Raw genomic sequence first — 144,179 nt, 5'->3', positions numbered from 1 at the left:
TAACATTAAACATTTCTTATTCTTGTTAACAGTTAGGACTTGTAAAACACGTTCGATTCATATTTTCTACTCTTTTATATTGAGCTCTTCTTAGCTTATACGCTGTCTTTGTATTCCTGACTCATGTGCAAACTAAGTGCACCAGCGCGAGACTGAAAACGAGCTAGGTAATTGCATCTCATAAGGAGATTTCATTCTTAACTATTTTCACTTGACGCTTGCATCAGCATGAATGATTATATTCTAACCTCTCTATGGCAACTTGCTTGGTTGAATAAGAAGAACTTGCATAGCTACTGCATGATAATTGTCCTCACAAAATGCGGACCTTCCTTTGTCAATAGTACGAAAAGTACTTCACACGTTAACCGTAAAAGCAAGTCGTAATCATTTCTAAAACTGAAAGAGCACATATTATCGTAGCACACCGTATGTTCAACATAATTTTCGTAACATAGGTGTTGTTACGTTTGCCAAATTAAAAAGTACGATGATGAGATATATATTGTGATGACGTACCACTTTCGATATCAAGTGCAAAGAGAGCAATAAGTCCTTGCGTGACTTCGCGCCAGATATTTCGAAGTCAAGCACAAATCAGTCAATATTATTACCACCAACGTATCACCTAGAAAGTGTTAACGCATCAATTTTTCTCCTTATTTCAGCGAAAGGTTTGGGCCTAATAATGACACTTTACAGCCTGTTGTGCGCGCAAATGACTTCGGTGGCAAGGGTGAGTTTGTGCGAGCAATTATTTCTAAAAAAATCTAAAGCTTATGTGATATTTCGCAAGGCCATTCATACCAGACAAACCTATTCGTAAATTCATTGTGCAGACATATGAAACGGTAACACCACATTTCTGAATATCCATGTGCATGTCATGTGCAATATTTATTTGTGCGCGCTTTAGAATCAAAATTCAGGCTCTCAATTCTGACTCGGAATGTCTGTAAAGCGCTACGACAATTGGCCAGCGGGAGATCTTAACGCATTGTTTCAGAATCTCATTACAAGAAATCCCATCAAGAGATGTTGTTAGTGCTAATTTGTTATTTTCAAGAAAAATCAATCAACTCTGGGCGACAGAGTTTTTTAGTAAAGCGAAACTTGACCTTCTCGTTTCTCAAACACCACCTAAAACTTTAAATTTTGTTTCAGGCCTTCTTGATGGTTTACAATGGCATCACAGCCCCATTTGTAGGATTATGCCTCCTGGCTGTTTTATTTCCATTTGTTCATTCAAAAGTATGAGCTCTATCTTGATGACGGTCTAACCTCAAGACGTCTCAGTTTTTTCGACAAGCAAGGTTAATGTGCCGAAACATCACTATTATTACACTAACAAAAGACATGCTGCGGGAGATCATTTTCATCATTTACCTGCTGCTTCTTTTTTTAATGTGACATGACTACGAAGAGCAGCCAAAATTTTATGCACTATATTCACTTCGCTACTACGTTCCGCAGCTTCCATGACCGTACTCGAATACTTAAATTATTGTGTATTTAATGCGAAACAAAACTTTTGGTTTGCTGAACCTATGCATTACAATGTGCCGGTTTCATCATCTTCAGCGTACGGGTTTCCTGCATTGAACGTCATGTTAATGTAACTGCCTAAAATTGTTTCGTCGGTGCAGAGCGAAGCGCTAAATTGTTTGCTGAGGGCCACCTTTATTGTCACCACATTGATGTTTTTATTTCTTTTACGAAGCCACAAGTTGCACTGCCTAACGCGCCCACGGCTTGCGCAAAACTTACGGTAAGGAGATCTCAAATTTCTGCTAGTGTGTATACCAACGCGTGAAACAAGCTGACAAGGTCATGCGCTTTCGAGAAGAGACTGCTGAGTACATCTACAGTTTTCTCATAGACAAGGACGCCTTGGAGTCCGTAACGAACGCGATCTAGCACTCCCGCATGGAATTGCATTCTTCCCAAGTTTGGTAGTCTTAAATTCATTTGGCTGGAGAAGGCACCTTTTTGATATCAAAGATGGCACCCCGTTCAAATGTTTATTTTTCACTTTCTATTCCACGGGCCCAGTGTGTAATTCCCTGGCTATGCGGCTACAGCCCTGAACTTCAGCACAGTCACAAGTGTGGACGTCACTCAAACATCATTCATTGGTGTTGGCGAAAGTATTAGACTAATTGTGCGCAAGTAACTTGGATGGCTTGATGTTGTGGCTTCGAAATGGACACATGTCGATTCCGCCTCTGTGCCGGAATACTCAATGTGTGCAACCATTGAAGTCACGGTAGTGCACCACAATCATGAACACTTGAACAACCAGTCGGGAACCTACATTGCCACAGTGGTCTCCCGAATGCCTTCAACCAACTGCCTACAATGTTTAGCACGCGCGAATATGACGGTTATATGACACTTACCATATAATGTTTGGTGACGCGCGTGAGGCTGTTGATCGATAATGCGGCAATTTTTTTTGTCCTCATTTGGCTGCGATCAGAGATGTCGCAAAATACAGCGCCACAGCAAAGAATTACCGAATCCTCCTGCACAAAACAGCTGGTGCAGTGCTATCCACTCGACGCGGGACACGTACTTTCGCAACTGCTTCCAGATGACTTCAGCAGTGACGCGTGCGAGACATGTCATTAGCTGATGCGGCTGATGGAGGTGCGGTCAGCGAAAAGCTGCCAATATATAACACTATGCTTCCACGTATGACGCAAAATCAGGTCCTGGTGCTCATGGATAGACTGTCTACAATGCAGAATTGCTTTTTGCTTCTCTAGTTCGGTCACTACTGAAGAAAAAAAATTAGAATGGCACCGAGAAGACAGGTACAAAGTGAAGACATGAATGGACAAATGCTGGCGCCAATTTCCAGTTTATAATAAAGAAACTGCCCATCTATATAGACATCCCAACAATGAAATCTCAATACTTCATTAGGAAAAAGGCAATACAGAACATTCATCATGCGCCCCTGAAGTAATGTCGAGGCATGCGTTGCAAACTGCATTGAGCCGAGGTGCACATTTATGCCAGTACACATGAACAAGCGCGCTGGTGTCTTATCTTCAATTTAGTGAACATGCATTTCCCTCGTCAACACCCTTTCCAGACAGCGTGCCACGTTTCCTTCCCATAATCAACAGATTGTTGATTCCGGCCGGGAAACGTGTGTCGCCGTGTTGTCATTTATAACTCTTCTCTCTAATACTGCACAGGACGGGGCAATCACATATGGCCCATTTTCTTTGCCCATAATATCAGTTGTCTCGAATTCATCAACTATTGTAAATTATTGCGCATATAAGTATTATGCTGGTTGTACGTTAACATAAAGATTTGCAGAGACGCAGAAAGGATACCATGTAACAAGTGAAATTAGTGGCGAGTAAATGTAAAACATGAAAGTTTCTCAGCCAACCGTGATGTACAACTATATTGCTCAATATTTCCAAGAAGTTGCAACTTGACTGGAGTAAATTCAATTTCATACATCATTCTTAGCAATGAATAAAGTCACTTAACACCACTGTTAGGACAAAGCTTGTTCCTTGGTCCGCTGAAGACGAATCAGCCCAAAGAGGTCCAGAGGAGTGCTTTGATTGCTTCCTAAATTATCTTTTCCAATGCTGAGTCTTTCGAAGCCAGTTGCTCACAATGATCACAGGGACGGCGAGCTTCTTTCACTTCTTATACTGTAAATAGTGTTTTTAAATAAAAAAGCTTTGGCGGAATGTTAGTTAAGAGTAGCTAAAAAATATCCAGGCATGCTGCGGCAGTCAACTTTTTGTTAGAATGCCACATACATCTCAGAACATTGTTTGGTGTAAGCAGCCTAAAAATGAATTGGCGCTACTTATTCTCGAAGAATAAAGGAAGCGACATAAGTTCATTCGCTTTTGCGATCAATTATTGCAGTGACACCCGCTAGTGACTGCATTGAAAACGCAACAAATAGTGTATTAGAGAAAAGGGCCAATTATCAAGTTTGACATTTCCTTATATCAATAAGAACATTCTGCTGAAGTCACAGTATCACAGTAATAGCCCACACCTTTCGATTACATTTAAACACCGTCTTTGAGAGCCACAGTAGCCAAACCAGGAGCTTGGTTTAACGGAGGCAAGGAATGTACATTTTGACTACTTGTGAAACGAATTGAGGCTCTTTTCTAAGAACAATTATTGACATCTACGATATAAAAAGAATGAGATCTTCCCAAAAGAAACCCTAATGGGATGCGAAACAGCAGTGTCGCACTTTGAAGCGATGAGCGTTTTTGACTCGCACCTCGTCAGTGTCGTTTGTCTTCTGCTGCCGACACTGGTGTCTGGTTTTCTTGGCTCACGCCTCGCCAGTATTGCAGGCGGGACGTTGCCAATCGCGAACGCAATCGGCTCTGTTAAACCTCGCAACGCCGGCGACGGCCGGGCTAGGCTAAATTGCTTCGGCGCATGTTTCGGCGTGCGAAGGATATTCGCTTTCCAGCGTCTTCTCTATCGCAGATAAACGAGCCCAAAGTGTGCTCACTCGATGTGCGCTCGAACGTTGCGAGTGACGGAGAAGCTGAAGTGAGAGAGCGGTGACACGCGGCGAGCGCGCGGCAGGTGAGAGAGAGAGTGACGTCACCGCTAACTACGTGGAAAGGCGTGACCTTCTTGTTACCACCCCAAAACCTGCGGCGAGGGGAGTGTGGTGCGGCATGTTGGCAAGGAGACACGGACGGACAGCTTTAGGCAGGCTAGTCAGAGCTGCTTAGCGTCTATAAGTTGACAAATCGATTTGACAGTTCACTGTAAGTGCATCTTTGAGTCGAGGGTAGTGTTTAGATGCCAAGAAAGGGCAAAACATTCCCATCTTTGGGCTAGGCTGACCGGCTTTTTTAACAGCGAGAACATTATGTCTGCGAATCGCTCAAACAACGCAAGTTTGTCGAAGAGTGTTTGGTTCTTCGAAAAACGAGAAAAAGAAGCCACTGTTGATGAATACAGCCATGTTGTAAAATAGTATGCACACAATACATTTACAGCTTTTTGCACCATACAACAGAATTCACTGTAACTGGTTCTTCTATGTATACTACAAAACCTATCAAGAAAGGCTCCCGGGTTGTCACCGCAACTACTGCGGAGCTATGGCAACTCTCCGTGACACCACGAAACTGCACTGCTGAAGAAGCAAAGTCAGCACACGTCAACCTGTGCACAGGCCAAAGAGAGAAAAAAATACTCCCCCACTACAACGAAAAGGAGGATATGGAGCCTTCAGTAAATTATGACGTCTAATTTTGTTTGCCGTACATATAGGTGTTGTGCCTAGTGACCCATAAGTCACGAATTTGTGCTGTGGCAGCCACCATGAGGTAGTGTCACACACAGATGTCCTAAATGTCTTCATGTTAGCTTTAGTTTTTGTTTTTCACCAGGTGGGTTACCGTCTGAATAATGCATTGATAGTGCAGTGAAAACACGAAGTCTTTGTTCTTAAGGTGAGTTCCATTTAGGAAGAGAATAAGTGCACTTAAGATACTAGCGCGCCAACTTTCAACGGAAACGTTATTTATCAAGCTTTAAAATATATTACTTCCGTAGTTATTAGGCTAGTATGCTGGAGATTCACGTTAGCTCAAAATTTTTATAAATGAATTTAAGATGCCAAGTTCACATTACGAATTATTAAGTTTCATTTGCATTCAAATGCCGATTTGATCAACAGTCACGCTTATCAAAAAGGTAATATGACAAACTGAGATCGCTTCAGTTCAAAGTTTTCGTTGTATAGCGATTTGAGGTCAAGCTTTTTAAAGTAAAAATATTTGAATGGCATGTGCAAGTACTTTAGAGACTTCAAAAGTTGGTACTAACAGTTGCATTGTGGCTTTTTCTATTCCGCAGTCTTGAAGAACAATTTATCCTTTTTCGCTTGGGTTACCTATGGACAAGCTTTTTCGCTTTATTTGCAACACTTATAATTGGAGTTGCTGTGAGTGTTGCTACAGGTAATATAAAAGTTATCATGTGACTATCACATTGTCTTATGGATAACTTATTACAATGATAAAGTAATTGGAATGGGTTTGACAAACACAGAGGGTTCACGCATGTGAGGTCGAAAAATTCTAACATGCGATTTCCAGGGAGCTTAGTAAAGTAAATGGATCTGGTCTGATTAAGCAGGCTTACGTTGAATACCTGTTCAGTGCATGTTCTTGCAACTCTGTCATAAAGTGGTCACGTGTCACCCTATTTTCTCTGGCATGACCGAATTCTTTGTAATATCTCAGTGCGCATAATAATATCAAATGATGTGCGATGTGAACCTTCTACGTAGACATTTCACGGTGATATTTTTTATGACATCACAACACGGGTTGTTGCACCGTGTTTGTGCACTCACGGTGCCGCCTCCGGTGTCCGTAACCGCTGTCCCGCGAAATAGGGAAAAAGAACACTGAATAAATAAAAAGCACCAAAGACAGACTGTGATTCCAACCCAGGTTCCTCACGTACCAACCCAGTATTTTATGGCTATGCCAGTGCTTGAAACCCCGTGGCTGACTGGCTTTATACGCAGGCTTTATGTAAAAAACGAGATCGAGTTATTATATAAAATAAAGCATTTTATAAATAACAGCAAATGAACAACCAGTCGTCCCAGAATTTAAATTCTGTAAGGAGGGGGTTGTTGAATGCTCCAACGCCCACCACCCTCCTTTCCCTAGTTTATAATAGCGTTAAGCATAATTATCTAGTATCGTAAGCTGAAGCAAAAGACAAGAAATCGCACAAACTTCCTTGCAATTGTGAGGCTAGAACCACGCTTCTACGTAAAATGACGAAGAATGACTTAATGAATGCTTTCCTACTGTACAGAAAAGTGTCATTTTTGGCGTAGTGGGTACTCGGCAAGTGTCTTTGTAGCAGTTGCCCGAAGAATGTATGACAAAGTTATACAAAGGGCACTTTTTCAGCTTTTGCTGTGACAGTCCAGGCCATTCTCTGGAGGCTTTGTTGTTTTTTGAGAGCGTATAAAAAGTGTTAAACAGGATATTGTTGTGAGCATTTGAAGGAGTTTAACTGGCTTAGAAGGAAAACACGTTTGAAACAGGGAGACGCCTTCATAGGTAGTGATGTGAAAAACTAAAGCCTTTATTTACTATTAGAGAGCAAAGTAAAAGTAAATACAAGATTCATTCCTCTGGTATAAGGTTACATCACGCGAAAGTAAAGCGTGTCGTTACAGAAGTGACAATGTTTACTGTACAATGATGGCGACGGTGGTGGTGGTGGTGTTGCAGCAGGCGGGGTTAGCTTGGCCTGCATGGCCGGCAATTGTTCGGCCTGAGCATCTCCTGATTTTGGAAAATGTTACCACGTGTCAGACAGCCCAGTGTCTCGCAGGAAGACCAACAAAACTCGTTGCACGTTCCTCCTAGTTGCCGCGGGTCCATCAGGAAAGATGACGTCATCAACTGTCCGGTGCCTATGACAGCCTTTTTGCAAGGTGCGGATCATCGCTGCTCTTTGCACATCAAACTGTTAGCAAAGCCAAATGAATTGTTCAATATCCCCGATGTCACCACAGAAGGCACAGAACGGGAAAGCGTATCTCCCAGTCTTGAATGACAAGGCCGGGGTGTATGCGGAGCTGGTTCTTATGCGGTACAACAGCATCGCTTCTTCACGAGAAAGTCCATGAATTACACATGCTTGGTGTGGAAATTGTAGATCGCCTTGAAATGATTGCGTATCACATCTTTGTTGTTCTGGTAAGTCTTGGGAGTTCTTCCTTTTGGAAACGATGTACGTGCTTCGCATGCAAGGGCATCAGCCTTTTCATTGCCCTCATTGCCAACGTGGGATGGGATCCACTGGAACTTTATATTAAAACTCTTGCATTTAGGTGTTTGATTAGTGCCAGAGATTGCCTGGTGAACTTTTTTTGAGGTAGGCCACGATGCAGCTTTTGTAGCGCCGATTTGGAGTCCGTCAGCCCTACAACATCTCCTGCAGAAAAGGATCGCAATTTTCGCAAAGCCGCCGTGATTACAGCGCTTTCTACCGTTGTGGACAAAACCACGCGATTCAGGCGGCCCGACCATGACACGCCAAGGCAGGGTATGCAGAAAGCCGCTGCGCAGCTATCCGTTTGTGTGCACACTGATCCGTCGGTGTACACTTTTAGATGGCTGCGGTACATGGTCCTCAAGTGGTCCAGCGCAAAAAATTTTGCTTCTGCGGCTGGAATGGTGCACTTCGCTGGTAGATTGGGTACGCTGAAGTTACACGCAACATCTACAAAAAACCATGGTGGGTCTTTTAAGATGATCGAGACCAGGGACTGCTTTGAACGAATACGGTTTATTGGAAGAAGTGAAGTAGCGCGCGCTCGCTCCAGGCAGCAGTCTTCTTTATTCTTCTTCCGGCGTTTGATGATGATATTTTATAGGCTCCCGCCCACCCAAGTTGAAATGTGATAAGCTCTGGCGGGCTATTTGAAACAACCTTCCATTGGGTATATGTGGTTCACCGATCTTCTTAGAAGCTCTTTTTTGCCTGTGCGAAGGAGACAAGCTCTTGCGATTCCGTCTCGCCCAGGGTAGAGCTTTTCAATCCGGCACATTTTCCAAAATGTTCTTGGAGCCTTGTTCTCAACCAACACGATGTCACCCGGTGAGAGTGGTTTTGCTTGCCGTGTCTTGGCTTTGACCGTAGCTCCTATTTCCTTGATATATTCTTGATGCCATCTTTTCCACCAAGCGCGCACGAGTTTGCATCTGCGTCGCCATGCGTCTTCAATGTCACCGTTGTATAGTCTTGTTTGTCCGTCTTGAAGCTGTCGCCGTCCACCTATGATGTCTGCCGGCGTTAGTGGCATTGGCTCATCAGGTTCTCCATATACGTAAGTCAATGGTCGATTGTTGAGTGTTCCTTCAACTTCTGCTACAATAGTGCGTAGCTCCTCTACCGAAGCTGTGCTTTTCGATATTATTTTTTGCATCGACGTCTTCAACCTTCTTATGAGGCGCTCGTAAAATCCTCCCCACCATGGCGCGCACTCGGCTATTGTTTTCCATTTAGTTTGTTGGCCACTGCAGTAATTCTTTAAGACCTCGTTGTTAATTGTTTCGAGCATTCTGTTGATTTCCTTTCCAGCTTTTATAAATGTTTTGGCGTTGTCCGAGTATATTACGGCTGGTATTCCCCTTCGAGCAGTAAATCGTCGAAATGCTTGTAAAAAACTCGACGATGACAAATCGTTGGTAACTTCCAAGTGTACTCCTCTTGTTACCGCGCAGGTGAATATCAGTACATATTGCTTCACAATCTGGTACTTGTCCTTTGCGTAAAGAGGTCCTGTGAAGTCAACTCCCGTAACTTTGAATGGCTCTGCTTCAGTGACTCTGTCTGCCGGAAGTGGAGGTATGTCTTGAGTCGCCGGTCTGGAGTTATGCCTCTTGCAGACGACACATTTGTTTAGAACTCTTTTCACTGCTTGTCTACCCTGCAATATCCAGAATTTATTTCGAAGTTGCGCTAGCGTCCCTTGAACTCCTCCGTGTGATACCATTTTATGCACGTGACGTATTAGCAGTTCCGTGAAATGTTCATCCTTTGGAATTACTATTACGTGCTTGTTGAATTCTTGGCTGCAATGCAGTCGTCCTTTCTGTCTGATGATTCCATCGTCATCAAGGTAGACTTCGTGTCCATTAATTTAAAATGATCGATCGTTTGAATAGGCCTCACCCTTTGTTTGTCTCAGTAATATTTGGGTCTGTCTTATCCAGTATTTCTCTGCATTTGTTACCTCTTTTCCTGTCAACGGCCCTTTGTGAATTTCCTTTCTTGTGTTGTTTATGAATCTGAACACCCATGCTGTCACTCTTATAAGCCGTCCGTATGATGAATACCTTTCGATTTCCAAGATTGGCGCAATTTCGGATCTTCCCATGCATTGGTGACATTGTGTTTTATGCTGGTCTTCCACGTCTGTATTTGTGCCAATTATGCTTACTAAGTTCTTTTCCAGTGATGCTATCCATTCGGGACCATTCCACTATAACTTTGACGTTATCAATGCCTTTGCGCTTATTCCTCGTGTAAGTAGGTCAGCAGGGTTGTCGTCACTTTGAACGAATGACCAGCTTGCTTGAAGTGTTTTTTCTCTAATTTCTGCGATTCTGTTGGCAACAAACTGATCTCTTTTGCTTGCTCCCTTGATCCAGTGCAGCACAATCATCGAGTCCGTCCAGCAGTGTATTTCCTGAAAGCTTTCGTTGAAGTGACCTTTGACGTAGTCGCATAATCTTGATGCTACCACCGCTGCCATCAGTTCAAGTCGCGCCAATGTCAGCTCTTTAATTGGAGCTACGCGGCTTTTTGCTGCTACTAGCCTTGATTCTTTGCTTCCATCGTGGTATACTGCTATCAAGTATGCTGCCGCTCCGTATGGTAATGGACTTGCTTCGGCAAATACATGCAGCTTGTATGCTTGTACTGGTTGATTCTTGCTTGCGTAGCATCGTGGGATTTCTAGAACTCGTAAGTCCTCCGCTTCAGACGTAAGGTTCTTCCATTTGTCGCATTCATCTTTAGGGAGCTGGTCGTCCCACGTTACGTTCATTTTCCACAGTCTCTGCAGTCCTATTTTCGCACGTACTGTGAATGGCGACAACAAACCGAGTGGGTCAAATATCTTCGCTGTGGTTTGTAACACAGCCCTTTTTGTCAAGTGCGTTGTATCTGTTAATAAATTCCACTTTTCAATAGGGAAGCAAATCATGTCCTTTGAGTGTTTCCATATCAAGCCCAGAAGCATTGTAAATCCTCTAGATCGAATATCTATGTGAGAATCGTCTCTTTCGTTTTCATCAATTATTTTGTTTAATCGCTCTTCATTGGACGTCCATTTTCTCAAATTCATCGCTGCCTCTCTGAACACTTGCTTTGCCTCTTTGTACAACTTAACTGCTTCATCAAGCGTTGCTGCTCCCAAAATGACATCATCCACGTAGATTGCTTTCTGCAGTGTCCTTGTCGTATCAGGAAACTGGTCTTCCACTTGTTTCAAATGGTGTTTAATTGTAGCTGCCAGTATAAACGTGCTTGGTGTTGTTCCGAACGTTACTCTTGTCATGCGCCATGTTTGCATTTCATTCATTAACCTTCCTTCAGCGTCATGCTTCCACCACAGAAATCTCATTGCATCTCTATCCTCTTCATGTATAGAGATTTGTAGAAATGCCTTTTCAACATCTCCAGCTAACGCCACCTTTTCTTTTCGGAAATTAATGACCAGCGATAGCATGTCCTCATTCAAATTGGGTCCTGCCTCTAGGTTCTCGTTTAGAGACATGCCTTTTCTAGAATGTGATGAGGCGTCAAACACTACTCGAACCTTTGTTGTGTCTCGGTCCTCTCTAATGATCGCATGATGTGGCATGTAGTAGCAAAGTGCATTTGGCTGTTCTGATGGCTCTTGGACCTCCTCTGCGACTCCTATTGCCATGTACTCTGATATAGCTTTGTCGTAGCGATACAGCATGCCTTCATTTTTTTTCAGCCTTTTAGTCAGTTGCTGTAGTCTTTTTATCGCATTTTCCTTGTTGCTTTCCAAGTTTACGTCCTGTTTCCATGGCAAGCTGACTTGATAGCGACCGTTTTGCTGTACAATCTTGCGATCGAATTCTTCGACCACTTCATTTTTGGTGTTATCCAAACTATTTCTTGTGATCCCCATTGACTTCGGGCTCCAGAACTTCTGTAGCTCTTGCTGGAGTTCTGTCTCCGCAGCTTCGACCTTCAGAACCATGACTGCTTGATTATGTGTTAGTTTTGTCTTGCTTTGCTCTGACGGCCCTTGCATTACCCATCCCAGTATAGTTTCTACAGCCATCAGTCTGTCCTCGATTCTTTGAGTTCTACCAGTAAAAAATTCCCAATAATAGTCTGAGCCGATCAGTAGTTCTACAGAATTTGTTGCAGTCGTCTTGGTCCTGTGATAAGCCACTTGCATATTTAGCAGTTTCATTTTCTCGCTGAGTTTCTTAGTTGGAGTGGGTATACAACTGTGCGAGATGACGTCGACTTGTAACGCTTCAATCACTGTTAACGTGCTTGTTTCTCTTGATCCTACAGTCACTTGCACCACGTTCATTAGTTTGACCTTTTCGTCTCCTCCAAATGAACCAATCGTCAGCCTCTCCTGTCGCAACACCTTCGCACCTATTTCTTTCGCTAATCCCGCTTCAATAAATGAACGTTGACTTCCGCTGTCTAATAACAAATGGCAATGTCGGCCACATGTTTCTCCTTCTACGCACGCTACAGCCGTCTGCAAAAGCACAAACTTATGCTTGATATTTTCGGTTGCTTGTAGCGTAGATGTCGTCGCTTCGGCTTGCGCTGTTGAGACCAGCTCTGCCCTTGTTTTCTGCATCACCGTTCTACACACTGACGTGGCATGTCGTCCATTGCATTGCTTGCATTTTACTTGGGCCTTGCAAATACGTGCAGTGTGGTTTGGTCGCGTGCATCTAAAGCATGCTCTATTTTCGGTAAGCATAGCTTTCTTTGCATTCATTGGAATGCTCCTACGACAGTTTTCACAGTTTTCGGTTGCGTGGGATTTCTGCTTGCAGAATAAGCATATTCTGTCCGCTGAGCTATAGAAGCTTGAAGTTGTGCGCATCTGTCCGCGGTTCTCTCTTGGTTTTGCAGTTATCCTCTCTTGTTCACGTTGTGTTTCTTCACGAAAAGCCGCTTGCTCTCTTAAGAATAACATAAGCCTGTCCAGCTTTTCCTCGCACGCCTTTCCCGTTGCGTTGTTTTGCTCGCCATTTTCTGAAGCTGAGCTGCTTCTCATAGCCTCTTTTGACTTGAACTGCACTGATAATTCTGGTGGAATTGCTCTTTTCAATACCGGTAATAACATCGGCGCATAGCTCTCGGTTTCCACTTTTAGTGACTTGAGTGCCAATATGTTAACTTGCACTCTCTGTACTAGCCTATTTAAGTCATCGGTATCTTGAACAGACCTCACTTTCTCCAAACTCAATAGCTCATTCATGTGCATTTCAATGGAATGTTCTCGATTGCGGAACGTTTTTTGCAGTACTTTGATTGCGTTATCATAATTTTCCTCTGCCGAGTACTGAAGTCCTTCAATAGCAGCCGCAGCTTTTCCGGTTAGTGATGCTAACAAGTAATTGAACTTCTGTCCCTTGCTCATGTTCGGTCTCAGGTGAACTGCTGACTCGTACTCAGACCAAAAGCGGTTCCACTCCAAAGTTTTCCCCCCAAACTTTATCATTTCAAGCTTTGGTAGCTTAACTAGTTCCGTTGCTTCTTGTCCTGTACTTGAGGGCATCACCTGCCTTGTCCTATCGCTTGAATCCGATTGTTCAGGCTGTCGAAGTCTGGTTTCTATTACAGATAAGATAGCCGTTAATTTCATGTCGTACTCTATGACGCTTTTGAATTCAGCTTCGGCATTGTCTTCTGTTAGAAACTTTTCCATTTGCTCGTTTGCGCTCTTGAGACTGTCGCTTATTGCTTTAATCTGCGCCTGCGCTGTAAGCAGCTGCTCCCGGTTGGCTCCATCATTAATTTGCTGCTCGGCTGCGTTAATCAGTCGCGTGATCTGGGAGCGAAGCGCTTTTCTTTTCTTTGTTATCACTTCTTTGCTCATATTGAGGCAGTTAACAATGACTCCTTACTTGTCAATCGTTCGTTCTGATGCTCGTACTGTCCACCGTGGTCTCGTCGCTCGATCCAGGTCGATCCTCTGCTCCTCCGCCGTCTTCTTCTCTGCTGCTCTGTGGCAGGTTGACCTTTCTTGCCGCGAGGAGGTAGTATCCTGGTTCACGGCACCATTTTTAAGACGATCGAGACCAGGGACTGCTTTGAACGAATACGGTTTATTGGAAGAAGTGAAGTAGCGCGCGCTCGCTCCAGGCAGCAGTCTTCTTTCTTCTTCTTCCGGCGTTTGATGATGATATTTTATAGGGTCCATAGGGCGCCGTTTAGGCAGTTTCAAGACTAAATATCGAAATGTGCTTAGTGCCGCATTGAAATGTGAGGCTGTTCTTGCTCTTAGCCGCCGGAGAAGCACCGTGCCTGCGAAGGACTCGCCCAGTCTTGACAGCTGCGTCAATAAGGCCTGAGACGCCAAAAAGTGGGGCGGAAGAGACTCGGCTTCAATGGTGACCTTCGTGTTTGAAGCCGCCTGAGGGACTCCCATCGCCAAGCCTAGACCCTTTCTGTGCACCACCTCTAGGCGTTCGAACTGGCTTGGTGATGGTGATATCTGGGGCCGCTGATAAAGAATGCGGGCTGTTATAAGCGCATCATTCAATTTAAGCATGGACATAGGATTGTTGCCCCAACAGACCCCTGCCATGCGACGAAGAGCGTTGATCCTTTGCACTGATGCAGTGACTATACCATCAACCGCACGTCGCCATAATAGCTTGTCGTCGATGGTAATGCCCAGGAAACAGACACTTGTTGCACAGCAAATTAAGTGGCCTCGAATATTCAGCGACAGACGTGTTGACTTCCGTCGCGCTCCCGGGAAGAGCATGAAGGCCGATTTTTCCGCTGATAAATATAGGCCAAGTGTCAACAAGTGACGCTCAATTATTGAAATAGCGCTCTGTGCTATCCAGGCCAAACGTTTGAGCTGGCACCATGAGATCCAAATGCAGATGTCATCGGCGTAGATGGATATTTTAACTGCTTTCAGAGCTAAGTGTAGAGTGTCGGGAAGGCTGGCAATGGCAGCTTTAAAAAGCAACGGGGATAGAACACCTCCTTGTGAGACGCCGATGGAAACGCGTCTCCCTTCGCTCATTACATTTCCAAGGTTAACACGGACACAGCGGTCTCTGAGAAATTCATGTACGAACCGAAGAGCATTTCCCGACACACCCATGGCTTGGAGCCCGTTGACGATGCCTGCCTGAAGCACACAATCATATGCCTTGGCAACGTCCATGAAGACGGCGAGTGTCGAGAGTCCGCTGACGTAGTGGTGCTCGATGTGGCTTACTAGGTGCAAAATACTGTCCTGGGCACTCAGTCGTGAGCGAAATCCGGTCATAAACGATGGCCATCGTCTTCCTTCTTCAAGGTACGAAGTTAATCTTGTACGTATTAATCTTTCCATCAACTTGGACACGCATGATGTAAGAAATACCGGTCGATTTGACGCGAGGCTCGCAGGATCCTTTCCAGACTTAAGGACTGGCACCACCCTTGATGTCTTCCAAACAAATAGGATCTCTCCCGTGCTGCAGACATGAATAAATATGTCCAAAAGGGCCCTTTTTTGCTCATATGGTAGGTTTGTCAGCATTATTGCTGATCAAATCGGGACCCAGGGCACAGAGTCTTCTGGATTTGCTAAGTGCCATATCCAGCTCTTGAAAGGTGAATGGCGTATTCATCGAGTGAAAAAACTGGGATGACAGAGGAATCACCGCTCCTGCTGATCTATCAGATGTGTACACGTCTGCCAAATCCTCTGCAAAGGTTTGCAAATCTATCCCTTGTTTCAAAGCGAGTGCTTCGAATGGCCTGTGTGTTCGGATCTTCCCAAAAATACTATTTATTACTGCGCATGCCAATGTCAAGGACGTAAACGTTGATAAACTCTCACAGAAAGCGGCCCATTGATTTCGTCCTATTTTTTTTGAATGGCGACGAATCGCAGCGTTTATTCTGTTATATTCGATTTTCGCAGACGGATTTCCTTTTGTTCTCATTATTTTCCGCTCCACCAGTCTACGTGCTGCGCAGAGGTTCTTCAATTTCAAGTCAGGAGCAGGAAAATGATCGGGCAGTTTCAGCAACGAAGTTGCTGCTCGCTTGCTTTGAAAAATATCTGCGAACAGCTCACCTGTGAATTTGTTCAACGCTTCTCTGTAGGTATCCCAGCGTGTTACATTGCAGAATTGTCGACCAGCAGTTCGAAATCCCAGAATATTGGTGAAGATGGGGAAATGCTCGCTGCCAATCTTTTCTGGAGCCGTGGGCGATAATACCAGAAGGTCCGTGGAGTGAAGTACAAGGTCTGTGGCACTCCATGAATCTAGTGGCCTGAAAAATGTAGGTTTGCCATCGTTCGCAACACATAAGTCGGCAGCATCCGAAGCTGCTAGAAGTTCCTTGACTCGAAAATCTACACTCTTATCTCCCCAGAGTGGATGGTGCGCGTTAAAATTACCACAGATTCTTCGATGAGCGGGACATCCAGTGCAAAGGTCCTTTAGGAAAGTCTCTATGGAGACCTTTTTTCGTGGGCTTATGTACACCGATACCACACTCAGTTTTCCGTTTCCCAGGCACACTTGCACAGCAGCGACTTCCAGTGAGCCGGAACAGAGGTCTTGCACTGGTAAGGCGACGTGAGGTATTTCCCGCCTTATGTATATCATTGCGCTTCCATTTGCAAACGACGTTTTGTTCGGGTTGCCGTGTCGGGTATACCCTGGGAGCGTCCTTGCATTCGGAAGACCGGCTTCGGAGAGGGCTGGAATCAGTACTGGAATGTCGCGTAGGAAAAGGTTGAGTTCGCACAGACGTTTTAGAAGACCGGCGCAGTTTCATTGCATTATTAAGGGCACTCTTGAAGGACGAGGTAGACCAGGTGGGCGAGACATTGCTATATTCTACTGTGTGTTTGTGGAAGCAGACCAAAGTAGCACTGACTCTAGAGCCAGGACTGCTTCCAACATATCCTTCGTTGAACTCGCAGGCATCTTAGCGACGTGTGAACGTAGTGTGGTGAACAGAGCGCGAAGAACGTGCTCGAGGTTTTCTTGCTGTTTTCTTCCAGAAGGTACTTCAGGTGGGCTCAGTGCATCAGCATAGGTGCGCTTAGTGGACTCTTTCGTGATACATTTTTTACTAGCGTTGAGCACTTGCGTTGACTCAGTACCAGCTCTTGTCGGATTTAGGCGCAAAAAAATTTCCTGTGTACTCGTTATCTAAACCGCCATGTTGTGGCGCGCCGGACGTTTTCTTTGTGAGCGATGGTTCGTTCACAGTCTTCGGGCCGAGGACAAACGTCTTATTTCTTCGCTGCGCAGCTGTTCGTGCTAGACATCGGCCGTAGCTAGCTGGGTGGTCGCCGCCACAGTTTGCACACACAAGTTTTTCTTTACTTGTACACGTTTTAAGGTCATGAGGCCCCCCACAGCGCTTACACCTTTGTTCCTCACGACAGTGCTTAGGAACATGTCCAAAACGCTGACATTTAAAACAGCGTGGCGGCGTCTCTACGTAGTCTACCAGCTCGTGTCTGGTGAAGCCAAGGTTGATCTTCTCTGGACGTTCCGAATTGGGAGCGAATGTGAGAACCACAGAGTCAGTGCGCCTTGATTCCCACTCGGAGGATGAGGTTCGGACCCGTCGTATGATTCTTCTTGCGTGGTATACTCCCTGAGGTCTCAGGTAGGTTAACAGCTCTTCGTCCGAGTACCATCTTCCGACCCCTTTTATATTGAATGTATTTTTCATGTAGCTGTGTGGTACACGGGCAGATATGGCAAGGCCACAGATAGTGTTGTTCTCTAGAAGCATATTAGCTCTGTGTTCTGTCTTTATATCCAAGAGCAGGGTTCCCTGTGCTGTGAATTGGCTCTTAACAGGGGCTCCACCGAGAATAGTTTTCAATTCCCGAGTATAGGTCAATAGGATTCACTTGCCTCAAGTTAGGTTCTTCAGATGTTGGAGCAATTAACAGAGGAATGCCCGCCATCCTGTCTTTGCGATGTCGCACAAGGCGGAAACCAACCTCGTTCATGTCTAGATCTGTGAGGTAAGCCTCGTTGTGGTCCCCGACGACAGTTGATTTGTCCTCTGATTCAACGCTGTGTTGTCGCTTGCAGCCAGGTATGCTTGCGCAACCAGCTGGTGCTTCTGACCTGGTGTCACACCTTCGGAGGTCATGGCGGTGCTCTCCCTGATGCTTGTTTTGTTTCTTCTAGCACCTTTCGACGCGGCGGGCTGCGCAGCACCCGTCGGTCGCCAATACGGCAGGTACCTTTTCGAGTCGTCCGACGTCTTGAGCAGTGCTGAGCCGTAATATATACAAAAATAAACAATAAATGCAGACAGAGGTACTTGGCCAAGCAGCAACAGCTTCGTCGTCTTCCTCCGTCCTACTGTACAACGAGATTGGAGAGCTAGCACAATGTTTTTGTTGCTTGGCCGCTATAGAACGGCCTAACGTGATTGTTGCCACGTCGATCCATCGATTCATGTCTACGGTCAATGAATAAACAAACCCTCGGGATAGATGTATCAGTTCACAATGACAGCGTAATCAGAGAATGAAGTAATTGATTGATATGTGGGGTTTAACGTCCCAAAACCACCATATGATTATGAGAGACGCCGTAGTGGAGGGCACCGGAAGTTTCGACTACCTGGGGTTCTTTACGTGCACCCAAATCTGGAGAATGAAGTATAACAGCGAGGTAATTGTCACTGATTGGTAGCTCAAGTTGGGCTAAGGTCACTATCTCTCGGCATGCAAAAAGTGTTGTAGAACACAACGTCTCAATATCAGGAAAACGTGATACTAGTTTTGTCCCTTTTGTGAACCGGACACAATTTTTTTCGGTGTGAGAGTAAGAAAGGAACGCGCGACCACAGTCAGGGGAGGCAGGCGCATGTTGCAGAGATATTTTCTGTATGAATTGATGCCATGAGCAGAGCCGACGGTTGGGCTGAGGCATTGGTGAAGGTGTCCACATCGCAGTGTGTTCAGAAAATTGTACTCCAATTCGAAACGTTTCGAATGTACAGGACGCATAACAACGCTGCCATGCAGGAACCAATCACGGAGCCCGCGGTCATGATGCATTCCTCCTCCAACCCCAAAATAATATACTATGAGAAGCAAACTCGAAATATAAAAGGCGCGCAGGCTAAGCCTGCAGAGTTTGTGACCATGGTGCAGCGGGTAGTGGGCCCGGCAATTGCTGTGGAAGACAGATCTTGTGGGTTTTATAGCCGTTGAAGCAAACGTTTCATTCGTGTCTGATCACGTGTATTAGATGCAAAGCAGCTGATGGCGGAGTTCAGTCCGGTGTGTGTAATTACCATTACTGCGCATGCGCAACAGCTTGGCCAACCACTCCCGAAACACGCTCACGCCCCAACGCATTCCGGCCTATGCAAGAGTTCGGGTAAGACGCTGAGGCTTCTCCCACTTACACCCTCGCAGTAATCATGTGTTGACGTCTGGGAACAATGCTCTGCAAACGCGCGACAAACCAACACGTTGTATCCTAGACAGAAAGCACTGGCACACGCTAGTGGGTACAACGCTCAAGTATTGCTAATGTTTTAACCAAAATCGAGGACGTGATTAGGTTGATTAATAGGGTCTCAAACAGATGAGAGATACTCATCGAGGACAAATACTGCGGCTCTTTTATGTATTTCTCATGAGTCATTTACATACGTTGCTGCCATGCACTCTTGGTACGGATTCGAAAAGAAGAAGCTGAAAACTCTGATAAGAAAAAGCGTAAAGAGGGTGATGGGCATCCCTGCGCAGACAAGCACTGAGCGTCTTATGCAAATAGGTGTCCATAACATCGTAGATGAGATCGTTGAAGCCCAAGCGATTGCACAGCTGTTGCGCCTGTCGTCTACACCGTCTGGTATGCATATTCTGTCCGTTCAAGATCTCAGCCTTGCGCTTGTAAAAGATCGCCGTCTTCAACTGGAGAATGAACAGCGTACTGCCAACCCGTCTCTCCCTTCCCGCGAAACGTCCATCCTCATCACAACGTAGGCAGGCACCAGACCAGGGCCATCACACTTCTGAAGAGCATCGGGATCGAATGATCCTCATTCAGTGTGTTTTGTTTCTGTCAATCACGCACCACCTAGGTTTTCAGTTATTTTCATCAATTGCGTGAGACGACGACGAAGTGATTATTTTATAGAACGCTTGTATTCTTGTCTCACTTTTTTATTTGGCTTTTCTGCAAACCCTGGGAGCTCCCGCTCCCTCTTTTGCGGTAATTCTTCTGGAAACACCTGAGATTGTTCCTGGCATGAAACCGTGACATCGGGTTTCGTCCAGGAAACGTGGCAACGCGTCGAGTAACACGGACAGCGAGGCAACTGATTTGTACTCGGACGGCTTCAAACCACCAGACGATTACTTCAAGGTCGTCATGAATCGAACTACAAAACGAGGACTCCTGCGAACGGCGACGCCAGCCAGTGTTTCCACCGTTAAGACTGCACCACAGCGCTGGCCGCACACCATGCTGTTCCTAACCGAAGACCCTGCGTCCAATTTGCGACTCTTCAACAAGCAAGTTCTTTCTGTGCTTCTCGAGAAAACCGCGCTGAAGGAGATCAGAGACGTGAGGATCAATGCACGAAAGACGTTAAGCACCGCAGCGCGCTGCAAAGCCTTTGGCACATAACAGAAATCGGCAATTCGAAAGTTCGGCCAATGGTCGCTACACGTTGTAATGACACTGTAGGCGTCAGATATGATGTGTATCTTTCCATCCGAGTTAACGACCTGCCAATATTAATAAAGCCAGCTTCAGATGGCACTCGCACCACGCACATCACCAGGCTTGGCAACTCACGCTTCTTGAGGTTTGAGTTCATGGGAGACAGCCTACCCTCGTACGTCACATGTGGCCATGTTCGCCACTCAGTACGTCCTTACGTTCCGAAGCCACTGCAATGCTACAAGTGTTTCAAGATAGGACACGTAACAGGTGTCTACGAGAACAGCGTTGTGTGCCTGTGGCGCGCTGAATCTCATTCAAAAGACGCCTGCGGTGCCACCGTGTTACGATGTCCAAAGTGCCACGGCGCTCATGAAGCCTCATCGAAAGATTGCCCGCGGGTGTGAAATGAGCACGCGGTACTCAAGAGTATGGTGAGGGACAATTCAATGCACAAGGAAGCTGCCGCTACACTTCGCCGACTACGGCGCTGAGGCCGAAGACCACGCCAGGACTGCTCTACCGATAGAGAGATGGCATCCTCTATCAAAGTGGCTGAGCCACAAACACCAAACTCAATGAAGACGAATACTGCGAAACAGAAAACAGGGATAGCAGTGCCACCTTCCGAACAGTGGCCCTCACTTCCACGAAGTCAACCTACTTCGGAGTCGCATCAATTCCCGCCGCCATCGACGGCCCCTGAAACCTGTGATGCGACGAATGAAGATCAAGAAGTGATTAACTTGCTGCAATCGCTGATGACTGCCATGCATGTCCTACTGAGCAATATGAAGACTCCATCTGTGCAGACCGCACTGCAAGTGCGGGACACCCTGAGTCCGGTGCTTGCAGATTTACCCCCGAATGCATAGATGTTAGTTGGCTCACGACTTCGATTTGACTTGAGTAATTCAGCGTGAAGCAAGCAGTGGACTTCAAAACGTCCAAGTCAGCCTTCACGTTTCATGGATGCTCAGGCTATCTTGCTTGGTCAATTCAAGAATGAGCTTCAAAGGATAAACATGCTGCTCGCCTGCTAACGAGGTTAACGATGAGTTTGTTCGCGTAAGGCACGTGTTTAAGCAAAAGAAGACCATACGTCTTAAAATAACTAGAAAAAGAAAGTGCCGCAAGCATATTCTTTGCATTTTATGTCTAACGAGTGGCACGTGGTGCCTGCCGCACAGCGATGCGCAATGTTGCTTCTGTAAAGCGTCCGTTGCCCGCTGGTTTTAGTGGCCACCGAAATGCGGTGCGTTTCTCCGCACTTGCTTGTTTGGAGGCAAAAGAAGCATCGCGTTGTGTTGTTTCGGCGTTTTGTTTTTCAATTGAACACCACGGCATGTATTAGCGCTGACCTGGCTCACGAGCTAACGCAATCTTCATGGTATTCGCCTTTATGTTCGCCTGTGAACATGCTTGTAGCGGGCTAGGTCACAGTCATAGATGAATAATAAAAAAAAGTTCTGGGAACAAAAGTGATTCGTATCCTTCTGTTCAGCTTGGTAAAAAAGAGGAAATGCGGGGTCAGGACATTGAGCTCAGCAGAATTTTGTTTCGCAGGGTGCAGCAATGTCTCGCTGCATGATGGTGAAGGGGAAGGCACATGATCAGGAAACCCGTGATAGGGGCACCTCTTTCTTTATGTGCGTGGAATTTTTCGTAACATTGTGCTGCAAGCGATGCCTTTCTGAGCGAGAAACAGTGCCTTAGACGAGATCAAAAGATAGACGAGGCACACAGACCCAGCGCTGAGTCAGTTTTGTACCGAAAGAGACGGAAAATGTCGTCGTGTTTTAGAAAAACAGAAAGAGCATTTGAGGTTACAAAACACTTCGGCGTCGTCACCGCCGGGGCTATTAATACGCACATATGTATACTGGACACAACATGTAACACCAGAGAACTAAGCCACTTCTTAAAGGTCCCGTATAACTATCGAAAGTGCCGCCGGCTCCGGAAAGCGCACCAACATCGCGTACAGGTGCTTTCCGATGAGTAGCGTAACTTTTCTTACTGCACGACACACTGCCGACTACGGAATGTGACGAGATTTCCGGTGACTGTTTGGAATACGCCAGTGAAACCTGAGAGCCATCAGTAGCTATAGCATGGAAACACAAGCGGTCTTCGGTTGTGCCCATTTTCACGGAGCGGCAACATAGCCAGCAGCTGCCGCACAGCGTTTTTATTGTGAATCTGTACCGATCGTGGAATTGTTGCTCGTCGTGGAGCTCGATCGGGTTTCCTCAGACACGTAAAGCGGGTCGACGAATCTTCGGCGGGCAGTGCGCCTCAGTAAATGCTACGCTTACGTCGAGGCAAGAAAACAGAAAAGTGCCCCCCCCCCACGCGACGTCTCTTCGAGAGGTGGCCATGTTGGCATAACACATGAAGCCGCTTTCAAGCTAGCCCCACAGTTGACTTGAATCTTGTCCTGACTTCGACCAAGCCAAGTCACCGTCAAGTCGTCCACAAGTTCGAGAATGATTTATGGCGACCGGCAACACTGTTTTGAGTCAAGAGTGAGTCAAGTACGAGTCAAGTAACATCTCTGCATTCGGGGGTTAGGGTAAAACCACGGCCAGCGAGGCACCGTCGGTTCGAGTGGAAGTCAAGAATGCATCTGTCTTTCAGTGGAACGCCAGAAATCTTAAGTCGCGCATGTCTGATTTAAGACAGTTTGTATTTGTCAACCGTTTTCCTATTATTGTGATTTGCGAACCCAACCTGTCTGGTTCAATCAAACTGTCAGGATATGAGTGGTTTATGTACTCCACTCACGGAGACTGCAGCAAAGTTATTGTATTCATGTGCCGTGACCTCACTTATATTCACCACACAGTCTCGCCTGATGAAGAGAATGAATATATGTGCCTTACTGTCAGGAATAATAAGGTTACTTTCACGATTCTCGGAGCTTATATCTCTCCATCAAGCTGCCTCGACTGCGAGCGCTCGCGTGGTATTCTGACACCAACTCCAAGGCCATGGGTGATCCCCAGTGACTTTATTCCGCATCATTTCCTATGGGGAAGCTCTAGGGTCAACTCTAGAGAAAGAAAGTTGGTGTCCTTCGCCTCAGAGTACGAACTTTGCGTTTCTAATTTTAAAATCCCTACGTATTTACGCGGATCAGGCTATTGAAGCTGCCTGGACCTTGCTTTGATTTCTCACTCATATTAAAGAAAAGTGCACTAGTTTTGGGATTTCGAAACGCGAGGCAGCGACCATATTCCACCTTACCTTTGGATAGAAGGTTTCACCAGCTCCAAGCCCTCCAGAGACCTCAAATACACCAATTAGCCGAAACTCAAAGTGGTAATGAAAGACTGTTGTAGCGATGGCTCATCCTATAAGATAGAAGACTCAATAAAGGATGCCCTGCAGAATACCATGCATTCACTTTTCACTAGTTACAAGCGCACTGATTTTGACATCGAGCTTGAGAAACTTCGCGCAGTACGTCGTCATCCCGAACGTAGGTACACCCGGACAAAGTGAATGAAATATTTGAGGCTGACTAGACGCATTCAAAAGAAAATACAACAGCACAAAGTAAACAGGCTTGACGACGTTGGAAATCCTTCTGCGACTCGTTGGCTCTACGAAAGCCCCTAACACTGAAATGGAGAACTGTCCGTGGTCTCTGCACAACCTTTGGTCACTGGCACCCGACTCTGGCGCTTCATTTACAATGCAGTGAGGTTGACGTCACAAACTTATTCTGTAGAATAATTACCGGCGAGTCTGATTTCCCAGAAACAAGAGCGGAAACACTTGACAACCCACCACCCTCACTTGATCTCCGTATGAAGTTCCAGTTTTCAATGCATGAGCTAGAAGCCACACGGGTGCTGTGCAGAAGTTCTTCAGCACCCGTACCTGACGGCATTTCGTACCGTGCCCTTTGTAATCTTGAAGACGAAGCCCGGAAAGCACTCCGACGCCTTTATAGGACTCTTGGCAGACTGGTACGGTTCCCCAAGCATGAAAGTCAAGTCGCCTTATTCCACCTTTAAAGGCGGGTGAACCTCCTTTGGATATTGCTTCATACCGACCTATCACGCTTGCCAGTTGTGTGGGAAAAACAATGGAAAGAATGATTCTAACTCGAATGAGGTGGTATTTAGATCACTAGAAAATCTATCCCGTATGCATGATCGCATTCAGGCCCGGCCATTCGTTAATCGCCAACGCTGTTCACCTGGTCACATAACTTCAACACCAGAAAGCCTAAGAGACTGTGTGACGCCCTGTTTCTAGACGTTAAGGGGGCTTACGACAATGTTACCCATGAAGCCATCCTTGGCGCTTTGGAAACAGTAGGTCTTGGTGGCAAAATATATGTGGGTGTGCAGTCACTTACAGCTGAAATTATTTTACGTGATGACAGCGAATGGCCCAACACCTTATTATTAAAGCAGCTGAGGAGTCCCTAAGGAAGGAACTAAGCCCTACGCTTTTCAATTTAACCCTCATTGACTACTCTAGCATCTACCAAGCACTGTAGAGCTTTCTATCTACCCTGACGTCTGTATTTGGCCATCAGGTGTGACAAGGTTTCAGCTTCGCGCCCGCCTTCCAAAGGCTGCTACAACAACTCTATGCTATCTTCATAAACAAGATCCCGAGGTGTCCTGCGGAAAATGTGCAGTGGTAGGGTTTACGTGGAAACCAATGTCTGCTTACAGCATATCAATTAACGGAGAACGCATATCGTTCAGCAGATGCCACAGGTTTTCGGGAGTCATAATAGACAGAAACCTGTCATGGACTCCACACGTTAATTATGTGAAGAAGTGGTTGATCGCAACATGTCACATGTTCAAAATCCTTGGAGGAAAGAAATGGAGAGTACCCACATCATTCACGCTGCAATTTTACAGAGCGCTGTTTATCGTTTTTTTTGCGGTACATCTTGCCTGTAATATCCAACACCGGCAAGACCAACAGGCACACAGTTCCGAGCATTCGAGCCCAAGCTCTTAAGATATGCCTTGGATTACCCCGCAATGCTTCAACGGCTAAAACCACTGCCATCGCTCAGGATGATTCAATGAAGATGCATATTATTACCCTGACAATGCGCATGCGCCTCAGGCATTATGCCAGGACATCTTCCCACCACCTGATGAGCCTCACTACTCAAACAACCCGCACGACTACGGTGCCACTGTCTGCAAGCATCGCTCATTGTTTACTAAGGCGTACGCACCTGCATCAAAGCCACTGCGACCACCTTGCTGCTTGAACTGGCCGCGAGTTTGCTTAACGATCCCAGGAATGCGGAGAAAACCGCACTCACCGAACATGCTCTGAAACAACCGAGTCTATTTCTACAGGACCGAAACTACAGTAACCACGTGCACGTTTACGCGAATGGCTCGACCACGTCTTCCCGTTCAGGTGGAGCAGTGGTTATACCAACACAAGGGTTAACTCGGTGTTTTAAGGCACCACATGCGAAAACGTCCACGACATAAAAACTTGAGGCTTTCTGTAGAGCACTCTGACTCTTCAACTCTTAAAAAATACCAAGTAATTGGGCCGTGTTTTCTTACTCGAAATCAGCGTTACAATGCCTGTGGTCAGCTCTCCGACGGGGATGTCACGACCCGTTGACCTACCAAACCGTGAAACTTCACCACCTTTTCATACAACAAGACCACGACATTGTGTTTCAATGGTTACCTGGGCATTGTGGTATAAGCGGAAATGATTCTGCAGATCATGCTGCTCCCAAGTCACATGAAGAAGCAAACGGCGTTTTAATTCCGCTTTCAAGAGTGGACGTGGCGAGGCAGATTCGTCAGCTGGCCCGCAGTCTCACACTGACTGAGTGAAACAGACCAAGAATACGACGTACAAGACCACACGAACTTCACCCTTCGGTACAACCCCGGCCTCCTCCAGGCCTACATCGACGTGAAGCTTCGCTTCTCTATCGACTTTGGCTGGGAGTTGCTTTCACTTTGACTTTGGCTGGGAGTTGCTTTCACGAAAGCTTATACAACGTTAATTCGAATGACTGACAGTGCGGCGTGCAATGTTTGCGGCACCAGTGAAAATATCGAACACCTGCTGGGCCGCTGTCCTCGACTTGCCTCAGACAGACAAGTTCTTGTCAACGCAATGCAGTGACTGGATTGTTGGCCTCTTTCTGTGCAGGTTCTATTACAGCAGTGTCCACATTCCTCGACAGCCTACAAAGCTGTGAAGCCCTGCTGTGTTTCTTGAGAAAGACAGGTTTGTGTGAATGCCTCTGATTTGCAGGGAAATTCTACACGCTGCAGTGAAATTACTGTTAGCCTCTTCTTTTTTCCTAGTCTTCCTTCTTTCTCATCTTTCTTGTCCCCTTCCTTAATCCTCTATTGTAGGGTAGCCAACCGTTGGGCAATCTAGTTAATCTCCCTGCCTTCTCAATTTTGTTGCTTCCTTCCTTCATTCTCTGTCAATCACGTGGGTTGTTTGACCATGAATGCTGCGTCAGTTAGGGACTATATGCCCTCAAGAGCGGAACAGTTGGCTGTAGCCCTTGTTTTTTTGAACGACAGTATATTGCAAATCTTTACTGACTCAAGAAAAGCGATCAGGGCTTTCGCCTTTGGTTCCATCTGTGCTGAATTGTTTAAAATATTTGAAAATATGACACATTATCCACATAATTTAACCTGGTCTCCTCTACATCTCGAAACCCTACTTGACTCTCTAGTAAACCTGACTGACATCTAACCTCCGCGCTAGGGAGGACGTAGGTCCGCAGGTTGTCAGTGAGATGCTTAGGAACGCTTTACTTACATTCAGTGGAAGGGCTAAACTTTACCAGTTGAGTAAGTGGCCATTTCCTCCTCCGCACAGCAAGTTGTCCTAACCTCAAACCATTACAATTAAAATGCTCCAGACAAGTCCTATCCAAGTCTATTTTTCCTCAGCATGGTCTCCTCAAAGGCTTTTCAGTCTATTTGTCCTGGTTCGGGTGAGGTAAGTAACTTCAAACATATGCTCTGGTGGTGCCCCTCGTTACAGGGCCCAAGTCGACTCACAGAATATGATTGGCACTCCGCCTTACGAAGTTACTACCACAACTACGGGCTGTGTAGAGAGCCCATGATGTGGCGGTGAGGCTAGGCCTCACGTTCATGCGCGGCAGTGACCCGTGACCTAGCTCTAAAATAGCGTTTCTCAGGACCCAACGAATTTCTCTGTCTGTCTGTCTGTCTGTCTGTCTGTCTGTCTGTCTGTCTGTCTGTCTGGCCTGCGTAAAAGGCTGTGTAAGTAAGACTGTAGCCTCTCTTCTTACACTGTCTCAGCAATAAGTGATGGCGTCGGGGAACTAGATTCTGCACAAGCATGTGCTACATGAATGCATGTGCTTCCGCGTGGCATGGCGATGAACCCGCGCAGCGTAGTCTAAGAAGAGTTTAGCATGAGTAACAGCAACGGAAAGTGAAAAAAATACTGGTGTGCTCCCCTTGCAAACATGGGTTAACACCGGGCGAGGTGTCAGTGGTGAAGAGAACTTCAAGTCGACCCATGCGCTGCTTTGCATTATAATATACATTATTATTAGCGGGAGATGGTCTATTTTTCAACATATTTTCATGACGAAAATACAACACTAAAGTCTCTGTGAACCCTGGCAATGCTTAAAAATTCAAGCAACTTCACTTACATAACGTCAGGATATTTGGTTAAACGATAGGTCTCGTTGTATCAAACTGACAATGTATTGCTCTTTGCTCTTTAGTAGTCGATCTGCGAAGGCGTATCAACTCTTTCGCGGGGGGGGGGGCGATCCTATTTTACTCGTCAGCATGAATATATATATATATATATATATATATATATATATATATATATATATATATAAGGGAAAAAAGTGTATACCTAAAGGCTCGTTTTTCCGTGTTTTGACACAATATTAATGAGACCTAACAGACAGTAATGCCAAGGAATGTATAGGGGAAGTTATTAGAACAAATGGAATGTAAATGAGAAGAAATAAAAGTGGCTGAAAAAATAACCAGTCGTGAGCAGGAATCGAACCGACGACCTTCGAATAACGCGTTCGACGCTCTAACCACTGAGCTAACATAGCGGCCTTCCCTCCATTCACTTTATGGGGGTTTATACGTGAATTTAGAAGTGACTGACACTCCTACTTCTAAATTCACGTATAAACGCCAAAAAAAAGTAGATGGAGGGAAGGCCGCTGTGATAGCTCAGTGGTTAGAGCATAGAACGCGTTATTCGACTGTCATAGGTTCAATTCCTGCTCACGGCTGGTTATTTTTTCACCCACTTTTCTTTCTTCTTATTTACATTCCATTTGTTCTAATAACTTCCTCTATACATTCCTTGGCGTAACTGTCTGTTAGATCTCATTAATATTGTGTCAAAACACGGAAAAACGAGCCCTTAGGTATACACTTCTTTCCCTTATTCATTAACAAGGGTCTCGTACTGGCAGACTTGGTGTCATCAGGTTGTAAACGAGGGACTATCGGTCAGCTGCCCGCTCGTAATAAGTTCACGTGCTACGTGACGCCACACATGCGCATAAAAGGGTGTTTCATACTTGCCACTTGGCTTATAGATGGCGATGACTGACACTCCTACTTCTAAATTCACCTATAAACAAAAAATTTGGATGGAGGGAAGGCGCTGTGATAGCTCAGTGGTTAGAGCATCGAACGCGTTATTCGAAGTTCGTAGGTTCGATTCCTGCTCATGGCTTGTTATTTTTCACCCACGTTTCTTTCTTCCTATTTACATTCTATTTGTTTTAATACCTTCCCCTAAACATTCCTTGGCATTACTGTCTGTTAGATCTTATTAATATTGTGTTAAAACACGAAAAAAACGAGCCCTTAGGTATACATTTCTTTCCCATATATATATATATATATATATATATATATATATATATATATATATATACAAGGAGGAACCAATATAGCGGAAATTTTGGCCAAATTTCACAGTGTTGTAACCTTGCCTCTTAACCATTTCATTGTCCCGTAAGGACATGATTGAGTGATTACTGTTGCGATGGAAACCTACGCCTTACTTGTTGGTTTCCCCAGCCTGCAGCTAAATGTGGCCACTACCGAAAGTGCACTGGATCAGCCCCTCCCCCCACATCTTTTCTCAGTGGGGACTTGCACCCCCTTGCCCCACGGCTGATACGCCTATGTCTGTCTGTCTGTCTGTCTGTCTGTCTGTCTGTCCATCCATCCATCCATCCATCCATTCTTCCATCAATTCATACATCAATACATTTATCTATTCATCCATCCATCTATGCTTATATTGATGCGTCCATACGTATGACCATCTGTTCGTCCATCCATCTATTCATTCATCCATAGATCAATATTCGAGTGCTTTTCACTCAATGTCCATTTATTCTTTCAAAGTCCGAGTTCCCATCACAGCACGAAAATTATAATAATCAGGATGTTTAAGAACTGACTATGACTGACTTGTCCCTTAAGTTTGCAATTGACTCATAATTTCAGGTGAACCTAAGAATAAGATGTGGCAGGCTGGCCTGTGTTCCGACTCGGCAGTGCACTTCTGGAAAAAATTCTTACCTCATCGTCGTGAGGAGACATTGCAGGTTTGTATACTTACATATGGGTTCTTCACATCATTTAATAAAGTTTGGGTATGCCACTTCTTTACAGGCCAAAAATCCACTGTTGACTTACGGGGATCAGCAAAACGAGAAGCTTATGAAAGAAACGCTACCCACTCACGCGACAAATATTTAGTCGTGATCAAGCACGCTATAGGTTTTTTTGCAAGTGCTAGCAAAGGACGGCGTACGAGGAAGAGAAAGAAGCGGCGCTTTCTTTTCTCTGAATCATCTGTAGGGATGCCAATTCTGCCTGATACTTAAGCCTGTCAGAGCTTTGAGCCTAGTTTTAATGTGCAGGTTTCTGGCACACGTGCATTTCTTTACGGTGATGGTGAACAAGGACACTCGTTGTTGCATTAAAAATTGAGTAGTGCGCATTTTTTCACTGAACAACTGAAAGCCATTCATAGCACTGGCGTTTAAAAAGGTTGGGGGTTTCAAGTCTCCCGTCGCCTCTCCCCCCCCCCCAAAGTTTCAAATTCTTATGCGTAAATATCTACGCACACCTGAAACAGGCCCATGAGCACACATAAAAGATGGTAAATGCCCCCCCTCCATTAAAAATGCTCTGAACGCTACAGAATGGCGGGCCTTTTTAAGAATCATGACGTCACTTTGTTTACATATTTACACGCATTGATGTGCTCTTTCCTCTTTTTGTGTGTGTGTTCGTGTGGGAAGGGGGGACGGGGGCTCGACCAATGAGGAAGATGGGCAGGTCTTAGAATTTCATTGATAGCATATCAGTTTCATCAGTTCCCAATAACAGCGAATTTTGAGTTGGCGTCTGCAACGCGAACTTTTAAAATGCCTTTTAGCACAAGTCCTAAATGTCAGGTACAGTAGCAGTAAACTGACAATTGGCGACTTGGTACTAATTTATTACTATCTTTGTGTGTGTGTGTGTGTGTGTGTGTGCGTGTGCGTGTGTGCGTACGTGCGTGCTTGCGTGTGTGCGTGCGTGCGCAATACACACAGGAACCAGAAAGCAATTTACAACCCGGGCGCAAGCTCACATATAGTTTATCTTAAACAACGAATTGTGCGTCGCTTTTTGAGAACTACAGACGTCCCCAGTATCTATTACATTGTGGTATACGTGCATGTTGCGTAAAAAAACAGCTTCAAATTTCAGGTTGAGTGAGTGAGTTTATACTTACACACTGATATAATCTCAAACACCACGCTTCGTTGTAATCTACTTCGGAGGCATTTACACTTAGTCTATAACAAACCATCATTTGGAAACGGCACAGCTGGTTGCTCTGGTATATGCAGTCAAGTACATGAGCGGGAAATATACTTGGGTTATTACTGATTGTGCAAGCATTGTGCATGAGGGGTACACTTAGGGAAAAGTGAATGCATTTTGGTCGCAGCAGGTCTTCTTCACATATGCGCTACGCGTGTGTGGCTGAATTTCTTCGATTGTTGTGCAATTAAAAGGAGAGTGTACTGCAACGATGTCGTAGAACATTCACCGCCATTTATCATTAGCACCACAACGTGAACGCTGGCATTGAACATGGTGTCGACGCGGTATAATCACGGATTTCCTACACCTGGAGGATTAGGTACCACAGCTAGGTAATGTAAGTAGAGAGGACACTTACTCCAGTGGTGTGTTATTCGTGTCAGTTTACAACGTATCGGAAAGAGGACATATCAATGGCCTATTTTATATATAAATGAGTGGTCGTAAAAAGCGCCTGACAACCCTAAATAGTACTACGACCGAACTGTTTGTGAATTAAATAGTAAATACCGCCTCGTAAATTTCTCTTTTACAATTATCAATCTTCTAGGCAGCTGCACAGGGTTGCATCTAATCGCAGGCTGTTTTAAAAAAACACACGCTTTGGCTGTATAGGATTCAAGGTGTTTAGCATGCTGATATCCGGTTCCCTGATGACCACATTCTGAGCGCCTGTGTGTTATGACAAAAACAACCACAGCATACCCACGAGGTCAATGATGACGAGTGGAGCGAAGCGGACGGATGGATGGACGCATAGACGGACGCTCGGACAGACGCTCGCGTGGACGGACGGATGCATGTATTGATGCATAGAAGAATGGATGGAAGCATGGGTGGACGCACGGACGGACGCACACATGGACGGACAGACGGATGGACGAACGGACGGTTGGTTGGACGGACGCATGGACAGAAGCACTGACGGACGCTTCGCCCCACTCATCATCATTCACTCGGTAGGTAGGCTTTGACACCGCTTTATTGACATGCAATGCAATGAATCGCCAAGGAAAAGCAAAAGTGGAGCAGAAACTATGAGAGACAGAAAAAGAGGAGCGCAGAAAAAAATATCAACAAATAGGCTGACACTAATGTGACATTGGCAGTTCATACTAGTACCAGGCGTTCACAAAGACCCATGGTCCTGAAAAACGCAATAGAGCTTTAAAGGCCTTGTTGGATGAGGAGCGGCGGGGATGGTGTCCCAACAGCATCTGCATGAAGGACGGCCGATCGTCAAACTGGTGCATCACATCATAAAGCGTACGTATTCGAAAAAAAATGCAGGCAGTGGCAGGGCAGAACAGTGTCTTCATCTGTGCCGCAGACCTCGCATGCCGCACTGTAGGTTACTCCAGGTAATATTCTGCCCCACCGCGCTGGTGCAGTGGTTAAGGTACTCGGCTACCGACCCACAGGCCACAGGATCGAATCCAGGCTGCGACGGCGGCATTTTCGATGGAGGCGAAAATGCTGTAGGCCCGTGTTCTCATATTTGGGTGCACGTTAAAGAACCTCAAGTGGTCAATATTTCCGGAGTCCTCAGCTACGACGTCTCTCATGATCATATGGTTGTTTTGGGAAGTTGAATCTCTGATATCAATGAATCAGCCGAGTAATCATCCATGTACCTTCGTAAAGCAATCCCCAACGAAAGCCGACAGCGACTTGAGGCTTCACGTCCGTACGCCGACAAAGACTGACTGCAGATCGGAGTTGCAGCGTTTAGTTGGTTTGTAGTAACCGAGTGTGTCTTATACTTTGCGTGTTACAATACGCCAAGCATACATAAACTGCGAGCCAGGAGACGAAGCTGTCTGGCAGCTTCATTCCTAGAATGATCAAATTGGAAGTTGAAACGGTGGCCAGAAGATGTACTATCAACGTTGCTTCAAAGATGTTGCCGATATCTCTATACGACGACGTAGCCGCTGAGCAAAAACCACGTGCCTTTTTTCTTTGATTCGGGGATAAACTCTTAGAATTTCGTATGTAAGCAGAATTTCGTATATAAGCAGCTTATGGAATCTACGTCGTAGAGCTAACCACGCACTGTAACGCCGCTTTTCAGTAGTGGTCAACAGCCCATTTGGTTGGTCCCCTATGGTCGATGTACTCTAGGGCGCATTGCAGAGCCGTAAGTTTGGATGTCGTAGATATCATTACATGAGGCATTTTGAGTAGTGGTGTTACTCTCGTGCTGCTACCCCCTCCCTCAGCATCGCTAGAACTGGACACAGTGGTTGTAACGTTGGTGTATATCGGCATGTGGTTGCTCTAAATGGCATGCGCAGCCTTTCAGCGGCGAGGCTTACCATGTTGTTCCTGGTATATTGACTGATGAAGGTACGCGTGATCTTAAAGTTGATGTGCGTCGTGATTGCGCAGTCCTGAACAACAACAACTGTTTCAGCTGTTATTGCGCAGCTCTGTACACCAAGTCTTACCTTAAGAGTCTGGGCTCATTGGGCGCAACTCACTTGAAACACGTAAGTTCATTAGTTTGGGCAAGTATGCCGCATGTTTATCAGAATTTTTCCCCTGTGAGGACAGTCACTAATTCTTCTTTATCAATAGGATGTGCATCCTCATTTGTATAATTTTCATATCTGTATATACCACCATCGGGGTGTGCCAGCTCGAGGTCGTCTCGAATAAATATCTTCTTCATAAGTGGTGGACGGTGCATCTTGATCCCCAAGTCTTCTCGAAAGTTATCACTGGAGCTCCGCTGGAGTCGTCGTCTACTACCACCAGCCATAGCAGAGCAAAATCATCCTGGTTCAGCTAACACCGCCGGCCCAGTGCAGCCTCCGCCATCGACTGGGGCCATCCACAGCCACCAGCGTGATCCGCCAATTCGGGTCTCAAAGAGGATGACGTTGAAAAATACACACACCTACGACTTCGTCACACCTACGACCTCGTACACACCTACGACCTCGTCAGCGAGTTGAACAGGTCGGATACTCTACATAATTACGTGCGGTCCCTTTCTACCTGACTGATGTTGCCAAAACCTGGTTTTTGTGCCACCTCCAATATTTTCCTGACTGGGACACGTTCGCACGGCAGCTTCGTCAGATTATCGGTTCCCCCAGTGTTCACGCTAAGGTAGCAACGAAAAAGCTTGCTGAACGCAGTCAACTGGCGGGTGAATCATACATCTCGTACATTGAGGATGCTCTTGCCTTGTGCAAGCGTGTAAATGCATCTATGCCTCAAAGCGGCCGAATACGCCATAATATCAAAGGAATAAATACCGTCGCATTCAACGCCCTTGCGTCGCAAAATCCTACCATGACTCAAGATGTCATCACCATTTGCCAGAGACTAGACAAACTTCAGTCTCTTTGTCTCTGCTATGATGACTCGGACATTCTTCTTCCAGCGGCCCTCAACATCCGTGCCCTGATCCGCGACATCGTTCGTGAGGAGCTTCATGGGCGCTGCTCTTCCTGCACTAAAGCCTCAGCTCCAACCAACTTGTGGGGCATCATTAGGCAAGAGATTGCGTCTGCATCACATCTACTTGTTCCGCCGAATCCAGACGTCGTCAGGTACCAACGTACGTCGAAGTTGTGGCGCTCTCAGCACTCACCTTTTTACCATCGGCTACACCAGGGGGCCATGTACCTGTAGCGTCAGTGTCACCACCGATGTGTCCAGAGACGTATTATCCGTGTCGCGTCCTCCTCGCCCGATATGTTATTATTGCGGCTATAGAGGTGACATATCTCGCTTTGACGAAGGCAGTAACCGGACGAACAACGTGGATACGTTTCAGAGGAACGCAGACGCTTCAGTCTACTCATGAACTACCAGCGCACGCCTTACGGGTCTTCCTTTCAGCGTTCGCTCTCCTCCTTACAGTACGGATATGCCTGTGAACTCCCGTGAGTCTCGCCGCCGCTCATCATCTCCGAATCGCCGTTCCGTGTCGCCTTTTCGACCCGCCTCTAAGGTTCAGAATGCCCACTCTGAAAACTTCCCAATGCAGTTTTAGGAGGAAAAACTGCATCTACCGGACAGCCAGATATTCCTCCAGACAGACCATCGAACTTGGTAATGGTGTTAGTGGAAGCTATACGCATCAAAGCTCTAGTGAATACTGTCGCTGCTATTTCGATTATTCACTCTGAACTTTGCTCCCGTCTCCGCAAAGTGACCACACCTTACTCGGCCCCGTCTCCCATGCTGCGACGAGCGCCAATACTCGCCCACTCACCCAGTGTACAGTTCATGTTTTCATAGACGGTATTCGTAATAATATTGCCGTTGCAGTTTTGCGTGAGTGCACCCACGAACTCATTTTGGGGTGGAATTTCCCGTCCTCTGCATGCGCTTCTATATCTTATTTATTTATTTATATACCCCAAGGACCCGGGAGGGCATTACTTAAAGGTGATTAGGAAGATTTACAACATGTGTACATTACATTAAATGTTCATAGGCATCATTATATAAAGTTTAAATGAAAAAAAACTACACAGAACAGTAGTGATAAGGAAAAAAGCATATATATAAACTCTGCAGAAGAAAAGGTACGTTAATAAAACTACAATAGGCTCGAGGTAAGCAAATGTAGGCGCAAATAACACACACAAAAACATACAAGTAATTTACATGAGCAACACCATCGCATAACTACATTAATCGATTGGAAGTGCTAAGAACACTTTTAATTCTTTCAGAAAGAAAGATTCTGTTAGAGTGGCTATATCAGTTGTCAACAAATTTTGGTTAGTTATCGACAGGGCTAAGGGCAATTTTTGGTATTTATTTGTTCTCGGGAAGATTGGATCTTGTGGTCATATCTTGTCGTCAGCACCTCATCCACTTCAATGCTACAGACTGCTCTTTTTCGAAACGTGAAGAGCACATTCGCCTCGTCACCACCTCTGAGAAGTAATTAGCGCTTATACATCAGCATTGTGAATGGTGACGTGCTTCTACCACCTTATGGCCACATGGTACATCAGAGTATTCTGATCATTCCTGGCCTTGTCTGTTTTTTTCGAAGAATTTGCTTTCATTACTGTGTGGAATCAGACCCCCGAACCATTATTGTTGGTCTGTGGATCAACAGTCACTTGCGCTATTGACCCGTATCTCTTTGCAATTCTTGCTCTTCCGAGTCAAAAAGACCTACCAGAGCCAAGCTCGCTGCCACTCAACTCTCCCACTCCTTCATCGGTGACGATAAGCCCTGATCTGACAGTAGCCCAGAGTCAATAATTGCTGAATTTATTGAACCGACATCTCTCTTTGTTCGACGTTCATTCTGCGCTCGGTATGAAACTTCCACGACTCAACAAATTCAGACTGCTTCCGAATTATTCACCGGCGCCCATACCGCGTGTCTCTTGTAGGGAACAAAATAATCGAGGAAAACATCCCAGACATGCTTTGGCGGAATATCATACGTGCCTCCTCGAGTGCATGCTCCTCGACAGTTGTTTTGAAGCAAAAGAAAGACAGAACAGTACATTTTTTCATTTATTACCGGGCACTGAACAAAATGACGCGAAAGGACGTTTACCCTCTCCCACAAATTGACGACGCACTAGATTCGTTGCATGCGGCAGAGTATTTTTCCAGCCTTGACCTGTGATCGGGCTTCCGCCAAATACCAGTGTCCAAATCTGACAAAGAAAATACCGATTTTTCCACCCCAGATGGGCTGTATGAATTTAACGTACTGCCTTTCAGACTTTGAAACGCACCCGCTATCTTCGAACGGATCATCAATAGCGTACTGAGAGGCCTGAAGTGAAAAACCTGCTTATCCTCGACGACATTATTTTGTGTGCCCAAGACCATTTGGAGCCTTAGTATGGCGGGAGGCTTATGGCTTTTCCCGATATCTGTCCCTCAGGACCTAAATAAAGTTCTTGTCATGTCATGTCGTTATTTCTCCTGCTTGGTGGTTCCGACAATTAGCGCCAAATAAATCGGCCAGTGTAAATGTTTCATTCCAACCCGAACTTGGCGGTCCTTATAAAAGTATTTTTATAGGAATAAGAAGTAGACATAATTATTCTGTCTATGTCATTATGAGTAGAGGAATTTTCAAGTTTTTAAAACTTCGTGGAATACTAAAGTGAAGTCTACAAAATACCGTGTTTGGCCAGTGACGTATAAAAGAACTTATTTTCGTGAAATAATGTCAGATTGGAACAATTCAATGATATCACTTTTGCGAAGTCAAATCAATATAAATTCACTACGAACAGTGTGATGAAGTCTCGTAAAGGCAGTCTCGTCCAAGTAAATAGTTGTATAAGCATTGAAAATATGTTTTATATGAAATACCGCTATAGTAAATCATGGTGAGAAACCATTCTTGCGTTGTTTCAACACCATAGGACCAGTTTGTTAGCGTAATTACAATTAAATAAGTCAAATTACAAACGTAAAATTTGTGGCCGGCAAAAATATGCCACACGTTACTCTTGTCCTTGTTTGACGGCGTTTTTTTTTCTTTTTTGTGGCTCTTGCAGTGACATAACTGTGTCTCGGTTTGTCAAAACGTATGACACTGCTTTGCGAGTTCGTTAGGCAGCAACAATCTATGATACAATTTGTTTAAAAGGCGATCATATTTCACTTCGTGGATTTGTTATTCTAGTGCTAATGAAGTTTCGTGTTACTGACGAACACGTCCTCAACGTCAGCCATGACAGCTTCAAACAGTTGAATGACCTTATCTGATGAGCTGGTAATAAAATGCGGTGGATCAGTTCAAAACTGTAAGAGTGGCACAGCAAAAGTTATAACTAAACGTGTCAAACTGTTTTCTGTTGTTTTTTATACTTCAGGCAAGAGTATGCCATACCCATTAGCCAGCAGGGATGCTACTACACCAATGGAATGAGACACTATAGGCACACACTCAATTCGGAGTCATACGACCTCATGAGCGGTTGATGTGAGCGGTCAAGACTGAAATTGTCATTTGGACCCATCAAAGACACACAGCACGCTTAGAGACGATAAGAGCGACGTTTATAGGAGCTTCGCGGATGTAGGTGCTGCCAAAACAATGTAATTCGAAGCAGGAAGGTAAGGCAGCTTTCACGCATTATTGCTCAGCCTTGTGATACACATTGAGAACGACACACGAACACCCTAAACAAGTGCCTTGGACGTGCATCGTTGTGCGCGGGTAAGCATGTTTCACCCTTCAGCATATGTTAAAAAAAGATACCTTGGGTACGGCCATGCGATCATGAAGCTCTATGACTTGAGTGCATACATATGTGTGGGGAAAATACATGCGTTGGAGGGTTAACGTTTTGTTGTGTACTCACAGAATTTGAGGAAGTACAGCAGGGGTAGAGGAAATGTGTTACTCCCGGTGAAGCTTTTTAGCTCCATGGGGGAGTAGGGCAGAGTAGGCCGCGGAACCTACTCTTCCCTTGAAGTCAGAGTAAAAGAGACTGCGAGCGCTCTGCTGCTCATGTGGATTCCCAATCTATGCAACTGTTGTGCAGATGAGGCGTGAATGGGGTATCGCACTCCATCCTTGCTGACGGAATACAATCTAGCGCTTCCATGTTACCACCGACGCCACGAATTAATATAACTGTCTCGTAACCATACGCCTTTCGTCGTAAACGCTGCAGATGTAGGTGTAATGCGTCAAGTTATTAGAATAGCGTTCAGTGATAACAAGGGCATTGTTGTGTGATCATGAACGTTTTGTTCCCGAAGTGCCAAAAGCAACACCTTCGAAGCAAGAAACAACGGTAATATCTAACTCGTCGCCAAAGGTTCGTTTATGGCACAATGAAATCGCTACTGGAGTATGGTAGAGGCTCGACATATATAGTGAGTAAAAAAAGTAAAAAAAACTTAATAGTGGGTTTTTAACTCGCCATATATGACTAGGGTATATACTCTACCAATACGGCACATCACACCATGCTCGCTGCGTGGTAAAAAAATCTAGTAAAAATAAAACACGCCGTTCCTCTTCATGGATGGGAGTTTGAACACATACGCGGTTTTCGTTTGAAAACCTTGCATCTTCAACCTATGGAAGCTACTGGCGTCCTGGCATGCTATGCCGCTAATGCCAAGACGCCATGGATGTTTCCTTTGAAATTCACAACATAAAAATAACATGTACAAAAATACAGACAACCAGGGGCAGATTATCAGCTTTACTGCCAAGTGCAATATCCGTTTCTAACGAATTCTGCTAATTGACGTGCACCGAAGTTTTATATCGACTGTCATGCTCAATAGGTATGCGCGTAGTTGATTGAATAAGGTGTATTTTCTTGCACGAGCGCCGATATGCTAAAAAGTACAGAGGCTGTGTCAGAGTTTACTGATTTGCATCTGTATACCGATGCCTGGAACTAAATAGCCCACTGCTGAAAAACAAATCGCATGTGCACGAAAGTGTCTCATCTTGTTACTTGATGAACGCGCTCTGAATGACAAGCCTGAGTTTCCACGTATGGGTTTCTACGTATGAGTCAACAGAATGCCGACGAGTGCGCCCGGCGGCTTTCGGCGGCAGCCCGTGAGCGCTGCGTCGCACGATGAGAGCGCGTTGCATCGATGCTCAATTCTTCTTGTGCGGACACCGTACGCAATAAACATTGGTTCATTCAAGTCAACGTTACTGGATGCTGATTAAAGTTAACCGATGGTAAGGCTCTACTGTGCAGTCATTATTACTCCTTGGAGTCACATATTCTCAAAGCCAGAAGCGCTGATGACATGTATGATGAACTCGGCCGGTAAGCTATAGGGCTATACATTCACTGAATGTTGTAGTACGGCAGACAGAGCGGCTCAGCACTGCTCAAGACGTCGGACGACTCGAAAAGGTACCTGCCGTATCAACATCCGACGGGTGCTGCGCAGCCTGCCGCGTCCAATGGTGCAAGAAGAACCGAAACATGCATCAGTGAGAGCGCCGCCATGGCCTCCCAAGGTGTGACACCAGGTCAGAAGCACCAGCTAGTTTGCGCAAGCATACCTGACTGCAAGCGACAACACAGAGCTGAATCGGAGAACGAATCAACTGTCATCAGGGACCACAACGTGGCGAACCTCACAGATCAAGACATGGACGAGGTTGGTTTCCGTCTTGTGCGACACCGCAAAGACAGGACGATGGGCATTCCTGTGTTAATTGCTCCAACATCCGAGGGAGCTAACTAGAGGCAAGTGAACCCTATCCCTATACTTTGAAATTGAAACGATTCTCGGTGGAGCCCCAGTTAAGAGCCATTTCATACCACAGGGAGTCCTGCTCTTGGGTATAAAGACGGAACACGAAGCTAATAAGCTTTTAGAGACCAACACTATCTGCGCCCTTGCCATATCTGCCCGTGTACCACACAGCTACATAAAAAATACATGCATTATAAAAGGAGTCCCAAGATGGTACTCGGACAAAGAGCTGTTGACCAACCTAAGACCTCAGGGAGTGTACCACGCAGGAAGAATCATACAACGGGTCCAAACCTCATCCTCCGAGTGGGAATCATGGCGCACTGACTCTGTGGTTCTCACATTCACTCCCGATTCGGAACGCCCAGAGAATATCAACCTTGGCTTCGCCAGACACGAGCGTGTAGACCACGTGGAGAGGCCGCCACGCTGTTTTAACTGTCAGCGTTTTGGACATGTTTCTAAGCACTGTCGTGGGGAACAGAGGTGCTAGCGCTGGGGGAGGGGGGGGCTCATGACTTTAAGACGTGTACAAGTAAAGAAAAACTTGTGTGTGCAAACTGTGGTGGCGACCACCCAGCTAGCTATGGCCGATGTCGAGCACGAACAGCTGCGCAGCGAAGAAATAAGACGTTTGTCCTCGGCCCGAAGACTGTGAACGAACCATCTTTCACAAAGAAGACGTCCGGTGCGCCACAAAATGGTGGTTTGGACAATGAGTACGCAGAAAATTTTCCGCGCCTAAATCCGACAACAGCTAGTACTGAGTCAACGCAAGTGCATAACACTGGTGAGAAATGTATCACGAAAGAGTCCGCCAAGCGCACCTATGCTGATGCACTGAGCCCACCACAAGTACCACCTGGAAGCAAACAGCAAGAAAATCTCGAGCACGTTATTCGCGCTCTGTTCACCGCACTACATTCACACGTCGCTAAGATGCCTGCGAGTTCAACAAAAGACATGTTGGAAGCAGTTCTGGCTCTAGATTCAGTGTCACTTTGCTCTGCTTCCACATACACACAGTAGAATACTGACAATGTCTCGCCCACCTTGTCTATTCCGTCCTTCAAAAGTGCCCTTAATAATGCGATTCAACTGCGTCCGGCTTCTGAAACGTCTGTGCGAACTCAACCTTTTCCTGCGCGACATTCCAATACCAATTCTAGCCCTCTCAGAAGCCAGTCTCCGGAATGCAAGGACGCTCCCAGGGTACACTCGACACGGCAACCCGAACAAAACGTCACTTGCAAATGGAAGCGCAACGATATACATAAGGCGGGAAATACATCACGTCACCTTACCAGTGCAAGACCCTTGTTCCAACTCACTGGAAGTCGCTGCTGTGCAAGTGTGCCTGGGAAGCCGAAAACTGAGTGTGGTATCGGTGTACATAAGCCCACGAAAGAAGGTCTCCATGGAGGCTTTCCTAATGGACGATTGCACTAAATGTCCCCCTCCTCGAATAATCTGTGGTGATTTTAACGCGCACCATCCACTCTGGGGTGATAAGAGTGTAGATTTTCGAGGCAAGGAACTTCTAGCAGCTGCGGATGCTGCCGACTTATGTGTGGCGAACGATGGCAAACCTACATTTTAGGGGCGAAGCTCCTTAGGGCGTGGGCTGTGCGTCCCCTGTAGCCTGTATGTAGCCAGCTCTAGTTTAGTTCTTGCAGTGTTCACTAGATGGCGGTACCGTCCCCTGTATGTAGCCACCTCTAGTTTAGTTCTTGCAGTGTTCACTAGATGGCGGTACCGTCTCCTGTATGTAGCCACCTCTCCTTTAGTTCTTGTAGTGTTTACTAGATGGTGGTACTTGTAGCTGATGATGAAAAGATGCAAGATGTTATAAACTAGAAAGCGGTACTTGTAGTTGATGAAAGACGCGAGATCTTATAAAATAGGAATGATGTCACATATGGCGCGTGTCATTGGTTGAAGGCAATCGTTCGATTTAGTGCGGCGACGTACGCTAGGGGGAGCGATGTAATAAAATTGAGTGGGCAAAATGTACAGAGGATTTATGGTTTACCAGGTTTACCTCCGGAGCTTCGCCCACTCATCATCATTCACTTCGTGGATATGGCAGAATTTTTTCAGATCACCAGAATCATGGTGTGCAATAGACCTTGTACTTCACTCCACGGACCTTCTGGTATCATCGACCACGGCTCCAGACAGGATGGGCAGCGACCATTTTCCCATCTTCGCCAATACCCTGGGATTTCGAACTCCTGGTCGACAGATCTGCAATGTAACACGCTGGGACATCTACAGAGAAGCGTTGGACAAATCCTTTGGTTAGCTGTTCGCAGATATGTAGCAAAGCAAGCGATCGGCAACTTCGTTGCTGAAACTGCCCGATCTTTTTTCTGCTCCTGATTTGAAATTGAAAAACCTCTGCGCAGCGCGTAGACGACCGGAGTGGAAACTAGTGATAACAAAAGGAAATCCGTCAGCGAAAACCGAATATAACTGGATAAACGCTGCGATTCGTCGACATACAAACAAATTAAGACGAATTCAATGGGCCGCTTTCTGTGAGAGTTTATCAACGTTTACGTCCTTGACATTGGCATGCGCAGTAATAAATAGTATTTTTGGGAAGATCCGCTCACATAGCCCATTCGAAGCCCTCGCTTTGAAACAAAGGAAAAATTTGCAAACCCTTGCAGAGGATTTAGCAGACGTATGCCATCTGTGAGATCAGAAGGAGCGGCGATTCCTCTCCAACCTTGTTTTTTCACACGATGAATACGCCATTCACCTTTCGAGAGCTGGATATGGCACTTAGCAAATTAAGAAAACGCTGTGCCGTGGGTCCCAATTTGATCAGCAATCAAATGCTGACAAATCTGCCATATGAGCAAAAAAAGGGCTTTTTTGGACATATTTAGTCATGTCTGGAGCACGGCATAAGTTCCGTTTGTTTGGAAGACAGCATAGGTGGTGCCAGTCCTAAAGTCCGGAGAAGATCCTGCGAGCCTCGCATCATATGGGTTGATATCTCTTACATCACGCGTATCTAAGTTGACGGAAAGATTAATATGTACAAGATTAACTTCGTAAGAAGACGATGGCCATCGTGTACGACGGGCTTTCGCCCACGACTGAGTGCCGAGGACAGTGTTTTGGACCTATTAAGCCATATCGAACACCACCGCGTCAGTGGACTCTCGACACTCGCCGTCTTCATGGACGTTGCCAAGGCATATGATTGTGTGCTTCAGGCAGGCATCGTGAACGGGCTTCAAGCCATGGGTGTGTCAGGAAATGCTCTTCGGTTCGTACATGAATTTCACAGAAACCGCTGTGCCCGGGTTAAGCTTGGAAACGAAACGAGCGAAAAGAGATGCGTTCTCTCGGCGTCCCTCAAGGAAGTGTCCTATCTCCCTTGCTTTTTAACGCTGCCATGGCCAGCACTTCCTGACACTCTGCTCTTAGCTCTAAAAGCAGGTAAAATATTCGTCTAGGCCAATGACATCTGCATTTGGATCTCAGAGCACCAGCACAAACGTTTGGCCCGGATACAGAGCGCTATTTCATTCATTGAACGTCACTTGTTGACACTTGGCCTATCTTTATCAGCGGGAAAATCGCCCTTCATGCTCTTACCTGGAACGAGACGGAAGTCAACCCGTCTGTCGCTGAATATTCGAAGCCACTTAAGTCGTTGTGCAACAAATGTCCGTTTGCTGGACATTACTATCGACAACAAGCAATTATGGCAACGTGCGGTTGATGGTATAGTCACTGTATCAGTGCAAAGGATCAACCCTCTTCGTCGCATGGCAGGGGTCCGTCGGGGCAACAATCCTATGTCCATGCCTAAATTGAATGCTGCGCTTATAACAGCCCGCATTCTTTATCAGCTGCCCCTGATATCACCATCACCGTGCCAGTTCGAACGCCTAGAGGCAGTACACAAAAAGGGTCTTCGCTCGGCGATGAAAGTTCCTCAGGCGGCTTCAAATACGAAGGTCACCAATGAAGCCGAGTCTCTTCCGCTCCACCTTTTGCGTGTCAGGCCTCATTGACGCAGCTGTCAAGTGTGGGCGAGTTCTTCGTAGGCACGGCGCTTCTCAGGTGGCTAAGAGCAAGAACTGGCTCACATTTCAACGCGGCACTAAACGAATTTTGATATTTTGGCTTGAAACTGCCTAAACGGCGCCCTATGAACCCGCCATGGTCTTTTATGAATGTTGCGTGTAACTTCAGCGTACCCAAGCTACCAACGAAGCGCACCATTCCAGTCGGGGAGGCAAAATTTCTTGTGCTGGACCACTTGAGCACTATGTACTGCGGGCACCTACAAGTGTACACCGACGGATCAGTGTGCACAAAAACGAATAGCTGCGCAGTGGATTTCTGCATACCCTGCCCTGGCGTGTCATGGTGGGGCCGCCTGAATCGCGTGGTTTCATCTACAACGGTAGAAAGCGCTGGAATCACGGCGGCTTTACGAAAATCGCGATCCGTTTTTGCACGAGATGTAGTGCTGACCGACTCCAAATCGGCGCTACAAAAACTGAATCGTGGCCTGCCTCAAAAGACGTTCACCAGGCAATCTTTGGCACTGATTAAACACCTAATTGGCAAGAGTTTTAATATAAAGTTTCAGTGGAGGATCCCATCCCACGTTGGCATTGAAGGCAACGAAAAGACTGATGCCCTGGCATGCGAAGCACGGACATCTGTTCCAAAAGTAAGAACTCCCAAGACTTACAAGAACAACCAATATGTGATACGAAATCATTTCAAGGCAATCTACAGGTTTCCATACCAAGCATGTGTAATTCATGGACTTTCTCGTGAACAAGCGAGGCTGTTGTACCGCATAAGAACCCGCTCCACATACACACTGGCCTGGTCATTCAAGACTGGAAGATACGCTTCCCCGTTCGGTGCCTTCTGTGGTGACATCATGGATATTGAACATTTCACTTGGCTTTGCCCACACTTTGATGTGAAAAAAGCAGAGATGATCCGCACCTTGCAAAAAGGCTGTCATAGGCACCGAACAGTTGATGATGTCATTTTTCCTGAAGGACCCGTAGCAACTAGGAGGAACGTGTGACAAACTTTGTTGGTCTTCCTGCGAGATACTGGGCTGTCTGACACGTGGTGACAATTTCCGCATTCAGGAGATGCTCAGGCGGAACAATTGCCGACCATGCAGACCAGGCTAACCCCACCTGCTGCAACACCCCCACCACCTTGTAGTCGTACTGGTTACATTTAGTTTGACCAATCTCGGTGCTGGCGGTTCACGAAGGTTGAAATTTGAGCATTCCCAAGCTTCTCATTCTTGAATTACAGTGTACACGAGGTCAGTAAAACTATAGGAATTGCCAGAGATGCGTTTGAGTTGTGGTTTTGCCGACCGGTGTTTTTTTCTGGCGTACTAGCACACACCATGGCATCGCAAGTCAGTACAGACGCCGGGTCATGACGTTCGTACCAACACGGCTTAAAGATCGTCCCAACTTTGTCTGTGCGCCTAGCTACACCTCCCAGGCTTGGGCAAAAGTCGCTTCACTACATGAAGCCGAAATGACTGAACTGCCACTGATAATTGTAGTTTAGTATCGAAAGCTGCGTTTAATGTCATGAGGTTTTATAAAAAAAAGTTGACATGCCTACAAAGTACCTAACCGCCATCTAAAACTTACACATACCGGCTGTATATTTGCTCTTCAAAACGCGTGGTAGAGATGTTGCACCACCCGCACTAGAAGGGGGCTAGGCATCATGGAAAGAAATACTTATTGCTGTGTAATGATTGTCCGTAGCGCGAAAGGTACGGGTTTAGAGATCCTGTTTGATGTGTTTCATACGATTATAATGGTGTGCTTCGGCTGCTGACCCGTAAGTAGCGGGTTCGAATTCCGGCTGCGGTGGCTTTATTTTATTTCCAAAGGAGGCGGAAATGTTGTAGGCCCGTGTGCTCAAATTTAGGTGAAGGTTTATGAACCCCAGGTGGTCGAAATTTCCAAAGCCATTCACTACGACATCTCTCATAATCATAGGGTGGTTTTGGGATGTTAAACCTCACATATCAATCGATCGTTATATAGTGTGTGCCGATGTTAGTCCTGTATATTCGACGTAAGCTGGAAGCAATCTCAGCAGATTACTGTTAGTAGAATGTGGTCGGCATATTTTTTTCTTTTATCATACGTTAGTCCTAGCATAGCAGGAGTTATTCTACTGCTGAAGAGAGTTGGTGCACTCTTGCCCGACCAGAGTATGCAACTTTGTAAGAGAGTAGCACTACTCCCGCAGACAGGGTATGAACTTCTTTTCAGAAGCATGACTACACTGGCGAGGAACCTTGTTCACTCTCGTTCAGCCAGAGTATCAGCACTCTGTTGAGAGAGTGTGCTTACTCTGTGCAGGAGAGCGTTCTCAGCACTCCTGAAAAAATTGGCAGATCCCACGTACAGTGGGAATCAATGATATGCGAAGCACGATTGAGGAAGCTTGATATGTAACTATAATATCAGCACAATGTTACTAGGTGGAGGTTATAGATGCCGTACATGACTTCCGTGTCATGAATATTAGGTTTGGATGGGTCGTTTACCTTCGTCAGCTATTCACGTCACGTGATACCAAATTTAGTATAGTTGGCCGTAGAGAAACGACCGCGACCACGTTTGAGCGTGGTATGCTGTCATGTTCTTACATACCACGTGTCAGCATTATCAAGTTTGCACCAGTCATGTACTTTCGTCATTCATTGACGTCACGGAACACCCAATTTGGTATAAGTGGAGCTATCAAAACGGCCGCGAGCGCGTAATGAAGTGCCCAGTATACTCCAATTTAGCGTTGACGCGCGCGCACGCTGGCATAGCACCGCCACGTTAGCAAAACGTGAGCATTCTGTAGTTTGATGCCAGGCGCGACCGGCACGACCAGAGTCCGTCTGCGTGGACCAACGGCAACCAGCGCGAAATGCAACATGCAGCATTTCACGCCGGCGCGTTACCCAGACAACGCTGCATCTCCCTCTTTTCGAGACTGATGGATGCCAGACATACATAAAGGCGCATGCGTCAAAGCAACGCAGCGCGGCACGCCTGCGAGTATATGGCAAGACCGGTGCCTGGCGTGGCAACAACGGCGTGAAGCGACGAAATGAACACCGGTAAGCACGCGCACAGCGTCACGTCGAAATGTACTGGCACCTTGACTGTGGTATGTAGTTGTGTTCTCACATGACATGCATCTCATAATAATCTTGTTTGCACCAGTCACATACTTCCGCCTTTTATTGACGTCACGTAATACAATATTTGGCATAATTGATTGATATGTGGGGTTTTACGTCCCAAAACCACATATAATTACGATAGACGCCGTAATGGAGGGCTCCGGAAATTTCGACCACCTGGAGTTTCTTAACGTGCACCCAAATCTGAGCACACAGGCCTACAACATTTCCGCCTCAATCGGAAATGCAGAAAATTTGGCCTATGTGAAGCTAGCGAAACGGCCATGAGCGCATCATTAGTGTGGCATGTAGTCATGTTGTTACATGACGCGCACGCTATGTTTTCACGTTAGGGTCAGTTGCTTGTGTTCAGCATGCAATCATGTCATACGATGCTAGTTTTGTAACATGCCTTCTGAACGAAGCCACCGCAAAAGCTGCAGGACAATGAAGTGTAAATGATGACATTCATGACATACATTTCATGATTTTCATGTTGTGACTTGTCAAATATGTTCTTTGTGTAGTCATGTTACGCCATACCAAGTTTGGTATCGATACCATTATCGAAACGGCCAAGAGAGCTAAAAGTCATTGGCGGCTAGATAGATAGATAGATAGATAGATAGATAGATAGATAGATAGATACGCTCAAAGTCACCGAAGTTCGCTAAGAAATGCTTCGCATTTAAAAAGTGAAATATAGGATAAACCTCTACTCTCAAGAAAGTTTCCAACACTAACCGTGGACTGAATGTGGGGCATTTTGTTTCCTGCGCAAGGAATATTCGTTTGTAATGAACTTGGTTTATGTTAATTATTTAACAACGAATATTAGTAATCGTTTTTAGTGCATTTTTGCAATAACACGCCCACATTGGTTGGCCCAGGAAGCACACCAGGGTTGCAAGAAGTTTCCTGAAACTTCACTCTAGATGCTCATGAGTTTGCGAACATGAGATGTGTAACATGACCGTAGTTTACACTCGGCGACAGCTTTTCTTGGCTACAAAGCCAAATTGCGTGAATCCTACCGCCAATGAATGTAGTTCCACATTAGCGCTCATATTTTCAATGTGAAACATATACATGCCTCCTATATCATCTACGTGCAGTATTTCAAGACTGGACATAACTCACAACTTCAAGATATTCATAATTCCTTCAACTCATTAGTTGTGACTTTGCGTTCATGAACGCGCTAGAACGTCCCGCCTTTTTACGTGTACGTGAAATGCTAAACGGCGTCTGCGTCTACATGAATCGATGATGGTGCACCCCATGTCACTTTGACATGATATTTTCATAGCGCTACGAGACTTGCTCTAAAACGAACTACTTCGCCTAGTCCTACGTGTGCAGAAGCTCCGCATCCATCGCTTTTCCATTGGTGCAAAGAAAAGTTGTCGCCAACTATAGAAGACGTCGTGCAACTCGAGTAATAGCTGCTTTCTTATCTCTGGCTCAGTGCTCAAAACATCTTTGAAACCTCTTGGCAAAATGCGTCCAAAATTTATTGAAATTACTTTCTGTTCGCGGAGTAACTCAAATAATCTCATTCGTGGCAATTTTTCGATATCTGTTGTAGATAATTTGTAAACATTAGTGAAAGTCTGGCTATAAAGCATTTCTATAACGAGACATAACATAAGAAACAGTACCAGGCTACACGCTCCCCTCCAATGAATTTCACAAGCTGCTAAGCTCCATTATATTGTTAATGAATTAAAATCACTTCTATCGATAGAACGCTAGGACGTTTGGAAACTGTATGAGTAGGGCCCCACGTCGAAGGCTGCATTGGTTTCTTTAATCAGCTGTACATGATCAAGAAGCGCTGGTTGCACCTTCTGTTCTGGCTCTGTAAAAATAAATTTGACATATAAACTTTTCATAGGCCCCAGGTAGCAAAATTTGGGCACGCTATTAGCCATAATGGCGGGGGCTTGGAAACTGTCACGTCACTTATCATCTAAATGTAAACAAATCAACGCTTGTCATGGCAGCAGCGCTGCCAATTGGGCGAAGCTTCTGAAGAATGCACCCAGGGTTGGTGCCACAGCGATATTGTGTTCAGTATTGCTAGTATAACACGGCTCCAAAATCTGTCGGACCCCGCTGCAGTGGCGGGTGCGATCCTACAGCATCGATATGTTCAGGTTTTTCAACTCACCATTGCAATCGGTACGATTGAATACTTCGAGAACACGAATGCTTATTATTAGAGAGAAAACTGTACTCTTTCGCTGCTTATTGCCACGAATGATACCACGCTACCTTCTTCAACGACACAAAGATTGAATAACACTGGGTCCGGCCCATAGATAAGTGCCTGCCACTACTGCAATGAGTTTCCTGTACTGCGCTTATGCTCTCTGACTATTACTACAACGAAATAACATGTCGTAGAGAAGGCTTCTCAAACACGTGGCCCGCGAACCTCCCACGTGTTGCCTATGACCAATGGCCCCCACTTGACTGTCTTCTTCCTTCGATTCTGAATTATCTTTTAATAAATATGTTTGAGAGTGCTTGCCAAATGTGCTCCATCCCATTCTTATTCTTCTAGTTACTTCAGTCTTGTGGTTAGGCTACGCTGTTATTACCTGTCCTAAGTAGACGTAGTCTTCTACAACTTCAATTGCACTATTACCTGTCTCGAAGCGCTGTTCTTTTCCGAGGTCGTTGTACATTACTTTCGTTTTCTGCAAATTATTTTAAGACCTACTTTTCTGCTCTACTTGTCTAACTGCGTAATCATCGGTTGCTATTCGTCCCCTAAGTTCCTCATCAACGCAATGTTATCGGCGAAGCGCATGTTACTAAGGTACTCACCGTTAACTTTTATGCATAACTGTTCCCATTCTAGGCCTCCGAAAACCTGTAAGCACGTGGTAAATATCATTGGGGAGATTGTATCCCCATGCCTCACATCCTTCTTGCTTGGTATTGTAAGAAGAAGAAATGGACATGGGCCGGCCATGTAGCACGTAGACAGAATAACCGCTGGTTATTAAGGGTAACTAACTGGATACCTAAAGAAGGCAAGCTCGTTAGGGGGAGACAGAAGGTTAGGTGGCCAGGTGCGATTAAAAAGTGTGCGGGTATAAATTGGCAGCATCAAGCACAGGACCGAGTTGACTGGCGGAACATGGGAGAAGCTGATGGGAGAGGAACATGGAAGAGGCTGCGTCTTGCAGTGGACGTAGTCAAGCTGGTGATGATGCTGGATAATAATAATAATAATAATGATTATGATGAAATACGTTTGTAAGCCACACAAGCACGAATGCTCTAAAACATTGGTTTCGTGGGGAAGCTCAAGTAATCACCTTGTGTTGAAACGTAACCATGAAACAAAAAATTTATTTCTGAATCATCATCATCATCATCATCATCATCAGCCTGTCTACGTCCACTGCAGGACAAAGGCCTCTCCCATGTTCCGCCAGTTAACCCGGTCCTGTGCTTGCTGTTGCCAATTTATACCCGCAAACTTCTTAATCTCATCTGCCCACCTAACCTTCTGTCTCCCCATACCCCGCTTCCCTTCTCTGGGAATCCAGTTGGTGACCCTTAATGACCAGCGGTTATCCTGTCTACGTGCTACATGCCCGGCCCATGTCCATTTCCTCTTCTTTATTGCAGCTATGATATCCTTAACTCCCGTTTGTCCCCTAATCCACTCTGCTCTCTTCTTGTCTCTTAAGGTTACACCTACCATTTTTCTTTCCATTGCTCGCTGCGTCGTCCTCAATTTAAGTTGAACCCTCTTTGTGAGTCTCCAGGTTTCTGCTCCGTAACTAAGTACCGGCAAGATACAGCTGTTATATACCTTCCTCTTGAGGGACAGTGGCAATCTACTTGTCATAATTTGAGAGTGCCTGCCGAATGTGCTCCACCCCATTCTTATTCTTCTAGTTACTTCAATCTCGTGGTTAGGCTCTGCGGTTATTACCTGCCCTAAGTAGACATAGTCTTTTACAACTTCAAGTGCACTATTACCTATCGCAAAGCGCTGCTCCTTTCCGAGGTTGTTGTACATTACTTTCGTTTTCTGTAGATTATATTGGGACCCACCTTTCTGCTCTCCTTGTCTAACTCCGTAATCATGAGTTGCAATTCGTCCCCTGAGTTACTCAGCAATGCAATGTCATCGGCGAAGCGCAGGTTACTGAGGTACTCTCCATTAACTCTTATTCCTAACTGTTCCCATTCTAGGCTTCTGAAAACGTCCTGTAAGCACGCAGTGAATAGCATTGCGGAGATTGTGTCCCCCTGCCTTACACCCTTCTTTATTAATATTCTGTTGCATTCTTTATGAAGCACTATGGTAGCAGTTGATCCCCTGTAGATTTCTTCCAGAATGTTTATATATATTTCATCTACGCCCTGATTCCGCAGTGTCTGCATGACGGCTGATATTTCTACTGAATCAAACGCCTTCTCGTAATCTATGAAGGCTATGTATAGTGGTTGGTTATACTCTGAGCATTTCTCTATTACCTGATTGATAGTATGAATGTGGTCAATTGTTGAGTAGCCTGTTCTAAATCCTCCTTGTTCCTTTGGTTGATTGAATTTTAATGTTTTCTTTACTCTGCTAGCAATTACCTTTGTAAATAGCTTGTATACTACAGAGAGCAAGCTGATCGGCCTGTAATTCTTCAAGTCCCTGTCATCTCCTTTCTTATGTATTAAGACGATGTTAGCGTTCTTTCAAGACTCTGGTACTTTTCCCGTCAGGAGACACCTCGTAAATAGAGTGGCTAGTTTTTCTAACACAATCTGTCCTCCATCTTTCAGCAGATCTGATGTTACCCGATCCTCACCAGCAGCTTTGCCTCTGTGCATGCTCTCCAAAGCTTTTCTGACTTCTTCTATCATTACCGGTGGGGTGTCGTCTGGGTTACTGCTAGTTCTTATAGTAAAAAGGTCGTGGTTGTCTCGGCTACTGTACAGATCTCTGTAAAACTCCACCGCTATTTTAACTATCCTATCCATATTGGTAGTTATTTTGCCTTCTTTGTCCCTTAGTGCATACATCCGCCTTTTGCCTATCCCAAGTTTCCTCTTCACTGCTTTAACGCTTCCTCCGTTTTTCAGAGCGTGCTCAATTCTCTCCATGTTATACCTTCTTCCATCGCATACTTTACGTCTATTAATCAACTTCGAAAGCTCTGACAGTTCTATTTTGTCTGTTGTACTTGACACTTTCATGATTGGACGCTTCTTAATTAGGTTCTTCGTTTCCTGGGAAAGCTTGCCAGTGTCCTGTCTAGCTACCCTGCCTCCAACCTCCACTGCACACTTCGTGATGATACTCGTCGGATTATCGTTCATTGTATCTACGCTAAGGTTGGTTTCCTCGCTAAGAGCAGAGTACCTGTTCTGCAGTGACACTCTGAATTCCTGTACTTTCCATATCAGTGCTAGCTCTTTGATTGGCTTCTTGCGTATCAGTTTCTGTCGTTCCTTCTTCAAGTCTAGGCGGATTCGAGCCCGTACCATTCTATCGTCAATGCATCTTACCTTGCCAACCACTTCCACATCCTGCACGACTCCTGGGTGTGCAGTCATTATAAAGTCTATTTCGTTCTTATTTACGCCATTAGGGCTCCTCCATGTCCACTTGCGGTTTTCTCGTTTTCGGTAGAAGGTATTCAAAATACGCAGATTATTGCGTTCTGCGAATTCTACTAGTAGCTCTCCTCTGGCGTTTCTAGTGCCGATGCCATAATCTCCTACTGCCTGGTCTCCAGCCTGCTTCTTCCCTACCTTTGCATTAAAGTCGCCCATTACTATAGTATACTGTGTTTTCACCTTACTTATTGCCGATTGCACGTCTTCATAGAAGCTTTCAACTGAAGCGTCATCATGGCTGGATGTAGGCGCGTAAGCCTTTACTACCTTCATTTTGTATCTTTTATTCAGTTTAATTACAATGCCTACCACCCTTTCAATAATGCTATAGTAATCCTCTATGTTGCGAGCTATGTTTCTGTGAATTAGGAACCCTACTCCCACTTCTCTTCTGTCTGCCAAGCCCCGATAGCAAATGACGTGCCCATTCTGTAGCACAGTATAGGCCTCATCTGTCCTCCTAACCTCACTCAGCCCTATTATATCCCATTTAATGCCTTCTAGCTCCACGAATAATACAGCTAGACTTCCCTCACTAGATAACGTCTAACGTTAAACGTTGCTAAGTTCAAGTTCCAATGGTGGCCTGTCCGTATCCAGAGATTCCTAGCAACCTCTGCTGCTTTGCAGATCTGACCGCCGCCGTGGTCAGTTGCTCCACAGCTGGTGGGGACTGAGGGCCGTGAGTTAATCGACGAATGCCTACGGGAGGGGGTGGCCAGATACTGCACCAGGGTGGCCAATCCTTCTCTGGTGAGATCATCGGTGCGTACCGGCTTTAAGCCGGTACGATCAGACAGTAGTGGGAATGCCCCATGCATGTCTTCCTTATTGTTGTTCAGCAGCGTTGTCGGCCACCCACCAAGGAGCCCAACGAGGGGACGCTACAAGTTTACAAATGCTGAAACCTGCGGATGCCAGCCGTACAACGCCACTATAACCCAATGCGCCTAGACCAAGGTAGGCTATTTGCACAGGGTTAACCCTAGCCGCCAGGAAGTTTGGAAGTAAACGGAAGAGAGTAGAAGACAGGACAGATAACTAGTAAGAGATAAAGACGAAGATGTAGGGAGAGAGAGATAGGAAAAGACGACTGCCGATTCCCCTGGGTGGGTCAGCTCAGGGGTGCCGTCTACGTGAAGCCGGGGCCAAAGGGGTGTGTTGCCTCTGCCGGGGGCCCTTAGCGGTCTAATCACCCAGCGTCGGCTCAACCCCCCGGATCCCCTTTTCCTCGGACACGGCAAAGCCACACACGGCTAGGCGTGGGAGGGAATCGAAACTCCCCCGTTAGCTCGGGTTCGTGGTGTCGCTACACACCAAACGCATACTTGCGCAGGCACCCCTGCGGTTGCATAATTAAGTACTTGATTACAAATATTCACTGAACTTTTGTTTATTTGGAGGGAGGTTTATTGCACCAGAAAAATGGATCACACCATGACGGCCTATGCCTTCTTTCCAAATAACAAAGTTATGGGCAGAAGAGTTGTGGCACAGAAATGTCTAGTAGCATAATTAATGACACGAAACGGGCCTATAAAAATTCGTGCCCCTGATTCATACAGGCTCTTTCGCTGCTCTAGCCGCGAAACGCATCATCATACAGCCGGTCGCGGAAAATCAAATCCACAGCGATTCATTAACCTCGGAACATTCATAGACGTTCGTGGCGATATCAAGCATGGCTCCAAGCACGTCTGAATCGCATCACAAAAGATTATTGACAGCGCTTCATATGACCGTGGGGTGCGCAGCCGCGTGGACAGTGCAGCCGGTGCATAATGCACTTGCCGGCGGCGTTCGATGACGATGCGCGAAATGTGTAACTACGATGACAAAAAATCGGTTTGCACTGCACTTGGCATCGCATTTTCAAATGACGACGCGCGAAACTGCTAGCCGCTGTTCCGAGCAATCCTTGGCAGTGAAGGGGGGGGGTGACGAGCTTGACTGTGTTGTCCGCTGCCGATGCGTAAAATGCCCATACGTGATTCACAGGAGCTAGCGAGTGATGTGGTACATTCCTTGCGAAGAAGCACGTCGCCAAGAGTGCGCTTGCGCGTCGTTCCTGCCCGCAGTCTCGCTGTCAGCGGAGTTAGGGCTAAAGCGGACTCCGATGACGCGCCACACTCGTAGATCGCCGCGCGCCCGCTCGTAGTAACTCGATCGTGCATCCGGTGTGGCCACTCGTAGTAATCAGATGGTGTCGCCGCTTACAGCTTCGTTGCTTGCGAAGAAGCACGTCGCCACGAATGCGCTAGCGCGTCGTTTCTGCCCGCAGTCTCGCTGTCGGCGGAGTTAGAGCTAAAGACGACTCCGATGACGCGCGACGCTCGTAGACCACGTGCCTACACAGTAATACATCATGCCAATGTCTGAGCCGTTTAGAAGTACGACATATCTGTAATGTAATGGCCTCGTGCATTATTTTAATAGAAATGAGGAAAGTAGTAAAGCCGACATGAAAAGTCTCAACATAAATGCAATATGAAGACTTGCCCATGCAACTGTAATTTCACTATTTTTCACATCCCCTGAATTGACTTCATGCACTTTCTGAATAGCAATCCATATTTTAGTCATTTTGGTGGTCTTCATTGGATGGTGTAGCGATGCTGTGCACCAAGTAGACTTCATAAACAACGTGTGTATGCCATAAAATCAATGTTTGCTATCAAATAACAATGAGTGCTGTTAATCTCTAGAAACTATCCTCCTTTACCTTCTTCCCTTTCTCTGCCCAAGCGAGACTAAATTACGTGAATGCGGCCCGCTGTGTAACATGAGTTTAAGACCCCGTCTTAGAAGGCCAGTGGCGAGTCATGACACAATAAAAAAAACGTCCGTAAAAAGTAAGAAACAGTTTCCGCAAATAATTCAGATACGCTCCATTTTAGTTTGACAGGGGGTGATGCGTTTTTCTTGCTGAGAGCTTCGTAGGAGGGTGAAAATTGTGCTCTTCATTTCGCTGATGAGCAGAAATCTGACGCTGAACCATTGTCCACCTCCTCGCGAATGATGTCCTGTGTAGTGTGGGGTAATTGTAAATGCGTGACAACTGATGACACTATGAACAACAGCACCTAGGCAACAGCACCTAGGCAATAGCACTTTGAACAATAGCGCCTAAAAAATTGAAGAAACTTTGGCCAAGCATTTCCCACAAGCCTTCGCTTAAGTTCCACAGAGGTTCATTGTGTATTCCCATTCTAAAGATGTGCAGCATCAGAACATTCCAGCTGAGCCTCTCGCTGATGATGAGCGATATATTATGCAGGACCACAGCACACCTGTGTGCGAATGCTGTCCTGTGTAGTGTGGGTTTGGTTGTAACACTATGGGTGGTCGTTGCTCCGCTTAGATCAAAAGCTCTCTCTAGAGAAAGCGTCTATCCTTTCTTGATTTTTTATCTCTGCATGTGCCGGGTCCCAGAAAAACCTATAAGTACATCCTGCAGTTGGTGTTCCTGCTTGTAAATTTTAAGGACAGGTGGCCTTCAAGTCAATAAAGTCATCCCGAGAACATACAGTCGTAGGTGTAGCGACAGACAGACAGACAGACAGACATGTAGATAGATTGATAGACAGATAGATAGATAAAAAATAGATAGATAGAAAAATAGATAGATAGATAGATAGATAGATAGATTAGATAGATAGATAGATAGATAGATAGTTAGATAGGTAGATAGATAGATAGATAGATAGACAGATAGATAGATAGACAGATAGATAGACAGATAGAGAGATAGATAGATAGATAGATAGATAGCACCCGCAGTTCACTAAAACTTGCTCTTGAATTAAAATAAAACAATTTGTGATGATCTGCTTCTTACTAACATTGCGATGATTACCTGCTGATCGGCTCCTCTTGCTTGATGTAGCCACTGAGTAAAGGGCTCATGAAAAGTTCTTATTGCGCATACAGCAAGTGGGTCATGGAAAAAGGTATGGCTGAACAAGAAGCTTAAGCAAAAACTCTAAAGTTTCTGTTATTCTTCATGGAAATGAGCGGGTCAGGGCGGCGACTATAAATGTAATAAATTCTTGTTTGCACAAAAACATTTCATCATAGTGCCTCAATATTGCTGTCCACGCCACTACCCCACTTGTAACGCTGACGATTCCCGCTGTCCATGTGTTTCACTTGGTTTCTTAGGTACAGTATATTATATGTCACGCTCGAGACTTACGTATTGTATACCAAGTAGCATACCTTGTAAAGATGTTCAAACGTTAACTGAAACTGATTCACGCAGCATACAGTGCATCTGAAAGCATCTTACGCTTATATGCACGTGGTGTCGATCTGCGTTGTTTCAGACATAACGGAAGAACGCCAGCCACGAGTTCAGAAAAACAATGGTTCGAATGATGGAGTACATCATCTAAGGTGCCTTGATGGCCGGCAATCTCTCGCTAGGCTTATACTTCTCCTTTCGGAAAAGAGGCACCGGACCCGCAACAAGAGTGACGACGGCGGAAGTGTTTCTCGGAAGTCGACTGCTGAGGACGATTCCTCTCGCGGCCTCGTCCGTGGCGTCACTCGTTTCTTCCACGGCACTGGTTGGCTTTCCGGCGCACTTCTACGCCTACGGATGGCACACGTCCTGGTGCTACGTGATGCCTCTGGTCTTCGCACCTTTGTCCACGCACGTCTTTGTCCCAGTGCTGTACCGGCTTCGGATAACGTCAATATTTGAGGTAATTACGACCTTTAAGCGAGTGCTCGCTCTTTCCCGACATTAACAACGAATATCTTAAGCAGGTCGTACAAGCTTTGGTGTGTACAAAAAAACAACCAGTTCATATGCGTGCGTATGTGCCATTGAAAGTGCGCAATTTCCACCGTGAAGGCCTGACCTAGTACAAATTCACAATGACAATAGAGGAGGCAAGCCCCAACTAGGGTTTTATATAAAGTATAAATAGCAATTAACAGTAAAACTATCTGGATTAAGTCAACAATATTAAACTTGGCCGCGCGTTTTAGCTTCTCTGAAACATGTTTACGGAGAAATTTTGTCGAAGCATCAAAAATAGACACCGGGGAAGTCCCTCAAACACTTCTCTACTATGAACACGAATAAAATTCACTGTCTTTTCTTTTCCTAAAAGTGAGTGAAGCATACACTCGAGAGCAGCAATTACAAAATAACAGATTTTTTATTGTGGGGGGGGCCTTGTTTCTTAATTAAACAACTAAATGAGCACAACAGTCAGATAGACCGAAGAAAGCACAATGGAAATAGGATGTTTTTAAATTAAGTTTCATAAATACGACATAGTTGAAACGTATAATTTATACAAAGAATTCGTCCCTTCTATCCTGGAGACCCCAACTCACAATCTTATTATTACAATGTAATCAATGCACAACAGTTGAAGGTAGTAAATGATCTTCGTGATGCTTTCCATCAACTAATTCTGTGTTAGACTAATTGATATGCCAAAGATACACTAGATTATGAAGTTAATTGTCATGTAAGTTATATAGAAATTAATGGTGGCATCGACTGTATACTTATTTTTGAAAGTGTAGCTGTATGCCGGGGCGAAGTCCCGTACACGGCAGGGGGGCATGACAGACTGTTCATAGCACAAAACGAGAACACAGCTTTTTTCACTAGTGCTTCACAGATGAGACAGTTTGAAAGGTAGTAAATATGTTCCACTGCACACCGATTGTTTGCAACAGATGCACTTGTGCAAACTCTACTTGATATAGGTTTCACAAGCGCACTTGTTACAGCAGTCAAAAAAGTAGAACTAATACATGTGAGAAAACAGAAAGTTATATGCCTGCGACAAGAACAAACGGTTTACATTGCGTGGTAAAAAATGCCAACATACCTTGGTTGTCATATAAAACACACTAATTTCTACGCATGAGCCGCAAACAAGTTTACATCAATTCTTCATTGAGTGGGTTCCGTAGGAAAAGAAAAGTTGAGTAATATTCGAAAAATCACCCTAGCATGCGCTGCTCATAATAATGTGAATTCACGGTTTACTTAACAAAAATCGGCGCTTTGAACCATTTTTTCTTTTATTAATACAACATAATGTCAAAAATTTGTTTATTAACCAGGCCTTCAGGGATAAATACATAGACTAGAGGTCTTCAAACCATTTGCATAGCAACGAAGTGGGTAGAAAGGCATAGGAACGTAGCCAAAGAATTTTCACGTGGAGCTGGGCAACGTTTTCAGAAGTTTGTTAAAGCATGACGTAGTAGAAATCAGGCAAGCACTATTTTTTCTGAGGCACAGATTGCTAATGCTTGGAATCAAAACAAGAAGGCCTTGTATCGGTGCTTTCTTCTCCGGAGTTATCTCTTTTACGACACCTGAAAAGGGTTAAATAATGTGCCGAAAACAGAAAGGTTAACCGACAATGAAGATTCATTCTGTTTCTGCCAAAAAAAGAAATAAACGAAAACGAGCAAAAGAATTGAGACAGATAGGCCCAAATGTTATTCCAGAAGAGGGCAAAATATTCAGTGGTCAAACACACGAAACATCGCACTGCATTTTTATTCTGCTTGTTTCACTGTCCTGTATGTCCACTTTGTCTCATAATGTTTATGAACATATATACCAACTAGACCACAGTAGGTAAAAAAAACACACACACAAGAAATAGGAGAGCTGCAGTCATTGAAAAGGCCGGTTATTGGTACATACCTCCGCACAACTGCGCACGGTATACAATAAGACGCTCAAACGTTTCAACCTGCCAATTTTGATTCGTCGAAAAGCAGCTCGCCTTTAACACCTGGCAATACTGCTGAGGGAGAATGTGTCTGCGAGCTCTAACGAGGACGAAAACCTCGCGTGTGCTCACCGTTGGAACACCTGTTTCCAAGCACTGGGTTGGGAACAGGTTCTTTTTTTAGAAAGCTTTTTTTGTTTTCTCACCACAAATGGGTTTTAGTTTTCTTTATTTTTATATAGGAAACACTTGTGCAATAATCCCTGGCTTTTTCTCGTCATTTTGTTTTTTTGCAATATATTATTCTCGTGTACATGACAAAAAATACGTCTCGGGCTGCAAAACTTTAGAATTAAGCTAAGATTCACAATTAAGTCACCCTAATTTCCTCCTTCGACGTTTCTTTTTCACTCTGCAGTACATTCGCCTACGCTTCAACCCGATCATTTCTTTGACGGCTTGTGCAATCTACATATTTTTTACGGTAAGCAAGCAACTACGAATTCGATGGATATTCCGAAGAGAAAAAATGTATACACGCCATTCAAAATCAACAACAAACATGTAATCATATTATGGATCACATTGATGAATCATCTCCCCAAATGAAACTGTGCGAAGCAAAAAAGCGAAGCAGAAACCGTGCGCAAGGCGTTGGCCCGGTTAAAACGGGCGCCAAAGTGGTTGCTGCATGGAGGAATCGTTTGAAGCAAACTCGATGTAGTGTTTATTCGAGAAAACGTTTTTTTTAAACGCAAGGACACGGGAGGAGGATTGGGTTTCGCGTAAGTTTCAGCACAGATAAACGAGCCAAAAGAGTGTTTCGACTTGACGTGTGGTCGAGCGTTGTGGTGGTGTAGAGGGTGTGGCGAAAGAAAAAAATGTTGCGAGAGGGGCGGAGGGACCAGCAGCTGCTCCGAGTGAGAAAGAGAGAGTGACGTCCACGCGCAGCTACTACTTTACCAACTTGGCATTATTCCAGCACCTGCAGCAAGACGGTTCGTATGGACTTACGGGCAATGTTAGACGGGCTAGTAAAGAAGCTGCTTTGCATATAATAATTATGGACCATCTCGCCGAAGGGAACTCTGATAGGATGCGAAACAGCAGCAGTGCGCACGGCTTGATCCCGTTGAAACGGGCGTCGACGCGATTGCTCGAAAAACGGTTTGGAGCGAAACTCAGTGTAACGTTTACTCAAGTAAACGTTTGTTTGAAACGCAGACATGGGAGGTGGGTTGCGTTTTCTGCAAGTTCCATCGCAGATAAACAAGCCGAAAAGTGTTTCTAATCAACTTCTCGTAGAGTGTTGCGGGCCGTAGAGATGTTGAAGTGAGTGGGAAGTGTGTTGCGAGCGGATGGAGGAGCCGGCAGCTGCGGTTGCTGCAGCGAGCGTGCTGCGGGTAAGGAAGAGAGTAACTACACCACGCAACTACGATGGGAGCGTGGCGTCAACGCACTGCTGCGGCGTGACCTACTTGGCACTGCTCAAACACCTGCGACCAAGGCAACGCATTACGGCATGTTCGTACGCACACACGTACGTACGGAGTTACACCCGTAAGTCGAAAAGATGCTTCGTATTTAAAAGAGATAGCCCCCCTAAAGCCGTTTTCGCGTACAACTGTTTGCGTATACAGCGATATATATACTCAGTTTCACAAGCTGTTGGAAGCGCTGTAGAAGGTACGGGCACACTCTGCCCGCACCTTTCACGGTAAATGCTAACAATTTATTCACCTTCTGTTAGTGTAGCTTGTAAATCATAACTGCTTTGCTAACATGTTTTAGGGTCCAATCGTTGTGCCCCTACAACCATGCTTGGACGAGGGACCTCTAATTTTGGCTGCAATGCCCACGGCTTCTGAAACAGAGTACGGTTTACGCATGATGCATTAAAACTGTTTGTTTTCTGCAGTATATAAATTATATCTTCAATTCCATACTAAAAAAATCGGGGCTATTGTTGTTTATGTAGTCAAATTACATGCGAAATTCTAACCATATTGAGAGCGTTGAGAAGTAAAAACTTTATGACCAGCAATTTAAGCAGATATGCTAGCCAATTATCGTATGTTCAAGATATTGTAAAGGTGACCCTAGTAGCGGTGCTTTTCCCGATTTTAAATTTGGTGTAAGTGCAGATGTGCGAAATAGAAAAGAGGTATAACACTAAAGAGAAACGCCCTTAGAGAAGAGGTCGTATATTTACTGCCCATAGTGTAAGAGCGCTTGTACAATGTATTTTGATATTTGATAGCTGTGGCTCCATTTAACGTGAACGCGATCCCGACGATGCTTAGCCATACATTTCTATTTCGACAACTAAAGTACATGTTTCACAACAAAACATACCATTGGGGCCTTATATATTTTGGTAGATGTCGGAGTTAACGCTGAGAGCAGAATCGGAGAAACCAGTTGATCTGACAGCCAGGACAGCCGTGGCTCAATGAAAGCCGAGCTTGGACTAAAGTATAGTGATCTAGATTATGATTTTGTGGCGCGACCAGCTGGGCCCCAGCGTCCACTTTTACGCGGATACCGCCAGGTGGCACCTCTGCTACTTTTCGTGTCATCTTTGGCTGCGCACTCGGGCCGTCGTGAACTCCTGCGCAGCTGCGGATGAGGCTAATTCTAACGCACGTTTGCTTTCTGGCTCGTGCAAGCGTGAAATTACGAGATTAGCTACTGCGTGGACAACCTGACAAAAATGTTGGCACGGCATCAAAAACCAGTCACGGTTTTCTTCGGGGAATGCGCACTTTGCTACCGCTTATCCCATGCGAATACTCGTGCTGGATGCATCCTCGCTCAAAATGATGTTCAACTGAATGTTCAAACAACACTGAAGTTTCGGTCAGAGGCTTGTAAGCACTCCGGATAGTGCGCTCCCCCTTTCTGCGAAAATTGTCGTCCCTGGGAGCTGCCAACAGCGATGCTTCGGAGCACCCCGGTTACCGATTGGGCACCTGGAACAAGGCAGTGAGAATCCGTTCTCCGCTTTGACATGTCACGAACTACATGCTTTTTGGTGCGGGATATCTCACGAAGTAGAGACTCCACCCCGGTACTGGGGAGCGAATGTAGCAGATTGCACCGGCACACGTGCAGTAGAGTAGCTTGTTGGAACTGGAAATGCGGCCTGCAGACGCTCATTGGCTTCGTTCTCTTACGCGGCCCGCGACCCACAACAGCACGGTACACGTACCCTAAAATCGCGGCACGCATCCCCCAAGAACACTTGTTGAGAAGCACGCCCACGGACCGGAGGAATAAAACGTGCGTCTCGTGTGCGCTAGGATTCAATTCTGGCCGTCGGTGGCCCTCTCGTCTCTATCACTCGGGCTAAAAATTATTTCGAACATCTGTGAATGACAAAAAAGTGACAGATTAATGCTTTACGTTTATGGTATTGGCCTTGACGCGTACTTCGAAACGCGCACATGGGATAAAAGTGACACGGAACAACACGGTACTAGATGTAACACAACACACGAAACAAAAAATTGCCCGCAGCTTCCCTCGGGGGAACACTGAGGAGGATGCGGACCATATAATTGGTTAACGGGGTGTTAAAGTGCGACTTACTTGGGTCGATGGCTAAATTGGTTAACGTGGTTGTGAAATGGGGTGTTAAATTGCGACTTACTTGGGTCGATGGCTAAATTGGTTAACGTGGTTGTAGGAGGGGGTGTTAAATGAGTGAACACGTACACACGTATGCGAAAGGGCGGCGCTGGTCGAAGGGACGTCGATCATTGTGTTTGTGGATTCGTTGGAATTCATTTCACCGCGACCTTGGACGTCGACGCGCCGTACAAACCAACCGACGAGCGGCAACTGAGCGAGCGAGCGCCGACCTTGAGTATATATACAGCACGACGGCGCATGCACTGTCAGCTGTTGAATGTTCTCTAAGCGCGACGCCACATGCGCGTCCACTGGAGAATCAGGAGAATTGTAGATGTCGAACGCGGTGTGTAGAGGAGGAAGGGTGCACAGATGGTGGAGGAGTGAAGCGCGCGCGGTGTGTAGAGGAGGAAGGGATGCACAAATGGTGGAAGAGTGGGCGACGGCGCGACGGCGCATGCGCGCGCGTCAGCTGTCGAATGTTCGAGAAGCGGTGTGGACGGCGCGGACGACGCGGACGGCGCACTACAAGGCGCGAGTATAAGATGCTCCGCATCTAAAAGAAAAGCAGCATATAGACTTTTTCAAGTTTATTGGGCTGACACCATCCCTTATTATATATAGGCCGTAACTATGCCTTCAGTGCGCATTGGTTCGTTGTAAATACAAATACCTATACTCGCGTCCCAGATTCATGGTTTCCACAGAAATGGGGACGCAACACTTCCTTGGCACCGCAGCTGCTCGCAATCTAATCTGGTCGCTCACTAACGAACACAGGCACAACCAGCACCCATCAGAACTCCGAAGGGCCCCACGGCACACAGAGAACGATGGAACATTTGTTGTTTCTCGTCAAAGCGCAGTAGTGCTGTAGGGAATGCACAGTCTATGCGAACGTGCTGCCGAAGGCCGGCGTCGGTTGCGTTGTGTGTCCCCACAGCACGCAACGCAACCGGCGTTATCAGCCCGTTGACATATGCGGTAGAACTTTCAGGCCTTGATGAAGTTTCTTCAGGTGGTGGTGGCTCAACGTGACAAAATCACACACATGCTCACCCACACGCTTTGTATGATTCCCGCGCTGCCCGCGCTATCCAGAGAAGACGCCGCTGGCGAGCGCTCGCCTCGCGCACATGTCATGAAAAGGCGCAGTGGCGCCGCGAGAAATCCTAGCAGCCGTCCGTATCGTTTTGGACCACCTAGGCAGCAGCCGTGACCTGCCGGTCGCGCCATTATAGGCTAAGGTTACTACTCGGGCCATGTTACTGTGTTGTGCGCTACCGCCCAACAAGAAAAAAGTGCAATGCGCGTCATGCATACGCTATTGACCAGCCACAAGTTTTGTGGGCGAGCGTAAGCGGACAACGTGGAGTTACAGCCTGGCTGCGTTGTACAGCCTGGTTGCATTGTACAGCAGTTACAGCCTGGTTGCATTGACGTTACTGGTTGTGAAAAGAGCCCACATGAAAAGCTCTCGCGTAATGAAAATAAAATTATGTATGAAAACAACAGTTCATTCCGGCAGCTGAAGATCCCTAAAGAGCAAATCATGGCAACATTGTAAATTTGTAAGCATCCATTAAATTTTTGTAACATGTAAGATAGCCTTCTTAACTCAGTCAAAACACACCGAGTTTTACATGCATATGTTCAATAATTTATGTGTACCGCTTTCCTTAGAACATCATTCTTTCTTGAAAATATATTTGTGTTTTTTTAACCGGTTGTGTTTTGTTTTGATACAACTGTTTGCCTGGTTGTCGTGAGGTTCAACGATGCAGGCGAATAATATGTAGAGGGAGGTGGTGGAACATCAGCCTGTGTGAACTGACCAGTGTTTTATGGTGGGCTCCTGGTTTTATTTTTCGATTCCACTACGCCAGAAAACTCACTCCTCTTTTTTGTACATAAGACTACATGTGCTGTAATCTATCAGAATACCCACAAGAGGTGGATATTAAGTCGCCTCGTCAATGGCAGTGTCATAGAAGGAAGTTCGGAGGAACTGGACAAGACCGTTGCCGCCTAATAGGCGTACAACACTCCGGTCCTGCATAACACGGAAGGACTTCAAGAAATGTTTGTGTGGTTTTAATAACGTCAGATATTACCAACTGTGTTAATGCTCTAGATTGTCACCGTTCACCTCACACGACTATTGCGTCGAGATCATGGTTATATTTTAAATTTACAATTGGCAACATAGTGTTGTTGCTATAAGCAGAAGATGTACGACTAACGTGTCAGTTCATCTGAAGTCTAAGTGTTCGCGAAGCCTTGAAAATATAAGCTTAGCTTACTCTACTCGTGTGTGTCATTGTATTGTATAGCTGTTTCGCACGTTTCGACCACAAAGCGTTGTAGAAACGAACTGTCACAGTACTGCATAAAGCTGTACCAGTTATTGAATTTTGAAAAGCCGTCTATTTCTTTAGTCCCTACGCTGCTTAGCACAGTAGGCGTGAGAAATACGATTAGTATAAATAGTATCTGTCTGTAAAATACATACCGCAGTGATATAGTGGTTAGGTTGCTCCTCTGCTGACCCGCAGGTCATGGAAATATTACCGGTCATGGCGACCGCATTTTAGGTATAGGCGAAAACGCGCGAAGCCCACGTACTTGTAATTAAGTGCAATCTAAAGTAGCCCCACTGCGGTGGTCTAGTGGCCAAGGATACCCGGCTGCTGACCCGCAGGTCGCGGGATGGAATGCCGGCTGTGGCCGCTACACTTTCGATGAAGGCGAAAATGCTGTAGGCGCGTGTACTCAAACATGGGTGCACGTTGAAGAACCCCAGGTACCCTAAATTTCCGGAGTCTTCAACTAAGGCATCTCTCATATAGATATGGTGGTTTTGGGACGTTAAACCACACTTATCAACCAATCATGCATTCTAAAGTACCCCAAGTGGTCGAAATCTACTACGGTATTATCGCATCGTCGTTTCGGGGCAGTAAACAACAATTCTTACTACTGCCCTTAAACTCCTGTACGGAGAAGTTCTGGTCAAAAGCTTCCTCTTTTTTGTATTAAACTTGTAATTCAAGGCGAGAAAGATCTGCTGTAACTGGCGTTCGTTTTCACCCAATTTGTACACACTTCTGAAGTTGAAGTAGGAAGAGTTCCAAGCCAAAGAAAATTATATAAAAAACAGAACTCGCTAGAAGTTGCAGCCAAGAACACAGGATTACGCAAAACGTAAAGTTAAAGAAAGTGAATGAGTGAGATGTAAAAACGATAAGTTTCTACTTCCCCTACTTCAACGCCTAAATGATACATTTTCAGGACTGTATAGTATAAGAGAATAAGACGCCGTTTCACCTAACAAACAGACGACAAGCAATCGCTAATAATTTAAATATGTGTGTTTTTACTGTGCTAACAATTGCGTTGACACTCCCAAAGGGCATCTGCTGTCGATGCTATCGTCATTTGTTGTGCAAACTCTAAACAAAAAACATCACCGCAGAAAATGTATGATCTATGCGCCTATATTACCATACACGCGCAATACACGAGGTTAGCTGCAGGTGTAATGGAAAGGATGTGGAGGCTGTTCTGTTCTAGCAGCAACTGCGAGTTTCACACACTGTTAACTTATACCAGGAGAGGGCTTGTTAACTCGCGAGGCTCTCAGCCCTTACTTCGCGTGTATATCAGACTGAGAGTATAAAGGCCACTAGGAACGCCAGAGTAATTGCACGAGCATTTATTATTATTATTTACACGAGCATTTTATTATGCTACTTGAGATCGGGTAAGGAAGCGTTAGCTGCTAGTCTTCCTTAATGTAAAATACCAGTATGTTGCTATCTCACTTCATCATGATTCCTTGTCGGGAAAATGTCGTTTTCTTTTCTCTACAGCAAAGCGTCGCTGCCATCTCAATATTTGCTGCTTCGATAACACTGGTTACAGGTAAGCTTGTCTCACGGGCCTTCTTGTCTTACAGTGATAGATGTTCAAGGAGTATTCATCGCCCCATAAGTTCATCATCATCACAATTATCATCATCGTCATCATCATCAGCTTAAATACGTCTACTGCAGGACAAAGGCCTCTCCCTTGTTCCGCCAGTTAACTCGGTCCTGTGCTTGCTGCTGCCAATTTATGCCCGCAAACTTCTTAATCTCATCTGGCCGCCTAACCTTCTGTCTCCCACTAAGCAGCTTGCCTTCTCTGGGAATCCAGTTAGTTACCTTTAATGACCAGCAGTTATCGTGTCTACGCGCTGCATACCCGGCCCATGTTCATTTCCTCTTCTTGATTTCAACTATGATATTCATAACCCTGGTTTGTTCCCTAATCCACTCTGCTCTCTTCTTGTCTCTTAAGGCTTAAGGTTACACCTAACAGTTTTCTTTCCATTGCTTCTTGCGTCAACCTCAATTTAAGCTGAACCTTCTTTGTAAGTCTTCAAGTTTGTGCTCTGTAGCTAAGTACCGGCAAGATGCGGCTGTTATATGCCTTCCTCTTGAGAGGTAGTGGCAATGTACCTGTCATAATTTGAGAGTGCTTGCCAAATGTGCTCCACCCCGTTCTCATTCATTTAGTTAGTTTATTCTCGTGGTTTGGCTCCGCGGTTATAACCCGCTTTAAATAGGCATAGCCTTTTAAACCTTAAAGTGCACTATTACCTATCTCGAAACGCTGCTCTTTTCGGACGCTGTTGTGCATTACTTTCGCTTTCGGCACCCTATAAGTTGCCGCCCTTAAATATAAATGTTCCTGTTTAAGAAAAATGTCGAATCAAGTGCCCAGTTTTGAAGTCGATGTTTGTAGGCAAGCCTCAAATGAGGAATCAACGTAAATAAACTATAGCATTTTGTCATAGCTAGAGTTGTTGTTGTTGTTACTTTCCTCTGCAAATAGCTCGTACCCAAAGGAGGGCATCGGCCGATTATAAGGTGAATTTGCCCGATACTTTCAGCATTGCGCCATTCCTAAAAGCTTTTGTTATTTAATTTTGATTTGAAGTGCCAAACGAAAATTTGCAGAAAAAAATAAAAAATAGCGAGACCATAACTTAGCAAGAAAATCGTTTAGTCACAGTGATGTATTCCTGAATGGCGAATAAAACATCCCTGTGGCTGAAACCCACTGCATAGGCTCCGAATGAAAGAAGATCAGGTTGTGATAATTGCAAGCCCAGTCTTTGAAGAGGTGGTGCTAGTATGCTTTGCCTGAATAAATCGAAAGGGTGACAATGTAATCAAAAAGAATGGCAGCATATCCACGGAGTGAATGATGGAGAGTGGGGCGAAGCATTCGTCCGTCCATGCGTCCGTCTGTGTGACCGTTCATGCGTCTGTTTGTGCGCCCGTCCCTGCGTTCTTTCATGCATCCGCCCCTGCGTCCGTTCATGCGTCCATCCATGCATCTGTTTGTGTGTCCGTTCGTTCATCTATTCAACACTCCAAGTCTCACCATCTCGCATCTTTTTATCATATATTCCCCATATAGAAGCACCGCCATCCAGCGGACATTCCAAGGACTAAACGAGAGGTGGCACACGCACACTTTCTTACGGCCTGTGCTTTGGGTTCACTTCTCACCTTTAACCACCTCGAGTTCATGGTATATTCTAGTTCACTGTATTCATGGCACTGCGACCAAACGCTCGCTAAACCTTTCGAAAACCAAGGAGGTTACGCCCAGCGAGGATAACGTAGCAACCTTTCCCTGTCAGATAGGGCTCAATTTACATGCCAATGGCTGCTAATGAGAAATGAAAGACAGGAGAATTCGGCTTTTACTTTCTTACGGCTTGCGCTTCGTATCTACTTCTCATTTTTAACCACCTTGAGTTCATTCATGGTATATACAAGTTAATTGTATTCATGGCACTGCGGCTCAACGCTCACTAAACCTTTCTAAAGCTAAGGAGGTTACACCCAGCGAGTATAATGTAGCATCCCTTTCTTGTCCGATAGTGCTCAATGTACATGCCAATGGCTGCTAATGGGGATCGCAGCGTGCGCGTTGACTAAAAGCCGAATGCTCATGTCTCTCATTCCCCATTAGCAGCCATTGGCATGTACATTGAGCACTATTTTTTATTTTTAAACAACGCACAGAAGAAATCTCTCACTTGCACCACCTTGGAGATCAAGTGTTATACCTATTTCGGGTATGTGCCACTGGTGGTTACATAAAAGGAACGCCCAAGCCACGCCATAAGGAGCTTCGCCCCTAAAATGACTGATCGTTTCATCTTGATTACAGTAAATCTACATAGGGGAACTCAACAAACCTGATCTATTTAAGTAAAATTTGAGGAAGATAACGTGGCAACGAAATTTTGTGATGACAACTTCCGTCATCTATGAATTAGACAATTCACTGCGCTAGGAAAATAAGTGGTTGTACACCGGAGACGCCGTCAGTGCAGGGTCTGATAACTTTTGCCTGATTTTAAGTGAGTCAAATTGCGCCACCGTAATGTGTACTGTATGAGAGAAAATAGGAATGATGGGTGTCGAAATCGATGCCTTTGCAAGAGAATTAGCTATTCCGTTTCACAACAAACTTTTGTGCCCTGGTTCCCAGAATAAATGAATACTTCGGAGATGACAGGGAGTCAATGATTTAAAAAGTTTCAGTATGGGTGAGTGACCAGATGCGGACAGAGAAGAGCACACTGATAATGAATCAGTTATGATTGCTACGACTGGAATAGAAGTGTTTACCTTTCGCAAAGCTAACACTATTGCCATAAGTTCAGGAGAAATAAAGCAAGAAAATCTGGTAAGCGAAGTTAAAATGACCAATCAAGTAGGGGAAATATATTCCGACGCCTCATTTTTCAGCTGATTGCGATGCGTCCGTTGCAATAATGAGAATTGTTAGCAGAGTACCTAAATGGTCCTACAATAAACCATTCAAAATGCCTGTAGGTAATAGCTTAGCGTGAGTTGGGAAGATATCATGGTAAACAAATTCTGGAGAAATTTGGTGCTCAGTTAAAGGAATCAGATCACGACCTTGTACATTTAGAGGCTCAAGTAACGATTGAACAAATACTATTTGGGGTTTGTGAAGTCTGGACCAATGCACGGAGAAGAATAGGTCAGGACTGGAAACAAAAATAATTTGTTCAGGGTGAAACGGTGATTTAGATAGTCGTTAAAAAATCTGCTGAGTAAGAATGGTAAAGCGACATAATAGGGTTGGTATTCGTGCTTCAAAGTATAACACTGCATTTACAGTATACTTTGGAAGTCTTAAGCGGAGCCGTAAATCCTCCCTTTCCAATAGTATAAGCGGCCGATGTTTGTAGGCTGGCACACCACAAAAAGAACGCAGCCAAACTCAGGTCGGACATACATTTTATATATAATCAAAAGTGCCTTTTTTCTCATACCTGATCTACAATTGCTCAACCTCCGCAATGCGCCCATAGCGCGTACTGCTTTTGTCGCGATGTATTCAATGTGAGGGCGCCAATTGAGATGTTTATTATACATATCTCCAAGATATTTCAATAATTGTATTTGTGGGATATCTTGAAGTTTGTAGTCAATTCATATGTGCACGGGATCTTGGACAGGAAAGACGACAATAGCACATTTACTTGTATTCAGGTTCAACATCAATCTATTCAGCCAATGTTCTGTTTTATTTAGATATGTTTGCAAGATAGTGTGAAGACAGTGGAAGTCGTGTGCCATAGCAAAGATAACAATGGCATTGGCATAAACATAGGTTTTCACATCTGGCTGAACGGGAGTGGTACTAAGCAATATGTTGAATAATACGGGAGAAAGTGCTGACCCCTGAGGTGCACCTCGGGTTTGCTTGTGCTTACAGGAAGAGAAACCGCCTTGATAACAATTACTTAATATTCTGTCACCCATGCTACTATATTCTACTTAAAAATTCTGTCACCCATGCTAATTTATAATGTGGAAGTCCACGGCTCTATATCTGATTAATCAAGATAGGATACTCTACACTATCGTATGATTTACATATGTCTAACGCTACTAAAGCCGCATACTGCTTTTTGTGACGGGCAATATCAATACAAATTTCCAGATCTACATGTGCCTGCCATATGGAATATCCAGATCTAAAGCCAATTTGTGGAGAACTCAAGAGTTGTTTCTCATCAATAAACCTAAATATACGACCACGAAGTACCCTTTCATTAATTTTACTACATGTGATGTTAAGGCTATTGGTTGTACACTGTCTAAATTATAGTCTGCCCCCTGTTTCTTAAGCAATGGTATAATTTTCGCAATCTTCCATTAAGAAGGGATCCATGCTCTTCTAAGGAATTAACAGACAAGACCTAAAAGATCATTCGGTTAATCTCTGTGTAGTATTTTTTAGCATTGTATTTGTTATTACGTCGGGGCCTGGTGCTGCATTTGACAATCTTTCCATAGCCTTATTTAGTTTGAAAGTCGATATCTCAGTGCAATCATAGATGTCTGTTGTGTAAGCCGAATTAGGAAGACGCGTTGAGAACCTGTTTTCTAATCGTTCAGCCAATCGGTTTAATAATTCCTATAGTACTTGTGAGGAGTGAACTAGTCAATCAAAGTTTCCTGGTATAGGGGCCTTCTTTCTACCACGAAGAAAATTGAATTAGGCACGTTTGTTATTCGATTTATACAGGTACTCGAAATGTTCTTGGTCATATTGCTCTTTTCCTCGCGATACAATGTGTTTAAATGTTGCCGCAATGAACTGATAATCCTTCCAATTTTTCGGACTCTGATTGCATATGTCTTTTCCATGCAGCTTTTCTTATTCTGTAGTGTCGTGTGCACTCATTATTCCACCATCTTCTAGGTTGGGCACTTTTGGTTGACGCCGAAGCAATGAGACATTCTGAAGTGTTCTTCGAGATTTTGAAAGCGGAACAGACATTACCGCCAAAATCTTCATTTTGACCACTGGACACAGCCCTAATGTTTGAACGCAAGCACTGTTTAAATGTTTTTTTCTAATTGATGAATGCTTTCTTTGTCCTTTCAATAGATTTCACAGGACATCAGATCACAAAGTATACAGGAAGATGGTCACTGTTTAAAAAGAAATCAATTGTTTTCTAAGACTTTATTGAAACACTCGAGCTGCCAAATGTAAGATCTAATATCGATCGTGCCCATCCGCGAATAAATGTAGGTTGTCTTTCATTTAGAAAGGTAAGGTTTTTATTAATCATCCAATCCCACAGAAGAGTAGCGGAAAGGCCTGTTCGAAATCCCCACGAAACATGATGCGAGTTAAAATCACCAGTCAGAAAGAAATCATTCTTGCAATTAGCTAATGCTTCATCTAATTGTTGAGTATTATGCAAACCCGTAGGAAAATGTGCGTTTATAAGTGAAAAAGGACGGTGCCCTGGTAGACTGAGGTCTATTGCCAAAATTTCACAGTCTGAGGACATAAGCTGAAAATCTATGCTCGCTCTGCGGCAAATTTTATTCGAGACTACTATAATTAGTCCGCCTCCTAGGGATGGACGGTCTAGCCGAAATGCTCTACAATTGTTTACATGATAATTCTTAGCGGGGTTATGCCAGGTTTCTTGTAATAAGAATATATCCGGATATAATTAAATATATAATAAAAGAAAGTCACTAGAAGCAGAAATCAGACTTACAATTTCACTGTACTACTTTAAAGGTATCTATGTTGACGAGCGAAATACTTCAACAACGGCACGTTCTAAAATACTCTCTTTATTAAGTGCACTAGCACTATCTTTGGCCCTTTTAGGTTTTGAGTTTCGTCAAGAAAATTTTACAGAAGATTTCGTGCGCTTCAGACGCCTGAAATTTTGGCATACGTCCATTTCATTCTGATCCTCCACGTGGGTTGACGTAGACGGTACAAATAAAATAGGGGTTAAATAAAGAAAAATAGGGGTACAGACTGTGGGGCTGAATTCGGCATCTCTTCCGCTGCACAAGGTGCCGACTTGGCTATCGGTACTGCTACTGCAGAAGCCAGCTGTGTCATCTGTGAGCAAAACACTTGAGAGATGCACTCACTTACGCTCGTAACTATGTGTTCCAGCGCTTTCGACATCGCCTTTTTTACTGCAGCTTCCATAAGATTCAGAATCTCCGGCACACTTAGTTGTTCGTGCTTCGAAGTGACCACGGCATATCCAACGGCTCTATCCTTCACAACTGTTATTGCTTCTCTCCGCGAGCAACCACGTCTGTCCATGACTTCTAGCAGTTGCGTTTCATTGGACCTTGCGGTGCAGTTCAAGTAATAGGCCACATGATTTCCTGCAAAGTGGCAGCACTTTTCGGTTTCGGCGTTGCACTCCTTCAATGGATGGGCATCGCCACAGATCCGGCAACGTGAATTTGATTTACATCCCCCTACATTGTGACCGAAACGCAAACAGTTTTGACATTGGAGAGTACGAGAAGCGAGACGTTCAACTCTAAAAACGAGTGACCATATTTTCAACACGGATGGACAGGAAGTGCTGGCAAAGGTAGCAATAACCGACTCAGTGGGGACTTTCTCACCGTTAAGTAATCCGTCGCACCGGTACACAGCTATGACCCAAGCATCAGACGGCTTTTCCAGAGTCTCAGCGGGCGTTATTCTAGTGTCGACTCCTCGTTTAATTTCCTTAGTGCATGCTAAATAAGGCAGGATAAACGCACTCACTGGGACCGAAGCAAATTTCTTGCACTTTAGGATGTCACAAACGCATGAAGGATCTGACTATCTGCATACCAAACCACCTCTTCTGAACTGACGAACATCACTTATCAGTTGGAGGTGCGGCGTCATAGCCTGCAACTCCGCCTGGGTCGCCTTTGGGTTGTTGAGCCTAATAAATCCACCACTCGAGGCCACCAGCGCAAGAAGAATGCTGCCAACACAACTGTGAAAAATTATTCCGATGACAAGGCATTGTTAGGCAAGGAGGCTGGCCAAGGGCTGTGCCCTTGGCCAAGAGACAAATTAGACGTTAGCACTGATTCGATTGCTTAAACAAGTAATATGCGACGACAGCTAGTTTCAACAGGTGGGATACACCCAAGGCTCAGCCAAACCACCGTCCGAAAGGGTTCGAAAGGACCAGAGAGAGAGATTGATATGTGGGGTTTAACGTCCCAAAACCACTATATGATTATGAGAGACGCCGTAGTGGAGGGCTCCGGAAATTTAGACCACCTGGGGTTCCTTAACGTGCACCCAAATCTGAGCACACGGGCCTACCACATTTCCGCCTCCATCGGAAATGCAGCCGCCGCAGCCGGGATTCGAACCCGCGCCCTGCGGGTCAGCAGCCGAGTACCTTAGCCACTAGACCACCGCGGCGGGGACCAGAGAGAGAGATAAATATGCAAAGAGAGGCAGGGAGGTTAACCAGACGCACATCTGGTTTGCTACCCTGCACTGGGGAAGGGATGAAGGAAAGAAAAGAGGTTGCAGAGAGATGAGAAGGTACCCACAATCACGAGCACACTCGGGGAGCACACACAGTCTACAGGCGGTAGCTCAAGTTTGTTGACTTTAAGTAAAGTAGCAGTGCTTTAGTCACTTTCTGCGCAACTGAGGCAGATGCCCAAGGTCCTAGTATCTTCTGCACACAAAATGGTCCGGGGACAAGTTGATTCAAAACCATCCGGAGCTGGCATCGCTGTGTGTCGTAGCAAGCACAGCTGCACAGGACGTGTTCGATGGTCTCTTTAGCTCCGCAGTGTTCGCATGTAGGAGTGTCTGCCATACCAATGCGAAAGGAGTACACCTTTGTAAATGCAACACCCAACCAAAGGTGGCATAACAGTGTCGCATCGGAGCGGGAATGTTTTGATGGTAGCTTTAGCTTGAGCGAAGGATCCAGTTAATAAAATTGACACCTTTGGAAGCTGGTGGACGACCAGAACGTGCGTGTGAGATCTCGAGCCAGCAGGTAAAGTTGTCTTGCTGCATCATTCCTTGATAGAGAAATCGAGACTACAGGGGTTTCTTCATGGGCTAAGCGGGCTGCATCATCGGCCAATTGATTTCCGGTAATACCGATATGTCCAGGCAGCCATTGATATATAATATCATGCCCTCGTACTAGCGCTTCATGATAGCAATGTCTTATTTCTTGTACCAATTGTTCATGACTCCTTCTACGCATGGCAGACTGCAAACTCTGAAGCGCTGCCTTCTAATCACAGAATATGACCCATTTTCCTGGACGTTCTTGGACGAGATATTGTAAAGCAGCCCTTATAGCAGCAAGCTCTGATGCCGTAGATGTAGTCATATGCGACAACTTAAACTTGATTGTCATTGATGCAGCCGGAATTACAGCGGCACCTGATGAGCTGCTGGACGAGACGGACCCATGAGTGAATATCTGCGTTCGGTCTAAGTACAACTCATGTAATAATCGCAGTGTTGCTTGCTTCAATGCTACTCTGGAGTGATTGCTTTTCTTTTTGATTCCCGGAATTTCTAGACTTACTTGCGGCTGGTCGAGGCACCACAAAGAACATGCCATTCTCGCAGCTGGCGTATATCCTGATGGAATGCTGTTTAGGTGCTTGGCTATGACGTCTGAAAACGTAGCACGTGGTCTTCCGGAGGGTACAAGGGCCAAGTGATGGTCGGGGACACGGCTAGCATGTTGAATGTGCGCTCTGAGGCAATCCACAACTCTATATGTCCTGACCGGATGGTCTTTGGCAATCATAATTGTGGCATAAGTAGAAGCGCATCGGGGCAGTCCTATGCAGATACGCAGTGCCTGACCCTGCAACCTCTCCAATGAATGAGTATTGGATTTGCAAGTGTTAGTCAGTACCGGCAAGCTGTAGCGCAATAGACCCAGAAATAGGGCCCTGTAAAGCTGTAGCATTGAGGCCACAGAAGTTCCCCATGCTTTTCCACACATGAATTTCATTATATGCACAATAGATAGCAGTCTCTTCTTCAATTACGCACAATGTGGGCTCCACGAAAGATTTTTGTCGATTATTATGCCCAGGAAACGATGCGTCCGTGCATATTTGACACTCTGCCCATTGATGTAAACAGAGTATGGCGTCATTGGTTTGCGTGTCCACGCCATCAACGCGCACTTCACAGTTTATATAGATAGGCCTTGTTTCTGATGGTAGGCTGTTGTGAAGGTTGCTGCCCGCTGTATTCGTGCACGAACCTGAGGGCGAGTAACTGCAGCACTCTAGAGGCAAATATCATCGGCGTATATGGATAGGCACACCGACTTTGGCAGAACCTTCACCAGACCAATGAGGGCAACATTGAACAATGTGGGGCTTAAAACACCTCCTTGAGGTACTCCGCAGTAGGTGTAATGTTCAGCAGTTGTACCCTCATATGTTTGCACAAAGAAACCCCTGCCAGTTATATAATCTTTTATCCATTGAAACATTCGTTCACCAATGCCCATTGCTGCGAGAGAAGTGAGGATTGCATCGTGAGCTACATTATCATATGCATCCTTCACGTCCAGAAATAGTGCCACTGATATGCGCTTGCGACTTTTTTCTTGTTGCACAAATGTCAATAGGTCAAGGACACAGTCGATGGAGGAGCGGCCCCGACGTTAGCCTGCCATGCAAGAAGGGTATTTGGTGTATCGTCCCTAGTACCACTCGAGACGAAATAGAACCATTCTTCCCATCACTTTTCCGAAGCAGCTTGCGCGGGCAATAGGGCGATACGCTGTCAAGTCCAATGGTGATTTTCCCGATCTTAAAAGTGGTATTAATCGACTTATTTTCCATTCTCGTGGAACACTGCTGCTGAGCCAGGAGTTGTTGAAGCATGTTAAAAGTTCTTTTCTGGCTTTTTGTCCAAGGTGTCCCAACGCACTATAAGTAATACCATCAGGACATGGCGATGACATGCGCTTAGAAGTGACTAACGCACCTTCCAGTTCTTCCGTGGTGAATGGAATGTCCATTTCTGGTAATCGCGTCTCAGGAACGATCACAGCGTCGATGCTCTCGTTCATAGTATTCCCGGCAACTCTCGTGCAAAATTATTCAGCCACCTCGAGTTCTGTTTTTCCATGATGTAGTGCCAAAGCTTTAAAAGGGTGCCGTTGTTGCGGAGAGGAGCGAAGACCACGAACTGTTCTCCAGATATATGACAGCGGTTTATGAGGGTCTAGAGGTTCGCAGAATGCTTTCCAGCGTTCGCTCTTCAGCTTGTAAATGCACCTTTGAATCTTTTTCTGGAGCCGTCTTGCTTCCCTCAGATCGTAAATATATCTTGTGCGTCTGTATCGTCGTTCAGCGCGCCTACTTTTAGCTCGTAATCTTTCCAGTTCAATGTCAAACTGTGTTATTTTAGACGAAAATGGTAATTTACATTTGGACGCTTGCATAGCTTCCGATATGGTATTTTCCAGGCTGCACGCGAGGCCTTCTTGGCAAGCGTCCTCAACACGCGATGTAAACATCGACCAGTCAGTGCCAATTACAACACTGGAAGAGAAATTTTTTATGATACCATCGATCGTCACGTAGGTGGGTATGTGATCACTCCCATGAGTCTCAATATCGCCAAATCATTTAACTTTGTGAGAGAAGCACCGTGACAACAATGTCAGGTCAAGGCAACTGCCATACGTGAGACCCCGCAGACATGTTGGGGTACCATCGTTCATGATGGAAAGGTCGTAATTGGAAGCGAATGTAAAAATGTTCCGGCCCCTGGCATTCATCCTAGTGCTCCCCCAATGCATGTGATGGGCGTTGAAGTCACCGGGGATGATCCAAGGCCCATCGGTCCTCATTAGGATGTCTTTATATCTGTCGCAGTCAAATCGCGATGACGGAGATATATATCCACCAATAAGCGTGAACGAAACTGCATCCTTCTTTACACGAAGACACACGTACTGATTGTCGTCATTTGAACTTATTGGGTGCGAAAGATAAATCAAGTCTGTGCGAATGTAAACAATTACTTTGCTTCGTTCTTCGCAAGCGGTTGAACAAAAAGCTTCATAACCGGACAATCTATAAGGCGTTGATACGTTTGGTTCACATCAGACAAGTATAAGGAATTGATTGGCCCAAACAAATTGGCGAAAGTCCGAGATATGTGACTTCATGCTTCTGGCATTCCACTTAAAAATCGACGCACTTTTAACTTCAGTGCGGAAGATGAGATTTTGTTGAGCCATTGTGCTTATACGACGTCAGCAAGAACTGGATTCAGTGCATCCGGTATTTGCAGTGCACTCTTAGCAGACAGAGATTCTATGCTGCTCAGCAGCGTGCGAATCGTGGCAATTAATGATTGCACGATTGCAGTCACTTGCCTGTCTTGGTTGGAAAGACCTCGAACCGGATTCGCGGCCTGGCCATCATGAAACTCCTTCGGTTAGCTTGATGCTGCTTCCCTTTGAAGTGCAGGCCACTATGTCGCAGTTAGGGTATGCTCACAGGCTTTGTCCTTTACAGCCTTTCCCACGGCATGTGGTCTGGGAGGCAAAGGGGGTGGTACTGATGAGGGATCTGGCAAACGTGTCGAGGAGGTAGCGGGCGTTCCTGAAGACCGACGTCGACGTGAACGACGCCTTCTGGCTTTAGCTGCGGCTTCTCGATGAGATGAGTGATCGCGCACCATCTCCTTCAAGATGGCAATTTCCTTCTGAATCCGTGGGCAGTCCTTCGATGTGGCTTCATGGGATCCATTGCAATTAGAGCATTTCTTGACAGTTGCGACGCACTTATCCGCTTCATGGGGCTCGGCGCAGCGATGTCATACCACCGAATTCTCGCAGACCAGCTACTGCAGGAACCCATGCAGGACCGGTTCACCAGCGATGTCTTTGGACGCCCTGGTGTGCGCAAACATCACGCAGAACAACGCCTACGAAGCCAGTCCCAACAACGTGGTGACACATTCGCTAGCTACATCGAGGACATCCTCGATCTCTGCCTGCGTGTTGACCCGACGATGGCGGAAACTGGCAAGGTACGACATATCATGAAAGGCATCTCCGACGAAGTTTTTCAAATGCTGCTCTCGAAAAACCCTGTCACTGTCTCTGAGCTCATCGAGTTGTGTCAGAGTTGCGTCGAGCTCCGATGACAGCGTCTTCTCACGCGACGCCCTAACGTCCCGCATAACACCATTTAGAGCCTGACCACCACCTGTGACCTTCAGAGTCTGCTATCGGAGATCAAGAAGTTTGTTCATGCTAAGGTCACTCGTCAGATATCGCTGCTATTAACAGCCGGCCAACTACCATCACTTCTGCCGGCAAACATTTGCCAGTTTATTCAGGAGCAAGTTTGGGTTGCTATGCCATCTATCTGCCCGTGAAACTTCACCACTGCCAACCCCTTATGCCTGTGCCGAGGTAAATGCATCTCTAAGCTATGCTGAAGTGACCGCTCGATCACCTCTTCAGACTTTTACGTCACCAGCCGTGCCGCTACGACCCACTCCTCAATTCGCTCAGTCAAGGTCCGTCCAGAGTAGTGGACAATAGCGTACACTCGACAATCAGTCAATATGCTTTGCCTGTGGCGTACCTGGCCACATGTCGCGATACTGGTGTCGGCGTGTCCCTGTCTACTTCCAGAGCTACCACCAGAGGTTCGAATCGACCCCTTATGTGCCACCGTGCCCTTCGTTCACCGGCTCTCAGCCCCCCAACCAGATGCCATCGTACGCCGACCACCGCCCTCCTGTTAACCACCACTCGCCATCGCTCGACGCCGATCACCATCGCCGATGCGTCGTCGTCCTTCATCACTGGAGCAGGAAATCTACTTGCCGCAGTTCCAGGGGCAGGAACTGCGTCGCCCAAGAAAAGACCAAGGCCTCTCTCTTCACCAACGCATGTTTTCGACGTGTGTGTGGATGGCGTCGTTGCACTCGCTCTTGTCGACACTGGTACCACAGTTTCAGTGATCAGTGCCAGATTCTGCCGCTTGCTCAAAAAGGTCCTGACGCCATTACCAAGTATATCACTTCGTAAAGCCAGCGCAGGGCACGTCACGCCAGCCGCTGCCTGTACTGCTCGCATCACTATTGATGGCCTCATCTATGTCGTCAAATCGCTAGTGTTGGATTCTTGCTCCCATGACCTCATTTTGGGTTGGGGCTTTCTTTCCGTTATTAAGACCGTCATCGACTGCTCTCGCGCTGAGGTGGCATTTCAAGTATTTGGCTACGCTTCGTTATATGATGCTCTTGAAACCGGGGACAAACTATTTGTTGCTGAAGACGTCACCATACCACCGCACTCTTTTACCCTTACCATGGTGTCTTGCAACTCGCTCACCGTGTCGTGTGCCCTTTTCATGCCATGTGCCCTCTTCGTTCGTCGCAAGTGTTCGCTGCTACTTTATGCCCTTCTAGAACTTCAAGATGGCGTCAGCAGACTGCTTATATTGAACCTCTTGCTATAATCTGTAACACTACTTCGGGGTGAGTGCGTCGGGCGTATTTACAGTCTCGACCGTTCTCCAATTATCGACATGCTAACTGGTCCTTCCGCCGAACACGAAGTCGCCGGAGTGACCTGTGCCTCTTCGCCACAGACTACTAGGCCTGACGTACTGAGCAGCTCCATCGCCAACACGTTAACCATTTCGGAACGTGCTCAGCTTCTACGACTGCTGGACAAGTTCCATTCTTACTTTGACTGCCACCATACGCCCCTCGGCCGCACGTCAGATGTGTGTCACCGCATCAGCACGGGTACCAATGCGCCATTGCGTCAAAGACCCTACCGTGTGTCCGCAGCCAAGCGCCAGGTTATCGATCACCAAGTAGCTTACATGCTCAAGCGTGGTGTCATCCAGCCTTCGAAGAGCCTCTGGGCATCTCCAGGCATTTTTTTAAGAAGAATGACGGGTCAATTCGCTTCTGTGTTGACTACCATTGGCTTAACCAAATACCTATATAAGGACGGTTACCCCTTACCAAGAATCGACGATGCCCTTGACTGCCTCCAAGGTGCGGAGTTCTTCTCTTCTATTGACTTATGAAGTGACTACTGGCAAGGCCCTCTGGCACCTGAAGATCAGCCTAAGTCGGCCTTTGTCACACCTGATGGCCTTTATGAATTCTATGCCATGCCTTTTGGTCTTTGCAACGCGCCCGCAACATTCGAGCGGATGATGGACAATCGTTTGCGTGGCCTGAAGGGGAAAACAGGCCTGTGCTACTTATGACATTCTTATATTTTTATCAAATTTTGCAACACATCTCCGCAGGTTAGCAGAAGTACTGCAGTGCCTAACTGACGCCGGCCTTCAGCTAATCCTGAAGAAATATCGCTTTGCACGAGTCAGCTCATCATCCTTGCCCATGTTGTCTCTAAAGACGGTATTCTTCCTGACACCGCCAAGCTTTGGATAGTTGCAGAGTTCTCTAAACCTGAGTCTCTGAAGGATCTGTGCAGCTTTCTTGGCCTCTGCTAGTATTTCCGCCACATTATTCAGAATTTTGCGACGATCATTGTCCCCTTGACTGAACTTTTCGCGGTGACTCGAAAAGTTACGCTTGGGCACCCGCCAGTGACGATGCTGTCGAAACGTTGCACCACCTGTTAACCTCGCCGCCAATATTACGTCACTTCAACCCGACTGCTCCGACTGAGGTACACACCAATGCCAGCGGTGTTGGACAGGGCGCCGTGCTCGCGCAGCGCAATTTGGAATTCTCGGAGTACGTAGTCACATACGCAAGCTGTACCCTCACCAAAACAGAGAAGAACTATTCTGTGACAGAGAACAAGTGTCTGGTCATAATATAGGCTCTAGGTAAATTTATACTGTACCTATATGGTCACCTCTTCGACGTATTCACCGATCACCATGCGCGTTGTTGGTTATCTATACTGGAAGACCCCTCCGGCCGTTTAGTTCGCTGGGCTTTGTGGTTGCCAGAGTTCGACATGCGTGTTGTCTACAGGTCTGGCCGACGTTACACTGACGCCGACGCCCTATCACGTTCACCTGTGGCCTCCGAAAGCTCTGCATGTCTATCTGCGTGGACGAAATGGGTGCGTTCCCGGAAAACTACGACATGGCGTCTGAGCAGCGTAAGGATGACTGGATCAGTGCTCTTGTGCGATTCCTTTCAGACACGTCGACTCCTCTATCTTCTCCAACAATGCGCCGTCAAGCGGTTCACTTGAAGTCCGCGATGGCCTTTTTTATCGCAGGAATTACAGGTCCTACGGCCGTTAGTGGTTACTTGTCATACCTCGACATCTTCGTGCTGCAATATGTTCAGATTTCCACGCTGACCATCAGTGCGCACATGCGGGCGTCTTTAAAACGTTCGCTCGGCTTTCCGTCCGGTTTTAGTGGTGAGGCATGTACACCTTTGTGCGCAAATACATTCAATCATGCCCGCAGTACCAGCAACGCAAAGCTCTTCCTCAATACGCCTCTGATTCTATCCAGCCAATACCTTGCCCAGCCAGGCCTTTCGACCGCGTTGGAACCAATCTGTATGGGTCTCTTTCATTTGTGGCTTCCGGAAACCGTTGGATCGTTGTCGCTGTCGACTACTTGACGCGATACGCATAAACAGCCGCTTTGCCTGCTGCCACAGAACGCGACGTATCATCTTTTCTCCTGCGGAACTTCATTCTTCATCACGGCGCACCGCGTGAACTTCTCAGCGACAGAGGAAATGTATTCATCCTTGAAGTCATCAACGCACTCCTTGTTGATTGCCGTATTATTCACCTCACTACCACTGCCTACCATCCGCAGGCGAATATATTGACGGAAAGATTCAACCGTACCCTAAAGGACATGATATCTAAGTATGTTGCCTCGGACCACTCCGATTGGGACCTCATTCTGCCGTTTGTGACGTACGCATATCACTGCTCCAAAGGCAACTACGGGCTTTTTGCCGTTTTTCCTGTTACATGGCCGAGACCCTTCCACCACACTAGAAATCATTCTACCCTACCACCCCGATTTCTCCAAGTCTACGCATATTTCTGAAGCAGCCCGCCACGCCGAGGAATGCCGTAAGCTCGCCCAGTCGTCTACAATCATCAACCAATGGAGACAAAAATCTCTACGTGACGATAACCATTCGTACCCTAACTTTGTTTCAGACACTCTTGTGTGGCTTTGGGTTCTCGCTGTCCCTACAGGCCTTCCCTCGAAGCTTGTTTCAACATACCAGAGACCCTACTGCGTTGTCTCGTAGACTTCAGCTGTTAACTACATCGTCGAACCTGTTACGTCATCCACAGACCAGCGCTTTCGGGGTCGTGAAACCACTCACGTACAGTGGTTGAAACCTTATTACGATCCGCTCGTACTGTGTTCTCCGTGAGTCGCCAGGATGGCTCCTTTTCCCACGGTGGAAGAAATGTGATGAAGAGGAATGCCCCCTACTGCAGCGACATCAACACGTTGGCGCGAGGCGTGAGCTAAGGCTACCTGGCTGATGCTGCGACGCTGCCCGTATACCAGTCAGCTCTTTCTGCTTCCGCACCGACGCTGCTACTGTTTTTGATCTTGCATTTACATTATAAGACTAACAAATCAGTTATCACGTGGATGAACTTCATGATGTAGCACAAAAATACACGACGAACTGCTTCTGTGGGTCCACCTTGTCTTTGTTGCGCTACGTTATGAATTGGAGGATGACCAACTACATTCCAAGAATAAGTCATTCTGTTGACATTGAAACTTAATTCACAAGTGTAAACCAATTGATCCCCAAAGATATATAGATGTCTGATGATCGCTTGTGTTAGGTCCCTGTGAACAGTACGTTTGCCACAAAAATTAAAATGGTTAAAGATTCGGAAGCATAGGCGGATCGATCGTCACAGCCATTGTCATGATGGCATCCGAACCATCTCCTAATTCTTATATGAAAATCACGGAAACTCATGCGGAAAATTTGGCATGTGTATTAAAGCATGGTGTTTTTTTAGGTATTTTGTTCATGACAGTCTGCAGATGTTATACTTGCAAATATAGCGAATGATTATGACAGGGTGATTTTAAGTCATGTTTTTATTTAATTTGACATAGTAGAGACAGCTTTCAACACATTGGTACCTCTTTATTTGCATTCCCCTTGTTTATAGTTTTCCAGATGCCACTTTTTTGGTGCAATGTATTCATCGAACTCTCGTGAACGCTTTACACAATTCTCGTAAGTGCGTTTACTTCTTGACGTCACACAATAGTTCACCTATTAAAAGTGCATTGATGTATCTAGGAGCCCGTTTTCTTGTGCAATAGCACGCAATGCAGAGATATGAAGCTCAAGTTAGGAGAGACACAAAAGGAGTTTTTTCTAGCTCTAACGTTTTTTCTAGCTCTAAAGGCAAAAAGCGATTCTGTTATCGAACGAGAAACCTTGCCGCTGTACGGCAGAAAGAGAGAAAAAATGCCGCCCGCATCTTCCCGTGGCAAATTGAAGTAAATGCGTTCCAGAGTGGTGGGTGTATCGCTTGAATGTTGCGTAATAGGTTATGGTTTGGGAACTCCTAATTGCTGTTTTGTTTTTGTTAATTTCGCTTATTGAATTAAGAATATGAGATGCCGTCAACGAGTTGTGGGACGGTGATGTGGGATCCAGTGCCTCAAATACGGGGTTCGCTTGTGAAAAAACATTTATTCACGCAGAGTTTGCAGGCCCATGAGGGCCCTTTACTAAGGGAGACTCCTTAATTCGGGACCCCACTGGACAAGGCCGCTACCCGCACCCGTTCGAGTTGACTTCTTTGAGCCTCCAGTCCTGAGCAATTCAGTAGAGCTGTAGTCAGTCAATGGTTGCGTGGCTTGAGCGGTCGGTTTTGACTAGCAGACGCTGCCTGCGTCGGCCTTGCGAGGCAAGAGAGGGGGGAGCAAACAGTTTGCACGAGACACAAGCATGTGAAACCAGACGAAAACTCATGACATTTCCATCGGATAAATATGATAAGTGGGCTAAGCTGAAAAAGGGGCGATAATCGATAAAGCGTAACACTTCCGTAAAAGGTTAGCCTTTACATCCTTAGAAAGACGTAAGACTTTGCGTAAATATTTAAACATAAACTTTAACTTTGTTCTTGTTCATTTGTTCTTTCGGTTTTTTCGTTTTCCTTTTCATTTCTTCGTTGCCATGGCAGCTGGAATGTGAGTTTCCTTCAATATTACGGCTTTATGGTCCTTGAAATAAAAGCGAGAGAGGTTTTTGTACAGGCTTCAATGGGTAGTTGCAAACTCTAAGTCTACGCACGTCCCTCAGAATATGCCATGTTGCATATGGGTACATCTGAGTGCGTATTGGGAAAGCATGTGCTGCACCATGCAGTCATTGGCAATGATGTCCGTCCATGTGTGCGTACGTCTGTGCGTCCGTACGACAATCTGCGTGTCTGTTCGTTTGTCCATTCGTACGCCCGTCCCTATGTCTGTTGGTCTGTCCGTCCGTCCATCCGTCCGTCCAGATGTCTGTCTCCAATCCGCTTTAATTGCTTTCTATTCACGTCATAACAACAACAGATATCTCAAAAACTGCAGCTGTTTGTCTGTCTGGCTGGCTGTTTATCACTCACACTAGCACCACCTGCTGAGTCAGTCATACAACTAGGTGCTTACGTGCTGTTCCCAAAAGACATGCATGAGCAGACACACGGCTTTAGCAGCTCCGCCCCAAAAAAGATTTTTACATGCGGAGCATGTCACACTAGGGGCTAGTCATGCGCCGTCGCCGTCCGCAGCCTTCCCTCCTCCTCCGCCCGCCATCTGTGCATTCCTTCCTCCTCTGAACATAGCGCGCGCTGCGCTCGCTTCTCCCCTCCGCGCGCCGCACGACCTTTAATTTTACCTGCACCAGCTGTATGCTAACGCGCGCATGCACAGGCTGGGGCCGGCGCTCGCTACAAATAACAGAGTGTCGGGGCGCTTCACCCTTCATCGGTTGGTTTGTGCGGTCGCTCCACGTGCGATGTCGCTGGTGAAAATGTATGCTAACGAATCCGCAAACACACTTACTGACGTCCCTTCTAATAGCGTCAGCAAATGTGTTGGCGGAACCACAAGCGATTCCGAAGACACTTCGTCCATGGACAAGACCGTGTCTACCCGAAGTCGTCTACGAATACTCAAAGACGCATCCGCAAAAGCTGATGTACGTTGCCATGAGCCGTTGCACCGACGTCAACAACCTGTACCACACCAACGAAGCCGGCGATCACCACTTTCATCACGCGCGCGAAAACGTCGACAAGAACATGGCCGACGTGTTTGAACATTTGCAGAAACACAGGCTAGACACCATCAACCAATGATACTTTTGCGCTCGAAGACGTTGACTTCGAGTCCCACTTCACCCTGGCACTTCTCAACAACAAGTCGCTGGGCGCTCACGTGGTTGACGTCGTGCGAGACCCCGTACTCCGCCGAGTGAACGTGCTTTGCTTCACCGATACGTGGAACGCCACCGATGACGTCGACGTTGCGGGATACGCTCCGGCCGCGTGCACGCACGCGTTCCAACGACCTGCAGGCGGCGTGGGAATTTACGTCAAGCGTGACGAACACCTCCATCTGCGGGAAGGCGCCCAAAAACGCGCCAACGGCGAGCACTGCGTCACTAGCGTCTGCGGAGTCGACATCTTGACGATGTACCTCGAGCCGAACATATCGCCTGCCGCCGTGGAGAAGTACATCGACGAAGCCGTGGAAGAATACCTCAAACAACGACCGCAACGATGACTCTTCGTGATAGTTGGCGACTTCAACGTCGACGTCATCAAGGACAATTGCTTGGTCAGCTACATGAAGTCGCGGCACTTGCCGAAACGAGCAACCCACGACGGCAAACATCATCCGACCATGGTTCGCGGGACGTGCATCGACCACTCTTCGCAAATTTTGGACTTCGACTGCTGCAACCAGACCCACTCACCCTTCACTTTACGGACCATGAAGAAATCTTGCTCAAATACCCAAAGTGTCTCACCAATAAACATCGTATTTCGCAGCCTACGTGCGTGCGTGTTCACTCGTGTTCACTCATAACCCACACGCATGTCGCAAATTACAAAGCACATTTATCGCATTTCAACATATACGCTCCGCATGCTAACCAGTGTTCCCACTCAGGAAACTGCGGTCATTTTTTTTCTTCAGCAAGATGCGAAACATAACGTATGTGCTAATAATGACTTATAAAGCATCAATATATATTTTATGGAGGTGGTAGTAGCTACTAGCAGTTAAGTACAAATGTCATTTCAAGTAGTGTCTTTAGCGCAGAATTTGTGCTTACGGAACAAAAATTTGCCTATAGTGTAGAAAAGCTCTTTATTTCACTGAAAAACCCCGCAACCATTAAGCCCCCTTTATCCCTAACCCCGTCAGCGTGACAAGTGGCAATGTTTCATTTTCCCTCAGGGTGGACTTAGAGGAGTGGTGTGGACTGACTGCATGCAGTTCATGATTACACTAGTTGCCCCGGTAACACTGGTATCGAAGATCTTTATTGATGCTTCTGCGCCAAACTCAACGATTCAACAAATCAACGGCACGGACGTCACCAGGTATATAGGAAAGTAAGGAAACCACCCTAGGCAAACGCCTTTAGTTCATATCAAAAAAGGTGTGGATGATTCTACAAATGCATAATAACTTCTCCCAGCGTACCAGCCTCATTAAACATATATCAATTCATAGGTGTTTAACATGTTACGTAAAGACATTATGCGAACATATTTACTTGGGTAACCCAGCCTAAGTTGGTGGTGGTCATTTTGACCACCACCGACTCAGGCCGGGTTGTCTAATAAAATCCGGCACGTAGTGACCCTTTTTTGTATTTTAAAATATGGCAAACTATGTGGCATTTATCACGAGAAAAGGCTACTACTACTTTACAAATATCAGCGTGTAAATACACTCGTTCTCTCTTTTGTAGCGAGTCCAGCTTAATGTACCTGTCAACCAATGACAGTATTTGCATAGGCAAGTTGCGCGAGGCACATGGCTCTAGGATATAAGGAAATATACGATAAACTGTTAGAAAATGTCTCGTAATCATTGCACTTCGGCCATTGAAATCTACTCATCATACGGGAACACAGAAGTTCAGAAGTGGTACTGTAAGGGTGATAAGCAAGACTGAAATTTGGGCTAGCGGGTGATGCATTATGGGCAGAAACAGCGCACAAACTCACGGGACGAAGAGAAGAGACACAAACAAGCCTTCTTGGCAGCAAGAATAGCCACGTGTGCAGCGCTTGTTTGTGTCTCTTTTCTTCGTCCCGTGAGTTTGTGCGCTGTTTCTGCCCACAAGGGTGATAAGGAAGAAAGAGAGGGAGATCGAAAATGTGGGCGGCACCACCATAAAGGCTAAGAAGAGGGGCACGGGGGCAGCTAGAGGCTAGTAGACTAGGTCGGAAATTTCTACGGTACAGCATGTTGGGGGGTATCGTACGGTGCACCAATAAATGCTGCAGGGAGATTGCGATATTGTTTTTAGTGCCAAAAACCGAGACAAAGGACCTTTAGAGGTAAAGCAGATTGTAGTTCATGACTTCTCCACCACGTCTGCAGATCGGGGGACTTTTCTGACGCCACACTTGAGTGAACCTCGTGTGCAACGCCTAGGTGGTGGAGCACGACAGAGCTTCACCGTGCTATACTTTTGTAACGAATAGCACGGAGACGCATATTTCACCTCGCGACGCGACAGGGTGACACTAGACCAGATTATGGAGGCCACAAGCGATAGGCACAGTCAGTTACAAAAAGCTGTCACGGAAGCCATCGCGGGCATCGAAAGCCAAACGCCTCAGCAGTGCGCACAAATATGTGAGTTGCAGAGCCATCATTTAGAGAGATAAGGCTGAGTGAAAAACGGAGAGGTTAATCACAAGAAAATTTCTGGTTTGCTACCCTACACTGTAAAAGAAAAAAAAGGAAATCATAAAAAATGGCACACCCACACAAGCACAAAAGTGTCACAGTCCTTTTGCCAGTCGCGTTTATCAGAGAAACTTCAGCAGCACCATTGTGGCTTTCTGGTAGGAAGGTAGAATGTTCCGGCACTCCCAAATTGACTGCTCCGAAAGCAGCTGGTCATCAAGCCGCGCTAGCGTCGCCGAAAGCTGTTGTCATTGGAAGCTCTACTCAGGGTGGGCACAAAGACCTGGGCAATGGTTTCCTCACTGCCACAGTGATCACACGCAGCACTGTCAGTCATTCGTATTCGGCAAGCAAACCTGTTTAAGAATGAAACTTCGAGCCACAAGCGCCAAACTACGTTTGTTCTGGATCTTGATAGTCCGAAGAAGTATTGAAATTGAAGCAACTGTCCAAGCGGCGTAAGGGGATATGCAGAAAACCGGTCGTTAACTACAATCAGCCTGTTCTATCACGTGCGAGTCAGCGAATCTTTGATGCTTCATTGGTTCTTGATAATAGAATGGATTCTATGAGTTAACTTTCATAGCATTTATGGTAAGAGTTATCGGCATGTTAGTAGCCGTCGATGCCACAGGGACCTGGAAGCCACTGGAAAATTATGCCAAGCCCTTTGTCTTTAAATTTGATTAGCAGTACTACCTTTTAAAGCATTTGATAGGGCGGTGATAGATATAGATATTATTCTTTTCATTCATAATTTTATCAATATAATTTTGTTGCACAGAAGGTAGACGACTTAACCTCATGACAGATAGAGGAACGTACTGAAAGCAAACTAACTAAACCCTGCCCTACAGAGAATAAAATCACAAAACGAAAGGTCGAGAACCACTTTAAATTCTAGAGACATATTAGATGGCTTCAGACCACTCGTCAAAGTACAACACCACTAATGGGCAAGAGAGCAGCAACAACTCAGAGGTTTTTGGGAAAATTGACTACTACGGTCGCATAGTGAGAAGCCTTTGGAAAAATACAGAAGCCTATCCACCACATACCAAGAATGAGTTCACGATATCGATTGTGATGCAGTCCTAAATTATATCTGTACATGTGAACATAGAAATCAAATCTCCGCCACTATGACCAGCTGAAAGAAATATAATATTAGAAAGTACATCAGGAAGCACAGGCCTACCACCTGCCAATCTCATAAACATAGTTATTTCAGAAAGGCGCAGATTTCAAGGTGCATCAGAATGTGGATGGCCAAGAATATGTCATCGCATACTCCAATCGAGAAAAGAATATCAGAGCAGTGATTGACGTAGACCAGGCCAAGGCGGAGCAGAAAAGTATATGCTCACAAGGTAAACCAAGAGAACACAAAAAAGCCAAGACAAAGGTTTCTTGTAAAACGCTGCATGATGTCTTAGTGGAATAGTCTTCAGTGTTAATTTTCATTCCGGTGACGACTTATTAGCGATAACGGAATCTCAACAAGGTCAATGCTTTTAAAAGCCCGATGGTGGCACAAATGTTGGAAGCATCGATGCAAAGCCAGGTCTGAAAGAGAGTCCCGGCTGACACCACCAGGACTGACTTAAAGCTGTCCGAATACTTGGAATTCCTGTGGGTCAATGTTGCTCAATGTCATACACCACTGTGGGTGTGCGGAGGATGTCAGGGATTTTGTGAAAGAAGGATAAGACCTGTTGAAGGGCTTTCTCAAGAGAAATTAAGGAATAGCTTGGTTCATTTGTCGGGGCTTAAGATGTTCTAATTTTGTAGAATAACTGTATGAACTGTTCAAGGGCTTCCACAAGAGAGTCTTGGGGAAAACATAGCCTATTTTCTGGGCGGTGGATCATGGAAGTTGTGCACTGCGCCGACATAAAGGCGAGCAGTAAGGGTAGTAGGTTGCAGGCTTGAAGAATATAGTTTGGACTTTTCTGCAGTATACCATGTTGGAATGGCAACCGACATTGAGCCAATAAAATGCAGAGAGATATTTGCCACAGTGAGGCCAAATAAAAACAGGTGTGTGCCACAGAAGGATGTCCCGATATAAAAAATAAATTTAAGATGTCAATCATAAGTCTACCGGCCACCCAGGTACACTATATATATATATATTGGTTCAGGCTAATGTGAATCTGCCTTATATGTTATGTTCAGGTGTAGTAGCGTGATGAGGTTTAATGCAAGAAAACGTCTAATTGTGACCTTTGGTGATGCGGAATTATTAGTCACGTATATACGAGACACGTTATTTACTTTTGAATTTCACAAAGGGGTGCGCGGCGTGCCTCAGTAGAAGACAGTAACGGTCAAAACTAGTCAAATTTTCCCAAGAATACTCTGGGGACCTTAAATTTTTTAGTTCACAGTGGGCGGAGAGCGTACGCCTTCTTCGTGCTTGTGCATATTAATGTGCTTCACGTGGTACCAGCTTAACAGTTAAATCTAGCGTAAGACTAAAAAGAATGATAGCCATGGTCGTGCGTTTTCTTTTTGTTTACAAGAAACAATTGGTGTCTTTCAACAAGAGACAGTTTGTGTATTATGACGATACACAGATTGTGTGCTCCACTTTTAGTCGGAATCACTTTTTCGGAGAATTTAGCGTTAATATCTTCAAACTTGTGAAGTACTTTTCTTCGTAAGTCACCGAAAGCCACGTGGTGAGAACCGTGAATGGCTTTACTATTCCAAGGCATTGCCAATGAGTTTGCTAATGATTCTGTTTTTCCCGATGCTTACAGAAATGCTTTGTTAATGACTTTGATTTTGGGAACAGTTACAGCTTTGACCTTACAAGTGATGAGACGATTTGGGCCTGTTCCTTGGGAACCTCAGCAATGGCAATATACAGGTTGTGCCTTGACCAAGTCGTCGCTCAAAGACTCCTGGCATCTCGCACGCTCGAAAGCGCCCAAAGGTACGTGAAGATGGCTTTAATTAAGGGGGCATACAAATATTAGTACTGCCAAACTATTACGACCAAATATTAGTAGTTTAGTATTTAGTACGTTGGTATTAGAGTATTAGGAATTTTATTGCTGTACAAATACAGCAATTCTTCCGTAACCACTGGAGCAGTGTTTTCTTCACTATTATGTGAACAGAAAAGAAATTTGCAGGTTAGTCTTAGAAGTGAACAAGTTAACTCTGAGATTCAGCTGCATAGTAAGAACATCATTTTTAACCGAACATAAACGTGCTAAACGTCAGGTACACGTATATTTATGAATTAGTGCACTACTCCTCATTTGCAAAGAGAAAATGTTAGGATTGGGTGGGGCCTATGTATAAAAATGCTTCACTTTAATTTTGCTCCTATTTTGATCGATCGTCTTTGATAACACATTGAGAGCAAATGAGTTTGAAAATAGTTTATATGTAACATTTCATTGTATTTGTATCACAACTAGTTTTGAAACGAACTTCTTCGAATCAAAGTATTCAGACTACAGAAGAAGCAAGAAGAAAACACTATATATAGCGGTGACTAGAACGTAGTTTTTCATAAATGAAAGTACTATAAAAAGCGACAATCTTATGGTGTATTTGGCAAGAAATAAGTTATTCATATGGAATCGGAGTTGGAATGCCACTGCAAGGGCAACATTTCACCTAGAATAGTTAAACCCAGCAATCCTTCTCTTTTTATCAATAATACTTGTTGTATTACCTTGGCCAGGGGCAAAAGCAACGATATGACTAGGAGAGATGCCGTGGAGGAGGGCTCTGTCATTTGGGACCATTTGGTGTCCTTTAATGTTCACTGACATCGTAGAGCACAAGAGCCTAAACCATTGCGCCTCTATTGAATTGCGCCTGCCTCAGCTGGCCTCGAACACGTGACATACGGGTAACCAGTCGAGCACCTTACGTATCGGCTACACTCCTGCAGTGAACTTCGGTTGCACAATTGATGGCCAATGCCCACTTTGCATGTTCTTGTAAGCACTTATCTCGTTCGAGTGACCTACTTAGCCCTTTTATTTCAAATGTTTTGTTTTAGCAAACTGAAAGTTAGTGATTGATTGGTGCAATGTATTCAACATTCATTAGCTGTGATTTTGCAGGACCGCCTTAACAGGTTCACTGCTTCTGGTAGTTCTCTACTTCGTAGGTCTGTTTCTTGGGGTGGCATTGACCCTTTGGTTTCGTGGATGTGACCCAACACTACTGGGTGAGATATCCAGCATTGATCAGGTGAGTGCTTTATGCACTTTGCTTACTTAAAAAAACGCCAGGACTGCGTGAAAGGTGCAGCAGAGTCACAGCGAAAGCTGGAAGAGCGGCCTCTCAGAGCTTTTTTTTAAATACTTGTTCTAGTTCTTGTTCTTATTAACCTTGCCTTGTGGCTCATATCCCCTGTGGGGGATCGGTCAATAATTGATTGGTCTCACAAAGTATTACTGAATTTTAGAGTAAAAGAACCTATAAAATGACAACGTTACAAATTCTAGAATGAAGTTTCAATGATCACTGATCTGTACCTACTCTAAAGGTTTTGTATTAGCAATTGATATTAACCCTGATAAAAACCTAACTTAAAAAAAGAGAGTTATGCGTAAGTCGACACAGAAGAATACTAAGATTACTTTGTTGGTTTTTTTGGTTTTATTCAGATAATTCACACTGCCTTGCCAAATTTCGCACTGGCACACCCAGAAATAGAAACTCTGAAGGACGGATTCACAGGCGTGAATAAATTTATTTCAATAACACGTAAACATTTTTTTATTTTGAATCTACGCGCTGTAGTTAGCCCGCTTGCTCATTACTCACTACAACATTAATATTAAAACTTTTTGGGTAGTAGGTCAGCATTCGCTATGCTGTTTTTCATCATTCTTCTGAGAATCGTAGTATCCGCTAAACACGTGCAAGAAATTTTGTTCCAATCGGTCATACAGTGGCTGACGACGATGAACAATTATGACTGAAGTGGGTATACGCCACAGTTAATAGGGGAACAAGAACAAGCTTTTTTATTAGTTTGGAGAATTAGACGGTGCACTCGTTACGCTATTCACATTGTGCGATGACTGGTTGTTCTTTCGCTGTTTTAAAACGCTTATAAGTCATATTACCGCGATTGCTTTCCTCACATCAAGCCAGTCTAAGGCAAGTTTGCCAGCAAGTCACAAGCACCACCGTGACGCAGTAGTAGAAAAATGGACTGGCACCCAGCGGACCAGGGTTCGAGCCCCACTGTGTCATTGGTGCTACGTTTTTTTTCGTGACCGGAGTTGTGATCTCATAACAGCTTTCCCTGTAAAAAAAGTATGCACCTAGTTGTTAAGTACGCCCTATCTGGACAGGATATCGCTATCACGTGCAACTCGTAAAGTAGAAGCTCGCAGGTACCCATTTCTTCTTTGACTTTACCAACTCTGACATGGCAATAATACACAGCCTGAAAAAAACTGCAACCACATTTTTGGCTGATGGTTGCATAGGTGATCCCAATCTTATATTCTTTTCAAAATCGTCACTTGAATATTTCTGCTGCTGATCCCTGATGTAATCCTGATCCAATCCGTGCAGCTTCATTCAGTTTCGTTCACAATTTATTGTAGTCTAGCTGAGCTTCAAGGTCCCAAACTGTGAATACATATTGAAGAATGGGCTGAACATTCGTCTTGTAGAATAATTCTTTATTGTTATCAAAAATAGTAGAAAAAAATTTCGTTTCATGGCGAAAATTCCAGTTCTTTCCCAGCCGTCACTAGAACGACAAGAGCCTGCCTCGGTCACCTTAACTTATACGTAAAATAAGTACGGAAATGTTCACATTGAGGTTCCTGTGTTAAGTTGATACTACTCATGTAAAAATTGTTCACATGTGAAGTTTTTTAAAGACGACTTCATGGGTCATTTTCTACACCATTCACAAAATCTTTCCAGGACTTCTCGGAGTAACAGTACATAGTACACGCTTCTTATTTTTCTATACAACACACCATCGTCAGCGACTAAACGGGTTGGGATTGGATACCGTCAATCTTATATTGTCTCTGTATAAGAGGTGTAACAATGGTCCCAACATAGAGTTGGTTCATCAGATGTGACATTGACAATTTGAGTTTGAGGTTCGTGAACGATTACTTACAGTTTTCATGATGTTAGGTATGACCTTATTCGAGGAAAATTCTGTGAATGTACATTGTAACTCGCAATTTTTTCACTAGTGACGTATGGGGTGCAGTCTTGAACGCCCTCTTAAACTCCAAGTATGCTTAGTCTACGGAGTGCCTAAGACTGAAAGCATTTACTGTCATGTGTTAACTCTGTTAGCTGTGTAATAGAGGAAGGGCTTTTCCGAAACCTTTGCTGTGCGGGTTTAAACAAACAGTGTTCATTCATAAGCATCGTAACAGACGTGTATAAAATGCACTGTCAAACGTTATCGAAAACAGATGTTCACGACACCGGTTGATAATTTGCAACAATGCACACGCTTGACTTTCAGTTCGGAACTATGTCCCTAAGCTTCCCACTTATACAGAAGAAAAATTTTTCCAGTAATCTTTCGCAGATTATCTTTAATAATGGCGAATCTCATGTAGAACAAGGTTGCGGAAATTGGTGATCAAGGCAATCAGGGCCACCAGTTTTTGATTGATTTAACTTTTGCAACAGCCCTACAATTTCAAGTGTACAAACATTGGTCTCATCCATCTCATTTATTGCGCTCCTGCTGAGTTTCTTTTTTTCAATGTTGTCATTTGAGTGTGTTAAAGATATGAAAAAATGCTGAATAAAACTTTGCGCCTTAGCAGTGTCGTCGTTAACAGCGTCAGTGCTGAACATAACAATCAGACAGCTACGTTAGCGCTACCATTCCTTGAACATACTTCCAAAGTTCTTTTGGATTTTTTTCTGGTATAAAGTGCATAGAACCAGAGTAAGAATCTTTGCCATATGAACAGCAACGTTCAACTTGCGTGTAATGTCTGGTGATTTTCTTAAATTTTGTAAGTACCATTAGAAAAGTCTGATAGCATCTCTGCCTCTTCTGTATAAGCCTCTACAATGACTGCGTAAAGCAGAGTTTGCTTTTAGAACGCTTTGGGGTGAATATACAAAATTATTTGTGTTGATGTTATATTTTTTCCTCCTAAATGATGAGCGCAACTGATGTATGCTCTCAGTCTCGGGTTATCTCAAAAACCGTCAGGTAGAAATCTAAGGCATCGTTAATAAAAGCCTCATTAGCCTACTCAAAATTCAATATCCGCCTATTATGATCAAATATGGTTTTCACGTAGCTAATATGCATCTAGCTCACCACAGCGTTATGATAACTTACGTCACGTACGTCACACTGAATGAAATAAGTGTGACGTTGTTTGCGAGTTCGAAGTTTAAAATATTTTGTCCGCGTGTTGGTTCCAGCAAATTTCGTTCAAGAGCAAAACAAAATGTAGGTTTTTTTGTTTTTAACGATACTTATCAGCATTGGTAACACTATCAGGCTGTTGGTGCCATTCGAGAGAAGGCAAGCTGACGTCACAGCCAATTGGCAACCTATCAAGCTGCAGTGTTTCGAGAATTGCTGTAAGCTGCTAAAATTCCCTTACGTGGGAAACCAGTGCTATATCAAAACTACATTCCATAAAATCACATTCAATGAACGCTTTGTCATTAGGAAGCATACGTTTCCGGAGCACTGCCTCACGGGCACTACACCAGCCTGACCAAAGGCTACTCTATACAAAATCAGCACATCTCCTCCATGATAAAGTCTTTCTTTCTAGTAAGTGGCGAAACAGTCAGAAAATCACTATCACGATACCCATCACTTTCACTCTCAGCAATGTCTCTGTCTCGCAAGAATTCATTCCCTAAACTTACAGTTTGCTTCAGTGAAATCATTAAAATATTCTACTCTGTTTTCGATACTTATACAAATGATGAATTGAAAAGAAAGACCTACGTCATCAAGTTTGAGGGTGAAGTCAAGGATACAACTTGATTCGCGCCATTGTCATACGCGTGCGTTTGCCCATTCATGATCAGAGTATCACTAAAAGGCTCACTTCACTGGCCTCTTCGATCTGCGACTTTGCGTATGGCCACATAAGTTTGTTTCATCCTGGCTGTGTTAGAAAATTCTTCTGAAATGCTGGTGCCACTTCCTTTCATCTTCCTGGGGTTGCGCAGAATTTTCTGCTTTAAAAAAAACACGTGAAAGTACCATTTGAAGGACGGCTTCTTTCTTACTGCAATTTTTTAAGTCTATGAGTGCATAACCAGCTTACTCTGACACATTTTAGGAGACGTGACATTTGGATTCTTCACTGTGCCCTTGAGCTTTGTTGTCAACCACTTCGTAAAAAAGGAGGTTGCAACGTCTGCTACAATTCTGAGGGTTGTCAGATTTAGATGCGAAGCATCTCATCAGCTCGCTCGGTCCGGTTGCATCCTTGATCCGGTGGTGATCCTCTGACTAGGGTCCCCGCTTTAGAGTTCAAGGTTACCACACAAGAACAGCGACAAATAAAGTGAGAAACACCGCAGCAAGCGAAAACTCGAGGGATGACACGACACACGTTCGTGACTAGATTTCAGCAGCATACACTGAAAAAATAATGGTCGTAGAATTAAAAAAAAGAAACGTAAACAATGAGAAAGATACGACATTGCAATTGCGGACCTGACACTACGTCAAGGGCATCACTACGTCAAGGGCAGCCACGTCAAGGGCATCAGTTACACGGTGCCTTTTCCACGCCCCAGTAAAAGTTGGTTGCATGAGGGCACTCAATGTAGCCATTGTTGATTTACTTTCTTTTTTTAGCATAGATAGAGCCGCAAGGTTGGTACGACAGACAGCTACATGCATATATGTACTCATTACATGTGTGCCATTGCATGTTGAGTGATTATGCATTTAACGTGAATAACGCAAGCCGAAGACCTCTAGAAAAAAATATTCAACGGTTAAAAAATCACTATTGTGTTTTAAGGACGAATATTCAGGTTTAGAGGTGGAGTATTTCAATTGAAAGTTTACAAAACGTTTATAACTACATTCGGTTTGCTCTGACCGTGCCAATGACTTATCACTAGAGGCTGCATGGTACATATCATGATCGTGTACCACAACAGGCGTAAATGAAATATGTACTGACATAACTTGAAACAAGACGCATCAAAAAGTTACTCATATGTTAGCGTGTCGGCGTGAAAATAGAAAACAAGCAAGTGTATATAATGGTGGTTAGCAATTACCATGTGGCAACGACCCAAAGACATTTTTGTCGACATCGCCGTATTTGCAGTGATGTTTCCAGTACTTGTCAATTTTAATAATGAGCTATGAAATGATGTAAATTGTAGAATATTACGCAACGTCAATTAAATATTTACATATTCGCTTTTTCAAGCGACCTGCCTACTTCACAAATTTTTATCACTTGTTCTTCCACAATCAAAAATATCGAAGTGAATGGCTGAACTTAGGGGCCATTAACACGGTCGGCTCCTGAAGTGGCCGGTGAACGAAGAAGAAAATAAAGCTCAATAACCATTTTTTTTGCTTAGAGTTTTACCGGTCAGAAAGGGTAGCTGGGCGGGTGGCCGTATGTATAGGTGACACAAAATACAGACCACCGTCATTGTGTGTCGCACTCGTAATAATTATTTGACTGTTGTTATTTTGACCTGCACAAGTAGTGACGCTTATTTTTATGTAGTTTATTCGTTAGAATGTGGTCAGCTGACATGCTATCAAGCAGCAATACATTTTGAACGCTTTGACATGTTACAAACACGCAATCCTCTAAGGAGACAGGAAATGCGCATGCAAATCTGTATCTGTTCCTGCCTAAAAAAAAACACATTAGCTGCTGACATAGCTTAGCTGGTTGCCTAGTGAACATTTCAGATATTATCGCTCAGTTATGATGGGACTTACTACTCAATGTTATACGTAAAATAATAGAAATTATTCTAAAAAAATTTGTATCCAATTATTGAGAAGTGCTTTTAACATTTCACGGTGACTACTAGAGAACTATCCTTACAATTTTTGTTTACTTGCAGATAATACCACATTACATTAATGCCTACCTGATAAACGTGCCTGGATTTTCTGGATTATTTCTGGCTGGTATTGTGAGCGCGGCCACAAGGTACCAATTAAACCGTACATTTCTTCTGGTGAAAACTGCCTTTTTTTTTCAAAGTTAATTTTATTATAACTTCCCATGCACTGAACTTGAGCATTGCGCTTAGACTCTCTTCCCGTTCACTTACTATCGCTGTTTTAAACATTGCTAAAAAGTAGATACGTTGCTTTACACTAACAAGCAAGATACATGTTACCGCAGTACTTATAAAAAAACGCGAAGCGCCACTTCTGTACCATCGACCGCCAAAAAGGGACGCATGATAATTGCGCAGTTATTTCTTTGTCAGCATTTTTAATGAGTGCATCTTCGCTGCAGGAACACTTGAAGCACTTTTAGCAAAGGACACATTTCTAATGCGCGTAAAACCTGCATCGCAAACAACAAAATTTTCATGAAATATCAAGTTAACAAAAAGTTTTTGATAATTGCTCGAAATACCACCAATATAATGGTGGCCAAATGTTTCTCGTGAAGTAAAAAATAAAATATCATAAAACATCGAAAATTGAAACATAAAAAAAACTTTCAACCTAGGATACATAGGGAAACCATTATTTCCAATGGCAACTAATAAACACAAAATAGGATGACATCAATGCTTTGCGCAGAGAAAATATCACTCGTCTTGCCAAATAGACAGCTCTTTCGGAGCTGGGCTTCTGCGAACAAACATTGAATATTTTTAGGAGTGGGCAAATGCTTAAGCGACATGCGTTCCAGAAAACACATCTTCATAAGTAAACAAGACTTTTTTCACTTCTACTTGCGTAAATACAGCAACATTTACGAGTGCCAATGAGATGGTTTGAAAGTCACCCATCCTCCTACATGACTTTAATAATTAAAAAACGTTGCCACAGCTGCACATACAGCAGATGTATTTCGATTACAGGCTTGATAAATGGCCCTACAGAATTGCAGGAGCAAGGTTTTAGTGATTACAAATTGTTTTTGAATTTAACCAACTGCAGCAGTTCATAGCTGTCTTTGGGCAGCTCTGCAATTTTCTCTTCATCGTAATTTACCCTACGCAATACCAATATCGCGCGTGAGTTTTTTTTGCCGCTTGACAGGCAGACAGCATTCCATCACTGCGACGAAACAACGTCGGGGCGAGCTCAAGAAAAGGTTAACTTACGAAAGGAAGGAGCTATGAGTAAAACTCATGAGATTCTAGAAATAGAAAGTATCTGGCAGATTTCCACTTCTCGTTTCCAAGAAAGCTTAACGCAAGTACGTTACCCCTTACACTTGCAAGATATTAGGTACTTTATTGAGTTACAAGAAACGTACCGCGCTACTGACGGTGAAGTTACTTGTAAAGTGCCACCGCCAATGTTTCCTATTACTCTTATTCGCCTTTTGTTTTGCTGACCTTTTTATGTGTAATTAGAGCTTTGAAATCTCATAGTCACTGGTCAGACATATTTTATGATATTTGTATAGGTCAAAATACTTGCGAAGGTCTAAGATTCCTTAAATGTACACTACAAATAGCGATCGTTAGCACTTGATTGTTAGCAGTTTCTCTTTAGTGCCATCCTGACGCATTCCGTTTAACGTGACTTCGTCACAAAGCAACCTCGGAAAATCCCGAAGATTTAAAGCATCTAAACAGAGACAACAAAATGGGGACATACTTCGATACTCTGGGCTGACACTATGAAAATACAGCTGTAGCAAACTGTCTGGTGATATGATAATAACGGAGTACATGGCTGGCAACTCAAGTAAAAAATGCATTACCCTTAGAAAAATGTTCGACGAAGATCTAATGGGGCAAAGAGATGAAGTAGTGAGTAGCGTGGAAGGAACAAGACAAAAACTAAACTACGTTGCTGTGGGATATAGAGATAAAACAGTGCCAATAGGTTTTCATGAGAGCGTTGGCAAGTCGAGCTACGACTGAATAACGAAAAAGTAAATTTTCTAATATAGTAAGGCGCTAACTAGTTATTCGGGAAACTCACGATGTTACCACGCACTTGTTTACAATAACCTGCAAAGTGGTATAATATTAAATCACTCTGATTAAACTATCAATATCTTGCAGATGATTCTTTCACAATGCTAATTCCTTTTCATCTTTACACCTCTTCGGCACATAAAAAACACCAAGTCTTTTACGACAAACAAAAACCTTAAGACACACGGTGTAACCTATTAAAAACCCGCTGCAAACCTCACTTGAAGTCATCCACTGAAGAAGTCATAAAGCTTCATAATTGTGGCTGTAGTCGAAGCAAAGTACTGTGCGAGTGAGGCGATGAGTAGACTAATGCGCGATGCTGTCGCTTGCAAGCTGCTCCGACTAGATACTTCTGATATTCTCCCTAACCAGCAGTGAGGCTAGACTTGCAGATATGCAGTTTCGTTGTGACGTACGAAATTCCACAACGCGCCCAGTTCATGCACAGCTTTATAATTTCGTATTGATATGTTTACATGGCCAGTGCTGCACAGAGAAGCAACTGTGGTCTATTGCCTCACGTGTAGCACAATGTGAGATGTGCAGCTCATTCATTGAGACATCGCTTACAATGCTTAATGCACAATCTGGCCAGCGCTCTGGTGTGCTACGTATTCGCCTATGCTTGCCAAGACAAATAGACGATTAAAGAGTAAAGGAAGAAGATAGAAGGCAGCAGTTGCAACGCCAGGCTCAACTGATAGCGGTGTGGAAAACCGCGCGAGACGCAACTCACTGTAACCCTTGGCGAAAATCGAAGCTCGTGCGCGGGAAAATTGCGCAAATGGCTTTCAGCTAGAATAGATAGCATTGTTTAGCGTTAACTAAGTTTATACAATTAAACTAACTCTCCCAATCAATGTCGCAAATACTGGCTTGATTGTTACAGTAATAGAAACAAAATTTGAGAGGAGATTAGTGTTTAGTTTTTTCAATATGGCACAGTTACATCGGTTTCCGACCATCGTTATAAAGATTAATTTGCTCTTCATGCTCATCAAGCATTCACGCCTTCCTACGTCAGTTTTAGTATATATCAGGTTAAAGAGACAATGACAACATTACGCAGACGTAAGCGGCTAGGCGAATCATGGATAGATAGATAGATAGATAGATAGATAGATAGATAGATAGATAGATAGATAGATAGATAGATAGATAGATAGATAGATGTACGGGGGTCATGATAGCTAACTGCTGACAAAACTACATCGACGTGTCTTGAAAGAAAGCGTTAATAGGTCTTTCTCGCTTTTTTCTTCGCTCCTTCTAGTACAGTGTCCTCAACAATAAATTCCCAAGCTGCTATTCTATACGTTGACGTGATCGCACGCAGATACAAGAATTCTGAGAAACATCTGCTGCTGATTACACGTGGAACGGGTAAGAGAAACCGTTCTTGCTTCGCTAGTCTCACTTCATAGCAGAGGATTAAAAAGGAAGTTTCATGTGGAGTCTTTTTTACTTACCGTCCGTGTCTCTTCCACCACTGTCACCGCCATACTGTCCTCTTCGTACAGCACTATTGCCACAGGAATTATTGCGATGCCCTACAAACCGTGCAATATATACCTTTCACTTAACCAGCTTACGTAGATGAAATGACTTGTTTTGGGCGTTCCCTAATAAAAATATTGTGATCAAGGAGATCAGGAGCATCAAATTTTTGACCAGCTGGTTCTCCAAGAACTATTGTATGGCCTGTTACTGGTTCAAGCCACATTTGAACAGCTTGTTTTGTTTAAGATTTTGAGTATCTGGGGTTTACCTGGCAAGTCTGAACATGTGAACAAAGCAGCAATTATCGCACCAGCCGTTTGATTAGAATACCAGCGTCATATAAAATAGTAGGACACAAAAGAGGACCACGAGTTCATAAGTGTATCGTTGACTGGCTTTTGGACACAGATATACGAGAAGATGCATAATGTATCTTGGTGTAAGACTGTTATAGAACGACTCGGCGTTGATTCATCACACTTTGACGACTAGTGCTGAATAACCACCGTAAACACTAACGCCAGAGATTGTGACTTAACGTTGGGAGTAGCTCCTCAAAACGCCTGGGCACGACAACATTTGTGCACGACATATGCTAAATCCCACGCAAAGATGTCGTCAACAACCACATAACACAGAAACTTCGTATGTACTCATTCCAAGCGTTGCCGATACAACAAATTGGCAATGTTTGCGCTCTTAAGTAATACGGCAACCTAATGCGTACCAAGAAATATTCAATGTAGTGCTTTAAGAACGGGAGAGGCACACTTCACAGCTGGAGGCGTCAACACCGAAAAGCGTTCCGCTACCCGCTGGCGTATCTTTCTTTCAGCAATCTTGGCGCGTTCAAAACAACTTTAAGAAGTACAAGACCTTTTCCTGTCAACCATGCTTGGTGTGCACGCCTGTTTGTGTACTCAAAATGCGTTGTTACAAATCCACCACGATCTATAGGAAGACCCCGTACGTGCACGTGCGCGGTCGTGGTTAGGTGTATAAATGCACAAGGCTTTCGATAACGATGTTATAGCGCGAAAACAAAACGACGACACTGAGACAGGAAGGACACGAAAGACACGAGCGCTTCCTGTCTCTGTGTCGTTGTTTTGTTTTCGCGCTATAACTATCGTCATGCCATAGCAACTAGCCCAAGCTGCCACACTTTCGATAACGTTACGCATGAGCAATGCTAGAACAATTGGCTGGAACGAACTCTGGCGCACGTGCTTACAATTACATGTGCTTCTTTCTACATGGCCGCACTGTAGAACTTCCCGTGAATGACAGCAATGCTACGAAGACACTTGCCCTGTCCAACAAAGACACGCCACACGAAACCGTTGTTTTGCCTTCCCTCTTCAACCTTGTGATGATTCAACTCTGTAACTGACTGGAAATCATCCCTAACATAAGGAATTATTTGTACGTGGACTATGTAACGGTATGAAGCACTATCGGCTCCGGCGTATATATCGAGGAGGCACTGCAACGAGCCGTCGGCACCGTGGCCCAATACGTCAGCCGTGTGTGTTTCAAATGTTCTGTGGAGAAATACGAACTTGCGTTTTTTCGTCCTCCTGACTACCGTAAGTTTGAACACCCACCACCAGCAACCATCAGTATCAGGATCGATGGATCCAAAATACCGACAGCGCAGCACACGAGCGAGCCTTTCGCATTCACGTACAAACTGGAAGGAGCAATACCATCGCACTAGAGAGGCTTGCAGTCACCGTAACTCAGACTGCCCGGCTCTGAGCAAGAATATCGGCGAGCAAGCAGGTCATGGGGAAAAAAGAACTGCTTGAGTTGTTAAATTCCTTCAAAACCTTATTATCAAAGAAAATGAGCCCTTTACTATGCACTCATTTTCTTCATTCGTACCTACAAGGATCAGTTACGTGATACGCACAGTCCACAAGAGAGCCCTGGGGCTCTGCCGCACTTCATCGACAACGGAAATCCTTGGCCGCGGAAGTCACAATACATTACATAAACTCATCAAAGCTTACCCAACTACACAAATCAAAGGACTGCGTGGCAGTGAGACCAGAAAATAGATACTCCAATGTATCGACATTTTTTCATCACCGACCAGATCAGAGTTGGTCTGGTTACCACTCAAGATGAGAAAACGCTTCAAAATGCAGTCATTGCCAAAAAATATGCTGGCCGGCATTCAAATGGTAGACGACCATGGTCAGTCCGCGTCAGAATCCTTCACAGTGCTTACAGTATAGACACAAACGCTTCTCATGTGGATGCGGCGAGATATGGAGCCCCCATACAGGCCTATGCAAACAGTGTATCGGCAAAACGCACTACAGTTTATAGTGAGCCCACCACCCTAGGCACAGGGTGCATAGGCACACAAGACCCAATCGAGGCTGAAAAAGCTGTAATGGCTCTTGCTGCATTGGTCAGATTCGGCAGACATCAGTGACTAAATCTGCCATCATCCGATTTGCACGTGGCATGATCTGCCGCACCACGGCATGAATCCTCCGTCACCTGCCCCAAATGGAAAGCAGAACCTTAGGCAACACTACCACCAGCAGCACCGATGATAAATATCTCAGTTTCATCCAACTCGTCTGGGTTTCAGGGCGCGCAGGCAGCCTGTGGAAGGCTGCCGCCCACGGACAAGCTCAAGGATTCGTACGCCGAGCGGTGGGCCATACTTCGTATCAAGGCGGAAAAGCAAAAGAACCACTCTTCATATTTCTCGACATCCAGAACGCTACAAACTAACAAGGTTAGCAACATCAGCTCCCCACCAGCACTAAACAAAGCTAAACAAAAGCTAAACAATCGGTGGCTTCAAACCACCTCATTCCGTGCCCCGTACGTCTATCGAACATCTACTCAGCCCTCTTCGCATGTACTTGCACCTTTGCGAAACACAGCCCACGACTCTAAATCAGTGATCATCAAATTGGGACGCAGCAATGACCCTCCCCTACCAGAAGTCTTATGACAGTCGCCTTACAGTAACACCAGGGAGAGAATCCTCATGACCATAAGCCTAAATGGCCAGATGCGGGCCTTCAAACTCACGGACGAGTTGGCGACCAGGCACGGTCTGATGCATCCCGCTAAGGAAGCCAATGACTCTCCCAATAAATCCGCTTACTACTGCTATTTTCTTTCAACAGAATGCTCAAACTAACGAATCACTTACTCTCGGTGCTCAATAATACCCCACTGCAGCGCTTTCACTTTATCGATTCCAGATTGCGACACCACCAACCACCCGCCAAGGTCATTCGCAAAGAGTAAGAGGCATAGAAAAATGGAGCGTTTTTGAACCCGCCTTCATGAGCATAGGAAACCCAGTGAGTAGAGTACCTGGCACCTATTCGCGTTGACCCTGTTCGCCGTTTCGACTCCCAGTCCGATGCATCCAAATCAAAGCCACTTTTTCTTCTTGTTCTTCACTGCGATCGGTATTTCACGGACGCAATTTTGTAACGGAAAGCCGTATAATCTTGTCGGGCCCTGGGCAAAAACACAATCATGCTAAAACAGCAGAGGTGTTGCTATGTGTTCCAAGTAATGGTATGTTTGCAATACTTCTTCTTTCATATAAATTTCTTAACGAGGTTTTTTCATGCCGCCATTCAGTTCCCACGTGCTTTTGCGTTAAAATGGAGCTTGTATGAGCCCACGCACACTCGCGATAAAATATGTACTTTTAAATAAAAGCTTTGTTTTTGTATCACTTACTTTCAAAACATTTTAAAGTATGACAAATTTTAATGTATTCTATCACAAATGTACGGACTCCAGCTCAAAAGAGTTGACAAAACTGACAATGAAAATTAAACGCGGCCAGAAAAGGAGTATCACTGCGTGATACAACTCCTGTTTTGTGAATTTTACATAGCATGTTTAGCATGGTAAAAATAAAAACAGGAATTGCAGCATAGTTCTTCCGTTAAAATAATGAATATGGATCATTTATTGGCAACAAATAGTTACAAGTTCGTTAACAAGCTTCAGGTGGAAGGAAGGCTGATGACTTTTCGGAGTTCAAAGACATACATTAAATTGTGGATATTCCACCTAAGTGTAAAAAATATCATTTCTATTTCCATAAAAAATACTCTAAAAACGCTGAACACAGACGTTGTGCTTTATTTCAGCTTTAGGCTTGGGCATAGTAATGACACTTTACAGCATGCTATGCGAACACATGGGTTCTGTCACAAGGGTAAGTCAGCACATTTACCTCCTAGTATTAGAAAAAAGAAAAGGCAAGGCAGTTTCTTACAAGTTACATCGACGATAAAAAACATATATGTTACTATATAACTATTTCCTATGAAATCCTAAAGTCACGTACTTGGACTTCTAAAATAAATCATGCGAGTCAATAATTTACAGTTGAACGAGGACGAAATAACGGTAACTTGATCTGGCTGCTGAATGCTATTAACTTTAAGGCATATAGTGTAACCAGCAATCTTGTTCGAGGTCAGGATTTGGTCTGTAGCCCATTACGTAACACGTTAGGGAGGAGTTTGTAAGCCACAGCCTACCACTCCAACTGGCCATGCTCAGACGCCATACTAACGATGTGCCACCGATAAATATTTATTTAACAAATGTTAATTTTGTCTCGTTATCATTCAATTGATAAAGCGCTACGTCAGTATTGGTAGCAACGCAGCAGTATAAATTTCATGCCACTACGTCGCAAAACTTCGCATACGTTAATAAGCCTGCATAACGTGTTAACAGTTTTGGCATCTTTAAAACGTTTGCATAGTATCCACTTTAGAGCCCTTAAGCACCGCTTAACGCTGCGAAATGTGAAAGGGCTGCCCTGAGTACTCGTTTTTCCTTAGATATGTTAATCGAAGTTCGATTATGCGCTTTCGTTTCTTGGCCACAGCGACCACACTACGCCTAATATGAACCCACTATGGTCTGGATTCGTGACAACATAGTGCATTTAGTATGTCAGTGAACCTAATTAATTTCGCCACTGAAAGAAAGCCGCACACGGCTTACAATCTTTCCGTTATTAGTATTAGCTGAAGGTGCGATGGGATGAGGTAATGTTCCAGAGCACTTGAGAGATTACCACCTTCTCAAGCAATACCACCTTTTCCAAGCAATGCTTGAAAAGGTGGTAATGCACATAATTACTTCAAAACTCCCTGGAGGTATGACTTACAAGTTCTTCTGTCCTAAAAGGTACCTTTTATTGTATTCTTGCTATATAAAAATTCTATTTGCTGTATATTTTGACTGAAACGACCAAAAGTGTCATCATTTTTGGGAGTAGGAAGGTCACACTACACCAGAACTGCTTCAAGTATTTAGAAAGAGGGTAAATCAATAAGAATTGAATTGAAGCAGTTGCTTTCATCCCGCAACAGCAAAGTAGATATTTATCAAAGCGAAATGAAGCACAACCACTTTCTATAGAATTTATTCTGGTTTCCATGAGGCCATGCTAGCACAAATGTTTTAGCGTTTTGCAGCTGTGAACGACGCTGCTGGTGGACTTCTGAGTGGCATCAATGCGATGCTATCGATAATGTAGAGGTTAGTTCACTTCAACTTCCTCAACATCATAATCTTGTGTCGTAACTCTCATAACGCATCACCCTTACAGCAACTCGTTCATTTGCTTTTGAAAGCTCTCGCCACATATGTGAACTCTAAGCGTAAATTGAAAGTACGAAGTCAATATTTCAATATTTCCAGAGATGGTGTGAATACGTTTGATTGTGGTTTCCATTCCAGTTTAGCATCCACGTACTTTAGAATATGGTTTTTCAATCAAATGGGCCAAAATCTTTTGGCACATGCTTGCTATTTTTCATTGTCGGTAGCATTGATATGATTCCTAATTACATACGTAAAAAACACTTCACACATAATCGTGGCTCACTCTTAAAGTTTGTTTTCGGCACTGTGGCCTTCTCAGATCCCACACCTAGCCTAAAAACTCGATTCTGGCTGCAGGCATTCCTGATAGTCTACAATGGCATCACGGCACCATTCGTAGGGCTATGTCTCCTGGCTGTGTTATTTCCGTTTGTACATTCAAAGGTATGTGCTGTCTCGTGCTGGTGGTATACCTGCTTTAGATGAATAGCGATGCTTGAAATCTCGTACTTGCACTTTAAGTAACTGTTTAGGTTCGTTTATTGCGATGCCTAGGGGGTATGTGGGTGCTTGCTACGCCTTATCTGTTAAGAGCCTACTTACTTCCGCAATATTAATAATCCTGAGCTTGAGCTTTATGAGGTGTACACCGTGAAAGTGATAAAAAAATAAATATAGGGCTCAGCGAGCACGCAACAATACAATTTCAACTGCTCAAACAATGCTGTGCAAATTTAACTTATTACAGGCACGTTATTACCCAGGATTTATTTGAGATTTTTTGCGGAATCACTGAAAACGTCAAAGCGAAGCTACTGTTAATTAATTAGGTTGAGGAATAGTTGACGAAAGGCATCCATATCAGTACTTTCTGCAATATGTGAGGTACACGTGCACCAACATATTCGCATGCTGCATTGCTACACAATGGATATTGGGCAACTTCAGTAGTAGATTGCCAGTAGAGAAAAATTGTGTCTTACTTTACCTAAGAAGTACCACATCATTTCAATAGCGACATAGAGTAGAAAATATCTAGGTTTGTAGCTTCCTATATAATAATATTATCAATATACATCCTCGTGTTTGCCTAACTTCAGAGACAATTTGAGCACCGAATGAACCCCTAATAATTCACTACTATTGAAGATACCCTTCTATTGTCCTCAAGATGCAGATTGACAAAAAACAAGTTCATATTTTGCCACCTTTAATTACTCTGGTACACTTCTTCACCAACTTGTTTTTTTTGGCATTTGTGGCCACCTGTTCCTATTCAAAATTCGGACGGAGCAGCGCACACACCACCGGCAGTGACATTGTGGACCGCATAGTGAAAATCAAGTAGACATGATATCAAATTAGGAACGCGAATTATTCAATGAGTAGGCAAGAAATTAAGGAGATAAATGCCATATTTAAAATTGTACGCCTCCCTTAAAAGGCAGTCATGCTGCTACCCTATTGGAAATGCTGCGCTGAGGATTCATAATGAGTGACCCAAATGGCATAACCTTTTAACAAATTATCTTCTTCTGATGTGTTCATATAAGAAAAACAAATACCCTTTCATGATGCAAGCACAATGTTGACAAAGTTAAAGGTTATTTTGTTATAGACGCGTTGACTGTTTGCGCTGACCACTCGTGCTATGTAGTATCTTCTCAAAGCATAAAAGCAATGGTCACGCAGGGGGCCGGTGTGGCGACACTTACAATGGTCATCTACCAACTCTGCCACATCACTTCTATTATTCAAAGTGGACGAAGACCTCCCCGAATGAAAGTGTAACTTGAGAGCTGCCCTGAGAATAGAAGTAGCATTCCACCAGTGATTAATGCGACATTCTTCGACAGCCCCAAATCGTAAGCTGTATCATGTCACTTCATTGCACACAGAATTGAATCCTTTATCCCGGTAACTGACCTCGTTATTTAGCCCTACCACATACATGAATGTGATGATCTGTTTTCAATATTACAATTTTACACGTCACAACAGTTAAGTAATGGTTTATGGTTATAATTGTTTTCCTCAAATTGTAAAGCACATGTACGTCGGCGATAAAAAACAATAAATAACCACGTTATTACAAATAAAAGAACTAACAAACAAAAGATATAAGTTATGCATGGCCTCACTGCAAGACTATAACAAGAAACCGCTTTTATTTCTATTCCTTCCCGAAGAGTAAAAACCTCACATTCAGAGAGCAACCCCTGGCATGTTTCCTGATACTGAAAGCCTCTATGATTTATCCTCCAATTGAGATTGCTACGCGTTCGAAAGATTGGAACTTTGTCAAAGGGACGTTGCCATGCGGATTTTTCACAGTGCATCGCAAAATGATAATACGGAGCTCCTTTCAATGAACGTTCATGTTTGCGAAGACGTTCACTTAGATGTCGACCTGCTTGGCCAATGAATAGCTTTTCGCATGCGAAGAGAACATTGTATACGACAACGCTTTTGCAGCCGCTGAACATGGTGCCTTGTTCGATACCGCCCCTTGCCTGATTTCGGTTCTTTCCCTCTTTCCCTATTATTTAGCAGAACTTGTTTAGCTGAGAATCATACACGCACCTTCTACCTCAGTGCCACCTTCTCCATTAAATATGGCATGTTATGCCTGTGTCAAACCATTGCTATCTTTGTGGCTCCTCTCTAAGCATCACTCATACTGACCTGTATATTGATCATCGGCGGTCCGATGTGTCTAATGCAAAATCTTTGTGAATGTGAGGTTCTTTCTTAAGAGGGAAAGTAAAAAATTAGGTTTTATTTTTGTTTTCTTTATTCTTTTCCTTTCATTGTTGTGGGGGCATAAGGTGTGTATACCTCGTGTTGCTAAATTCACGTTGAGATCAGGTGGTTTAAAAGTGAATGATTGCGAACTCGTTGGTGCCCATCCATCTGAAGAAAGCAGCGTAAGTTCCCTCAGGTACTAAAATACCATCTTCTCATGATGTTTCTTAGTCTGTGTCTGAATTACCAATGCTATTTTTGGCCAAGTGGTTAATTCAAAATTTTTAGCGATGCCATATGATAATCTAATCTATAGGAGGACATTGTTTTCTAAATAAAACTTCCAGTTCGAAGCATTGCTTTTTCCTGTATTCTTCAGACGTACTCATTCTGTGTGTGCGTTTCACCATCATGAGCAGTGCTTCAATACTAGTGCCCATCTGACACATGAAATGTCGCGATTTGCTGTTGACGTTCAAGTAAGACCGATAAAAACGCTATGTAGGCACTTCCCCTATAAAAGGATCACGAGTTTGTACGGAGCTCTCACTCATTATGTTGAACGAGAACTGCCCAAGAAGACTGGTTACAACTTCATTTTATGAAAAGATATGTATATAGTAAATGATTACTGGTAAGAAATTACAAAAAAATGTTCGCTAACGCCAAAGATCAAAATTTTGAAAACGAAATCGCCAATGTTAGAAAATACAATAAAACGTAGCTGATTGCTTCTAATCAAATACTTGCAATGCTATACGTAAAACACTGCTGTATAGTGAAAAGAAAAACCATACGTTTTCTGCACAGCTGAACACGTTTCCGAGAGAGATTGTGTCTCAATTAAGATTTTTTCGCAATAAATCTACTCACCCAAAAAACCTTTCGTCTGAAAATTTCTTTTTATATACCTTACCGTTATTCTGGTAAGATTCTCTATCAGCCCTGATTGCATGCCATTGGATTTAGAAAAGTTGGTACATTTCACAAAGTTGTATCACCTTTCTTACTTATGAAAACATGTGTGCGTTGTACAACCACTACCATAAGCTAGCAAGTCTGTGGATATTTCATTTCCTTATTGCAGACTCATACTGTTTGTGCTTTAGTGCTTTCATATCAAGCATACTACAATTGCTGTATACTCTCGCTGTGTGCATGCAATGAAAATATTCAATGCGAAACATTTATTTGCGTGCTATAGGAACTTTTGGCGTCTATCAACTTATCTGTATATCTAATTGTCTAGCCGCTTACGTCTGGGCGCTCTCATGATCACCCCCTTGACTTTGTGTGAACGGAAACCAGCATGAAAGGGTAACATGGCTTGAAGAATATGGCTCGCTGGTCAAGACATCAATAACGTCAAGATCCCGTCGCGTACGTCGTCAAACGCTTACCACCAGAAAGTGGCCCAAACCCACGGACGGGTAGGTGCCAATGGTATGCGGTAATGTGCCACAGCTTATTGACACTTGGTAATCTACTCGGGAGTGACAAGAACAAACATGGACAGTTTTAACACGTGAGCTTTCAGAAAAACTTCACATGAACACCGTAGGCCCGACGAATGCAAAGAACCAATTTCAGGATCCCAGCAGGAGTCAAACCCAAACATTCTGCATGGTAATAAAACATTCTACCCTAGGGTCACGCCAGGTCTCGGGAACTACTTTTCAAATAGACGCTAATTTGTCGGGAAACTTCATTTGTAGTTGCAGTGCTAGCTGACCAATATATAAACATTACATATGTACTATCACCGTCAAATGAAACCCGAACAGCGGCTAGCCTTCGCGACGGAATAGTGCATGTGCGCCGTCCAGTTATCGACGTTATCAACGTTGACAGGCGCGCGCATACCGTTTGGCAGCTCTGCGCATAACCGCGTGCCTGTCCACGGTGATAGCTGGACGGCATGTACTATACCATCGCGAAAGCTTGCCGCTGTTCGGGTTTCAATTGACGCTGATAGTATTCCTACAATACAGCCGTCACGTCGGGTTAACGTTAATTGTAGTTAGGTTCAATGCGCTGAAGTAGATTTATGTAGCGGTGTCAAGGGCTACCATCCTCGCGAGCACCAGTGCTTCATATAAATTTATCGCTTCTGGTGTTGCTAATACTCACGTTACTGTTCGCATCGTTGCGCAAGTGCAAACAACTGGCGTATAAATATCTGCAACGCTTCAACATACGTTTGTGCGGCCCCGCCACGGTGGTATAGTGGCTAGGGTACTCGGCTGCTAACCTGCCGGTAGCGGGATCGAATCCTGGCTACGGCGGCTGCATTTCCGATGGAGTCAGAAATGTTGTAGGCCCGTGTGCTCAGATTTGGGTGCACGTTAAAGAGCCCCAGGTGGTCGGAATTTCTGGAGCCTTCTCCTGCGGCGTCTCTCATAATCATATGGTGGGTTTAGGACGTTAAACACCACAAATCAATCACTCAATCATATGTTTGTGCGTGCAACAATTATACATATATTTCGCGTCACTTGACGAGACGTCGCTGAATAACAAAATCACAACACGTTCCCTTTCTGCCTGCATGCCTCACATAACGTCGATTTTTAAGGTACGTGGGATCTCCCGAATTTTTATTGGCTTAGTAGGAGGAGATGCTGGTGAGAATGTCGTTTTTTCGTTTTGCAGCCTCGAAGAACAATTCATCCTGTTTTGTCTGTCTTACCTATGGGCTAGCTTTTTCGCTATGTTTGCAACAATTCTCATCGATGTCACTGTGAGTGCTGTTACAGGTGATATAAAGATTCTCATATATTTACTATGTTGGTTGCCTTTTTGAAATTTATTCATCACAAGCACGTACATTTTCTGAATTTTTGAGGAACACAAATAGTGCGCCTATCTAAGCCCAAAATGCACCTTCCAGACTTTGAAGTTAAGCATTTGCTCAGTGCACCTACCACAAACTCTCCAAATAAAAAAAACTATCCGTCAAATGACACGTTTTGATCAATAAGAAAAAAAACAGAACTGGCTCAGTGGGGATAAATGCATTTTTCTATGAGTGTTTGTGAAGCTTAATAAAAAGTGGAGCTTTCTGTGCGAAAAAAATAGAAAAGCATCCCACGAAGCGACCAAATTCTGTGGTGTCTACATTAGGAGAACCTGCTAAGACTTGCAAGATAATTATGTACAGAGTGCTTTAAACTACAACTTTATGTTGCACTTTATCGCTCTTGTTCCCGTTAACATAGTACAATAAAAAAGAATAACGACGTTTTGGAGCGACTGAGTGCCCCTGACGCGTTTCCTAATGCTGTAAAATATGTTTTTTTGCGATTCAGGTGAAATGAAGAAAACATGGCAGTAAAATTGGTGTTACAACTCTGCTGTAAATTTCTGGATGAACATCGGCCATCTTTGCCGTAAGGAGAAATTTGAGGTTTGTATCTTGGTATCAGTCAGCTTGTTGTGGTTTATTCAATAAGCTTTGATCTCTCACATCTTTACAGGTCGTAAATGCTCCAGTGACCTACGAAGATCAACATAACACCAGGCTTATCAGCAAAACAGTAGTGAGGCACACCACAAGATTTTAGTCGTGACCACGGTACGCTACATGGCTGTTCTCAGACGCTACATCTTCAAAAGATATTGTTATTATTATATTATTCGGTGTTGAACATTTCTAAACCACAATATCAGTATGAAGGACACTGCAGATGCACACTCCAGAAGTTTGAACCATCCGGGGATGCTTAACGTGACCTAAGACGAATTACACAGGCCTCAAACATTTTTGCTCTCATCGCAAGGGTACATCTTCATTTTATATAATTTATTGCATGTAACTTAATCCACTCTTATAACAACAACAATTAGCAGTATGTGTGAGACGATTACTAATAAATTAACGATAGAGTAGTCTTTGTACCTTCAAGTGCTTTATTTCTCACTTACGTTGACTTGAGTCTCTTGTAACACACTGTGCAATCATGTAGATTGCGGCATTTTATCACACTAACGTGCACTAACAAAAAGTGAGCGTAGTGCCACTTAATACTCAGGAAACGGCGGGTGCCCTAGAAGTTGGCTTATCGAAATGGGTTAGAAATTTTACGACGATAGCCTTTCTTGGCATAATTGAACACAGAAATTTTTTATGTCTCTCTGTCTGTCTGTCTGTCTGTCTGTCTGTCTGTTTGTCTGTCTGTCTGTCTGTCTGTCTGTCTGTCTGTCTGTCTTTCAGGCGATTCAACCACTCACCAAAAGTTAAGCCCTTCCTCAACGTCCAGCCATCTTGATCTGGTTGCTGCCTTTGTACTTGTGAATATTGTCGATTATAAAGCAAATATTACGCAATTGTGAGGAGCAACGTTAACATGTAAGTACTAGGTGTCGTGTTTCATTGTTAGAAAATGAATATTTGCGTAACTCGGAACTTTACGTTTCTTACGCTGCACTCCAAATGCGACACTATGCAAGAAAAAGTGATCTGCAGACGACACGTAGCTCTTACCTGCCAGTAGCGCTGAGTCCTTCGCAAGCTCCTGTTTCCCACAATACTGCCGCATGGTATCTACATGTGAAGCAAAACCCCTGTATTTTATCAGTTCCAGCCACATGCCGCCAATACAACATAGACGAGGCGCTGCCTTAGGTGAGGCAATGCCTCCTTTGCCGACAAAACAGTATGGTAATTTGTTGCAAAGCGCGCATGATACCCAGCCAACCTTTCATATGAAGATTCCGCGTAGTTCATCCCCGTCATATGGTGGTTTTGGGACGTTAAACCCCACATATCTATCTATCCATCCCCGTCAGGCCCAGTGGCTCGAAGCTTTGCTTCGTTTTTCTGTATGTCTTTCCAAAAATATCTCTTCTTCCTATCATTCATTCAGCATAGGTAGAACTGCAAACTAGAATAATGAATCTTACGACCCTACACCCACCACGCACTGAACTATGACGGAATCCAACTTGAATGAAACGCTCATACACTTCCTATTCACAAAACGGGGTAATTTCAGTCCTCACCCATGTTCACCTCCTGAAAGCGTGCTGTTCCCGAAAAATATTTACGGTCATCTAATCATATAGCGTAATGAACAAGCTCATTTACGCCCTCATGTTGAACACACACCGAAAACTGTCAGTTATGGTTAAAAATATTATGTAGTATACCTTTTTCAAAAAAGCAAGGTGCCACTTTAAAACTAAACATGTTCGAGTGATACCTCAAGCACAATCGCTTCTGTGGCCGTGCAATAAAACACTAGTATTAGAGAAAACGAACTGAGAATGATTATAAGAAATGTGTACGGATGACCGCCACTGTAGCTCTAAAGTCGAGTATCGGCTCCGTCATTAGAAGGTCACAGGTTCGGTTCCTGCCGCCAACAACTTTGCCTTTCGTCCTCTTTTTTATTTCTTTACATTTACATTATAACTATTTTCAAGAACATCTCATACAGTTTTCTTGACATCATTGTGTGTTAGTTCTAATTATTATTGTGTCTTACAAAGTAGACAAGCTCTTTAAATTACACTTCTTTCTTCCAATAAAGCATTGTGTATTCTGAATCGTCAAGCTGTTAACTGCGATGTCTGCTGGTACTGATCTTCATAACTTTCGCAGTTGAACAACTCTGCTTCTTGGGAAAGTTAGGACATGTCATTCATAAAAGCATTGAGCGCAAACACAAAAAAGACAAACAATAGGACGTCGACGTAGCGAGTTCAGGTTGCCCCTTCAAAATGCATAATGTAGCACGAATCAAACTCATTAATAATTTCTGCAGAGCTCTAGTTAAAGCGCGTATTTGCACGCATCTATTCAATCCTATTCTCTGCCTCCTAAAAGCATGAAAATGCACAGCTCACCAGTCTCAGATATTCCCTAGACTGAATAGCTGCTACGTTAATGCTTCTTCTGCTCTTTACAGCTGGCTAAATTATGTTCACGTTTAAGAAAAAGCTGCGACAGCAAAATTGTTTGTAGGTATGTATCAAATGAATGCATTGGAAAGAAAAAAAGGCAAGGTCACAACTAATGTGAGTAGGATTGTAGACGTAGCGGAGGAGTTCTACAGAGATCGGTACAGCAGCCGTAACAACCAGGGTAGTATTTGTGGAAGCAATATTAGTCCAGAAAAGTCAGCAGCCGACCATTAGCGACCGCAGAATTAATGAAAGCCATAGAAGGAATGCGCGGAGTGAAAGCGGCTTGTGCGGATAAGATAACAGCCCTGCTGAAAGATGGCGGAGAGATTTTTAGAAAAAACTGTCTATTCTGCTTACGAAGTGTCTCTTGACGGTAAGGGTACAAGAATCTTGAAAGAGTGCTAACATGGCCTCGATCTATAAGAAAGGAGACGTCGAAACAGCAGGCCGATCAGATTACTAACCATTGCCTACAAACTATTCCAAAAATTAATAGCTTGTAGGGAACTATGCGAACGACGACGAAGCAGCATGAAACGGCAAGCCACAGCGTTGGTGCACGCGCGTGACCCGAACTTGCGTTTGTTTTGTATTTTCGGCCTGTTGGCGTTCCTCGCTCTTCTGGCGTTCCTCGGCCTTCCAGTAGGTCTGTACGTGAATAAACTGCGTGACATCTGGTGGAGGTGCCGGGGACTCCGGTGCAAACCTGGAACTTCGCTCCTGTACGCTTCCCCCTCTACGTGACACGAACATGGCCATCGAGACGCCTCTCCAGGTGGGACCTTCGACCGTCCATGTCACTTGCGGTGCCGTGTATCCTCCACGAGACCCTTCTATCTTCACGGGCTCCACTTAGTCGGACGTCGAAGATTGGTTGGCGAGGTACGACAAAGTCGGCGCAAGTAACAAATGGGACGACCCAAGTAAGCTGGGCTACGTCACATTCTACCTTGCGGACACCGCGCAACTGTGGTTTAATAACCACGCAGCTGACATTACTACGTGGTCTGCATTCAAGACGGCTATTACGGACGTCTTTGGACGACCTGCGGCACGCAAACTTCAAGCCGAGTGCCGTTTATGTCAACGTGCGCAGCAACCAGGCGAGACCTACACGGGCTACCTTGAAGATGTGTTGCATCTATGCAACCGCATCAACTCTACCATGCCTGAGGAAGAAAAAAATTAGGCACATATTGAAAGGCATTGACGACGGCGCCTTTCAGATGTTGCTCGTGAGAAATCCCCCCACCCTCTGTCAAAGCTTCGATGAATTGCGTAGGCAGCGCACAATTGCTCGTCAAGCCCTCACGACGCCAGACACGCTCGCAAGCTTGCACCTAGCTGCCCATCCTACCGATCAGCAGCCGCTGCTTTCGACAATCAAGGACTTCGTCCGCGAAAAGGTAGCGCGCCAGCTGTCACTGCTGCCACTGACACATGAGCCCATGCAAGCTTTGGCACCGGACCTCCAACATGTCATTCGGACCCAAGTCGCTGAAGCCCTTCCGCCGGTGCATCAGCAACCACCAGTCACAACGCCTCTCACGTACGCCGCCGTCGCTGCTTGGCCTACGCAACAGCGTATGCCATACGCTCAACCTGCCACGCCACCCTATGTCGCGCCTACAACCCCAATTGCTGCGCCGTATCCCTACGCGAGATCTTCAGCTCCATTTTACCGTCGCTCAGACGCTTGGAGGACGCCGGATAATAGGCCCATCTGTTTCGCCTGTGGTATCGCTGGACACGTCGCACGCCACTGCCGCCGAGATCCCCCTGCAATTATCACCGTGGGCAGGCCAATGGCGTCGTCGTCTAGGACGCCATCAAGGTACACCACTGACGGTCCTCGACCCTACGCAAACTATCGGTCACCATTGCCCCGACGACGCTCTCTGTCATTTATGCGTCGCCGACCTGCTACGGAACAGGGAAACTGATCGCTGCAGCTCCGGAGGCAACAGCTGCATACAATTCGAACTGCTTAAGGCCTCCATCTTTCTCGCCTAAAACGTTATAGACGTCAATGTTGAGAGGACCGCTGCACAAGCGCTTATCGACACAGGGGCCGCCGTTTCCATAATCCTTGAGACCTTATGCCGCAAGTTAAAAAAGGTGATGACGCCTCTTCCGGGCCTGGTGCTCCACACGGCCAACTTGCAGTGCATAGAACCTACAGCTGTGTGCACTGCACGTGTCATTATTCAAGGTGAACTTTATGCCATTGAACTTTTTGTGCTGGCATCCTGCTCCCACGAAGTCATTCTTGGATGGGACTTTCTTTCGCGTCATCGGGCCATCATAGATTGCTCACGTGCAGAAGTTGCCCTTACACCGCTGCCAACCTCTTGTTTGGTGGATTCTCTTTCTGAAGCTTACAAACTTGTCGTTGTTGCAGACATGGAAATAGCACCGAGAACATGCACCCTTGTAGCCCTGACCTGTACGGCCGCTCCTACCGGAACTGTTTTGTTCACTCCGTCTAACGTATTTACCCGCCGCCGTAGCCTACACCTTCCCTTTGCCGTACTCACCGTGGAATCCGGTGCTACCACCATGCTCGTCGCGAACTCGCTATCGTCGCCAGTTACCTTACTTCGCGGAGAATGTTTGGGTAACATGCAAGACGTTGACCTCTTGCGCCCTCTAGAGTTCGACGAACACGCACCTCACCTCCAGCTCAATGCTGATTCATTGATATGTGGGGTTTAACGTCCCAAAACCACCATATGATTATGAGAGACGCCGTAGTGGAGGGCTCCGGAAATTTCGACCCCTGGGGTTCTTTAACGTGCACCCAAATCTGAGCACACGGGCGTACGACATTTCTGCCTCCATCGGAAATGCAGCCGCCGCAGCCGGGATTCGAACCCGCGACCTGCGGGTCAGCAGCCGAGTACCTTAGCCACTAGACCGCCGCGGCGGGGCCCAGCTCAATGTTATGACGCCACCTGTGGCCACACTGCCCACGCCAGACTCATTCCAGCCCTCTGTTGCCGCTGAGCTATCGCCGACACAAAGAAGGGAACTCTTGTCCCTTCTTCGAGAGTTCCGTTCTGCCTTCGATTGCGCTCAACTATCTTTGGATCGCACAGCGAACATCACGCACCACATTGACACCGGTACTCATGCTCCCTTACGCCAATGACCATATCGAGTTTCAGCGGAAGAGCGCCGTATTTTCAACGAACAAGTCGACGATATGCTCAAGCGTGGTGTCATCCAGCCATCGCAGAGCCCTTGGTCTTCCCCTGTTGCACTTGTGCGCGAAAAGGATGGGTCTATCCGATTCTGTGTCGACTACCGCCGGCTCAATAAGATAACTCGGAAAGATGTGTGCCCGTCGCCACGCATCGACGACGCTCTCGATTGCTTGCAAGGGGCAGAATATTTCTTCTCTTTAGATTACGCTCGGGATATTGGCAAGTTCCAATGGCTGATCCTGACCGATCGAAGACTGCATTTGTAACACCTGATGGGCTGTATGAGTTGAACGTCATGCCGTTTGGACTCTGCAACGCCCCAGCTACCTTCGAACGGATGATGGACACCATCCTTCGCGGCTACAAATGGAACACGTGCCTTTGCTACCTAGACGACATAGTCGTTTTTTCTCTCGACTTTTCGACTCACCTTGTTCGTCTTCGTGGTATTCTCACGTGTCTCACCTCTGCTGGCCTTAAACTTAACATCAAGAAGTGCCATTTCGGCGCTCGTCAGCTCACTATACTGGGTGACGTCGTCTGCAAAAAGGGTGTTCTCCCGGATCCGGCGAAACTCCGCGCCGTGGCCGACTATCCTAAGCCCAATTCCGTCAAGGCGCTTCGAAGTTTTATCGGCCTGTGCTCATACTTTCGTCGATTTGTGCGCAACTTCTCTTCCATCATCGCGCCTCTTACCAACCTGTTGACAACTTCCAAAGGCATTTCTGCTTGGTCAAAAGAGTGCGACGAAAACTTCACCGCGCTTCGGCGGTTATTACTATCCCCTCCAATACTACGTCATTTTGACCCTGATGCGCCTACGGAGGTCCACACCGACGCCAGTGGTGTCGGTCTTGGTGCTGTATTGGCTCAACAAAAACCAGGGTACCAAGAATGCGTGGTCGCTTACGCGAGTCGAACCCTCAAGAAAGCCGAGTGTAATTATTCCGTCACGGAGAAAGAGTGCCTCGCAATTGTCTGGGCTTTGACGAAGTTCCGCCCATACCTTTATGGCCGCCCTTTCGAAGTCGTCACGGACCACCACGCTCTATGCTGGCTATCATCACTCGATGACCCGTCGGGGCGCCTTGGTCGTTGGGTGCTTCGCCTACAGGAATACGACATTCGTGTTGTATACCGATCCGGCCGCAAGCACTGCGACGCTGATGCGCTATCCTGCTCGCCGCTACCGGCTGACCCAACCTCCTCGTCACCTTCTTCAGCTGTCATAACACCAATCGACTTCACAGACATGGCATCGGAACAACGCAAAGATGTGTGGATTTTCCAACTCCTCGCCTTTCTGACTGATCTGCTAGCTAATTTGGAATCAAGAGCTATCTGCCGTCAAGCCACACATTTCGCTATTCGAGACGACCTACTCTATCGGCGGAATTACACGTCTGAAGGTCGGAGGTGGCTGTTAGTGATACCCAACCACATGCGCTCGGAAATCTGTACTGCTTTCCACAACGACCCGCAAAGCGCTCACGCTGGCGCTCTCAAAACGTACAACCGTCTACGTCAGAGGTACTACTGGCACGGCATATACACATTTGTCCGCAAGTACGTACGTGCTTGTACTACATGCCAGCGACGTAAAGTCCCACCTCAACGTCCTGCCGGTACACTTCGGCTCATGCCTTGTCCAGCGCGTCCGTTTGACCGCGTCGGTATCGACTTATACTGACCGTTTCCCCCGTCGTCTTCTGGAAATAGGTGGATAATTGTCGGCGTGGACCACCTCACGCATTACGCGGCGACGGCAGCACTACCCGCAGCAACCGCGCGGGAAGTTGCGTTTTTCATCTTGCGCAACTTTGTTCTTCGCCATGGTGCTCCCCGCGAACTTTTGAGTGACCGGGGGCGTGTTTTCTTGTCTGACGCCATTCAAGCGTTGCTCGCTCAGTGCAACATGGTTCATCGCATGACGACAGCATATCACCCGCAGACGAATGGCCTCACAGTACGATTTAATCGCACTCTCGGTGATATGTTGACGATGTACGCAGCTTCAGACCAGACCAATCGGGACACTGTCCTTCCATTCGTCACGTATGCGTATAACACCGCTACGCACGCGAAAACAGGGTTCTCCCCTTTCTTTCTGTTGTACGGACGCGAACCATCGTGCACGCTGGACACTATCCTCCCATACACGCCCGACTCCTCTGAGTACACTGCAATTTCTGATGTTGCCAGGTACGCAGAAGATTGCATACGATTGGCCCGTTCACTGACAACCGAGGACCAAGGCCACCAGAAGCTACGGCATGACACCGACCGACATCTCTCTACTTTCACTACTGGTGCTCTCGTTTGACCCTGGATTCCACCGAGCACTCCTGGCCTTTCGTCGAAATTACTGGCACGATACCACGGGCCCTACCGCATTCTCGCCCGTACGTCACCAGTCAATTATGAGAGTGAGCCTTTGACACAGTCTCATGACTTACGCCTTCGTGGCCGAGAAATTGTGCATGTGAGTCGCCTGAAGCCGTATTACGACCCCGCTATATTGACTACGCCTTAAGTCGCCAGGTTGGCTACGCTATTCACCGGGGGCCAATGTAGCGAACTATGCGAACGACGACGAAGCAGCATGAAACGGCAAGCCACAGCGTTGGTGCACGCGCGCGACCCGAGCTTGCGTTTGTTTTGTATTTTCGGCCTGTTGGCGTTCCTCGCTTTTCTGGCGTTCCTCGGCCTTCCAGTAGGTCTGTACGTGAATAAACTGCGTGACAAGCTGATAGAATCAGGGAAACTTTAGAGTTTATTTTACCAAAGGAGAAAGGAGGATTTCGTAAAGGCCACTCTAGAATATACCATAATCATACCATCAATCAGGTCATCGTATGAATGCGCACAATAAAAATTCTATAAATAGCGTTTATAGATAACGAGTAAGCATTTCATTCAGTCGTGAAATCAGCAGTGATGCAGGCACTATGGAATCAGGGCACCGTAGAACCGTACATAAACACACCGGAAGAAACCTACAGCGCATCCACAGCCATCATAGTTCTCTATAAAGAAAGAGACAGAATCCCAATAAAGAAGGCTGTAAGGCAGGCAGACAATATCTCTAACACTATTTCAACACGAAGTTGTTTGATGCCGGGATCCACCACGGCATCACTGGCGTACTTCCATCACAAATATTGTTACGAGTGACTGTGTTTATTTAAACATGAGGTGAAATGGCGTTGTGAAACAGCAGCGTACTTCTGAGACAGGCCTAGAACGCTTCACTCCACCACACAGTCCAAGCACTGCTCCACTACTCTTCTTCGTCCGCGCTCCGTAGGCTTGCGCATCTTCGTTTCGTTTCCCCCGGTGGCAGACGAAGCTCGCCGAGCGAGTTAAATAGGCCTATGATGATACTGTTTGAGGCGGGCTCCGTGAACAATTTGCGTAGTGCGCGAACGCCGGTTAATGGCTGTGACTCGGGTGACAACGTAAATCACGTCACTGAGACGAGTGACTATCACGAATAGGCCGGAATAGTTTGCTAGAAACTTCCGGCACAATCTTTTTCTACGAACAGGAGCCTACAGCCAAACGTAGTCACCAGGAGAAAACTCTACGGGGATGTGCTTGGCATCGTAGCGACTTTTGCTGTGTTCTTGCGAAGACAATCTTCGAAGGCACGCTAGTTGACGTGCTTCTTCAGCGCGACACAACGTCTGAGCGATGGACAGATCTTCCTGATGCGAGAAAGGTAATAGAGTGTCCAGAAAATTCAGTGGATATTGTGCGTTAAGCAGAAAAAAGGGCGAACGTCCAGTAACTTCATGCTTGGTGGTGTTATATGCGTAAGTAACAAACGGTAAGACGGCGTCCCAGTTCCTGTGGTCAGCATCAACGTACATCGATAGCATATTCGTGAGAGTTCGATTTGTTCTCTCAGTCAGACCGTTATTTTGCGGATGGTAATGGGTGGAGAGGCGATAAGAGGAGCCACAGAGGCGCAAAATTTCTTCAAACGATTTGGCGATAAATTGTCGCCCACGGTGACTGATGACAACCCGTGAAGCATCATGACGCAGTATGACCCGTTGTACCAGAAAAAAAGAAACAGCGGCTGCTGTGGCCGATGTCAGTGCGTCTGTTTCCGTATAACGTGTTAAATATTCCACGCACACTATAACATATCGGTGGCCGATGGGGTCTTGGGAAGGGGTCCGAGCAAGTCGATGCCGACTTTTTCAAAAGGGGATGTGGGTGGAGGTATGGGCTGCAAATGACCTGCCGTGGCAGTGGTGGATCACTTGTGGCGCTGACATATCGCGCAGCTGGCGACGTACTGTTTTGTGGTCTTCCACATTTTCGGCCAGTAAAACCTCTCACGTAGTCGATGTAGCGTGCGTGTGAAACCGAGATGACCGGATGTTATGTCATCGTGCAAAGAACGAAGGACGACCTGGCGCAGGCTTTCCGGCACCACTAGAAGCAACGGGAGGCCATCGACGGAGTAGTTTCTTTCATACAGCATGCCATTTGAAATTTTAAAGTGCTTGTCAACGGAGTGATGTGCAGCTTTGAGCAAGGGTTTCAGAGTAGGGCCGCGCTGCTGCTCACGTTTGAAGCTGCTGGTATCTGAGAATTCGGATGAGAAAGAAACTAAATAGTCATCAATGTCATTCTCATCGCCCCACCGCGGTGGTCTAGTGGCTAAGGTACTCGGCTGCTGACCCGCAGGGCGCGGGTTCGAATCCCGGCTGCGGCGGCTGCATTTCCGATGGAGGCGGAAATGTTTTAGGCCCGTGTACTCAGATTTGGGTGCACGTTAAACAACCCCAGGCGGTCTAAATTTCCGGAGCCCTCCACTACGGCGTCTCTCATAATCATATTGTGGTTTTGGGACGTTAAACCCCACATATCAATCAATCAATCAATCAATCATTCAATGTCATTCTCATCAGCGTTGGTGTGTACTGAAGAAAGGCGTGATAAGCAGTCGGCATCTGTGTGACATCGTCCGCTCTTATAGGTAACAGAAAACTCCTGGAGGCGCAACGCCCAACGAGCCAGCCGGCCAGACGGGTCACGAAGTCCCACAAGCCAGCATAGTGAGTGGTGATCAGTCACTATTGTGAACTCGCGGTCATGTAGATACGGTTGGAACTTCTGATTGGCGAAGACGACTGCTAAGCACACGAGCTCGGTGACGGTGTAGTTCGTCTCTGCTCGGGTCAGTGTCCGACTGGCATATGCTACGACGTGCTGATGGCTGTTGCAGTGTTGGGCCGGTACATCACCAACACCTAGCCCACTAGCATCAGTATGAAGTTCAGTCAAAGCATCAGGATCAAAATGCTTCAGCATGGGTCCTGAAGTCAATAAAAACTTCAGCTGTTGAAATGCAGCCTCACAATTATCATCCGAAAAGTACGGTATGTCCTTCTGAAGAAGGGATGTCAGTGGGGAGGCAAGTCTTGCGAAGTTTTTAATAAATCGGCTGAAATATGAGCACAGACCCAGAAAACTTCGCAGGTCCTCCACTGTTCGTGGTGGTTCAAAATTGCGAACCACTACGGTCTTCTGTGGGTCTGGTTGCACGCCTTCTTTATCCATGAGAAACCCTAATACGAGGGATTGACCTTCTCCAAAATGACACTTTTTTGAGTTTTAAACAAGGCCAGCTTCGGGTAAGCATTCAACTACAAGTGACAAGCGGTGGTTATGCTCTTGAAAAGTCTTGCCGTAGATAATCACGTCATCTAAATGGCACATGCAAATTTCCCATTTTAGTCCACGGAGTATTGTATTCATAAATCTATCGAATGTCGCTGGAGCATTGCATAAACCAAAGGGCATAACGTCAAACTAAAAAAAACCGTCTGGTGTTACGAAGGCCGTCTTCTCTTCACGTGAGGGATGCATAGGAAATTGCCAATAACCAGAACGCAAGTCAACAGAAGAAAAATAGGAGGCAGAATGCAGGCAGTGCACGGCTTCATCGATACGTGGCAAAGGGTCGACGTCTTTTTTGTGATGGCATTTAGGCGACGATAGTCTACGATGAATCTCCATGAATTATCCTTTTTCCTCACTAGAATGACAGGAGCTGCCCATGGACTACACGATTCTTGTATGACGCCCTTCTTTAGCATGTCTTCAACTTGCTCAGCGATGACTTTCCTTTCGGAAGGCGATACACGATAAGGCTTCTGGCGTAATGGTGGTGCTCGGCCTGTATAGATGCGGTGTTGCGTACGTGAAGACGGTGGCGTAACGGTAGATGTCTCGTCTTAGGCAAAGTCAAAGACTGAGGCGTAGCGTGCGATCACCTCCTGCAGCCGCGACCGTTCAGTTGATGGAAGTGACTTTTAATCATACGGTCAATGCTGGCAGAATAGTCGGGGTACGAGTTGGCGTAGGGTTTATTTATATCCACCGACAGTTGAAGTGACCGTAAGGTAAGAGTACTTTGCTCTTGAAAGCTTGCCAATTTAGGTCCTTCAGGCAGATATATGGGCTGCGTGGAAACGTTCACAGTCCACAAATCGGCACAACCATCGACGGTGAGCACGAGGCAACGAAGCACAATAACGTTTTTCTTAAGTGAGTTACTGAAGTTCGGCTTGGCTAAACCGTAGTAAGAACCCGCACAAGAATGCGAAGAGTTTACACGCACAAACATTGCGGTATGCGGGGCCAATCAGACGTCTTCAGACACGGAAAACACTTCCAAGCAGTCATCCACGGTATCTTTCATCAGTGGAGACGGCAACACGGGACGAAAAATAATCACACCATTACCATAATCTAGAGTTGCACCACATTCCCGCAACCTATACCTAGAACCTATACCTAGAATGACGTCGTGGGTCGCTCGTGCAAGCACCGTTAGTTCAGCTCGAAAGGTTTGATTTCCTACAGAAAGTAAAACAGAACTAACTCCAACCGGGCTGAACGTTTCTCCCCCTACGCCGCGGAACGTAGCACTCCGATTCCAAGCAAACATTACTTTCGTCCCAAGGCGATTTTTAAGACATGCTCATCATGGAAATGGCAGCGCCGGTATCAACTAGTGCAACAGTACTCACATTGTCTACAAAAACACTCACTTTGTTCTCAACCATTACATCGCAAGGGGGTCTTGCGGAAGACAATTTTGCGGCCTCGCCCCCATTGGTCGCACCAGTTATCCCAAAGTTGGTGGTGTCCCCGAGCGGCGACGCGGAGACGGGGATCGCTGTTGGCGTGCGGGTGGTTGCGTAACGCTGCGGTCGGAGCAAGGCGAGTCAGCACGTGCTGCGTGTTGCTGTTGGAAAGAGCCCTGAAATGGTCGAGACTCACCAGCAGGTACATAGGGCGTGTACACGTTAAATCGTGGAGCTCGCTGCTGGCGACGGTAGCAGTACCTAGCGATGTCTCCAGGTAGCCCGCAGTTGTAGCAAGTACGGGTGCCGTGTCTAGTTGTCCCCGGTGAAGTAGACCTCGTCGGTTTATAAAAGCCGGGCGATGGTGGCCGAGGCTGTGATGCAGCTTGCCTGTGTTCCTGGTTTTCGAGTGGTCGTTCACTCCTTTGTTCGAACCAATCGGTGCAATTCGGGCGAGACTAAAAATAGCTCTGTCGCATTCGAGGTACCAGTGGTTCACGGGGTCTTTGGTCGAATGCACGTTGATGGCAGACACCGGCGGTGTCCACAGTTTGCAGTTGAGCAAATTCTTCTTTAACCACTCGTCTTATAAGAGAAGAGATGTCGTCCTGCGATGGAAGGTTCATACTTGCAGTCGTGCTCACATTCTCAAGATAGCCGAATTTCGGTAGGACTCTCCTCCTCTTTAGCGCTTCAAACGCTCGGCAGTGTCTATTTAGGTCGGAGGGTGTGTGTAAGTCTTCCTTAGTGATAAGAAAATTGTACACGTCTTCCGCGATTCCCTTGAGCAGATGACCAACCTTATCTTTGTCACACATGGTCGCACTCGCGATTCCGCAAAGATTCCAGGCGGCCTCGATGTAGGTGGTGCATGTTTCGCCAGGTAACTGAGCTCTGCGTGAAAGCGTTTGCTCCGCCTGCTTGACCTTAGCTGTTGAGTCAGCAAAACACCTCTTCAACTCGTCCACGAAAATTTCCCATGTGGTAAATGCACTCTCATTGTTTTTGAACCAAAGATACGCGGTGCCGACGAGAAAAACCACCACGTTCTCGAGCTGCTTAGCAGTGCTCCAGTGGTTGCTGCGACTCACTCTTTGGTAGTGCTTGATCCAGTCGTCAACATCGTCATCCGGCTGCCCCGAAAAGGTCCTCGGCTGACGTTCCGGCATGCCGCAGCGATCTTGTCCTGGCGGGTGAGCGCGTTGCTCATCAGCAACAAGGCTGTAATGGCCTGCTCCAGCGTCCTCCATGTCTGGTAGCTGGGGTGGCAAGCCTGCCAAGCGTCTGCTCCGTCGCAAAATCGGTAGAGCTGGGTCGTCCAGATCGATGTACCCGGCACCTTCCACCAAACTGTTACGAGTGACTGTGTTTATTTAAAGATGAGGTGAAATGGCGTTGTGAAATAGCAGCGTACATCTGAGACAGGCCTAGAACGCTTCACCCATCCACACAGTCCAAGCGCTGCTCCACTACTCTTCTTCTTCCGCGCTCCGTAGGCTCGCGCATCTTCGTTTCAATATCACGTTGGAAAATATACACTAACAAAAGGGAAAAAAAACAAACCAGTAGAAAATACTTGGGCGTGGAGCATCGAACCAGCGACCTCTCTAACCGTATTGTAGGGCGCTAAGAATTCAGCCACGGAGCGTTTGGTGGCATAACTGCTAACTGCAAGCAATTTAATCACACCATATGCTGTTTGGTGGTCCACAGGGCATTGCAGTTTCAGCGCGTCATCTAAAGAGATGGCACGAAGACCTTGCGTAGGTAACGTGTTGGGCGCGGTCTGAAAGTCATCGCTTCCTTCCAACATGCCCTTCGCTTTTCGAAGAGCGCTTCCTTCAAGAAGCATGTTCTCTCCTGCGCATGCGCTTATCAGACACGGGTTCAGAAGGGCACAGAGGTGTCACTTCGCTCGCTGCCATGGCCACGTTTACGAAAAGAGTGGGCTGCTGATAGATGAGAAAGTAAAAACTGTGACACTTGTGTGCGCTTGTCCTGCGTATACGAATGCGTTGGTTTCGTGCGTCTTTCTTTCTGTGTGAACAGCTTGCTATAGTGTCGAGCAGTGACAGTTCTTTTGCGCTCGTCTCATGTATGCTTATTCCACGCGTGTAATACAGCACGCACCTTTCTGCAAAAGAGCGTGCTGCAAGTTTTGAGCTGCTTGCCAATCTTCACTTGATTTTTCAATTTCTTGTCATAGCATTTGTTCCTTTGCCCTTTCGCTGAAACAATACACAATAACACTCAATCACATCTGTGACAACATGTTTCACTTTCGTGTTATACCGATTTCTAAGAAGAGAGTTCAACTGCGCTTTTTTTTATCCACAGCGGATACTTCTCTCTACTCACGACGCGGAGTGTCGGATCTCGGGGACGTTCAGTGTCGTTTAGCACAGACGTTTCGGAACAACGGCTAACGTCAGGGTAACAGTTAGTGGCTACCTTAAGCCAAATAGGCAATGTTGAGAGCTCGTCTGGCTAATAATTCCAAAGTTCATCCATGGCGACTTTTCTACACTTCATCCGACATATCTAGAGGCCTTTTGTAGTTTTATATAGAGGTAAAAGAGACTGCTTTCAGCTTCTCAAGCTTTTTGCGAAGAGTTTGGCGTTGTTTGTGCGTCTTCGCCGTGGCCTGCCAGGAGTGTGCTACACATCAAAAATGATAAAGGGCAACAAGGCGCAAAAAGATAGAAGGAAACAAGAAATAAAAAAAGAAAGAAAGAAAGAAAAAAAGAAAGAAAAAAGAATGCACATTTCAACGCGAGGTGCACCCGCAAATGCGTAGTGTTTAAGTTGTGTGCACGTGTGCACGCTACCCACGCAGAACCACCTTTTTCCTTCTTGTATATACATTCATAGTTTGCCATTTTGATGTGCTGACCATACTCTCGTTTGAAGTTGACAAGTTTAAAGATGTGTGACAAAAAATTATAGACTGCTTATTTTCAAGAACCGGCCACTGTCTGCCTTTTGTTGAAATAACTGAAAAATAGTTTGGCATTTTGTATTGTTGGCTCAAATTATCCATTATAAGACGGCATACCGCAAGAACTTCATTACGCATAAATTGTATGCGACAGCCATTTCAACTGCTAGATACACCATCCGTTGGCTGAGGAAAACACTTTGTTCAATATAGGGCAACTTGCTTCGTTAGACTATTTACACTCTTTGCTCCTTAAGTTAAAAAAGTTGCGAACAACATTTGGTAGATGCCCGAGATTCATTATAAGATGGCATCTCGCAAGAACATCATGACACTTAAATTGTGTGCGAGCGCAATATACGTAACAGTATTTATTTCCAACTTATGTCTGGCATGAGGACCAAACAAGAGTGAAAATCTATCCTTCTATTTATATGGTCCTGTTAAGTGCAGGTGGTATTATATAAATCATCGAGCATTCTGCTGATTTTACAACTGCCGTTCTATTTGTCTGCATATCTGGCGAGTAAAATAAAAGACTTGGCTTTTTTGACCCAGATGAACTTGAAATATGGCCAATTTTCAACACCACTAAAGGCAACCACAGTCCAAGTCACTTTTCGTTGTTGTAGAATATACGGGTTACTGGAAAGTTATCAAATACAGGACATACCAGTTATAACGGACACGGGGCAGCGCAAATTGTAAAAAAAAATTCATAGGTCGCTTGTTTGCAATGAAAAGGCATTTCTCAGAAATATCCGGTTTCCCCCCAATTCTTGCTCTCTTTCAGTCAGCAAAAAAGACTAGGATTTCGAGACCAGTTGATCATCAACAAAACCCTTTTTTTAGATAGTGTACAACTGGAATATTTTTACATCTTATGAATTCTCAAAAAATCGAATCTAGTAGTTTTCAGAAGCTTGGGGGTTTTCTAAAAAAATACTCCGTCTACTTAAAAACAGAACACGTAGTTTTTTTTCTCACACGCACAGCATTGACCGAGCCAATACTTGCATAGTCTGTGTCGGTCGCATACGGACCGTGTTTCTGTGCATTCATTTTAGTTTACTTGTACGTTCATTGATTATCTTGCCTCAGCAAAACATATTCTTATGCAGAGTAATAGAATAAACTATTTACAGATAACAATATAATTGCAAATAAACACACTTTATTTACTAACAGAAACAAGTTTGGCAGCACTCCTTCGAACACTTCAGTAATAGGCCTAGCCCTCATTACGCGCCCTTGCACAAAGAAAATGCTATCTCTAATGTCACAGGGTAATGTAATGCGATATCAATATTCTGTTCGTAGTTCGCACTTAAAATACTTAGCGTATGTTGTCCTTCGAACTTGCTACGCAGCCCTACGTGGCTTTAAGAGTGCACTAGTGTGTGTGCCTTCTGTACTGGGTGACTGGTTTTATTCTGATGATCGAATGTCCTGACGCCCGATGGCGACGTACGCTTGTGCCACGCATTATTACGGCATTATTTCAAGTTGTATTGTGAAGCACGTATACACGACGCGTGGTAACCCAGATTTTAAATGCAAAGCATTTCTTAGCGAGCTTCACCGACTTTGAGCGTATCTACCTACATATCTATCTATTTAGCCGCCTATGACGTTTAGCTCTCCTGGCTGTTTGGATAATGGTATCGATACCAAACTTGGTATGGCATAACATGATTGTATGAAGAACAGATTTGATTAGTCATAACATCAAATTCATAAAATGTATGTCATGAATGTTATGATTTCCATTCCATGGTCCAGCAGCTCTTGCGGTGGTTTCGTTCACATAGCATGTTGCAAAACTGGCGCGGTATGACAAGATTGCATGGCGAACACAAGTGGCAGACTTTAAGACGAACATTAAGACATGCGTGTCATGTAACAACATGAGTAACGTGCCATGCTCATGATGCGCTCGTGGCCGTTTCGCTAGTGTCACATATACCAAATTTGGTATTACGGTACGTGAATGGAAGACGAAAGTATGTGACTGGTGCAAACATGATAATCACGATATGCGTGTCATGTAACAACATGACTAGATGCCACACTCATGATGTGCTGGCCGCCGTTCCGCTAGCTTCACTTATACCGAATTCGGTATTACGTGACGCGAACAGATGACAGAGGTAAAGGACATACATATCCAAACATGATAATCACGACACGCGTGTCGTGTAACAACATGACTACATGTCACATTCATGATGTGCTCGCGGCCGTTTTGCTAGCTTCATATGCCAAATTTGGTATTACGTGACGTCAATGAATGACGAAGGTATGTGACTGGAGCAATCATTATAATCATCAGATGCGTGTGATGTAACAACATGACTACAAGCCACACTCTTGATGCTCTCGTGGCCCTTTCGCTAGCTTCACATGTGCAAAATTTGGTTTTACATGACGCCAATATATGACGAAGGTATGTAACTGGTGCAAACATGATTACTATGAGATGCGTGTCATTAGAGAACTTGACTACACGCCACAGTCAAGGCGCCAACACATTTTGACGTGACGCGGGGCGCGTGCTCGCCGGCTTTCATTTCGTTGGTTCACGCCGGCGTTGCCACGTCAGACGACGGTCCTGCCATATAGTCACAGGCGCGACCCGCGTTCCGTTGCTTTGGGGCATGCGCGTTTGAGCACGTCCAGCACTCCTCCGTCACGAAAAGAGAAAGACGCAGCGTTGTTTGGGTAACGCATAGGCACGAAATGCCGCATATCGCATTTCGCGCCGGTTGCCGTCGGGCCGCGCCCAAGGACGCTGGTCGCGCCGGTGGCGCCGGTCGCGTTGACGGCAGACTATAGAGTGCTCTCGTTTTGCTAACGTAGCGTCGCTGTGCCCAGCGTGCACGTGCGTTAATGCTACATTGCAGTATATTGGGCCCTTCTTAATTGTCTCACGGCTTTTTTGCAAGCTCCACATATATCACATTTGGTATTACGTGGCGTCAATGAATGACGAAATATATGACTTATGCAAACATGATAAACCTGACACGCGTCATGTAAGAAGATGTCAACATACCACGCTCATAGAGTGCTCGCGGGTGTTTCGCTAGCTCCATGTATTGTAAATTCGGTATCACCTGACGTGAATAGATGACGATGGTAAACGACAAATCGAAACATGATATTCCTAACCCGGAAGTCATGTACGGCATCATTTTCTTCCACCTCGTAACGTTGTGCATGATCGTTTGACATGTCGATGAAGCACAACAGTGCAGATTGGCCGCCATGAACCGTTTCTGCCATTACGAGCAAAATTTTGACAGAACTAGCCACGGTCGGAAAAGAACAAAAGTTAAAAAAAGGTGATGTTGTGCTGACCTAAATGGCACGTTGCCACTCTTGAAGTTATTCAGTGCATTTGATTTGTACCCAAAACGTTAAACGAAGATGCTTCTTCTTTTCAAAACCCCAAAATGAACTGTTGTTAATTCTGATCAATTATCAAAACAACTAGCAAAAACAAAGGCAGACGGCAGACATCTTTTACCAGAATATACTAAACATCATTGCAAACTGATGGGCTGGATATGTGTGGGTATGTAGAATAATTTTGATCTTTTCGGCAGTTTTTCAGAAAGAAGTCAGGACAAAGGTTTTTTTTATTTCTCGAAAAAACTATTAACATGGAAACTTTGCATGGCATTGCTATTTTAGTTTCATTGATCGATGAGATGGTGATAGGTCGAAATTAGGCAATCCAGAACGCTATAAATATCGTAAATTTCAAGAAATGGTTCAAAAGCACACTTAAATACACTGGATGTGCAGGGCCTCGCAGTGTCCTTAATCAATTATTATTTCACGTAAACACATTTCAGACCAACGTGAGTTACGATTTGTGAACAAAAACAATGCAGAAATGTTTAGGCATGTTTTTTTAATGCCTGAATTAACACAAGGACTAACAGTTGTCTGACTCGAAACACGAAACCGCTAAGTCAGCCAGCCAGCCAGCGGACGACCTTCGTGTGACACGGCCTCCTAGATAACAGACGTTGTGATGCCGCCAACACAGCTGCACTGTATCGTCGAGCTGGCGCATGAACGTTAATTCTTGGAAGCGTATATACACACTGTGTTCACCGAAGCGGACACCCTGCTGCCAACCTTCAAATATGAAACACGCCGCTGCCCATGGGATCCTCGGCATGGCTCTACTTTTCGCCGCCGGAACAAGTGCAGCACGTCCACCGGTGGACGCTATGAGGGTAGGCTACAGGCATGCAATTCACTACTATAAGCATCTCGTTAAACCCAACGAGAGCTCTAAGAATGACCACACAGTAAAGTTAAGTAAAAGTGTTTATGACTCACTGCTGCTTATTTTTCGGAAAGTAAAATATGTATATGATCCAGCTAGATAATGCGCATGTGTAGAGCGTGTTGTATTGATTGGACATGTTCTGTTTGATGTATCAAACAATGAATTCCTTAACAAAACTATAACTTTTCTTATGCAAGCTTGTTAAGGAGAAAGCCATTGGTCGTTAGCAGTGACACATTATTTATACATGAGGCTGCACCAAGAAAACTTAGTTTTTGTTTTGCAGAATTGACGGTGATGCAAGGGCACACGCACGTTTGTAAATTATTTATTTATTTATTTATTTATTTATATGTGCATATTTTTAAGCCAAATATGTCAGTTACTACAAGGAGGGAGGACATAAGAGCAACAATTGGTAGATAAAAACAAAAACACCGGGAACCCCTACATGCTTACTTCAATTGACGTTACCAATTTAAGCCTTCACAGAGAACAAGCCACCAAACACCAAGTTTTATTGCAGTTCCTATAGCTTTTTATTACCTTTTATCCATATTGTCATCCAAAAAAGGAAAATGAATTCATTCTTGGCGTGGTTCTGATGAAAGCAGTGAGTATGAACCATACCTGCTTTCAAAAACAGTGAATAACGTGATTAATGCAGTAATCGGTGCGTCCCGTGAGTTCCCTAGATAACTACATATTTTTAATATTGGTGTGCCAAACGTGATGGGGTTAGGCAGCCTCTTCTTCAATGTCGGCTTAAATGTGTTGCAGGAAAGACCAGATCAGTAGAATTGAATAGTCTAAACTGAGCCATTAAGCATAAATTTGTCTTCAAAGTGCTGCGCGTTGTCACTAGCCTTTGTTAGCATCAGTTTTCGTATCATTTTCAATGAACGGTCACTTTCGAAAGCACATTTTGGCTCCTGCAAAAAGACCCAGCATCGAAATAATATTTCACCCTGCTTACAGAGCATGGACTTTGAATATAGCAGACTACTAACAGTGGTTTTACGTTTTCGCAAGGGCGAGTTTGCAAGATGCAGCCCAATGAAAATTTGTTCACAATACAGCACATATTATTTGATCATGTGGATTGCAGCAAAGTACAAGAAAAATTTGTGAATTGTGGCGACGTTAACAGCATCCACGGAGTTTAAAGTGCACGGCGTCTCAGGTATCCGGCTTATCACTTATCTTTAAGTCTCTTGTGACATGGTCGCGGTCACAGTAATGCACTCAATGCAGGTCATAATGAGGCTAGCCTTTCTCAAGCCCAGTTAAACTGAACAAAGAGCATCCAGCCTAATAAAATAATTAAGCAACCAAAAAGTCATCGCAATGATTGACAACAATGCTGAAACGATTAAGAAGCATGCCACTAACTACGCCCACTTGCAAATGATGGCACCACCACTACGTCGAGAAAGTGAATGTCCCTCACCTGCGCTTCGCGGGCACTGCATTGTTACATCTGATGGTGTCTCAACTTACGTCACCAGCAGGAACTCGATAAAGCGTTCTATTCTCTAGCCTTTTCTAGTTTCACGCCGAGAAATTCCTAAGCAGGCAGCAAAAGAAGCACTTATGTTGCACGCCCTATTTGATGACCTTTCCCTAGTTGGGTACAACTTCAGAAGACAGGAGAGGCACTCCGCGTATTTAACCGAAGCGCAGCAGCCAGTTCGCTCCGCGAAAAAAATTGTGACTGCTTCTAAAACGCCTATTTGTGAGTGTAAATAAGATTAGTGCACCGTGAGTGCTTCAGTAAAATTGTAGCAATGAAATTGCTGCTGCCCATGTCGGATCGCACATGGCGATAAGCAACGTTCCTCACGCATAATGCTCGATTTGAGAAGTGGTATAGAAACATATTTGAATACTTGCAAAGCAAAATTGAAACACTATTGTTCCCTAATTATCAGTGGCGAGCTCAAAATGTTCATTTGGGCAGCTAGACGCTCATTTATTTTATCACACTGTGGCCAACGATCGGTCATTTGCGCACAGAGCTGGAAACAACAATGACAGCATGTTCACCGTCAGCCGGGTCACCGGCCGTCCGGCTCATAAAGTCACCTGAAGTGTGCGCTTATTGGAAGAAGCTCGTTTGCGTCCGCTTTGCGGGCAAAATGCCACTGCCTTCTAAAGTTCTACCCGACTATAGTAAGATTACTCCTAAAGAAAAGAATGACGCCATATATGCATGTTTCACTGCAACTGTCGTCAAAAGACGACAGTTTTTCATGTGGAGAGAGTGCACAAAACGTTTATTTGATGTCCTGCGCGAAGAAATCGGTGAATTGTATTATGGAAGTGGTGCATTAGAGTATCAATCCGTGTAGCAAAGGCGAAAGACCGCATCAAGGCACTTTAGACACGAGCGCCATCTGACAGCTATCTTTGAAAACGATGGAAGGCGTAAGGGCCCGCGGAGAAAGATGCGCGCCTGTCTCGGAGGCGATAAGAAGAAGAACGCAAAGCGACGGGCAGGTGTCACCACCGTGTCGTTTTAGCAAAGCGTTGGAAACAGTTGCCTTTTTGAGCATCACGTTGCACTCTCAGCGCAGCATGATAAATGCTGCGGTCCTTAGAATTATGTGTGCCTTCTTTAGAATAGAGGCACACATACAAAACATCGACGTGTTTTTGTGGTGCCTCAGATATGACAATATTTGCTTTCAAATTGACAATCGCACAAGTATAAACATTGACACGCGAGAAATAATGGTTGCTGCTGCTGATGGGTTCGGCCATTGGAGGTATTGTTTGACGCCGTTAGGAAGGTCGTACAAACAGACAAACGTACAGATATAGAAAAACAAAGAGAGACAGACAGAGCAAGTTTTTTGGATGGAAGGTTCTTGAGTAAGACAATTGTGAGGAACCGGTTTATTCAGCCAGGCTCGAGCTAAATCACACTGGTGATGATAATTACAGATGATGAACATGTACAGGTGAAGATGATATCTAAAGAGAATGAAGAGTCATTCGCTTGTCGCGTTCACACTAATACCTCCGCGTGGTGAAAGTGGCTGCCTGGTCACTTGACAGTATTATGAAATGCGCCGCGCATAAGGCTTTAAACGAGATACGTGCACTATCTTTGTTCCTCGGCAACGATGATCAGGATTAGCGCTAAGAGTAGAAACGCGGTAATTAACAGGAGATGTCTGTTCGACCACCGTGTACGGCCCAATGAAGCGACTGATGAATTTGTCGCATAAGCCGGGGACGCGTAGTGGAGTTCATGGAAGAACTTCGTCACCAGGGGAAAAACTCACAACACGGCGAGACGAGTCGTAGCGAGATTTTTGAGTGTCTTTAAAGAGGCCGGTGTTAACACTGGCCTGGTGACGGCAGTGTGCGAGACGAGATAAAAATTCTTCAGAGAAAGGAGCCGTCGAGGATGCAGGGGCCGAAAGGAAAGAGACATCCAGAGCAAAACTCGGCGAGTAACCACATACGAGAAAAAATTGAGAAAAACCGGTAGTGCGTTGAGCAGCCGTGTTTTAGGTGAATGTCACGAAAGGAAGAATTGCATCCCAGTTCATGCGGTTGGGGTGAATGCACATGACGATCATGTCCGATAAGGCCCGATGAAACCGTTCAGTCCATTCGTTGGCCGGCGGGTGGTACCTAGAAGTTGTCTTGTGAGCAGTGTCCGAGACATGCAAAACTTGCTCGAAAATGGAAGAAAGAAAGACTGCCATGATCACTCAGTAGAATGCGTGGAACTCCATGACGCAAAAAGATGTGGCGAAGAAAGAAATCGGCGACCTCAGTGGCAGTCCCAGATGGTATAGAAGCTGTTTCTGCGTAGCGGATAAGGTGGTCGACGGCCGTGACAATCCAGTGATTCCCATTGGATGATATAGGAAAAGGGCCATACAAGTCGATTCCAACGACTTCAAAAGGCGAGGCGGGACAAGGAAAAGGTTGCATCAAGCCAGCCGGAGCAGTTGTCGGTCGTTTTCGCCGTAGGCAATGGACACAGGAGGCGACGTACTTAGCGACGGCCGAAGAGAGGCCAGGCCAAAAACAACGACTTGGTATTTTGTCACAAGTCTTGTGATAGCCTAGATGAGCGGCGGTTGGATCATCATGAAAGGCTTCCAGAACTTCACGTTTCAGAGAACGTGGGATGACAGGTACCCACATGTTGCCATTGATGTGGTAAATTGAGCTGTATAAAGCACCACCGACAAGCTTGAATTGTTTGAGTTGTTGACGGAGTCTGGCGTTTGGAAGAGTAGTAGAGCCGGTCAAGCGGCCAACATCGGTGCGGCAGTATGGGTCGACACGTTTTTGTGAAACAAGAACGGATAGAATGGCAGGTGATAAACTTAGCGCTGCGATTGGAGAGGCGCTGTCATTTTGGAGTATCGATGGTGAGTGGCTTCCGCTGGGAAAAGACAGCAGGACAGAGCATCAGTATCTCGATGCTTCTTCCCAGATCTGTAGGCGACATCGAAGTCATACTCCTGCAAGCGAAGCGCCCAGCGAGCGAGGCGACCCGATAAGTTTTTCAGCGATGAAAGCCAGCACACGGCGTTATGGTCGATGAAGACGGTGAAGTGACGGCTGTCAAGATATGGTCGGAATCTTTGCACTGCCCAAACAACAGCAAGGCACGCCTGCCCGGTGATAGTGTAGTTCTTTTCTGGAGCGGTAAGAGTGCGACTCGCGTAAGCAACGACGCGTTCACGTGAGTTTTCGTCACGCTACAAGAGTACCGCACCTCTATCGTCTTTAAAAACTTTACATGATTGCCTCAAACATTGACGTCATTAGAGTTTTATTAAACGAAGCAATTTGAACTCTACGAATAGGAATCGCTCGGTGTTCATACTACAGACTTCTTTAAGATTGCAAGTATGTGAGCTACCATACGTTGCTTGTTTTTTTTTCTGAAGCTTGCACTGACATTGTTTAAAGTCTAATGCGCATAAAGCTCACTGTGATGGTTAAGGGACGTTCGTCACTATGTTTGTTAATAGCGGACGAGAAAGGATTGACAGGAAAAATTTATTTGATGGCATGGGTGGAACGGCTGACGGCGCACGGATACGCTACCGTGTGCAGCGCCGTTGAGTCGGACGTCGCGGCCAACCCAGCAGTCAGGGTCGCAACTCCGGAGGTCCAGGATCAGGCCACGGCTCACGAGGACCACACCCGCTAGGCCTTGTCCACAAACCTGCTCCCGGCCACTGCACCCAGGCAGGAGCCGTTCAGCAGGCCCCGTCCTTGGACATTTTACAGGCCGACGGTCTCGACCTCGAACAGACACACCGGAGCTCGACCTGACCGACACGTACGGGTCCCACGTCCGGCTCAGGAACGCTGCCAGGAACTCGTCCTCTCGAGCGGCGCACCGCTTCGTCTGCCTTCGTGGCCTCAACCCTCGAGCTCTTTATCACCACCCGGGCGTAGCGGTTCCACGTGCGGGTTCTGGCCAGCACGGCACTATCTGTGCCGTGCTGAAATGCTGCTCGCTACAGCTGCGGTGCGGCAGATCACTCACCGGCTTTCCTCGCCTTGGCCAGGGCACAGCCAGGTACCCTCGGGTGCACAGCTCGTAAGCTCGCGGCCCACTTCTGAGTCTGGCGCGTCGCTCGGTACGGCTCGGCACCGCTCGGCGATCCTCGATTCAGCCAGCAACTCCCCTGGCATCTGAATCCGTCGCCACCCTGAACCTCGCCCGGCTCCATGGTCCTCGTACACACGCCCGCGTCTCGCCCGGCAGAACATCTCGCTCGTCCCTTGCCGAAGTGTGACGCTCTGGTGACACCGGCGCCTGATGGCATGGGTGTGGCTACGGAGTAGTCAACCGGCATCGGAGACGCGATGCTCCATGCGGGGAATGGCCAGCCCGTCCAGCGAACAGCTTGCGTCGAGACGCGATGCTCGGCGCAACCGTGACCATTATCAAGGCCACGTACGTCGATGTGCCGAACGGCCGACCGTGGAGACACCTCGCCGAGATCGGCGATGCCCTAGGCAAGGAAGAGAACAGCAGGCCAGGCCGCGCCCCGAGATGCAGTACTCGTGCCGGCAATGCCGCCCCAGCTGGTTGTTGGACGGCAGCAGCGTGGACGGCCGCGTTCCCTGGCCGGAACCTGGCTCGCCTGCGTCCGATGCTTCGGCCCGCTGTCTCCCGTCTCCCGCTGCTCCGGCTCGTCCCCAGCCACAAAGCCTACTGCCACGTAATGGTCACACGTGGCCCAATCGTGGCACACCACCTCTATAGGCCACCACTGGTCATCAGCTGATTGGAGCACAGTTGCCTCGTAATCGCACGTGCCTTGTCCTGCACGTTCCTTTTCCTCTTCTTCTTCATTTCTTGTTGTCGCCTTCGTGCCACCTGCCCTCCGCTCGTCTTAAGTCCTTTCCTTACACTCACCAAAGTATTATCCTTCTTTCTCATCTTCAACTATTCCGTCAAAGATCTTTCATGATTGTTTCGCAAGTGGGCCTATGCTACTGGGCAATGTCTTAACGTAGACACAGATTTCTTTTTACTTAAAGGATCAATATATCAAATTTGATATTTGAGAACGGCGAACAGCTCTTGCTTCACTCCGCGCATTAGATGGCGCACCTTCTTATCTTCAGCCATGTTGTAATCCCCACGCTTGAACAGACGGACCATGTCCTCAATGTACATCGCAGCAGTCTCGTTTGTGAGCTGGTTCCTGAATTGAAGAGCAGCTTCCCCTTTTTCTTTTCGGTCTACGTTCGCGAACGTAGCCACCGCTTGTCGTCGAAATACCTCCCAGGTAGACAACGAGGTTTCATGGTTTTCAAACCATGTCTTTGCGAAGTCTTCCAGGGCGAAGTATACGCGACGGAGTTTCTCTCTTTCGTCCCATCCATTCAAGCGCGCCACTCTCTCGAACAGGTCCAGCCAATCTTCAACATCCTCGTACGAGTCGCCGTGAAATACTGGCGGCTGGTGCGGTTGGCTAATGAACACTTGTGCTGGTGTTACCTGGGTAGTCATAGTGGTGGCATCCATAGTTTGAATTCCCCTTGGTGTGAAGTGAAGAGGACCGAACTCAGGTGAGTCACCTCGAAGACGGCGCCTTGCCCTCTGGTGTACAGGAGTCACTTCCACGGGGTTGATAGGCTGGTCGTCGGGGCTACGCTGTCTTGAGCTCGCGGGGCTTCGATTCATAACCCAGCAACTCCACCAGAAATGTAGCGATGCTGAGGCAGACAGGCTAAAAACAAGCAACTTTATTAGGGCGAACTTGTGCCCACAAGTCTAATGACTATGGTCGTCGAGTCCGAGTAGACGAGAGGCACAGATTCAACTAACTTCCTCTTCCTCGTTGTTGGAGCGCCCGAATGCGTGACGCATGCCAGCCGGGTCTTGCTGGTGCTCTTGCCATGATGATTGCGGCGGCTACTTGGACGTGGCTAACCTGTCGCGGCAATATAAACACTAAAAAACGGGAAGTAAACATCCTAATGCCACCACGAAAAAAATGAACATCGCTGTTCCCCCGACGAGCAACGTAGCGGTTAAGCATCTTTTTTGGTGATCCGGTTCAGATGTCGGTAGTCGACACAGAATCGCCAACTGTTGTCCTTCTTCTTTACAAGAACAACAGGGGAAGCCCGTTGACTCAAAGATGGCTCAACTGTGTCTTTGGCGAGCATCTTGTCGACTTCCATTTTAATGACCTGATGCTCCGCAGGAGAAATGCGGTACGGCCATCGATGTAACGGAGATGCATCGGTGCTTGCATCTGAGATTCATCGGTGTTCATGCGGTGCTTCACAACGCTGGTTTGACCTAGCGGACGGTCACAGAAGTCTTATGCATCAAAGTACGATTCCAGGAAGTGATGGAGCGCGTCAGTTTGATGCGGCAAAAGGTCCACCGCGATCATTTTTTCCACATTAGAAGATGGAGTATGTCGAAGAACAGACTTGCGTGCAGTTGGGGCGATGCACAATATTGGGGTACAAAGCTGAGATCGTGCAATCCTCAGAGGGTGTCAGCGTGGCGAGAGCTATTAGACACGGAAGCACTTGCGGACACAGAGCAAAGTTCAGCGAAGGAATGCAAGCACGGTTTTTCAGTAACGGAATAATATTGTGCGAAAAAGTAACACTGTGAGTCAGAAGGACGGATGCAATGGGCGTGAGCACGTAGCCTCCATCGGGTACAGGTGGCGTCGCTGTTACAGCAATGCACGTAACTGTTTGCGGTGACAAATGGACATGTTCAGGAGAGCAGAGACGAATTTGGGGCGGAGTGAGCGTATCAGTCGTACAGGGCAGGTCAAGTTGCAACGAGCTAGCTGAACAGTCAATGAAGGCCGAATGGGCGGGCAAAAAGTCTAGACCAAGGATAACATCATTGGTGCAGTTGATGAGAACAGTGAAGAGGACGGAGGTTTGATGGCCGACTATAGTAACGTGTGCTGTGCAGTCACCAACGACGGCAGCTGCACTGCCGTCAGCAACACGAACACAGCGTGAAGGGGCTGGAGTCAAGACTTTCTTTGAGCGGTCACGAAAGTGCGAGCTCATAAGAGAAATTTGGATGCCAGTGTCGACTAAAGCTTCAACAGATGAACCATCCACTTTTACATCAATCAAGTTCTGTTTGGTCGGAGGGTCAACAGAGAAATTGTAGGGCAAATCGTAGCAGAAGCGTCACCTCCAGGAGCTGCGCCAGTTAGTTTTACGAAGGAAACCCTCCGGCGAAGGACGGGGATGGGGAGCGGGTGGCAGCGGAGGAAACCGCGAGAATCTACATCGCGGTGAAGGCAAGCGGCTGTATTGGGCATTGGTCGTGGCGGTCATGTCGTAATGGGCTGAGTCATCACGGCAGGGTAGTTCTTGGTTAGAAGGGCGGGCTAATGCATCGAAGTTCGTGAAGTTTGGGCTTGTGCACGAGGGCGAGGTTCACGTGCTTCGGCAAAGATGCGAAATGTGTCCCACTTGTCGCACCGGAAGCAAATTGGCCTGTAGTCAGGCGTCCTCTATGCGTTTGGATCTTGGATACGTGGAGCGGGATGCCGGTAGTGCTGACGGGTGTTCAAGATAGGCGGATAGACATCAGA

Source organism: Rhipicephalus microplus, unplaced genomic scaffold, assembly GCF_043290135.1.
Source record: "Rhipicephalus microplus isolate Deutch F79 unplaced genomic scaffold, USDA_Rmic scaffold_15, whole genome shotgun sequence".
In the NCBI taxonomy this organism is placed as follows: domain Eukaryota; kingdom Metazoa; phylum Arthropoda; class Arachnida; order Ixodida; family Ixodidae; genus Rhipicephalus; species Rhipicephalus microplus.
This window is presented reverse-complemented; position numbering follows the sequence as displayed.